Source organism: Ranitomeya imitator, chromosome 2, assembly GCF_032444005.1.
Source record: "Ranitomeya imitator isolate aRanImi1 chromosome 2, aRanImi1.pri, whole genome shotgun sequence".
In the NCBI taxonomy this organism is placed as follows: domain Eukaryota; kingdom Metazoa; phylum Chordata; class Amphibia; order Anura; family Dendrobatidae; genus Ranitomeya; species Ranitomeya imitator.
In genome coordinates, this window is record NC_091283.1 from 148,847,911 (window position 1) to 148,992,089 (window position 144,179).

General features: G+C 48.5%; 3 protein-coding genes across 7 annotated transcripts; 1 reads left to right on the top strand and 2 right to left on the bottom strand.

Annotated features, from left to right (window-relative positions):
• Window positions 1-5,360: 5,360 nt before the first annotated feature.
• B3GALT9 (beta-1,3-galactosyltransferase 9) lies at window positions 5,361-11,317 on the bottom strand. Its single transcript, XM_069754508.1, is given in 5 exon segments — window positions 5,361-7,546; window positions 7,549-7,750; window positions 7,752-8,495; window positions 8,920-9,069; window positions 11,264-11,317. Coding segments are annotated over 5 exon segments (1,266 nt in total). The 3' UTR covers window positions 5,361-7,430.
• Window positions 11,318-12,014: 697 nt separating this feature from the next.
• VAV2 (vav guanine nucleotide exchange factor 2) lies at window positions 12,015-109,327 on the bottom strand. 5 transcript variants are annotated; one of them, XM_069747441.1, is made up of 28 exons: window positions 107,299-107,640; window positions 91,052-91,168; window positions 75,948-76,006; window positions 74,057-74,125; window positions 70,044-70,140; window positions 68,602-68,700; window positions 67,968-68,036; window positions 67,712-67,812; window positions 62,183-62,282; window positions 61,984-62,079; window positions 61,298-61,366; window positions 60,514-60,600; window positions 57,577-57,662; window positions 57,318-57,450; window positions 56,475-56,584; window positions 56,240-56,341; window positions 55,589-55,677; window positions 25,899-25,915; window positions 25,582-25,603; window positions 24,857-24,984; window positions 24,717-24,782; window positions 24,483-24,520; window positions 24,293-24,409; window positions 23,915-24,002; window positions 23,704-23,818; window positions 23,166-23,252; window positions 21,964-22,118; window positions 12,123-12,309 (listed from the first exon to the last, which is right to left on the bottom strand). In XM_069747441.1, the coding sequence occupies exons 1-28, from the start codon at window positions 107,500-107,502 to the stop codon at window positions 12,262-12,264; spliced, it is 2,568 nt and encodes an 855-aa protein (XP_069603542.1). In that variant the 5' UTR covers window positions 107,503-107,640; the 3' UTR covers window positions 12,123-12,261. The 5 variants fall into 5 exon arrangements, with proteins under 5 accessions (XP_069603538.1, XP_069603540.1, XP_069603539.1 ...); XM_069747437.1 differs by lacking the exon at window positions 23,166-23,252 and having other exon boundaries at window positions 12,015-12,309; window positions 107,299-109,327; XM_069747439.1 differs by lacking the exon at window positions 23,166-23,252 and having other exon boundaries at window positions 12,015-12,309; window positions 68,602-68,697.
• A 590-nt stretch (window positions 109,328-109,917) lies between these two features.
• LOC138666282 (octapeptide-repeat protein T2-like) lies at window positions 109,918-110,463 on the top strand. Its single transcript, XM_069754509.1, has one exon. It carries the CDS (start codon window positions 109,918-109,920, stop codon window positions 110,461-110,463), a length of 546 nt encoding a protein of 181 aa, XP_069610610.1.
• The last annotated feature ends 33,716 nt before the right edge of the window (window positions 110,464-144,179 follow it).

Consider the following 144,179-nt stretch of genomic DNA (forward strand, 5'->3'; position numbering starts at 1 on the left):
GACCAATCCATCTAAGTCTGCATTCCAAATGGCGCTCCTTCCCTTCCGAGCTCTGCCACGCGCCCAAACGGTGGTTCCCCCCACATATGGGGTATCAGCATACTCAGGACAAATTGGACAACAACTTTTGGGGTCCAATTTCTCTTGTTACCCTTTGGAAAATACAAAACTGGGGGCTAAAAAATAATTTTTTGGGGAAAAAAAAAATATTTTCACGGTTCTGAGTTATAAACTGTAGTGAAACATATGGGGGATCAAAGCTCTCACAACACATCTAGATGAGTTCCTTAGGGGGGTCTACTTTCCAAAATTGTGTCACTTGTGGGAGGTTTTAATGTTTAGGCACATCAGTGGCTCTCCAAACGCAACATGGCGACCCATCTCAATTCCAGTTAAATTTGCATTGAAAAGTCAAATGGCGCTCCTTCGCTTCCGAGCTCTGCCATGCGCCCAAACAGTGGTTTACCCCCACATATGGGGTATCGGCGTACTCAGGACAAATTGTACAACAACTTTTGGGGTCCATTTTCTCCTGTTACCCTTGGTAAAACAAAACAAATTGGAGCTGAAGTAAATTTTTTGTGAAAAAAGTTAAATGTTCATTTTTATTTAAACATTCCAAAAATTCCTGTGAAACACCGTAAGGGTTAATAAACTTCTTGAATGTGGTTCTGAGCACCTTGAGGGGTGCAGTTTTTAGAATGGTGTCACACTTGGTTATTTTCTATCACATAGATCCCTAAAATGACTTCAAATGAGATGTGGTCCTTAAAAAAAAAAAATGGTGTTGTAAAAATGAAAAATTGCTGGTCAACTTTTAACTCTTATAACTCCCTAACAAAAAAAAAATTTGGTTCCAAAATTGTGCTGATGTAAAGTAGACATGTGGGAAATGTTACTTAAGTATTTTGTGTGACATATCTCTGTGATTTAAGGGCATAACGATTCAAAGTTGGAAAATTGCGAAATTTTCAACATTTTCACCAAATTTCCATTTTTTTAACAAATAAACACAGGTAATATCAAAGAAATTTTACCACGATCATGAAGTACAATATGTCACGAGAAAGCAGTGTCAGAATCACCGGGATCCGTTGAAGCGTTCCAGAGTTATAACCTCATAAAGGGACAGTGGTCAGAATTGTAAAAATTGGCCCGGTCATTAACATGCAAACCCACTCTTGGGGGTAAAGGGGTTAAAATGGGGATAAGTGTCCTGTCATGGATAAAACTTCCCCATTCTTCCGATCGGTCCATTTTTTAATGGTCGGACCTAAGCGCTTACCTATCCTGTGGAGCACATGGATCGGTGCTAACTTGTTTTAACCAAAGAACCCATTTAATGCAAACTACCGTAATTATACATCCCAGTTATGGGGGCGCACAGTAGATGTGCTTTACAGCTGAGGCTCCACTATAATGGGGATAACGACTGACAGATATCTGCATATAGCTGTAGGGTGGGCCCCTAGAGTCCATTCCCCTTGATGGGCCCCAGACACCCCAGTCCAACCCTGCTTGCAGTTATGGGGTCAGCAGAGCGTTGGTGACATTTCTGCCTTCTGCTCCTCAGCATTATGTCCCCCACCACACTCTGTAACTTTATAAGGGTTTCCATTTCGTGGTTGAGTTGCTGCAGCTCCTTCCACTTCTCAATAATATCACTTACAGGTTATGGTGTAAGATTCGGGACGAAGAAATGTTATACACTGTTGACATTGGTGCTAAAGGGTAAACACCTAGGGGATGGGGGGGGTAATGCAACTGGAGTTTATACACAGAGAGGGATTTGGTGAGGGAGCAGGATGTCATATGCTGCAGGGTGAGTTGATGAGCTGGATGTCATACACAGAGGGTAATGGGACAGAAAGAGAAACCAGGATTCAATAATTAAAATACGGGGTCCAATTCTTTTCTTTATAGAATATGGAACCGTACCACTGGCTCTTTTTTTTTTTATAGCTCAGCTCATTGTCTTGGGGTTGGTATGTGTGGAGACCCCATGGCGGTTCCTCTCTTGTCTATGCTGTGATCTGAATTCTTCCATTGCACTAGGGTTAATATCTCGGTGACACCTGACCCTGGCGGAGGGTAACACCTGACCTTATGCCTGGTACTGCACTCACCTACAAGACCTACTAATATGCTCTGAATTATAGATGATGGAGCTGTTGACTGTGACATTTTAATGCATCCTGAGTGTGAAGAAATCTTAATTAAATGCTCCTCAAATACCTTGGTGTGTTTCCCATAAATGATGTCTCTCTGTACAAATGTGTCATAATAAATCTTCGTATTTTACCCCCATAATATTTCACTGATACATTGTAACAGCTGCTCCTCCTCAATGTGAACCCCTGCATTTGTCTGATTCTAATACTGCCCCATTACTGTTGATGGGGCTCAGGGAGCCGCCATGTCTGTACATTACACTGACAAATGATATAAGTGGGATTGGTCACCCCCCCCCCCCCCCCCACGCCCATGCCGCCTCCTTGCTGGCATCACCTCCATCTATTTCTGGACTTATAATTCCTGTAGTGTAAAACCAGAACACAGTGTATCGATGCTTGGGGTGATCAGTTAAATGTGGGGCCACAACACAAAGTATTGGTGTTACAGAGCACTACTGTCAGGGAATGGGAGAGTTGTAATGTCACAAGAGTTGGAGCTGCAGGTGCAGAATCTGAGAGAAATAATGTAGAGAAACACAATTCATATGGACAGGAGTTCAACAGCGATCATCCCCATCATTACCATAGTCTTCCCAGTTACCAGCCTCATCATTCTCATTCCCATCCTCCTTATGATCCCCATTATGCTGCTCCCCTCTGACCTTGCTCTGGTTCCTGGGTCTTTTCTCTGGTGCTCCTGCTCTGTCTCCTTGTCCTCTGTCTCCTCGTCTTGCACTGGTTGCTAGGAGTCTTGTGTCTTCAGGAGCTGCGCTCTGCTTGAATTCCTGTACATTGTTCTTCAGCCTCTAAATGGACGTCTGCAGCAGGGCGGTGCAGCGCTCTGGATAGTGTTGGTGCTACATCCAGGTGCTAATATAGAAATCTAATGAGGGATGAGGGAGTCATATAGTATATCTGCCCCCACCCAGTGTGATATGTTTGTAACTGTGGAAGGGGGTATCCAAAGCCTTTGTCATGTCTTATCCTCCAGTCACCTCCAGAGCTGCAGTCACTATTCTGCTGTTACATCAGGTCTTACCCTCCAGTCACCTCCAGAGCTGCAGTCACTATTCTGCTGTTACATTGTGAAAGGAGAAGTATAATATGAGATATGACTGACTATTTATTATAGAGCACTGCGTGGTCAGACTCCGTGGTCTGATATGACAACCAATTGTACTAAAAGCGTGAATGGGGGGATGAGGCATTAGCCAGCGCCACACAGTATAGGTATACAGCTCTATAATTCATGTGTACAGGTGAGACTCCCCTGCCGGGTTATGATCTCATCCCGGGACATTCCACCATTAATTACTTATTCTGGGGAATTAAGCTGCCCCGGCCTCATAAATAATGACCGGCCCAATTATCACATTTACCTCGCACCACAACAGAGAGAGTGCCAACCGGTACCCAAAATATCCACCGCACCCAGAGACAGGCAGAAAATCTCTACAATGTGCAAGAAATAATGTCCCAACTATATTCTTGTACATAGGGGGCAGTATTATAGTAGTTATATTCTTCTATATGCAGTGGGGAAATGAGTATTTGATCCCTTGCTGATTTTGTAAGTTTGCCAAAAGACATGAACAGTCTATAATTTTAACGTTGAGAGATAGAATATCAAAAATAAAATCCAGAAAACCACATTGTATAAATTATATATATTTACATTCTGCAGTGAAAAATAAGTATTTGATCCCTCTGGCAAACAAGACTTAATAAATGGTGGCAAAACCCTTGTTGGCAAGCACAGCAGTCAGACATTTGTTGTAGTTGATGATGAGGGTTGCTCACATGTCAGGAGGAATTTTGGTTCACTCCTCTTTGCAGATCATCTCTAAATCATTAAGATTTTGAGGCTATCGCTTGGCAACTCAGAGCTTCAACCTCCTCCATAAGTTTTCTATGGGATTAAGGTCTGGAGACTGGCTAGGCCACTGCATGACCTTAAAGTCTTTTTGAGCCACTCCTTTGTTGCCTTGGCTGTATGTTTTGGGTCAGTGACTTGCTGGAAGACCCAGCCACAACCCATTTTTAATGTCCTGGCGGAGGGAAGGAGGTTGTCATTCAGGATTTTTACAGTACATGGCTCCATCCGTTCTCCCATTGATGCAGTGAAGTAGTCCTGTGCCCTTAGCAGAGAAACACTCCCAAAATATGTTTCCACCTCCATGCTTGACAGTGGGGACTGTATTCTTTAGGTCATAGGCAGCATTCCTCTTCCTCCAAACACGGCGAGTTGAGTTAATGCCAAAGAGCTCAATTTTTGTCTCATCTGACCACAGCACCTTCTCCCAATCACTCACAGAATCAGCCAGGTGTTCATTGGCAAACAGCAGACGGGACTGCACATGTGCCTTCTTGAGCAGGGGAACCTTGCAGGCACTGCAGGATTTTAATTAAACCTTTATTGCGTAATGTGTTACCAATGATTTTTTTGGTGACTGTGGTCCCAGCTGCCTTGAGATCATTAACCAGTTCCCTCCGTGTAGGTTTAGGCTGATCTCTCACCTTCCTCATGATCAAGGATACCGCACGAGGTGCCCCAGATCGATGACTATTTACAGTCATTTTGTATTTCTTCCATTTTCTTACTATTGCACCAACAGTTGTCTCCTTCTCACCCAGCGTCTTACTTATGGTTTGTAGCCCATTACAGCTTTGTGCAGGTCTATGATCTTGTCCCTGACATCCTGATAAAGCTTTTTTGGTCTTGCCCATGAATGTAGAGGTTAGAGTCTGACTGAGTCTGTGGACAGGAGTCTTTTATAAAGGCGACTAAGTAAGACAGCTGCCTTTAGTGCAGGTAATGAGTTGATTAGGAGCGTCTAACTGGTCTGTAGGAGCCAGAACTCTAAGGCTATGTGCACACACATTCTGGTCCACTGCGGATTTTTCAGCAGCGGATTTGATAAATCTGCAGTGCAAAACCGCTGCGAATTTACCACGGTTTTCCTGCGGATTTCACTGCGGTTTTACAACTGCGGATTTCTATTGGAAACCACAAAAACCTCTCTGACATATTTTCGTCAGAAGAAAGGGCTATAATTAGCCCATTTAATGATAAAGGTATACCCACTCAAGACAACATACTATAGAGGGAGAAATGAGAGTTATACTAGGTATATATAGAGTAAAAAAGATCCAAAATTTATTGAAAGTTCACATAATATATACTTTACATACATTTACACGCATAGAATAAAGTGGTACATGTGCAGAGACAACACACCAGGGTAAACAGGACCCAACAACAACCCTAGTCCCTTAGTGCCTTTCAGTCCATCAATAAAGTGCATGTGCATAACGCTATGGCACAGGTAAGTATGCCTGCCACCAAACAAAGCCCTATATAAGCAAAGCCCCACAGTGAGGCAATACAACTCTCATTTCTCCTTCTATGGGATTTTTATTGGAGCAGCTGTAAAACTGCTGCGGAGTCCGCAGAAAGTAGTGACATGCTTCGGAATGTAAACCGCTGCGTTTCCGAACGTTTTTTTCCGCAGCATGTGCACAGAGTTTTTTGTTTCCCATAGGTTTACATGGAACAGTAAACGCATGGGAAAATCCGCAGTGTGTGCACATACCCTTAGGATGTGTGCACACGATGCGGAATTAGTGCGGATCCGTGTTTTTTTTACGCACAGAAACACTGCAGGTCCGCAAAGTGATTTACAGTACAATGTAAATCAATAGAAAAACAAATGATGTGTTAATGGTGCGGAAAATTCCGCATGAAAAACGCTGCGGATCAAAAGAAGTAGCATGTCACTTCTTTTGTGCAGATCTGCAGCGTTTCTGATCCATTCTATTATAGAAATCCGCAGGGATAAAATAATATTCATAAAATGCAGTATTATAGTAGTTATATTCTTGTACATAGGGGGCAGTATTATAGTATTTTCTTTTACATAGGGGCAGTAATATAGTAATTATAATCTTGTATATAAGGGGGCAGTATTGTAGTAGTTATATTCTTGTGATATGAGCAGTATTCTGGCATTAAGGACAGAAATGCATATGCTATTTTACATTGGGTTTGTAAAGGATCTTCAATGAAGATGTTTTAACGATCTCTTTGCTGGATTTCTACATTTTTCCTACATGTGAACTGTCTGCACATCTGGGATCTTTATTCCATGAGATTTTTTTTATTTTATTGCTACAGTATTTTTGTAGCTATAGTTTTGTACACAGTGGTTGTATTATAGTAGTAATATTTTTGGAAGCATTACATTGGGTAAATGTAACTGTATTCATTTAGATTGCCACTTTTCCTAGATCCCTCCATTAGGTACACCTCCTGTGCATTCAGATGAGTTGTGAGATTAAATTTTCAGTTCTGCATTAATAGAAATCTACATGAGCAGTGTATAGCGGTCTACTATCGAAACTCCAGGAAAGAGACCGAGAACATCAAATGTCCATCTAATCTTTATTTTGCTGTATTGCAGCAATTATATTGTTTAATCCTCCAGAGCTGCAAGCACAAATCTGCCACTACATCATGTCTTATCCAGAGCTGCAGTCACTAATCTGCTGTTACATCGTGAAAGGAGCAGTATAATATGAGATATGATGATGGTATTTATTACAGATTACTATTCTCCGTGGTCTGATACTATGAAGCAAATTGTACTAAAGGTGCGAAATGTCAGGTGATGAGGCAGTTGCCAGCGCCGCACGGTATAGTGATACAGCTCTATAATTCATGTGTACAGGTGAGGCTCCGCTGCCGGGTCATGATCTCATCCCAGGAGACAACCACCATTAATTATTCTGGGGAATTAAGCTGCCACGGCCTCATAAATAATGAGCGGCCCAATTATCACATTTACCTCACACCAGAACAGAGAATGCCAAGTTGTACCCAAAATATCCACCGCTCTCAGGGACAGGTAGGACATCATTTTTTTGCTGTATTGCAGCAGTTACTTCATTCCTCATCTTCCAGTCAGAGCAGAATAGTGATTGTCGCTCTGGCTATGAGTGTAGTGTCAGATGATACGATTGCAGCTTTGGCTGTGACTGGAGTATAAAATGTGACAAGTTGCAACTCTAAATGTAACCAGAGGGGTGATGAGTGACAGCTCTGGATGTGATTGGCAAGGTGATGCGGGGCGCACTGAGCAGTAGTTGAGATCTTTTGGGAGCCGCACTGGGCGGTATTGAGCACACAATTTCCACCATTGTCCACAAGACGGCTTCACCACTTTATCAGACCCTATGTGGGATGCCGCAAGCTTTAGATCAAATGCTGCCATCCTCTGAGTTGCGATATTTTATCCTGTCCAGGTAGGACCAGACCTTGCAGACCACCAGGCTGTAGTACGTCTCCAGCTTGGAGCAGCTATGGCCCCCACTTCAGACATCTCGTTGTTTCCGATCCCGGACGATGAGAAAATGATCCTATAACAGCATCGGTTATAACGGATGGGCCGAGGCCCAGAAAACCGGGAGCTATGGAGAGGGAGGGCTCCGGCCTTCTGGGCACAGAGGCCAATGAAGACCTCAGACGGCACGGCCACTGTCACCTGGGCAGACACCAGGTACATCTTCCTAGTGACCCCCCCGGGAGATGACCATGGCCGAGCCGCTGCAGTAGTCAGGATAGAAGGTCTTGGAGTAGGATGTCAGGGGGACGAAGCTTAGACTGTGAGGGTCTCTGTCTGGCCGGGCCTGGTGTATAACTCTCCCAGTATATACATCACTGGTGCGGACCTCCAGGCTTAGCAGGTAATTGCTCAGGCTCTCCACATTGACAAACACATAGTCATCAGCTTTCAGGATGAACCTGGCATCGGAGCAGAAGGTCACAACCCACTCCATCATCATCACTGCCTTCAGCGTGTCATTGGAAGGATCCAGGAAAGTCCCTTGCACCAAGTCCTGGTGGAGATGAGATTCATTCAGAATGCTGTACTGAGTGGCCTGCATCTGGGGCCTCCCTAGCATGAAGATCCGTGTTACCCGGAGGCCCCGAAGTGATGTTGTCTTCCCCCAGGTCTGTCGGAGTCTCTCCCGTCTCATCCTGTTTTCAGGAGAACTGAAGATGACCACGAGCAGGAATACATTCCTATCCATGCAGCGCCTTGAGCTGCTGATGGCATAGGACCTGGAGATATTCTCACTCTGCAGACTCAGATTTAGTCTCTGTGCTTGGTCCTGGAGCACCATGAACTTTCCATCCTTGTAAGTGATCGGGGCTGAGCGCAGTAAGTATTCCTCCATCAAATCTGCACCAAACAGCAGAGCATGGAACAGGACGATGAGGATGAAGCAGCACTGATGGGTACGGAGCCGACAGAGGGACACCTGCGAAGATTAAGGTAGGGTGAAAATAAGCCGACTATGGATAACTGAGGTGAAGCGATGCCAGGAGTAAACCTGCAGACAGGAGGAGGGGATGGCACAAGGGACTCCTCAGAAATTGAGAGATAAGAGTGCAGTGGAGGAACACTTGGAGAGAACAAGGTCTTGGTGAGAAAAAGGCCCAGAGCAGCAGGGGATCACGTTCAGAGAATTGGTAAGGGGTGGACACCTGCAGATAGTGAGGAGGAGGCAGCAGATAAGGGTACCACTGCATAGAACGAGACCGGGGTGAGGAGCAGAGAGTGAGGCTGGGTGAGGAGGGGAGACGCTTGCAGAGAGCAAGGACATGTGAGGAGGGGCTGTAGGAACACTTGAAAAGAGTGAGGCCATGTGAGCAAGGCCAGTGAGTAGGAAGATGGGAGCTCACCTGCATGGTGCTGGTGAAACGACTGCTTCTTGCGCCGCTGCCTTGTTCACTTATTTCTTGTGGGTGAATTGTTCTTTTCCGCGGCTCAGATAGTAAAGTTACTGCAGAACCTGATCCATCTGCACCCGACCTAACAGTTGTAACCAGACACTGGGACAAGATCAGATGAATGTGAAATGGCTGGGGTGGTCTGAGGATGTGAAACGACTCCACAAGCGAGGACTCAGAGTGAGGCTGCCATCACACTAGCAGTATTTGGTCAGTATTTTACATCAGTATTTGTAGCCAAAACCAGGAGTGGGTGATAAATGCAGAAGTGGTGCATATGTTTCCATTATACTTTTCCTCTATTTGTTCCACTCCTGGTTTTGGCTACAAATACTGATGTAAAATACTCACCAAATACTGCTAGTGTGACGGCACCGCGTGTGGGTGTGTGTGTGTGTGTGTGTGTATAATACAGGGAACACTAAAATCCCACATCCTAGATATCACTGAATGAAATATTCCAGTTGCAATTCTTCATTCATTACATAGTGGAGTGCGTTGAGAACAATAAAAATGTGAATATCCCATAGAGGTCTGGATTTGGAATGATACTCGAAAGCAAAGTGGAAAATCAAATGACTGGCTGATACAACTTCAGTGGAAATGCCTCAAGACTACAGATGAGCAAATTTCTTTGGGTCCCTGCTTATTCGGTAAGTTATAGCAACTACCGAATAAGCTACAGAGAGAACCTGGCTTCCTGGAGCGTGCCGGCTGATCAGCTGTTCGTCCCCACAGCTGCATGTGTCGCAGCTGTGTCACAGTATATTGATGGAGAGCCTGGGTGTTGGGCTCTCCATGCATGTGTCCTTACAGGTGTTGTCTGAAGATGGTCTTTCAGGAGCGCTCTACTCTCGGCTCTTGGTTTCCTGTCTTGCAACGGGTTGTGGGCTCCTGAAGATTGACAGTGAATTATCACACCGCGAGCACAATCAGAGCACTCCGGCTACTAGAAAAGGCAGTTTGGCCAGTGCAGAATGGGAGAAGTGCAGGGAAACAGAATTTTAAGAGCAATGCGAGTCTCTGGGCCAGTCAGGCTGGACTACAGAGGTGGCCGGTAACTTTGTTCTTGAGAAAATAATTTTTAATAAGGGAGGCATTACAGAGTTACTCAGTTTTACAAATTGTTTCAATTTTATCCATTTAACAGGGTTGTCTCAAGTTCTTAAAGGGTTAATCCAGTGCCACTCGCTTCCTCATTGTCTGTGCCGACGATGGCACTAGCCCACACAGCTGCGGAGACATTTTACATAAAACGGAATCCGTGCCATTAATCTTTCCAGGTTACCATGGCAACCCCAGAACCAGCATAATATTTTCAGAGGTACAGGAGAGAGGAAAAACAAATAATTCTTAAAAGGTATGTACACACGTTAAGTAGTTGGTGCAGAAAAACAGCAGCAAAAGTGCGCTTTTTTGCTGCAGATTTTTCCCCATTCATTAGTTTAGGTGAAATCTGCAGCAAAAATGCTGAAAGAATGGATATGCTACAGATTTAAATCTGCTAGTCACAACTAAGCACCGTGTGCATGAGACTCTGGGATTCTCATTCTCTTTGCTGGCATCCGGAAATCCTTCAGGTTTTCTAACAAATCTGCACTACAAAAAACATGTGCACATGGGCTCCAGTAAAGTTTGTCCAAAGTTGTAAGACAGGAGCAGGATCACACTTCTAGCAGATTCTACTCCTGTGGGTGATTGTGCTGGAATTCTCTGCACTGCTGTCTGTGCCGTGTTGTGAAGCATGATCCCGCAGGGTGCACAGTAACTCCGGGGGTCCGATGACATCACACGACCTTGCGGGGGATGCATGTGGAATTTGCTCAGCTTTAGTAAATGTACATTTGGACCAGGCAGCAGAGTTCAGATGAAGGCAAGTTGGGACCCTGCAGTGTCTGCTGATCATGGGGACAGTCCTACTGCTCCCACTAGACACATCAGCCCCGTGCTTTGTGATGAGCGAATATACTCGGTACTCGAGATTTCCCGAGCACGCTCGGGTGTCCTCCGAGTATTTTTAAGTGCTCAGAGATTTTGTTTTCTTCGCCGCAGCTGAATAATTTACAGCCACTAGCCTGCTTGATTACATGTGGGGATTCCCTAGCAACCAGGCAACCCCCACATGTAATCAAGCTGGCTAACAGATGTAAATCATTCAGCTGCGGCGATGAAAACTAAATCTCCGAGCACTAAAAAATACTTGGAGGACACCCGAGCGTGCTCAGGAAATCTCGAGTAACGAGTATATTCGCTCATCACTATTTGTGCGATCTCTGGGTTCCAATCCTGCCATTACCATCATCTCTCCAATATTTAATGTCAGCAAACCAGATTTGTAGGTGGCAGCCATGTTTGACTCTTGCAGTGCTGAACTCATGTGGCCAGCCCCAGTCCGTAACAGCAATATCGACTGGCGTTTCCTCCCCCCTCATTTACTGCACAGCACAAGACTCCCTGCAGTTGTGGGTCAGCAGTCATGTGGCTGATAGCACGACCACTGCAGCCAATCATAGGCTTCAGCTGCATAAACCCATTTAACTCTTGTCTTCACTATTAAGATAGCAATTATCTGATAGTGTCCATAAAATGTCCCGTGCTCTAGTCAAAGCTAGAGTTGCACACAGGTCACCTGATGCATTGTGGGGTAGATTGCTGGACAGATCCTGAACCTTCCGATTAGGCATATTTATCAATAGGCAGGAACATGTGATGGATTACGGATATTGAGCTTCGTCCCCAAAATGTTTGAAGCACAAAATAAATGAGTGATTTGGGAAAAAGTTTATGCCCCAAAAAGCCCAAATCAGATTTCTGGCACTCTGACAGATCTCCCCATTGTGTCATTATTGATTCAGACTCTGACCTAGCTGAGATGATGGGAGTAGCAGTACCTCTGGATTCAATTGTATTCAGTTGGGTGCAGCAAACACTAGCACAACTGGGGAGCAGTGGCGAGGCGAGATCCTGAGAGCTAATAGGAAGGAATTCCTGTGACCTGTGCCACTGAGGACGGAGAACGGTGCCAATTCAGAAGTAGGAGACGGAGGTCAGAAATGGAATGCCTTTAATTCCCTTATCCAGCCGCAGCCCCTCACCCTCCTCACAGTTTCTCTTATTTCCATTGCTGCGCATCAGAATTATAAATCTTATATACAAGTAATACCAGCGAAGAAGACCCCTGCCCTGGGCGTGTGGGCCGGGGCTGTGGAGACGCCGGGAGGAATCGTTACAGGAACGAAGTCCTTGCTGTGCAAACATCTGAAGGAAGCAAAGTTTCATCTGGAGGCGCCAGGGTCACTGCACCCCTTCTTCTTCAACGTAGGTGGAGGGGAACCAGCCGATCTGCAGAGACACAGAGACATGGGTTACAGAGGAACAGCTGAGGGTTTGTTATACTGTATCAGCGTGAAGTGGGCACATATCTGCCCAGGTCTGCAGACTTATGCCTGCACCGACAAACATCAGCCCTGGTACATGTTCTTATTCACTGACTGCAAGCAGACATTGGATAAGAGAAACTACAACTAAACCAAAGTTGTTTTTCCCTGACATGGGACTGCACAGGACCTAATAACTTCAACTACAGGTAAAAACATTTTTACTCAATAAAAGGAGCTGGTAAGTGCCCCGAGTGACCCCCTTTCTATAGTGATTTTATCTGGCACAGTAGCAGCGGTGTTCAATAATACTTCCCCGCTGCCCTGGCGTCTAGTATCATCTGCAGGGCTGAGGCCCCCGCTGCCCTGGCCTCTTCACACATAGCGTCGGGTCCCTGCGGGTTCTCCCGCAGCGGATTTGATAAATCTGCAGGGCAAACCCGCTGCGGTTATCCCTGAAGATTTATCGCGGTTTGTGTTGCGGGTTCCGCTGCGGGATTTACTCCTACTATATAGTAATGCTAAAAATAATAAAATAATGATATACTCACCCTCTGACGTCCCGATCTCCTCGGCGCTGCAGGCGGCGGTCCGGTTCCAAAGATGCTGTGCGAGAAGGACCTTCGTGACGTCACGGTCATGTGACCGCGACGTCATCGCAGGTCCTGGTCGCATAGCAACCTGAGACCGGACGGCCGCGTGCAGCGCTGAGAGGTGAGTATAGCATTATTTTTTATTTTAATTCTTTTTTTTTTTTTTTACACAAATATGGTTCCCGGGGCCTGGAGGAGAGTCTCCTCTCCTCCACCCTGGGTACCACCCGCACATTATCCGCTTACTTCCCGCATGGTGTGCACAGCCCCATGCGGGAAGTAAGCGGATCAATGCATTCCTGTGGGTGCAGAACCGCGATTCTGCACAAAGAAGTGACATGCTGCGGGTTGTAAACCGCTGCGTTCCCGCGCGGTTTTTCCCGCAGCATGTGCACAGCGGTTTGCCGTTTCCATAGGGTTTACAGGTTACTGTAAACGCAATGGAAACTGCAGCGGACCGGCAGCTGCAAAATCGCCGCGGTTCCGCGGTAAAAACCGCAAAGTGTGAACATGGCCTTATCTGCTGTACCAAGGCCCCCGCTGCTCTGGCCTCTATTATTATCTGCAGGGTCGAGTTCCGCACTGCCCGGGCCTCTATTATCTGCAGTACTGAGTTCCCCGCTGCCCTGGCCTCTGTTATCATCTGCAGTACCGAGGCCCCCGCTGCCCTGGCCTCTATTATCATCTGCAGGGTCGAGTTCCCCACTGCCCTGGCCTCTGTTATCATCTGCAGGGTCGAGTTCCCCACTGCCCTGGCCTCGGTTATCATCTGCAGTACCGAGGCCCCCGCTGCCCTGGCCTCTGTTATCATCTGCAGGGTCGAGTTCCCCACTGCCCTGGCCTCTGTTATCATCTGCAGGGTCGAGTTCCCCACTGCCCTGGCCTCGGTTATCATCTGCAGTACCGAGGCCCCCGCTGCCCTGGCCTCTGTTATCATCTGCAGGGTCGAGTTCCCCACTGCCCTGGCCTCTGTTATCATCTGCAGTACCGAGGCCCCCGCTGCCCTGGCCTCTATTATCATCTGCAGGGTCGAGTTCCCCACTGCCCTGGCCTCTGTTATCATCTGCAGTACCGAGGCCCCCGCTGCCCTGGCCTCTATTATCATCTGCAGGGTCGAGTTCCCCACTGCCCTGGCCTCTGTTATCATCTGCAGTACCGAGGCCCCCGCTGCCCTGGCCTCTATTATCATCTGCAGGGTCGAGTTCCCCACTGCCCTGGCCTCTGTTATCATCTGCAGTACCGAGGCCCCCGCTGCCCTGGCCTCTGTTATCATCTGCAGGGTCGAGTTCCCCACTGCCCTGGCCTCTGTTATCATCTGCAGTACCGAGGCCCCCGCTGCCCTGGCCTCTATTATCATCTGCAGGGTCGAGTTCCCCACTGCCCTGGCCTCTGTTATCATCTGCAGTACCGAGGCCCCCGCTGCCCTGGCCTCTATTATCATCTGCAGGGTCGAGTTCCCCACTGCCCTGGCCTCTGTTATCATCTGCAGTACCGAGGCCCCCGCTGCCCGGGCCTCTGTTATCATCTGCAGGGTCGAGTTCCCCACTGCCCTGGCTTCTATTATCATCTGCAGGGTCGAGTTCCCCACTGCCCTGGCCTCTGTTATCATCTGCAGTACCGAGGCCCCCGCTGCCCGGGCCTCTATTATCATCTGCAGGGTCGAGTTCCCCGCTGCCCTGGCCTCTTATCATCTGCAGAGCTGAGGCCCCCCGCTGCCCTGGCCTCTATTATCATCTGCAGGGCTGAGGCTCCCCATTGCCCTGGCCTCTGTTATCATCTGCAGGGCTGCTGAGGAGCAAAGCCCACTACATAACCATGAGGTGCAATCTGTGCTACAGAACCTGCCTGAACTTCAGTGAGGGAGCTTGATGTAATTGGCGCAGTTTAACCATCTAAATGCAGCTGTCAACAATATCTGAACACAGTATTTAATTTACGCCGCTGTGCACATCGGCTTCCAGCGAGATGATTGGGGGCAGGCCATAGGTCGTCATCTTGGAACGTCTGAGGCTAATGTCATATAAGTTTAAATTTGCCCTTTTTCCCATATTGAAATACAGAAATTAAAATATTTTATAAAAGAAACATTTTAAACGCAAAAAAAAACCCAAATAATCAGAACACCAGGATCGCCATTTCTCGGTCACTGCTCAAATTGATCAAAATGTATAGATCACAAGAATTAATCCTAAAAGGACAGATAAATGAAAAAGGTTCTGTCAAAAGTTTGGTTTTGCCATGACGACCTGAAGAAGAAAGTTTTCAGGTCATTTTATAGCACAATTGAAACCATATAAACAAAACCCAAAAACAGCAGTGGAATTGATTTTTTTTTTTTTTTTTACATGTTTTCCAGTACATCTTATTCTGTCATCACCGTCCTCATGGGACCAGAGCCACAGAAAAATAAAAAATGAAAAAGTCCTGGTTCCTAAAGTTATTAAAGGGGTGTGCACAGTCGCTCTGCTCTTCTGCCTCCTGGAGGACAGTCCACTCCCATAGATTGACAGATCAGGGCCGCAGCATGGTCGCACGGAAGAAGCACAGGGGCAACGAGGCTGGCCAGATACAGCAAACACCGTGCAGGCAATGCTTCGCTAGGAAGCCAGCCACCACGGATAGACTGCAGAGACCGTATAGACTGGAGAAGCCACTGCTCCTGAGGATGGAGAGGATCTTTACGTTTGCTTGTTTTAAGCACCTTAACGATTACAATGGCAGAAGAAGTGTTGCGTAGCTGCGCCCTGGAGAGTTTGGTCTCGTGTCGGCCGGTGCGCACTGAATGGTCTTGGGCTCTGCGCAACATAGTGTTGTATGCTGCATGGAGTTGGGCTCTGTAGATCCCCACATTATCTGCTGCGCACTGGATGAAGTTGGGCTCTGCAGGGACCCGCATCAGCTGCTGCGTACTGGATGGAGTTGGGGTTTGCAGAGCCCTGCGTCAGCTGCCGCACACTGGATGGAGTTGGGCTCTGAGGGGACCCGCATCAGCTGCTGCGCACTGGATAGAGTTGTTGGTTTGCAGAGCCCTGCGTCAGCTGCAGCGCACTGGATGGAGGTGGGCTCTGTTGGGACCCGCATCAGCTGCTGCGCACTGGATAGAGTTGGGGTTTGCAGAGCCCTGCATCAGCTGCTGCGCACTGGATGGATTTGGGCTCTGCAGGGACCTGCATCAGCTGCTGCGCACTGGATGGAGTTGGGCTCTGCAGGGACCCGCATCAGCTGCTGCGCACTGGATGGAGTTGGGCTCTGCAGGGACCCGCATCAGCTGCTGCGCACTGAATGGAGTTGGGCTCTGCAGGGACCCGCTTCAGCTGCTTCGCACTGGATGGAGTTGGGGTTTGCAGAGCCCTGCATCAGCTGCTGCGCACTGGATGGAGTTGGGCTCTGAGGGGACCCGCATCAGCTACTGCGCACTGGATGGAGTTGGGCTCTGAGGGGACCCGCATTAGCTGCTGCGCGGATGGAGTTGGGCTCTGCAGGGACCCGCTTGAGCTGCTGCGCACTGGATGGAGTTGGGCTCTGCAGGGACCCGCATCAGCTGCTGCGCACTGGATGGAGTTGGGCTCTGCAGGGACCCGCATCAGCTGCTGCGCACTGGATGGAGTTAGGCTCTGCAGGGACCCGAATCAGCTGCTGCGCACTGGATGGAGTTGGGCTCTGCAGGGACCCGCATCAGCTGCTGCGCACTGGATGGAGTTGGGCTCTGCAGGGACCCGCATCAGCTGCTGCGCACTGGATGGAGTTGGGCTCTGCAGGGACCCGCATCAGCTGCTGCGCACTGGATGGAGTTGGGCTCTGCAGGGACCCGCATCAGCTGCTGCGCACTGGATGGAGTTGGGCTCTGCAGGGACCCGCATCAGCTGCTGCGCACTGGATGGAGTTGGGCTCTGCAGGGACCCGCTTCAGCTGCCGCGCACTGGATGGAGTTGGGCTCTGCAGGGACCTGCATCAGCTGCTTCGCACTGGATGGAGTTGGGGTTTGCAGAGCCCTGCATCAGCTGCTGCGCACTGGATGGAGTTGGGCTCTGAGGGGACCCGCATCAGCTACTGCGCACTGGATGGAGTTGGGCTCTGAGGGGACCCGCATTAGCTGCTGCGCACTGGATGGAGTTGGGCTCTGCAGGGACCCGCTTGAGCTGCTGCGCACTGGATGGAGTTGGGCTCTGCAGGGACCCGCATCAGCTGCTGCGCACTGGATGGAGTTGGGCTCTGCAGGGACCCGCATCAGCTGCTGCGCACTGGATGGAGTTAGGCTCTGCAGGGACCCGAATCAGCTGCTGCGCACTGGATGGAGTTGGGCTCTGCAGGGACCCGCATCAGCTGCTGCGTACTGGATGGAGTTGGGGTTTGCAGAGCCCTGCGTCAGCTGCCGCACACTGGATGGAGTTGGGCTCTGAGGGGACCCGCATCAGCTGCTGCGCACTGGATAGAGTTGTTGGTTTGCAGAGCCCTGCGTCAGCTGCAGCGCACTGGATGGAGGTGGGCTCTGTTGGGACCCGCATCAGCTGCTGCGCACTGGATAGAGTTGGGGTTTGCAGAGCCCTGCATCAGCTGCTGCGCACTGGATGGATTTGGGCTCTGCAGGGACCTGCATCAGCTGCTGCGCACTGGATGGAGTTGGGCTCTGCAGGGACCCGCATCAGCTGCTGCGCACTGGATGGAGTTGGGCTCTGCAGGGACCCGCATCAGCTGCTGCGCACTGAATGGAGTTGGGCTCTGCAGGGACCCGCTTCAGCTGCTTCGCACTGGATGGAGTTGGGGTTTGCAGAGCCCTGCATCAGCTGCTGCGCACTGGATGGAGTTGGGCTCTGAGGGGACCCGCATCAGCTACTGCGCACTGGATGGAGTTGGGCTCTGAGGGGACCCGCATTAGCTGCTGCGCACTGGATGGAGTTGGGCTCTGCAGGGACCCGCTTGAGCTGCTGCGCACTGGATGGAGTTGGGCTCTGCAGGGACCCGCATCAGCTGCTGCGCACTGGATGGAGTTGGGCTCTGCAGTGACCCGCATCAGCTGCTGCGCACTGGATGGAGTTAGGCTCTGCAGGGACCCGAATCAGCTGCTGCGCACTGGATGGAGTTGGGCTCTGCAGGGACCCGCATCAGCTGCTGCGCACTGGATGGAGTTGGGCTCTGCAGGGACCCGCATCAGCTGCTGCGCACTGGATGGAGTTGGGCTCTGCAGGGACCCGCATCAGCTGCTGCGCACTGGATGGAGTTGGGCTCTGCAGGGACCCGCATCAGCTGCTGCGCACTGGATGGAGTTGGGCTCTGCAGGGACCCGCATCAGCTGCTGCGCACTGGATGGAGTTGGGCTCTGCAGGGACCCGCTTCAGCTGCCGCGCACTGGATGGAGTTGGGCTCTGCAGGGACCTGCATCAGCTGCTTCGCACTGGATGGAGTTGGGGTTTGCAGAGCCCTGCATCAGCTGCTGCGCACTGGATGGAGTTGGGCTCTGAGGGGACCCGCATCAGCTACTGCGCACTGGATGGAGTTGGGCTCTGAGGGGACCCGCATTAGCTGCTGCGCACTGGATGGAGTTGGGCTCTGCAGGGACCCGCTTGAGCTGCTGCGCACTGGATGGAGTTGGGCTCTGCAGGGACCCGCATCAGCTGCTGCGCACTGGATGGAGTTGGGCTCTGCAGGGACCCGCATCAGCTGCTGCGCACTGGATGGAGTTAGGCTCTGCAGGGACCCGAATCAGCTGCTGCGCACTGGATGGAGTTGGGCTCTGCAGGGACCCGCATCAGCTGCTGCGCACTGGATGGAGTTGGGCTCTGCAGGGACCCGCATCAGCTGCTGCGCACTGGATGGAGTTGGGCTCTGCAGGGACCCGCATCAGCTGCTGCGCACTGGATGGAGTTGGGCTCTGCAGGGACCCGCATCAGCTGCTGCGCACTGGATGGAGTTGGGCTCTGCAGGGACCCGCATCAGCTGCTGCGCACTGGATGGAGTTGGGCTCTGCAGGGACCCGCTTCAGCTGCCGCGCACTGGATGGAGTTGGGCTCTGCAGGGACCTGCATCAGCTGCTTCGCACTGGATGGAGTTGGGGTTTGCAGAGCCCTGCATCAGCTGCTGCGCACTGGATGGAGTTGGGCTCTGAGGGGACCCGCATCAGCTACTGCGCACTGGATGGAGTTGGGCTCTGAGGGGACCCGCATTAGCTGCTGCGCACTGGATGGAGTTGGGCTCTGCAGGGACCCGCTTGAGCTGCTGCGCACTGGATGGAGTTGGGCTCTGCAGGGACCCGCATCAGCTGCTGCGCACTGGATGGAGTTGGGCTCTGCAGGGACCCGCATCAGCTGCTGCGCACTGGATGGAGTTAGGCTCTGCAGGGACCCGCATCAGCTGCTGCGCACTGGATGGAGTTGGGCTCTGCAGGGACCCGCATCAGCTGCTTCGCACTGGATGGAGTTGGGGTTTGCAGAGCCCTGCATCAGCTGCTGCGCACTGGATGGAGTTGGGCTCTGAGGGGACCCGCATCAGCTGCTGCGCACTGGATGGAGTTGGGCTCTGCAGGGACCCGCATCAGCTGCTGCGCACTGGATGGAGTTGGGCTCTGCAGGGACCCGCATCAGCTGCTGCGCACTGGATGGAGTTGGGCTCTGCAGGGACCCGCATCAGCTGCTGCGCACTGGATGGAGTTGGGCTCTGCAGGGACCCGCATCAGCTGCTGCGCACTGGATGGAGTTAGGCTCTGCACGGACCCGCATCAGCTGCTGCGCACTGGATGGAGTTGGGGTTTGCAGGCAGGGCCTGCATCAGCACCCAGCACAGGGGCCCTGGGGAGAGGGGGGGGGCACTCATGCTGTCATAGATACAGCTGGGAGAGCAGAGCAGGAGATAACATGCTCTCTCCCCCCACAAAGTCACTGCTGGCTGCGTTCTCTTAACCCCTATGTGCCAGCTCTGACACAAGCATCTTCTCACTCAGTCAGTGCAGCCAGGCAGGCACACATAGGGGTTAACAGAAGGCAGCCAGTGTGACATTGTGGGCGGAGAGAGCACCTTCTCTGCTCTCCCCCCTGGGTGGCTGCAGACAGTGCTGAAGTTTATCAGGCAGATTCCGGAGGAGCTCCTTCCTACTAGTGCCTGAGTGACTGCAAAGGTATCCAGCAGTGGTTGCAGTTGTGGCTCAGTCTGCTGCTGTCTCCGCTGCCTAAAAATGTGGGTGATGTCTGGAGGAGCAGCTGGTGGGGTGCAGCCTGTAGCCGCCCAGCTCACCCAGAATACATGCATGCTGCACCAAACCTGCACCAGTGGGGTAGGAAGAAGTTTAACCCCTTCCCATCTGTATGAAGGTTATTGCTGAACCTTAAAGATAACAATCCGACCCGCATAAATGGGGTTAACCAGATGCCAGGAGGAAGGGGAGCTGCTGCCATGGGTAATACTGAGCTGTGGGCTGTAGGTTGGGGCCCCGTGGCCCCAGGCTGGTGACTGGAGGGACTCTGCCCAGTGCTGGCATGTGGGTGATTTCTGCTCCGGAGTCTCAGCTTCTCTCCTCCAGGTCACACTGTGCAGTCACAGCAACATTGGTTGTGTCTGTCCAGGTCCCAGCAGCTGCCACTGCTCCCACCACGGACATGGCATCACTTAACCCTTCCCCTGCAGCCACCGGCAACAAATCCACATTATTCCTTGATTAAATCAGGTTCCAACCCAATAGAGGAGCAGACATTTCCTGCTGCCATTAGGGTCCGGGAGGGGGTGACATTGGCTGCCCTGCTACTCTGTAGTGGGGGGTGACAAATGTAACATGGGGTAACGATGACAGAGAAATGCACAGGATAATAGTGAGAGCGACAAAGGGCAGTGTATGGTATGGAGCAGTCAGGGGGTGGGCTGCAGGATCCCCCCATACTGTACATGACTGCTCGGGACAGGGAGGCGTTTAATGAGCTTCTAATGACGGGGCACTAATTGGGTCATTAGGGTTTGTGGAAAGGATTCAGCATCAGGTCCCTCATTAATGCCCGAGCCGCCTGTTACTTTGTAGCACAGATCTGTTGGGGCCGCAAAACCAAACAACGTTGTTTATGTAGAAAAGTCTTTGTTTCATAGAAAAACTCAAAACAGAAAAGCACCTCTCCTGTATATATACACTGCACAGCACCTTTCCTCCTGTATATATACACTGCAGAATTTACAATAGCTGTCACTCATGTAAGAAGTGAAATCTGGCATTGTACTATACATTTCTCTGCCGTATCTGTGCATCATAAATCGGGGTATGTGTTAAAGGGGGGGGGGGGGGGGCCCACTGAGACTCTTTCGCCCGGGGCCCTCGAAAACCTGGAGCTGGCCCTGTCTGCAGGGACCCGCTTCAGCTGCCGCGCACTGGATGGAGTTGGGCTCTGCAGGGACCCGCATCAGCTGCTGCGCACTGGATGGAGTTGGGCTCTGCAGGGACCCGCATCAGCTGCTGCGCACTGGATGGAGTTGGGCTCTGCAGGGACCCGCTTCAGCTGCTGCGCACTGGATGGAGTTGGGCTCTGCAGGGACCCGCTTCAGCTGCCGCGCACTGGATGGAGTTGGGCTCTGCAGGGACCCGCTTCAGCTGCTGCGCACTGGATGGAGTTGGGCTCTGCAGGGACCCGCTTCAGCTGCCGCGCACTGGATGGAGTTGGGCTCTGCAGGGACCCGCATCAGCTGCTTCGCACTGGATGGAGTTGGGGTTTGCAGAGCCCTGCATCAGCTGCTGCGCACTGGATGGAATTGGGGTTTGCAGAGCCCTGCGTCAGCTGCTGCGCACTGGATGGAGTTGGGCTCTGAGAAGACCCATGTCGTCCACTGTGCGGAGTTGGGCTCTGGAGCTCCGTTTACGTTGTAGCAGCTAGAGTCATTGGACCCCTGATCTGACAGTCGGGACCTATGCGATGGACAGGTCATCAGTGTGATATGATGGAAACCCCTTTTAAGTTCCTGGTGCAGATCCGTGATCCGGAAGTCGTGCAGCAGAATACAGAAATCTCATTCGTTCTGTGGCCTCACAACACACGACCCTGGAGGAGCAGAATACGCACTTTTCCGTTCGTCTCGCCTTTCCACCATCCCTGATCCCCTCCTATCCGGCTGTAGATTTTCACCACATCTCCTTCCCGCAGCGAGAGCTCCCTCATGTCTCTGGCTGCAAAGTTGTACCTGGCAATGGCGGTTCCTACAGGACGTGGCGTGAAAACTGTGCAGAAGAGAAAAAGGGGTGGAGTTACTACAGGGACGGTACACCCCAAAAACACCAGTGACCAAACCAAATTAGACTGAATTCTGCCACCAGCTAACAAGATGGCGGCAAGGTGCTTATGGAAGATGAATGAAAGGTGAGGAGGGAAAACCATGGAAAATGGCGGATTCCTGGCAAAACGCTCAGCAGATGATTCTGGGGTTGTCCCCTCCCCCCACTAAGTAAATTCGCCCACATCTGTTGTCCTGGGGGACTGTAACTTAGATGTGACTATGAAGATGTGCGCGGCGAGACGGACGGAGGTGAGGCGACCCAACATGCACCCCCAATCCATTACCCGCCATGCAATAGAACATGTGAGCCAGAGTTGTCCTGTATACATCTATGGAGGGCGCAATGATGATGATATGGAGGAGATACTCCAGCAATGGTGTTCATGGCTGAGCTGTGAAAACTGGCTGACACAGGGTGCACAGCAACAGAAACAGTCGACATGGCTGCACTACTCCACACCCAGCAGATGGCGCCGTTATTCCCTTCAGAGCCATGAACAATAGAGACTAAATAACCCTATAAAGAAAAATGATGGCACAGGGTGATGGCAGCAACGGCTTTGACAAAAGCCTGGGCACCAATCAACCCAGCAGAGGCCGCCATGATGTCTGTTCAGTCTGCAGCCACTGGGATATAAGGGCTCATGTAATAATCTTTATTGTGTAATGAAAAGGTGTGGAAGATGGAAGATCGCCTGCACTTATGCACAGTGACATCAGCTGTGTAAGCAGCACTTGGATTATTTTCTTGTAACCTTTGGTTATAAACTTTGTAGCCCATAAGATTATGTCTTATGTTCTGAGCAGGAACTCAGAGAGGGAGATCTGATTTGTTGCTACTGGCGAGCGCCCCACTTGTCACTACACAGTGATAAAGTGTTGTGTACAGAAGTCTGTGCTGGCCCTTTAAGTGGAATTTAGTGCGAGGCGTCACACACTATGTCATGCAGCAGGTGGCGCTGTGGCTGGGTGCAGTATATAGTGGCAGTACCTGACCAGAAGGGTGTGGACGGGTTCTGACAGGGAAAGTTGAGACCCTGAGGACTGAGAAAAGAAAAGTTGTAGGAAGCACAGGAGGCTGCAGAAAGGTCAGAGAAAACGTGAAGGTAGGAGAGCAAAAGAAAAAGAGAAGACATGTCAGAGCAGGAAGGGTTAACTGCAGGGAGGGCACATTACAAGAGCAAATAAAAAGGCACCCGACCGGGCTGCTGGGACTTGTTGTACATTACAGCCAGAACCTGACAGATGAGATCTGTGTGCCGAGTCAGGCAAGGGGTTAAAGTACGACTGACCACCAGCGACCCCATCTTGCAGCCGGACTTAGAATTATCCATAAGTCGTTACCCCCCAATGTCAGACGGGGCCTTAGAGATGGGATCTGTCCTCTCCATTCATGTCTATGAGAGAAAATCGCTGGCCAAGCAGGCTCCCATAGAAGTGAATGTTGTGGCCCACACATGGGTCTGTCCTGCTAGTAAATACTGTGGCTACGTCATAAGTACCTGAAGACCATGGAGCGCCGCTCTCACCTGGGGATCTGGGGGAGCTGCGAGTCTTCTGCAGTTTGTACGGATACTTTAAGGTGGTGTCCAGCTGCTTGAAGCTTTCCTTCAGTGAATGAGTCTGGTAATACTCCACCAGTTCCTACAAAACATCAGCGCACGTCAGTTACGGATCCCCTCCGATCACTGTGGCCATCACCCTCCTGCTGACTGTCCCGGGGGCAGGGGCGACACGTACCAGCAAACTCTCAAACTTCTTGGCTTCAGTGATGTGGATCCAGCTGTCCTTCTCCACCACCTTTATGTGTTTTACTTCATCATTGAATCTGAGAGGAGAAAAAGCAAGATGGAAGAAATGCCAGAGACTACTACCACCATCATCCTCAGTGGGGCTCCGAGGTCACAAAGGTTTACTCAATCCAACCGAATATTGGCAGATCTCCAACCTCAGTGGCTGCAGAGAGTGGTGCGCCCCTAGTGGCGGCTGCAGAATGACCTGTCTGTCAGGTAGATGAGGCACAGCACAGTAGAGACCCCTCCTGTCCACTGCCGCCTTGTTCTTGGACTACTGCCTTACTACAACAGACACCACCCAAAACTGCACTATGCTTCATACTTGATGCTGATGGCAAATCGCTCAGCTTCGGCCGGCCGCTCCCGGATGAGGTATGTTCCGCTCAGATGGGATTTTAGGAGGTTGTCAGCTTGTGGCCGCTCCACGTTCCCTGCAAACCTAGAAGACGCAACAACATATGAGCATCGAGGTGCCATCAAGACCCCAGCACCCGAGCAAGGTGGGCACCTACCACGGGTATCTGCTGTAATCGGTGCGGTTCACTGGCTGCTGCAACAGACACAAACGCTAGATTAGTAGATGATGGTGGTTTTATGCCTCTAGGTGTCAGAGCACTGCTGTCACTGGCAGCATAAGCCACTCATGTAAGGTCAGGACCCCCAATATAGATCCTACCCCTTTAATGGTGGCTGCATTACCACCGGTTTGGGGTTCAGGTCACATCAGTATTCTAGGTGCCACTCACCACAGGACAGGGCTTCACCGAGGAGCTGGGGAAATAGCCGGATTTCCTGTTGAGCAGTGACCGGCCCTGCGGACAGGAGAAGAGCGCAGTCAGTCACACTGCACACAGGCATCAGCTGCCCTAATACTGGGGTCACTCACCTCCCACCACTGGGAATCGGGGTCACCTCTCAGCAGTTCTATCACTTCTCCCGTCTGGAAGGTCAGGACTGGCTTCCCAGGGGGCGCGGGGTTCCCATGGTAGTTCTGGACAGCCAGCATCTTGGGCCCTGGAGGCAGTGACGGACACAAGGAATATTAATCATGGCCGCCTTGCGGTAAGTCTATATACCAGCTGCTTCTCAGCTACAAGGCGTCTCCTACTCCAGTCACAAATCAGAGGAAGACGGAGCTAAGCTGCCAGAATTCGCCCCTCGCCGCCTGAGTGCCAACAGGAAAGCAGAGCACAGCCCAATATGCAGAGAATGTTCCAGAAGTTCTGCAGACAGACTCCAACAACGCTTATTTCATTTCTGAGATCTCTGCTTGCTGTCAATGACAAAAAAAAAAAAAGTCTTCGTCTAGATGCTGAACTCACTGAGTCCTGCCACAGGCGGAGGGTTTATCACAATGTATCACGTAGGAGAGAAGGAAGATACAGTGTAGCAAACCCTCAGCTGTGGCAGGTTCTGTGTGTCCAGGGATTCAGCATCTGGATGTTGTCATACACTGACAGCTAGAAGAGATCTGGAAAACAGTGAGGACATAGATCCCACAAAGTGTCTGCACCGATTATTAACCATTTCCAACAGATTTCATAGAATACTAGAAATGTGCAAAATTTGCGATCCCATGAGAGCGGAGATCAGCAGCCGCCACGGTCTCACCTGACACTGTGATGTGCAGTTCCTGCAAGAGAAAAAACACTGGTTATCAGCAGCACGTCCCATCATGCTCTGCTCCAGGAGGGGTTGCTGGGAGATGTAAAACAGGGACAATCAATCATTTATTATGGCAGTTCTGTAACCATGACAACCTTATCACAAAGTAATCTACAATAGAGAGGAGCTACCCTGCTGTAATCAAACAAGCCCCGCCCACAGTGATATCTCAGGGCACTATGGATGATATTAGTGATGTTCTGCAGCAGCTCTGCCCATACTGCAGATTGGAGTAATATCAGGGAGAAAAAGGAGTATCTTACCACGTTTTCAGCAGGGCCTGGAAAAACAAAACACCATTAATACATCAGGACAGTGAATGCAGAAAGAAACAGAGGTACAGTAGTGTTCAAAATAATAGCAGTGTGGTCATAAACACGAGTTATCACAAAATCTTTACACTACTTTTTATTTCCATGCATTGGGCACATTGCACGCAGTTTACTAATTCAAAACATGAAGAGAAATGTTGATAATTTTTACTACTTTACAGACAATAACGAAAAATGAACATTGTGCTGTTCTAAAAAATAGCGGTGTCCGCATTTGTCTTTACAAACTCACAATACGTAGTTTTTTATGACGATTTAGCATTCCCGTGAATCACTAACCTAATATTTAGTTGTTATCCACAGTTTTTTATAACTGCTTCACATCTATGTTGCATGCAGTCAACCATCTTCTGCCCGCTGTCACCTGTTATCCCAGCCCAGGATGCTCGGACTACATCCCACAATGTTTTGGCATTTGTTGGCTTTTCCTCAGAAACGGCATATTTGATGTCACCCCACAAATGTTCTATCGGATTAAGGTCTGGAGATTGGGCTGGACACTCCATAACCTCAATTGTGTTGGACTGGAACCAAGATTTTGCTCATTTACTGGTGAGTTTAGGGTCGTTGTCTTGTTGAAATGTCCATTTTAAGGGCATATCCTCTTCAGTTTAAGGTAGCTTGACCTCTTCACGTGTTTTAATATAAGTAAACTGTCCCATAATCCCTGGTATGTGGTAAATAGGTCCGGCACCGTAGTTAGAGAAACACGCACATATCATGATGCTTGCTCCACCATGCTTCACTGTCTACAGAGTGTATTGTGGCTTAAATGCAGAGTTTAGGGGTCGTCTGATGAATTGTCTGCGGCCCTTGGACCCAAAAAGAACAATTTTACTTTCATCAGTCCACAAAATGTTTCTCCATTTCTCTTTAGGCCAGTTGATGTTCTCTTTGGCAAATTGTGTCCGCTTCAGTACAAGTCCTTTTTTTTTTTTTTTTTACATTGGACTTTGCAGAGACTTCTTGCTAAGAGATTAGCTTCACACCGGTGTCTTCCGTCACAGTCCTCACGGATAACTTGAGACTAAAATTAGGCCATAAAGAGGGGATCACCATGAGACATGGACAATGAGACGATAATTCCTACATCTACATCAATGACCCCACCGGAGTGTGGTAAGCTTCAAATCATCAATTTGTCATCATATTTGTTGTCGGACGCTGAAATTTCTGTACTAGAGAGAGGGCTGTCATTTTGCCCCACTGGCAGTCTTGATAAGTTTACTCTGATAAAAGGCCTCTACTTAATTTGCTGACTTTCACACTATTTTATCACCAACCATCATTGATTGATGATCTCCTGGTGAGGGAAAGACAGGTGTTCAGAGATTTGGTTGATCTATTGGAAGAAAATGAAGGAGAACCTACAAGGAGGAAATTTACTGGTAAGCTACCATCTCAAGCTACACCATCCCTGTCAATATTTCCAGCTGTACAGAACTTCTTTGACACCGTTTGTGGTGACGTACGGACCTTGAAGCTTAAAGGTACCGTTACACTAAACGACTTACCAACAATCACGACCAGCGATACGACCTGGCCGTGATCGTTGGTAAGTCGTTGTGTGGTCGCTGGAGAGCTGTCACACAGACAGCTCTCTCCAGCGACCAACGATCCGGGAAAAGACTTCGGCATCGTTGATACTGTCTTCAACGATGCCGAAGTCCCCGGGTAACCAGGGTAAACATCGGGTTACTAAGTGCAGGGCCGCGCTTAGTAAACCGATATTTGCCCTGGTTACCATTGTAAAAGTTAAAAAAAAACAAAAAAAAAAACAGTACATACTTACATTCCGATGTCTGTCACGTCCCCCGGCGTCAGCTTCCCGAACTGACTGTGTCAGTGCCGGCCGTAAAGCAGAGCACAGCGGTGACGTCACCGCTGTGCTCTGCTTTTGCTTTACGGCCGGCGCTTAGTCAGTGCAGGGAAGCTGACGCCGGGGGACGTGACAGACATCAGAATGTAAGTATGTAGTGTTTTTTTTTTTTTTTTACTTTTACAATGGTAACCAGGGTAAATATCGGGTTACTAAGCGCGGCCCTGCGCTTAGTAACCCGATAATTACCCTGGTTACAGGTGAATACATCGCTAGATCGGCGTCACACACGCCGATCTAGCGATGACAGCAGGGTGATCAGCGACCAAAAAAAGGTCCTGATCATTCCCCTCGACCAACGATCTCCCAGCAGGGGCCTGATCGTTGGTCGCTGTCACACAAAGATATCGTTAGCGGGATCGTTGCTACGTCACAAAAAGTGTGACGTTGAGATATCGTTAACAATATCGTTATGTGTGAAGGTACCTTAACCCAAGTGGGGACAAGAATTTAAGCAAGATAGAACAGGCTGCCATCAGGGATCTGGGATCCAACAGGGATATTGTGGTCAGTGAGGCAGATAAAGGGGGGAACATAATAATCTGGCCAGTGGAATTGTATCTAAAAGAAGCTAAACGACAGTTGACCAATGGTAACTGCTATCAGGTTCTTTCCTCAAATCCCACACAAGCTTTTAAAGCCAGATTAGATGGGCTACTAACTTCGGCATGAACTTGTGGCATTATTAATAAAAGTGAAAAAGATTTTATGATGAACCACCACCCCCAGGACACCTACTTTTTATATGTTGCCTAAGGTCCACAAATCCCTTCAAGATCCTCCAGGGAGACCTATTGTATCGGGGATAGGTGGCTTGTTAGAACGCCCCTGTATTTATTTAGGTTTTTTTCTCCAGCCTCTGGTCTTCTCCCCTAGGTCCTATGTGAGAGACTCCACCTTTTTAATCCAACAATTACAGGACCTTGCACTTCCAGTGAATACCTTGTTGGTCACTCGATGTGGAGTCCCTCTACACGAATATCCAACACGACCTAGGGGTTCAAACTGTGTCGTTCTTTCTGGATAAACAATCCTCGGAAGACAGGAAACATGATTCCTTCCTTTTTGGATCTCCTACATTTTGTTCTGGACAATAATTATTTTGTCTTTGATCGGACCTACTACAGGCAAGTGACTGGCACCGCAATGGGCGCACAGTGTGCGCCTTCGTATGCAAACTTATTTTTGGGGTGGTGGGAGATCAACAGGGTGTATTGCCTTGAGCAATTTTCCATCTATGTCACTAGGTGGTACAGATATATTGAGGACATCTTGTTTTTCTGGACAGGCACCCTAGAAGAATGCCAGACCTTCATTGAAACATTGAATATGAATCTGTGGAATATCCGCCTCACATCGCATTATTCGAGAACCATGGTAGAAGAGAATTCCTTGATCTCAAGCTTTCTTTGGATGGCACGCGAATCTCCACCACCCTATTTCGTAAACTCACCGCCACAAACAGCATGTTACACTGCTCAAGTTTCCACCCACAACATCTCAAGAAGGGCATCCCTAAGGGAAAATTTTATCGTCTTAAGAGAAATTGTAGCACACAAGAGGATTTTATGGAACAGGCCAAGGACCTTACTCTCCGCTTCAAAAATAGAGGATACCCCAAAAAGGTAATCTCACGAGTCTTCACTGAGGCTAGGGATGCGGACAGAGGTAACCTCTTACAACCTTGGGTGCCGAGATCCTCCAAACCACTCGGTATAGCGACTGCTTATAATAATCAATGGTCGGATATCCAGGGTCTGCTGTCCAAACACTGGAGCATTCTGCTCAGTGAGCCAAAGCTCAGATCTCATATCTCTACACAGCCTAATTTGATAGCAAGGAGGGCCAGGAGCCTGAGAGATGATCTCAGTCGCAGTCATTTTCAATGCCCCACTACGAAACTTGGTAGGGGCACACGCCTGCAAGGTACTTACTCTTGTGGGTGTTGCAATATATGCCCATTTATGTCTAACAGCAGTACTTTTGGCTACCTTCCTTTCCATTTCAGATCGATACGAAATCTTACTTCAACTGTAAATCCCGAAATCTGATTTACACTTTGATCTGTCCCTGCCCAAAGATCTATGTTGGGCAGACTACACAAGAGTTGAGGAAGAGAATACAGCAGCACTTCTCTACTATTACCACTGCTAAAAAGGACAAGGGTAAGACGCTTACATCTGTGGCTGCACATTTCCTATGTGTGGTCTGGCATATTCATGCCATGATTGATTCTTGATTCCTTACAGGGATTTTCTACAGGTAACCATCGCTGGTGGGCACCTTACTTGTTATTATTTATATCCAATCATGTATTATTAATACCTGCTTTCTCCGCTTTTGCATCTTTCTCTCCCTATATAGCATTCTGCCATTTGAGCCCTCCCATTTTCACTATTCATTAGGGACTTGGTGGTGTCCAGCCATATTTGGCTCTTAATAAGGAAGGGTTATTTATTGACCTAGGGTTAGGAGGAGGTGTCCACGATGCACTTGCATTTTCATTTTGGAATGGATTTTGTTATAAATCTATGATGGTATACGGTTTATATTTCTAAAATCCCTTTCAGCACACATAGATAATCTGTTGACAGTTTGGGTGCACTATTATGAGCTCATGTTTCACATTGTCATGTCGCATGTGTGACCGGTTTTAAGTGTTTTTAACCCCTTAACCCCTTTTTGACATGGGACGTACTATCCCGTCGAGGTGGGGTGGGCCCCCATGACCACGGACGGGATAGTACGTCCAGCGTGATCGGCGGCGCTCACGGGGGGAGCGCCGCCGATCGCGGCTGGGTGTCAGCTGTTTATCGCAGCTGACATCCGGCACTATGTGCCAGGAGCGGTCACGGACCGCCCCCGGCACATTAACCCCTGGCACACCGCGATCAAAGATGATCGCGATGTGCCGGCGGTATAGGGAAGCTTCCCGCAGGGAGGGGGCTCCCTGCGGGCTTCCCTGAGCCCCCTGCAGCAACGCGATGTGATCGCGTTGCTGCGAGGGTCTTACCTCCCTCCCTGCTTCCTCCAGCCCCGGATCCAAGATGGCCGCGGATCCGGGTCCTGCAGGGAGGGAGGTGGCTTCACAGAGCCTGCTCAGAGCAGGCACTGTGAAGGTTGCAGCGCTGCATGTCAGATCAGTGATCTGACAGAGTGCTGTGCACACTGTCAGATCACTGATCTGTGATGTCCCCCCCGGGACAATGTAAAAAAAAAAAAAAAAAAAAAATTTCAAAATGTGTAAAAAAAAAAAAAAAAAAAAAATATTCCTAAATAATGAAAAAAAAAAAAAAAAGAAATGTATTTAGGGGAATAATATTTTTATCTAAATAAAAAAAAAAAACAATAAAAGTACACATATTTAGTATCGCCGCGTCCGTAACGGCCCGACCTATAAAACTGGCCCACTAGTTAACCCCTTCAGTAAACACCGTAAGAGAAAAAAAAAAAAAACGAGGCAAAAAACAACGCTTTATTATCATACCGCCGAACAAAAAGTGGAATAACACGCGATCAAAAAGACGGATATAAATAACCATGATACCGCTGAAAGCGTCATCTTGTCCCGCAAAAAACGAGCCGCCATATAGCATCATCAGCAAAAAAAAAAAAAAGTTATAGTCCTGAGAATAAAGCGATGCAAAAATAATTATTTTTTCTATAAAATAGTTTTTATCGTATAAAAGCGCCAAAACATAAAAAAATGATATAAATGAGGTGTCGCTGTAATCGTACTGACTCGAAGAATAAAACTGCTTTATCAATTTTACCAAATGCGGAACGGTATAAACGCCTCCCCCAAAAGAAATTCATGAATAGCTGGTTTTTGGTCATTCTGCCTCGCAAAAATCGGAATAAAAAGCGATCAAAAAAATGTAACGTGCTCGAAAATGTTACCAATAAAAACGTCAACTCGTCCCGCAAAAAACAAGACCTCACATGACTCTGTGAACCAAAGTATGGAAAAATTATAGCTCTCAAAATGTGGTAACGCAAAAAATATTTTTTGCAATAAAAAGCGTCTTTCAGTGTGTGACGGCTGCCAATCATAAAAATCCGCTAAAAAACCCGCTATAAAAGTAAATCAAACCCCCCTTCATCACCCCCTTAGTTAGGGAAAAATTAAAAAAATGTATTTATTTCCATTTTTCCATTAGGGCTAGGGTTAGGGCTAGGGCTACGGTTAGGGCTAGGGTTAGGTTTAGGGTTAGGGCTATGGTTAGGGCTAGGGTTAAGGCTACAGTTAGGGTTGGGGCTAAAGTTAGGGTTAGGGCTATGGTTAGGGCTAGGGTTAGGGCTACAGTTAGGGTTGGGGCTAAAGTTACGGTTAGGGTTTAGATTACATTTACAGTTGGGAATAGGGTTGGGATTAGGGTTAGGTGTGTGTCAGGGTTAGAGGTGTGGTTAGGGTTACTGTTGGGATTAGGGTTAGGGGTGTGTTTGGATTAGGGTTTCAGTTATAATTGGGGGGTTTCCACTGTTTAGGCACATCAGGGGCTCTCCAAACGCGTCATGGCGTCCGATCTCAATTCCAGCCAATTCTGCGTTGAAAAAGTAAAACAGTGCTCCTTCCCTTCCGAGCTCTCCCGTGTGCCCAAACAGGGGTTTACCCCAACATATGGGGTATCAGCGTATTCAGGACAAATTGGACAACAACTTTTGGGGTCCAATTTCTCCTGTTACCCTTGGGAAAATACAAAACTGGGGGCTAAAAAATAATTTTTGTGGGAAAAAAAAGGATTTTTTATTTTCACGGCTCTGCGTTATAAACTGTAGTGAAACACTTGGGGGTTCAAAGTTCTCACAACACATCTAGATAAGTTCCATGGGGGTCTAGTTTCCAACATAGGGTCACTTGTGGGGGATTTCTACTGTTTAGGTACATTAGGGGTTCTGCAAACGCAATGTGACGCCTGCAGACCATTCCATCTAAGTCTGCATTCCAAATGGCACTCCTTCCCTTCCGAGCCCTCCCATGCGCCCAAACGGTGGTTCCCCCCAACATATGGGGTATCAGCGTACTCAGGACAAATTGGACAACAACTTTTGGGGTCAAATTTCTCCTCTTACCCTCGGGAAAATACAAAACTGGGGGCTAAAAAATAATTTTTGTGGGAAAAAATTTTTGTTTTATTTTTACGGCTCTCCATTATAAACTTCTGTGAAGCCCTTGGTGGCTCAAAGTGCTCACCACACATGTAGATAAGTTCCTTAGGGGGTCTACTTTCCAAAATGGTGTCACTTGTGGGGGGTTTCAATGTTTAGGCACATCAGTGGCTCTCCAAACGCAACATGGCGTCCCATCTCAATTCCTGTCAATTTTGCATTGAAAAGTCAAACGGCGCTCCTTCCCTTCCGAGCTCTCCCATCCGCCCAAACAGTGGTTTACCCCCACATATGGGGTATCAGCGTACTCAGGACAAATTGTACAACAATGTTTGGGGTCTATTTTCTCCTGTTACCCTTGGTAAAATTAAACAAATTGGAGCTGAATTACATTTTTTGTGAAAAAAAGTTAAATGTTCATTTTTATTTAAACATTCAAAAAATTCCTGTGAAGCACCAGAAGGGTTAATAAACTTCTTGAATATGGTTTTGAGCACCTTGAGGGGTGTAGTTTTTAGAATGGTGTCACACTTGGGTATTTTCTATCATATAGACCCCTCAAAATGACTTCAAATGAGATGTGGTCCCTAAAATAAAATGGTGTTGTAGAAATGAGAAATTGCTGGTCAACTTTTAACCCTTATAACTCCCTAACAAAAAAAAATTTTGGTTCCAAAATTGTGCTGATGTAAAGTAGATATGTGGGAAATGTTACTTATTAAGTATTTTGTGTGACATATCTCTGTGATTTAATTGCATAAAAATTCAAAGTTGGAAAATTGCGAAATTTTCAAAATTTTCGCCATATTTCCGTTTTTTTCACAAATAAACGCAGGTAATATCAAAGAAATTTTACCATTGTCATGAAGTACAATATGTCACGAGAAAACGATGTCAGAATCACTGGGATCCGTTGAAGCGTTCCAGAGTTATAACCTCACAACAGTGGTCAGAATTGTAAAAATTGGCCCGGTCATTAACGTGCAAACCACCCTTGGGGGTAAAGGGGTTAATGACCGCCAATACGTCTTTTAACGGACTTGAGATATAAGAGAATAGCCTCCCCATACAGATGACAATCCAGCAGCTGTCGGCTGTACACTATAGCTGAAAACTGGCTGTATAAGCCATTATCAGTGTTTGCACCCTCCAAATCTGTTTAACCCCTTAGATGCTGCTGTCAATAGTGACTACTTCATTATAAATGGTTAACAGAGTGTGGGGGCTTCCTCTTTATCTCAATTGGTGCCCTCAGATCATGATTGTGTGGTCCTGATGTTTGCCATGGCAATTCAAGGCCAAATAGCGGCCCTAAAGTCTGACGGCTGTAGTAATCTGTTCAGAAGTTAGCGGCATTTAGGTGGTAAAAATACACATTTTCACTTCTGTCATGCCACTTTGCGTTAATTCCTGAAAAGCACCTGAAGGGTTAATAAACTACCTGACTGCAGTTTTCAATATGTCAGGGGGTGCTGTTTCTAAAATGGTATAACTATTGGGGTTTTTCCAATATATGGGACCCCTAAAGTCACTTCAAACATGGATAAGTCCGTAAAAAATAAATTTTGTACATTTCCTTAAAAAAAATGAAAAATGACTGCTACATTTTTAAACCTCCTAAAATGCTAACAAAATAAAATAACATTTTATAAATGATGCTGATGTAAAGCCGACATGTGGGAAATGTTATTTATTAATGTTTTCCTATGGTATGACCATCTGGATTAAAGGGATAATCATTCAAAGTTTGAAAATTGCTAATTTTTTTACATTTTCTCAAATTACTGATATTTTTTATGAATAAACACAAAACATATCAACCTAAATTTACCATTATCATAAAGTATAATATGTCATTTAAAAACAATCTCAAAATCACTGGGATTTGTTGAAGCGTTCCAGAGTTATTACCACATAAATTGACACTGATCTGATTTCAAAAATTTGGCTCCGTCACTAAGGGGTTAATGTGTTGGTTTGTGCTTTTTGTACCAAATAAAAGATTTATACATTGTCCATGTCTCACGGTGATCCCCTCTTTATGGCCCATTTCTTTTTGAGTAATTGACTTCGTGCACAATTTAGGCCAGGGTTGGATCCCATATTATATGGTTCTATGGTGCCCCGTTAACAAAGGAGATAACTTGAGACTGTCTTCGATCATCCTCGAGCTGATCATTGGCTGAGCCTTTGCCATTCTTCCATCCATTAGAATGGTAGTTTTCCGTTTTCTTCCACGTATCTCTGGTTTGGCTTTCCATTTTAACCCATTAGTGACAGCCAATTTTGTACTTAACGACCAAGTTAATTTTTACAATTCTGACCACTATCACTTTATGAAGTTCTAACTCTGGAACGCTTCAGCATGTCCCACTAATTCTGGGTGTTTTTTCATGACATATTGTACTCCATGTTAGTTGTAAAATTTCTTCAATATAACTTGTGTTTATTTATTAAAAAAAAAACAACCCACAATTATTTTGAATTTGACAAGATCTATCTACAGGAGGCTGGCACAGCAATGGGAAGTAAAATGGCCCTACAGTATGCTAATCTTTTCATGGCCAAGCTTGAAAGCGACTTTTTGTCCTCATGTTCCATAAGGCCTCTGGCCTACTACCACTACATTGATGACATTTTAATCATCTGGACGGAGTCTGAGCCACAGCTAAAGACGTTCCATGAACAGTTTAATCAATTTCATCCTACCATCAACTTGACACTCAACTACTCCTGCACTGAAATTAACTTTTTGGACACCATCATTAAGCTGCAGAACAATAAAATAGAAACATCCCTGTATCAGAAGCCAATCGACCGCCCAACATACCTTAAATGGGACAGTTTCCATCCAAAACACAAACTCTATTGTCTACAGCCAAGCCATCAGATACAATTGTTTATCTTCCAACCCCATGGATAGAGATGAACACCTTGGTTGCCTCAGAAAGGCCTTTTTGAACCAGGGCTACCATCTAAGAACAATTCAAAACCAGATTACAAGAGCAACAGAATATCAAGGAATCACCTTCTACATTACAAAGCTAAAGAACAAAACCACCGGGTACCTCTAGTAGTCACCTACAATCCTAATCTGGAGGTGCAAATGGGAGCTGCACGGAAATTACAACCTTTACTAAAAAAGATGCCCGCTTACAATCCATTTTTCCAGACCCCCCACTACTGTGTTTTAGGCAGCCCCCAAATTTAAGAAGTATCATTGTCAGAAGCTCCCTGTCCTCTCCAACAGCTGCAGGTACCTTTCCTTGCAATCAGAAAAATGTAAAACCTGTCCATTTATAATGACCACGGACAAGATAAAGATCCCCAATTCACATCAGGACTACAAGATCCCAGGTACTTCAGATGCGTCACATCTAATGTGGTGTACCTAATTATTTGTACTAAATATCCAACTGGGGGTCTGTATGTAGGGGAGACAAGGCAAAAAACTGAGGACAAGGATGAACTCTCATTGCCATATAATTAGAGAAAAAAGAATAGATTTACCTGTGGCAATACATTTTAGTCTCCCCGATCATAGCATTATGGACATGAAATTACTTGTATTAAAAGGTAATTTCAAATCTCAAAGAGACAGAAGAGTTTGGGAACATAAGCTGATGATGATTTTTGACAGTCTTAGTGCAGGAATGAATGTGTCGCATGGATTTATGTCTTTTTACATCAACTAAGGAATTTGCCCCTCAGACCATGTGGGGTCATCACAACAGAACCAGACCCCAATCAGAGGACAATAAAACAATCCTTATCTAAGAACTGGTCCAATATTTATGGACATAACGGTTTATCACTCATGGTAATTCTGCTTCATGTCACCTGTCTTATCTATGACATTTTTCTGTGCTATGTTGTGCATAAATATGTGATTGTTCAGATTTTGTATTAGTCTATGCCTGATGAAGAGAACTGAGTAGTCTCGAAAGCTTGCAATTTATTACCATCTTTTCAGTTAGCCATTAAAAGGTATCAACAAGTGATGAGCGAATATACTCGTTACTCGAGATTTCCGGAGCACGCTCAGGTGTCCTCCGAGTATTTTTTAGTGCTCGGAGATTTAGTTTTCATCTCCTCAGCTAAATGATTTACAGCTTTTAGCCAGCATAAGTACATGTGGGGGTTGCCTGGTTGCTAGGGAATCCACACATGTAATCAAGCTGGCTAGTAGCTGTAAATCATCCAGCTGCAGCGAAAAAAACTAAATCTCCGAGCACTAAAAAATACTCGGAGGTCACCCAAGCGTGCTGGGGAAATCTCATTCGCTCACCACTAGTATTAACCACTGTGGACTCTCAATTCTAAATATTTTTGAAAAAAAACCTGAAATTTGGCAAAAATTTTGACAATTTTGCAATTTTCAAACTTTTAAATTTTTGTACCCTTAGCATCAGCACAATTTTGGAAACAATTTTTTTTGTTAGGACGTTATAAGAGTTAAAAGTTGACCAGCGATTTCTCATTTTTTCCAACAAAATTTGAAAAAAAAATTATTTTTTTTTTTATTTTTTTTTAGGGACCACCTCACATTTGGAGGTTAGTGGCTCAATATAACAGAAAATACCCAAAAGTGACACCATTCTAAAACTGCACCCTTTAAGGTGCACAAATCCACATTCAAGTAGTTTATTAACCATTCGAATAGGTGCTTCACGAGAACTAAAGAATGTGGAAGGAAAAAAATGAACATTTTACTTTTTTCACAAAAAAATATCGTAGTTACATACCGATAATGGTATTTCTCTGATCCCATGACGGCACCACGGAGAGAGGGATCGGCCCTCGGGGACAGGAAACCTACAGGTGAAAAAGGAGGTACCTCTCTCCCACATCAGTTGGTTTACAGAGCCTTAACAGAACTTCAGCTGTAACAAATAGTTACAAAACAAAAATATTTTAATTTTTTAGGCTAATCAGAGGCACTGCGTGACTAATAACTAATCCTAGTGTGCACACCCACACATGAAGGAAGGGAATGTACGGGTGCAGTCATGGGATCAGAGAAATATCGTTATCGGTAAGTAACTACGATATTCTCTTTCCCCCATGACGGCACCACGGAGAGAATTTCATAGAATGTACATTAGGGAGGACCACTGCCTCCAGGACCCTTCTGCCAAAGGTGAGGTCTGAAGAAGTAGTCAGATGTAGCTGGTAATGATTAAATAATGTAGAGGGAGAAGACCACGTAGCTGCTTTACATATCTGTTCAATTGATGCTCCCGCTCTCTCTGCCCATGAGGTCGCTACCGATCTGGTCGAATGAGCTCTGACCCCTTCTGGAATGGCTTCATTACACAAAGAATATGAAAGGATTATAGCGTCCCTTATCCTTCTTGCCAGTGTGGCCTTCGATGCTTCATGTCCTTTCTTTGGACCCTGAAAGCACACAGAGACCTATCCCTCCTACAGTCCCTCGTGGCTGCTAGATATTGGATTAAGCATCTTTTAACATGTAGTGTGTGTAGGAGTTCTTCCTTTCTATTTCTGGGGTTTGGCCAGAAAGAGGGCAGAGAGATTTCCTGAGATCTATGGAAACGTGACACCACTTTAGGAAGATAGGATGGGTCAGTCTTAAGGACTACTCTATCATCTAGTATCTGGGTTAGAGGCAGGTATGCTGATAAAGCCTGCATATCGCTAATTCTGCAAGCAGACGTTAGTGCTACAAGAAGAGAGGTTTTGAGGGATACTATTTTTAAAGAGGCCTGTGACAAAGGCTTAAAAGGTGCTTTAGTCAATGCAGAGACTACTAAGTTTAGATCCCAGTGAGGTGTAGTGTGGTGGACAACTGGTCTAGATCTACTTGAGGCCTTAACCCCTTAATCCCATATGACGTACTATCCCGTCCAGGTGACCTGGGACTTAATTCCCATGGACGGGATAGTACGTCATATGCGATCGGCCGCGCTCACGGGGGGAGCGCGGCCGATTGCGGCCGGGTGTCAGCTGCCTATCGCAGCTGACATCCGGCACTATGTGCCAGGAGCGGTCACGGACCGCTCCCGGCACATTAACCCCCGGCACACCGCGATCAAAGATGATCGCGGTGTGCCGGCGGTGCAGGGAAGCATCGCGCAGGGAGGGGGCTCCCTGCGGGCTTCCCTGAGACGATCGGTACACGGTGATGTGCTCACCGTGTACCGAGCGTCTTCTCCCTGCAGTCCCCGGATCCAAAATGGCCGCCGGGCTGCATCCGGGTCCTGCAGGGAGCACTTCCGGGTCAGGATCAGGCTGCAGCTGCAGCTCTAATCCTGCCCGGCTGTATGTCAGATCACCGATCTGATAGAGTGCTGTGCACACTGTCAGATCGGTGATCTGTGATGTCCCCCCCTGGGACAAAGTGAAAAAGTAAAAAAAAAAATTTCCACACTTGTAAAAAAAAAAATAAAAAAAAAATTCCTAAATAAAGCAGAAAAAAAAAAATATTATTCCCATAAATACATTTCTTTACATAAAAAAAAACCAAAAAAAACAATAAAAGTACACATATTTAGTATCGCCGCGTCCGTAACGACCCGACCTATAAAACTGGCCCACTAGTTAACCCCTTCAGTGAACACCGTAAGAAAAAAAAAAAAAAAACGAGCCAAAAAACAACGCTTTATTATCATAACGCTGAACAAAGAGTGGAATAACACGCGATCAAAAAGACGGATATAAATAACCATGTTACCTCTGAAAACGTCATCTTGTCCCGCAAAAAACGGGCCGCCATATAGCATCATAACCAAAAAAATAAAAAAGTTATAGTCCTCTGAATAAAGCGATGCCAAAATAATTATTTTTTCTATAAAATAGCTTTTATCGTATAAAAGCGCCAAAACATAAAAAAAATGATATAAATGAGGTGTCGCTGTAATCGTACTGACCCGAAGAATAAAACTGCTTCATCAATTTTACCAAACGCGGAACGGTATAAACGCCTCCCCCAAAAGAAATTCATGAATAGCTGGTTTTTGGTCATTCTGCCTCACAAAAAAATCGGAATAAAAAGCGATCAAAAACTGTCACGTGTCCGAAAATGTAACCGATAAAAACGTCAACTCGTCCCGCAAAAAACAAGACCTCACATGACTCTGTGGACCAAAATATGGACAAATTATAGGTCTCAAAATGTGGAGACGCAAAAACTTTTTTGCTATAAAAAGCGTCTTTTAGTGTTTGACGGCTGCCAATCATAAAAATCCGCTAAAAAACTCGCTATAAAAGTAAATCAAACCCCCCTTCATCACCCCCTTAGTTAGGCTAGGTTCACATTGCGTTAATGGGTTAACGCTAACGGACAGCGTTGCACGGCGAAAATGTCACAATTAACGCCGTGCAACGGGTCCGTTAGCACAACCATTGACAGCAATGTGATTTTCAGGTGTAGCGCATCGCTAGAGCGTGCCATTTTCGGCTCGCGCTAGCAAGGTGCCATTCTTTTGTGGCGCGCCTCAGACGCTGCTTGCAGCGTCCGCGGCGCGCCCGAGGTCCGATCCCCGATCTTCCAGAGCGGGGACGTTAACGCGACCACTAAACACGACACCTAAAAAGACATTGTGTTAGCGCAATCCGCTAGTGCTAAACGGATTTCCCTAACGCAATGTGAACCTAGCCTTAGGGAAAAATAATAAAATTAAAAAAAATGTATTTATTTCCATTTTCCGGTTAGGGTTAGGGCTAGGGTTGGGGCTAGGGTTAGGGTTTGGATTACATTTACGGTTGGAATTAGGGTTGGGATTAGAATTAGGGGTGTGTCTGGGTTAGGTGTGTGGTTAGGGTTACAGTTGGGATTAGGGTTAGTGGTGCGTTTGGATTAGGGTTTCATTTATAATTGGGGGGTTTCCACTGTTTAGACACATCAGGGGCTCTCCAAACGCGACATGGCGTCCGATCTCAATTCCAGCCAATTCTGCATTGAAAAAGTAAAACAGTGCTCCTTCACTTCCGAGCTCTCCCGTGCGCCCAAACAGGGGTTTACCCCAACATATGGGGTATCAGCGTACTCGAGACAAATTGGACAACAACTTTTTGGGTCCAAGTTCTCTTGTTATCCTTGGGAAAATAAAAATTTGGGGGGCTAAAAATCATTTTTGTGGGAAAAAAAAGGATTTTTATTTTCACGGCTCTGCGTTGTAAACTGTAGTGAAACACTTGGGGGTTCAAAGTTTTCACAACACATCTAGATAAGTTCCATGGGAGGTCTAGTTTCCAATATGGGGTCACTTGTGGGTGGTTTCTACTGTTTGGGTACATCAGGGGCTCTGCAAATGCAACGTGACTCCTGCAGACCAATCCATCTAAGTCTGCATTCCAAATGGCGCTCCTTCCCTTCCGAGCTCTGCCATGCGCCCAAACAGTGGTTCCCCCCCACATATGGGGTATCAGCGTACTCAGGACAAATTGGACAACAACTTTTGGGGTCCAATTTATTATGTTACCCTTGTGAAAATACAAAACTGGGGGCTAAAAAATTTTTGCGAAAAAAAAATAAATTTATTTTAACGGCTCTGCGTTATAAACTGTAGTGAAACACTTGGGGGTTCAAAGCTCTCAAAACACATCTAGATAAGTTCCTTAGAGGGTCTAGTTTCCAAAATGGTGTCACTTGTGGGGGTTTTTAATGTTTAGGCACATCAGGGGCTCTCCAAACCAACATGGCGTCCCATCTTAATTCCAGTCAATTTTGCATTGAAAAGTCAAATGGCGCTCCTTCCCTTCCGAGCTCTGCTATGCACCCAAAAAGTGGTTTACCCCCACATATGGGGTATCGTCGCACTCAGGACAAATTGCACAACAACTTTTGTGGTCTAATTTCTTCTCTTACCCTTGGGAAAATAAAAAATTGGTGGCGAAAAGATTATTTTTGTGAAAAAATATGATTTTTTATTTTTACGGCTCTGCATTATAAACTTCTGTGAAGCACTTGTTGGGTCAAAGTGCTCACCACACCTCTAGATAAGTTCCTTAAGGGGTCTACTTTCCAAAATGGTGTCACTTGTGGGGATTTCAATGTTTAGGCACATCAGGGGCTCTCCAAACGCAACATGGCATCCCATCTCAATTCCAGTCAATTTTGCATTGAAAAGTAAAATGGCGCTCCTTCCCTTCCGAGCTCTGCCATACGCCCAAACAATGGTTTACACCCATATACGGGGTATCAGCGTACTCAGGACAAATTGGCCAACAATTTTTGAGGTTCAATTTCTTCTCTTACTCTTGGGAAAATAAAAAATTGGGGGCGAAAAGATCATTTTTGTGAAAAAATATGATTTTTTATTTTTACGGCTCTGCATTATAAACTTCTGTGAAGCAATTGGTGGGTCAAAGTGGTCACCACACATCTAGATAAGTTCCTTAGGGTGTCTACTTTCCAAAATGGTGTCACTTGTGGGGGGTTTCAATGTTTAGGCACATCAGTGGCTCTCCAAACGCAACATGGTGTCCCATCTCAATTCCTGTCAATTTTGCATTTAAAAGTCAAATGGCGCTCCTTCCTTTCCGAGCTCTGCCATGCGCCCAAACAGTGGTTTACCCCCACATATGGGGTATCAGCGTACTCAGTACAGATTGTACAACAATGTTTGGCATCCATTTTATCCTGTTACCCTTGGTAAAATAAAACAAATTGGAGCTGAAATAAATTTTGTGTGAAAAAAAGTTAAATATTCATTTTTATTTAAACATTCCAAAAATTCCTGTGAAACCCCTGAAGGGTTAATAAACTTCTTGAATGTGGTTTTGAGCACCTTGAGGGGTGCAGTTTTTAGAATGGTGTCACACTTGGGTATTTTCTATCATATAGACCCCTCAAAATGACATCAAATGAGATGTGGTCCCTAAAAAAAAATGGTGTTGTAAAAATGAGAAATTGCTGGTCAACTTTGAACCCTTATAACTCCCTAACAAAAAAAAATTTTGGTTCCAAAATTGTGCTGATATAAAGGAGACATGTGGGAAATGTTACTTATTAAATATTTTGCGTGACATATCTCTGTGATTTAAGGGCATAAAAATTTAAAGTTGGAAAATTGCGAAATTTTCAAAATTTTCGCCAAATTTCCGTTTTTTTCACAAATAAACGCAAGTTATATCGAATAAATGTTACTACTAAAATGAAGTACAATATGTCACGAGAAAACAATGTCAGAATCGCCAAGATCCGTTGAAGCGTTCCAGAGTTATAACCTCATAAAGGGACAGTGGTCAGAATTGTAAAAATTGGCCCGGTCATTAACGTGCAAACCACCCTCGGGGCTTAAGGGGTTAATAAATCTCTTTACCCAGCGATTTCCCGCTAAATCGCAGTTGTAAAGGGCCCCAAGCGCTGCCACTTGAACTTTAAGTGTGCTTGTTGCTAAGCCCTTTTCCAACCCCTTCTGAAGGAACTCTAGCACTTTTTGAATTGGGATTTCCTCAGATAAACTGGCAAAAATCTCCTCCAAACCTTCCCATATGCCCTAGTAGTCACCGGTTTCCTACTAGACAGGAGAGTAGAAACTAGGTTTGAAGAGAATCCTCTCTTAGTTAGAAGCTCCCTTTCAAATTCCAGGCCGTCATATGCAAGTTCTTTACTTGCGGATGATTTACCGGCCCCTGACACAGAAGGTTCGGGATATCTGGAAGAACCCAAGGGTCTGTTATAGACAGTATCCGTAGCCACGGGAACCATGCTATTTTCGGCCAAAAGGGAGCTATCATGATCAACCTTGCTTTGTGCTCCCGAATCTTCCTCAACACATGATCAACCTTGCTTTGTCCTCCCGAATCTTCCTCAACACTAAGGGAATTAACGCTATTGGGGGAAAGGTGTAGGCTAGATGAAAATTCCAGGGAATTGAAAAGGCATCTAGGGTCACCAGGCTCCCCCATGGGTCGACTGAACAGAAGGCACGAGTCTTCCGGTTTTGGCTGTTTGCAAATAAATCTATCCCCGGGAGACCCCAAAGCTCTACTATGTGGTTGAACACCGCCTGGTTCAATTCCCACTCCCCTTGCTTCAGTTGTGTTCGGCTTAAAAAATCTGCAGCCCGATTTTCCGTCCCTTTGATATGAAGGGCTGACAGTGAAGACAGATTGGCCTCTGCTAACAGCAGGATAGATTTTGTTACCTCCATCAGTGCTCGAGATCTCGTGCCCCCCTGGTGATTCAAGTATGCTACCACCCTGTTGTCTGAGAGCACCCTCATGTGGTGGGAATGGAGGGAGTCTAGGAAGGGGTTGAGCACACATTTCACTGCCATGTTTGAGGAAATGAGTTTTTCCTCCTCAGACCACAGCCCCTGAGCAATTTAATTGTCTAAATGAGCCCCCCAACTCCAGAATTCGCATCTGTGGTTAGTGTTATAGATATCGGCCATACCCACGCAACACCCCTGGTTAGGTTGTCTGGATCCACCCACAAAGCTAGGGAACGTATTGTTTGTGAGATTTTTAAGCGCTTTTCTAAATCCCCCATTAAGCAAGACTCTGCTTCTAGTATCTCCCACTGGAGATCTCTGGTATGACTCTGGGCCCATTGGACCGCTGGAATACAGGCTGTCATTGACCCTAGTATGGACATTGCTTTGCGCAAAGCGACGACTGGGGACCCCTTCAACTGTGCTACCAGATGAATCATGTTCGAAATTTTTCCCCCTGGGAGACGGCATTCTTGCCTGTTCGAGTCTATCATTATCCCTAAGTACTGTTGTACTTGGGTTGGAATAATTCTGGACTTTGCTAGGTTCAACATCCAACCTAGATTTGTCAGGGATGTCATCACTTTGTCCAACTGTTGACTGCAATGGAGAGAGGATTCGCCAATTACCAGGAGGTCGTCCAGATATGGGACTATTAATATATTTTGCTCTCTTATGTCAGCCATGACCTCTGCCATTAGTTTCGTAAACATCCTCGGGGCTATGGCTAGGCCGAAGGGAAGGGCCCTGAATTGGTAATGTTTTAACTCCCCTTGCATTAATATCGCCACTCTGAGGAATTTTTGGTGGTCTGAGTGGATGGGCACATAGTAATATGCGTCTTTTAAATCGATGACAGTCATAAAACAAGACAGATAAAGCGTTCTCACACAGGTTTTTATTGTCTCCATTTTGAAACTTTGAGTCACTAGGTACTTGTTTATTTTTTTCAAATTCATGATTGTCATGCAAGTTCCATCCGGTTTTGTTCGAAGAAACACAGGGGAGTACAATCCCGTGCCTTTCTCCTGGTCTGGGACATCTTGCAAGACATTCTTTGTTAACAGACTGTATCTCTTTTTGAAGGCCCAGTTGTTCGGCCTTTACTTTCCTTTGTGGAGTCATGATTAAGTGATGAGATGGCATCGTATGGAACTTCAGCTTCAGCCCTGTTTTTATTATAGTGCTTTGTAAAAAGCACTATATTGTTATTCCACCGTAGTAAACTTCTTATTCTTCTTCTTCTTCTTATTCTTATTATTATTAGGCTTTTTTCCGCAATTAATGCGGCCCGAACCGCTGCACGCACAGACTCCAGTGAGGTGTCATTTCGAAGCCAGCGTCCATGAGAGGTGTGCTAAGTATTTTTCGTGTCGATCGGATTTGTAGTTTTGGCGCAATGTGCGTTTAAAAATTGATTGCCCCTCATTGGAAAGCATTGCCGCTATGCATTTCAATAGAGAAATTTTGACACAAGGTATAATGGCTGATTTCTGAGGCAATTTTAAAATAACTGCCAACTGCCACCTGGCTGATTAGCTCATTGATATGCGAAGTCAGATCCAGTTACTATGCCAACGCGTACGAACTCTACATGACCCCACCAGGACACAGTTTTGCCAGATAATATCAGCTCTTAAAGTGACCCGCGCACCAAATTGGCACCTGAGGTGCGCAGCCCACCAAATCGGACCCGAGTGGCCCCGCCCACCAAATGTGACCCCGAGTTGCCCCGCCCACCAAATGTGACCCCGAGTTGCCCCGCCCACCAAATGTGACCCCGAGTTGCCCCGCCCACCAAATGTGACCCCGAGTGACCCCGCCCACCAAATGTGACCCAGAGTGACCCCGCCCACCAAATGTGACCCAGAGTGACCCCGCCCACCAAATGTGACCCAGAGTGACCCCGCCCACCAAATGTGACCCAGAGTGACCCCGCCCACCAAATGTGACCCAGAGTGACCCCGCCCACCAAATGTGACCCAGAGTGACCCCGCCCACCAAATGTGACCCAGAGTGACCCCGCCCACCAAATGTGACCCAGAGTGACCCCGCCCACCAAATGTGACCCAGAGTGACCCCGCCCACCAAATGTGACCCAGAGTGACCCCGCCCACCAAATGTGTCCCAGAGTGACCCCGCCCACCAAATGTGTCCCAGAGTGACCCCGCCCGCCAAATGTGACCCAGAGTGACCCCGCCCGCCAAATGTGACCCAGAGTGACCCCGCCCGCCAAATGTGACCCAGAGTGACCCCGCCCGCCAAATGTGACCCAGAGTGACCCCGCCCGCCAAATGTGACCCAGAGTGACCCCGCCCACCAAATGTGACCCCGCCCACCAAATGTGACCCCGCCCACCAAATGTGACCCCGCCCACCAAATGTGACCCCGCCCACCAAATGTGACCCAGAGTGACCCCGCCCACCAAATGTGACCCCGCCCACCAAATGTGACCCAGAGTGACCCCGCCCACCAAATGTGACCCCGCCCACCAAATGTGACCCAGAGTGACCCCGCCCACCAAATGTGACCCCGCCCACCAAATGTGACCCAGAGTGACCCCGCCCACCAAATGTGACCCAGAGTGACCCCGCCCACCAAATGTGACCCAGAGTGACCCCGCCCACCAAATGTGACCCAGAGTGACCCCGCCCACCAAATGGGACCCAGAGTGACCCCGCCCACCAAATGGGACCCAGAGTGACCCCGCCCACCAAATGGGACCCAGAGTGACCCCGCCCACCAAATGGGACCCAGAGTGACCCCGCCCACCAAATCGGACCCAGAGTGACCCCGCCCACCAAATCGGACCCAGAGTGACCCCGCCCACCAAATCGGACCCAGAGTGACCCCGCCCACCAAATCGGACCCAGAGTGACCCCGCCCACCAAATCGGACCCAGAGTGACCCCGCCCACCAAATCGGACCCAGAGTGACCCCGCCCACCAAATCGGACCCAGAGTGACCCCGCCCACCAAATCGGACCCAGAGTGACCCCGCCCACCAAATCGGACCCAGAGTGACCCCGCCCACCAAATCGGACCCAGAGTGACCCCGCCCACCAAATCGGACCCAGAGGGGCCCCGTCCACCAAATCGGACCCTGAGGGGCCCCGTCCACCAAATCGGACCCTGAGGGGCCCCGTCCACCAAATCGGACCCTGAGGGGCCCCGTCCACCAAATCGGACCCTGAGGGGCCCCGCCCACCAAATCGGACCCTGAGGGGCCCCGCTCACCAAATCGGACCCTGAGGGGCCCCGCCCACCAAATCGGACCCTGAGGGGCCCCGCCCACCAAATCAGCACCTGAAGGGCACCCAAGTGTGAAAGTCTTGCAGGGGTAGCCCGGGCACCATTCCAAAGCACTATCTGTAGTTCCTTCAGGAAATACACATCTAGTTATATTTAATATCCATACACTCCCAGATATTTTTTCCCAGGCTGGAAGAAAGTGTGTCAACCTCCCTCCCACCTGGGGCACACCTTCATTGGGGTTGTTTTTTGTTATCAGGTTTGTTGAACATGAAGCCTTTTCCCATTTATCCTCCCATCCTTCTTTTTGATTTTTAGGGGGCCTGCTACGCATAAATCTCCTGCTCCGAAAGGACCGTCTGTAGGATTGGTTGGGAAAGGCTTTTTTCTTATCCCCTGCTTTTTCAAGATTGTCATCTAGGGTAGGCCCAAATAAAAATTCTCCTTCACAGGGAATGGAGCATAGTTTGGCCTTTGTTTGTAGGTCTCCCGGCCAACATTTGAGCCATAAAGCCCATCTTGCAGCGTTTGAAAAGGAAGCAGACCTTGCCACCAGTCTCACCGAGTCTATAGAGGCGTCTGATAGGAACGCAGCTGCTCCTTTCATTATTGAGACTGAGTCCACTATTTGCTGTAGGTTCCCCGTCAGGGACAGGAAACTGAACTGATGTGGGAGAGAGGTACCGCCTTTTTCACCTGTAGGTTTCCTGTCCCTGAGGGCGGATCCCTCTCTCTCCGTGGTGCAGTCATGGGGGAAAGAGAAATTATTTTGGAACCAAACTTTTTGTTATTTTCACAAGGGTATCAGGAGAAAAATGGACCACAAAATGTGTAGTGGGGTGGGGGGGCGTGGCTATGTAAGCCAAGAGAGAAGACGCACCTTTTGGAGGCTCCCATTATCCTGATCTGAATCCGGCCATTTATCCCCCTGAACTGCAGCTGCACCGGCTGAGGCGGTGCTCTGAAAGCTCGGGAGACCGGCGACCCCCCCGGGTGGCGGCGGTGGAACGCTGGAGAGCCGATATCTGTGGCGGCCTGGAGGAGCGGCGAGGTCCCTGGGCTGCGGCGGCCATCTTTGAGCGCGGCTCCGACGGGCGGGACGCAGTGCCGGCGGCGGCTGAAGCCGGGTGGATCCCCCGGGGAGCACGGCAGGCACTTACATACAGCGGGGACGCTGTGGAACATCGAGGAGCAGGAGACAGGTGCCGGGTCTGGAGCGGCGGGCGGGCCCTGGGAGACGGCGGCCATTACCACAGCGCAATCTCCAGCAGCAAGGAGAGAGGCGCTATATAGCAAGACTGCGGTGCATTCAGGAGGTGAGCTACCGGCCTGAAACACTAAAAGGGGCAGAGCGGTGTGCGCCCTGGAAAATTGGGCCCTGCACTCCCCTTATCAAAACCCCTGCTTGCACCATTACTTTGGAGGGATCGTTCCCCCCCTCCCTGCTGTTCTTCCTGGGGAACTGTGGCTGCTCTGGGACACAGTGCCTGGGCAAACTCCTAAGTTGATACATTTGCAGATATCTGAGACTCTTTGCTTGGTTTGCTGCCTCTCGGGGGTGCATCCCGGTGTTTGGCCCTGTCCGGTCTGCTAGTGGAGAATAGACTGCCATAATAATAAATTTGGTCATTTGGTGGGGATCTTCTGCCAATCACCATGCATCATCCTAAAGGAGCGGGGGCTGCTGACAAGTTGAGGAAATATGCCAGAGAAGATGCCCCAGATAATACACGCTCTCTCAGAAATAATCCCACGCAGAGTCAACGCAAAAATCGTCTTTCTGACAGCAATGAGGAGGGAGAACAAGACGAACTGACTCTTAAACAAGCATCTGAGCAGTTGATGCAGGCTATATCTCTCACCAGGTCCTCTCTCACTGAGAAAATAGAAGACGTGCATACTGAAGTGGGCCGTCTGCGACAAGATATACAAACTATGAGAGGGCGTATTTCAGAGGTTGAAACAAGGGTGTCTCAGATAGAGGACACCATTGCCCCAATGGAGGCTAAGTTATCAAAGGCCACTGGCTCTGTGAATGCCTGGAAGCAAAAGGCAGATGACCTGGAAAACAGGCTGCGCCGTAATAATATCCGAATTATTGGCCTACCAGAACGCTCGGAGGGTCAGCAACCTGAGCAATTTCTAGAGGACTGGCTTAAAACCTCCCTGGGAGACGGATTCTCCTCAACATTTTCTGTGGAAAGGGCCCATAGGGTCCCAACGAGACCTCTTCCTCCTGGAACTCCGCCCCGACCCTTTCTGGCACGTCTCCTTAACTGCAGAGACAGGGATGCAATTCTTCGCTTGGCAAGGCAGAAGGCCCCTATTAAATTCAATAACGCCACTATATCAATCTTCCCGGACTTCTCTATGGAACTTCAAAAGCAGCGAGTTCGATTTATGGAAGTCAAAAAGCAGCTCAGGGATAAAAACATCATTTACTCCATGCTCTATCCAGCTCGACTCCGTATTGTTCATGAAGGCTCCTCCCTGTTCTTCACTGACCCGGCGGAGGCGGTCGAATGGTTACGGTCATACAAGGGGCCTAGTACCCCGGACTCTTGAGTAGCTCTTTCTATCTGATGGCAACACAATCTAGAGCTCTCTATGTGGGTGCTGAGTTTGTCAACTATACCGGACGCTGATTCCAGTGAGGGTATCCCCTATTCTACTCAACTATAGGAGTGTAGGATTACACTCCTCCACTGTTCAAATGTTGTTTGGTTTGGTATTTTACACCAGTTTCAATTGTTTGTTATGTTTATTAGTCGCCAGTGATAACCTTATGTTCTGTATGATGTTCCTGATTCCCGCCCAGGCTGTGGTGTATATTATGCCTTTTCCCGAACGTAGATATGGGATCTGAGATTGTATGTATGACGTGGAACATACGGGGTATTAAGACTCCTCGAAAGAAAATTAAGGTATTTTCACAAATTAAAAGGTATCATCCACATATTGTAGCACTTGTGGAGACGCATTTGACCAGAGACACAGCTAAGTGTACGCAAAAGCCGTGGGTGCAGTGGTCCCTTCACGCATTTCACACCAGTTACTCCAGAGGGGTCTCCCTGTTGGTACATAGGAATGTCAGGTGGGAGGCTAGAGAGTCACGACGCGATCCCGAAGGTCGCTTTGTTTTTGTTCATGCCTTTATTAATATGAAGGAATATGTGATATTATGTGTTTATAACCCACCCCCGGCCGGCATATCGGTTCTCCGCATGGCACTGGGTTTCTCCCTAAATTATCCTAATGCTAGTGTTATCTGTATGGGAGACTTTAATTTAGTCATGGATAATCTTAAAGACAAACTGAGACTAGACGGCGAGATGTCAAGGGGGCCCCTTTCTCAATCTCCCTCTCAATTGGCATCATTTATGAACGGTAGCGGATGGTTAGACCTATGGAGAACACGTCACCCTGAGATAAAGGAATATACTTGTCATTCTTCAACTAGACAGTCTCTATCCCGTATAGATTACATATTTGGATCTAGCGACCTAGCGCTGTGGGTGAATAGTGTCGAACATGGTAACAGGGGGATATCAGATCACAGCCCAATTGTTCTCAAACTTAAATACGGTCAGTCAAATAATAATATACCTTGGAAATTGAATCCCTTCTGGCTGAAACTAATAGATGCTAGTGATAGAACGGTTGATCAGTTAAACTGCTTTGTCTCTACTCACCCAGACCCCTCGAATCTCAATCTGTTCTGGGACACTCTAAAGGCATATTTGAGGGGATGTCTGTCCTCTACAATCTCCTATATAAAGAGGGTGACGGCGGGGGAAGATGACGAGATTGAGCGACGGCTGAAGGACTCGGAAACCGCCTATGTGGCCAATCAAACTAACGGCAACAGGGTGGAGTGGCTCACTTCCCAAAGATTATACACCCAAAATATAGACACTAAATCAAAACGTAAATTATTTTTTACCCGTCAGTCTTATTTTGAATTGGGGAATCAGGCCAGTACACTCCTAGCTTTTTTGGTACGTCAGCATAACACCTCCAACACGGTACTACAGATTCGGACACTCGATGGTTCGTTGGTATCCTCCACCGAGGAAATTCTTCAAAGTTTTTGTAATTACTATAAGTCACTGTACAAATCGGGTAGTGGTCTTGGGGTCCCTGAATGTATAGACTATCTATCAGACATGGCATTCCCCTTACTGAGCCCAACCCAGCAAGCTTTTATGGAAGCCGAGTTTACTCTGGAGGAGGTGGAACAGGCTATAATGGATATGGCCACCGGGAAGGCCCCTGGACCTGACGGGTTTCCCGTTGAGTTCTATAAAAAATATCGGGACCACCTGGCACCACTCTTATTGAAGGTGCTTCAGAATATATGGGAGGGAGAAATTATGCCTGAAACATTTTATGATGCAAATATCATTGTACTTAAGAAGGAGGGAAAGGACCCCTTGGAATGTGGATCATATCGCCCCATATCATTGGTGAACGTAGATTATAAAATCTTCACTAAAATATTGGCCACTAGACTAAATACAATCATATTAGATCTTATACACCCAGATCAAACAGGCTTTATGCCTGGGAAAAGTACCTCTATTAATATTCGGCGGGTCCAATCAGTGATTCAATATAGCTCCCTAGAATTGGATAATAACTGGGCTCTGGCATCCCTAGACACAGCTAAAGCGTTTGACTCCCTTGAATGGCCTTTTCTTTCTGCATGTCTGCAGAAATACGGTTTTGGAGATAAATTTATTAGAGGGATAGATACACTATATAGGAATCCTAGGGCACGGGTAATTGTGAATAATTCTATCTCTGATTCCTTTACTTTACATAGGGGAACCCGTCAGGGATGTCCTCTGTCCCCGGCCCTCTTTGCCCTCGCGATAGAAGCATTGGCAATACGCATAAGGTCTTCCACGGATATCAAGGGAATAAGTATTGCGGATCGTGTAGATACCATCGGTCTATATGCTGATGATATGATCATATTTATGGATAAAACAGAAGAAACACTACCGCGAGTAATAACGACTATAGATAATTTTAGCAAATTCTCTGGTCTCTATATTAATTGGGATAAGTCTGCTCTGATGCCTCTGTCTCATGCGCCGATGCCCCGTCTCGAAAATCTCTCGTCACTACCTGTAGTCTCCAATTTCAAATATCTAGGAATACATATGTCTCAATATAGTCAGCTGGACCTACGACTTAATATTTATCCACTATTGGACCTGGCCAAATCTAAATTCATAGCTTGGAGCAAACTCCCTCTCTCCGTTGCAGGTCGCATTAATTTAGTTAAGATGATATTGCTCCCCAAATTTAATTATTGTCTCCAACATAGTGCTGTGCCAATACCCAAATCTTTCTTTGCAAACTTAAACTCCCTGACCACGTCCTTTATATGGGGGAAGACTAGACCCAAACTCAAGCTATCTACTCTACAGAGACCGACAAGGGGGGGAGGGGCAGCCTTACCAGACTTTTATCTATATTATCTTGCTGGGCAGGCTAGGGCGATAAGCAAATGGATGCCTAGCAACTCCCTACCTAATTCAGAAAGCCATATAATCCATTCTGCCCGTATTGACTGTCCACTGGGTTTTTTGGAAATGGAGAAAGTCAGTGCTCCCCGTTTGCTGCCATTGCTTCGACAAGCGAGATTAATATGGAGACAAATTAAAAAAGTTATTAAATATACAGATATAATAGCCGAAATGCCACTGTGGTATAATAGTTATTTTCCAGAATTACTAAATCACCCGTCTACTGAGTTCTGGATCTCATGTGGTGTTCTCTCGGTAGGTAATTTGTATAACCAGGATGTTTTTGTGTCCTTTGAACAATTGCGGGATACCTGCAATATCCCAAGATCTCAATTCTTCCGTTATTTACAGCTGAGGTCAGCTTTCCAGTCACATATGCGAAATGCAGGTGCAAGTCGAGCAATTTCATCTTTACCCCTTATAGGCATTCTCAAATCACAGGGTCCTCAGGGGCTCATTTCCTCTTTATACACATACCTATTATCCGTGGGAGATGGGCTCACTATTAACACCTTAAAAAAGAAATGGGAGGGACTCCTTCCCGATACACTGGGAGAGGAGTGGGAAGATATTTTGGAATCTCCAACTAAAGTTTCTCCCTCAGTTAACAATAGGATGACCCAGCTATATATTACATATCAGACTTATCTGACTCCGACACGACTTTTTAAAATGGGCCGCCTTCAGACGTCAGACTGCTTACGGTGTCACGCACATGATGCGGATTTTACCCACATGATATGGCGGTGCCCGGTAATCCTTCATTATTTGAAAGAAGTCACGACATTGTTAACGTCTTTATTGTTAATCCCTGTCCCACTTGAACCATTGACTTGCCTATTTGGGGTGTGGGATACAGAGACCTGGGATCACCATACTGGGATCTTCCTTCGAGAAACGCTCTTCTTAGCACGAAAGGTACTGGCATTAAGGTGGATGGGTAGCTCCTCCCCGTCTCTCAGAGCTTGGATTGACCTGGTGAACTCGGTTATCCCATATGAAAGAACACTGTACCATAATAGAGGATGCCCAGGTAAATTCGAAAAAATTTGGGGTAGATGGAACTCATCTCATCATACTCTGTAGTCTGCGTGGATTAGATATATGCACGGGGAGGAGGGCATGGGGTTTGGGGACATCGTTGCAGAGCAAACTTGAATCTGTTTTCTTTTGGCGACTTATTACTAAAGGTTAAAGTTGTTTAAGTTGTATAGTAGGTATTTTGTAGGTACTAGTGATTCAACATGCACAGTCTATTGCCTCTGAACTTTGGATGCGATGATGTTTGTAATCATTTGTATCTGATAGTATGTTTAATAATGATAAATGTAATATGTGCAATGTTTGTCTATTCTGAAATTAATAAACGAATTTAAAAAAAAAAAAAAATGTGTAGTGGGGTATCGACTGCGTCCGCCGATACCCCGTATGTGAGGGAAGACACTGTATGTGCACATGGCAGGCCTTAAGGGAGCTCAATTTGAGTTTTTGAACCCAAAAAAGGCTGAAATCAATGGTGGGCGCCATGTTGCGTTTGGAGACCCCCATGATGTACCTAAACAGTGGAACTACCCCCCAATTCTAAGCCCAACCCTAATGGAAATAAAATACATTTTTTTTTATTTTATTATTTTTACCTAACTTAGGGGGGTGATACTGGGGGGTTTGATTTACTATTTTTTTTATTTTGATCACTGTGATAGACCCTATCACAGTTATCAAAATAAACCAATAGGAAAAATTTTCAATTGTTGCCGGGTGGCGGCCAGCAGATCTCGGAGGGCGAACTGCACATGCACCCGCCATTTTCTTCCTGGAAGAAGACGCTGACAGCTGGGGGACAGGACCGGGGGATGCAGGAGGGTCCAGCGACACCGGAGGTACTGGGGGGAGGGGGGTGTCTCAGGGGATCACATTTCTCTCTTCTCTGATGTGCTAAATCATATCATAGGAGAGAGAAAAATGGGAAATCTGACTTTTTTTTTTGCGGTTGCCGTTATTCCGTGATCGCAACACTGGGGTTGGTAAAAACTGACCCCAATCATGTTCTCTGGGTTTTCCGCTACCCCCGGCAGCCAAGACCCTGGAGAATTTCCAAAACTGGGGGGCGCTTTAACCTTCTCTCTCAGCACAGTTAAAAAGCAGCACTGAGGAATAAGTAACCTTAAACTGCCGCTGTTAAGAGGCGTATCGGCGGTCGTTAAAGCATTGGAGGCCATTTTAGCTGAACAGCCTATCAGTTCTTTAGCAGTTTTACCCTCTCTAATCAACTTTTTAATCAAAGTACGCTGTTCTTCCGAACAATGTCTCAAATGACCCATATTTCTCAGGCTTTCAAGGAGAAATGCACGTACAATATGTCCTGGCTTCACCCTTAAATCTTGGCCACCTGATTCTTCACAGAATGATTGACCACACTAATTGAACTCCACACTGCTATTATTGTGAACACCGCCTTTCAATTAATTATTCTAATACACAGACTCCAAAATCCTGCAGATCATGAATGCGCAGTCTGGTGGTTTTCTTAAAATCTACTGCACCAACTGGTAAGCTGTGTGACATGTGTAATAGAATTCATGCCAAAAACAGTGATTAATCTTGTTAGTCTTATTGGACTGCTATTATATTGAACACTACTGTATATAAGAGGGGGACGCACCGATTCTGCATGGGGAAATCTTTTCCAGGCACTCCTTGTGGACCCCAACCGAACACTTGGTGCAGTAGTATCCCTGATAAAAGATTCCCCTGGAAGAGAAAGTAGAGTGTCAGCAGAGAAGTGAATACGGGGCCACACAATCCACCAGAGCCACACCCTCTCTATAGCCACCAGAGACCCTCCAATCATTTATCTTGGGATCACTGGAGCCATGCCCAATTAGTCACTGCTCGTCTTGGCCGCTGTGCCTCCCTCCGCCCTGCTCACCTCAAATGTCTTCCGGCCTACCCTGGTCACCTCCCCGCCCACCTTGAATGTCTCCCGGCCTGCCCTGGTCACCTCCCCGCCCACCTCGAATGTCTCCCGGCCTGCCCTGGTCACCTCCCCGCCCACCTCGAATGTCTCCCGGCCTGCCCTGGGCACCTCCCCACCCACCTCGAATGTCTCCCAGCCTGCCCTGGTCACCTCCCCACCCACCTCGAATGTCTCCCGGCCTGCCCTGGTCACCTCCCCGCCCACCTCGAATGTCTCCCGGCCTGCCCTGGTCACCTCCCCTCCCACCTCAAATGTCTCCCGGCCTGCCCTGGTCACCTCCCCGCCCACCTCAAATGTCTCCCAGCCTGCTGTGATCATCTCCCCGCCTGCTCTCACCTGAGGAACATCTTGCAGGCTTTACAGCTGGTGGTTCTGTCAAATGTGAACATCTGGAAGTTGTGGTGATTAGCTGTCGCTTTGTCTGGTTTGATGTTGGAACTGAGAATACAAAGATGAGATCAACGGCGCCAGACACATCATAAGTCGCCATCACGTGGGCCATAACCTGGAACTCAAAGAATAGATCGAAGAGCTGATGCCACAGAATGGCCGTCATGCTGCCACTACCTACATCGCCATCTCAAACTGCTCCATCCACTTCCGCTTCATCTCCTCTGTCTTACAGAAAAACTGGAATCCCTGTTTCCCCTGGAGGTGGATGAGGTAGAATCCATACGACCACTGTAGGGAGAGCAGGAGGTAAGTGGCAGCTAGCATAGCGGCCCAATGTTATGGGGATGGGGGTAGGCATCTACAGCCGGATTATGGCGTCTTACCATTTTGCCATGTGACTGTCGCCAGCATAAAGGAACCAGAAAAATTGATTGTGAAACACGAGGAAACAGAGTAACGACACATCACACCGGCAACAAAGGGGTTCTAGGCAGGACCAGAGACAGTCAGTCACTGCCATGGAAATGTGGCTTCCAAGGATGCCATGGCGTACAGCGCACAACCACGGGACCAGGGGAGATGTGTTCAAACCCACAGAACCGGTCCACACCAAAAGTGCCATTTACAGAGCAGCAAGTGGGGGTCCTAATACATAATGTGCACCCCATCTACACATCTGGTGCAGTATCTCCCCCAATCCACACACCGTGTTGCGTCCTTCCCCGGTCCAAACACACACACACACACACACTGAATCTGTACCTCCCTCTCCCCCCACCCCCCCCCCCCCCCCCGAGTCCACATATGCAGAGCATCTCTCCCTACCTCGGTCCACACACACCAAGTCCCGCTCTCCACCAGTCCACACACACCAATTCTCGCCTTTCCCCCCCCCTCCTGTCCCCACACACTGCATCTCGCCCTCCCTTCCCCCACTGCCCACACACATCGTATCCCCTTCTCTCCCCCGGTTCACACAAATCTCACCCTCTCTCCCCTGGTCTACACACTGTCCTCTCACCTTCTTGACGTCCTTGTTGTAGGTGGGGTCGTCAGACATCTTGTGGTATAGCAATTCTATCATTTCCTTCAGTTCGTAGCTATAACCTTTACGTTTACATACGATGATGACTTTATCAAACAGGAAGAGATACCTGCGGGGTGGCAGTGACGTCATTAGTGGATGCGGGGGAGGGGCATAGAGCACCAGGCCATGCCCCCTACAGGAATGTCTGGGAGGTTCTGACCTGCGTTCGCAGTGAATGGTTGCCCTCACTCACCTGTCCTGCTTCGCCTGGTTCACTATCGATCGCACCTTCAGCTCACCATCGATCTTCGGCCGCCCAAACTCCTCCAGATTCACCTGCTGTAATACAGGGAGAGGAGGCATGGATCAGCCCCAAACTACAGGAGACCCCTCCAACCTACAAGAGATTCCCCTCGATTGCAAGAGAGATTCCCCTCGATTGCAAGAGGCCCCTAATCTAGAGAAATGAACAACCTCACCCCGGACTGCATGAGACCCCAGACCCAAGGAAACCACACCCCTGCCAGTGACCCCTGACCAAGTGCCAAAGAAACACCCCCCCCCCCATTCTATGGAGGATAAGACACTATGTAATAGCAGAATAGCGACTGCAGCTCTGGAGGTGACTGAAGGATAAGACACTATGTAATAGCTGAATAGTGACTGCAGCTCTGGAGGTGACTGAAGGATAAGACACTATGTAATAGCTGAATAGTGACTGCAGCTCTAGAGGTGACTGAAGGATAAGACACTACGTAATAGCAGAATAGTGACTGCAGCTCTAGAGGTGACTGAAGGATAAGACACTACGTAATAGCAGAATAGTGACTGCAGCTCTAGAGGTGACTGAAGGATAAGACACTACGTAATAGCAGAATAGTGACTGCAGCTCTAGAGGTAACTGAAGGATAAGACACTACGTAATAGCAGAATAGTGACTGCAGCTCTAGAGGTGACTGAAGGATAAGAGACACTACGTAATAGCAGAATAGCGACTGCAGCTCCAGAGGTGACTGAAGGATAAGACACTATGTAATAGCAGAATAGTGACTGCAGCTCTAGAGGTGCCCGAAGGATAAGACACTATGTAATAGCAGAATAGTGACTGCAGCTCTAGAGGTGACTGAAGGATAAGACACTATGTAATAGCAGAATAGTGACTGCAGCTCTGGAGGTGACTGAAGGATAAGACACTATGTAATAGCAGAATAGTGACTGCAGCTCTAGAGGTGACTGAAGGATAAGACACTATGTAATAGCAGAATAGTGACTGCAGCTCTAGAGGTGACTGAAGGATAAGACACTACGTAATAGCAGAATAGCGACTGCAGCTCCAGAGGTGACTGAAGGATAAGACACTATGTAATAGCAGAATAGTGACTGCAGCTCTAGAGGTGACTGAAGGATAAGACACTATGTAATAGCAGAATAGTGACTGCAGCTCTAGAGGTGACTGAAGGATAAGACACTATGTAATAGCAGAATAGTGACTGCAGCTCTAGAGGTGACTGAAGGATAAGACACTATGTAATAGCAGAATAGTGACTGCAGCTCTAGAGGTGACTGAAGGATAAGACACTATGTAATAGCAGAATAGTGACTGCAGCTCTAGAGGTGACTGGGGGATAAGACACTATGTAATAGCAGAATAGTGACTGCAGCTCTAGAGGTGACTGGGGGATAAGACAACATAACAGCAAAGAAAACACTGAAAGCAGGTGGAGAGTGAGTCCACTTGCTAAGAAGAGATTCCCAACATCATAGAAATAATATATTTTTTGATATACAAAATGAAAACCATTTAAAAAGACAGAGTATAAAACCTCCAGTGAATGGAAGGAAAACTGCTGCAAGCCAAGGATTTATAATATTGGGGAGGTAAGCACCAAAAGAAGGCAAATTGAATGAGGGCGGATGGAATTGGTAGAATGAGGCTGTAAGTTTATAGCAAGTAAGCTGAGGTAACAGAATGCCTCAGTTTCGCTAATGCTTCTTCCGGGGGCGAGTCTGGGGAATTCTCAGCTTACTTGCTATAAACTTACAGCCTCATTCTACCAATTCCATCCGCCCTCATTCAATTTGCCTTCTTTTGGTGCTTACCTCCCCAATATTATAAATACTTGGCTTGCAGCAGTTTTCCCTCCCTTCACTGGAGGTTTTATACTCTGTCTTTTTAAATGGTTTTCATTTTGTATATCAAAAAATATATTATTTCTATGATGTTGGGAATCTCTTTTTAGCAAGTGGACTGACTCTCCCCCTGCGTTCAGTGTTTTCTATGAATTGTTGAAGTGCCTAAGGCTGGGTTCATACTGCGTTCTGGCAGTCCGTTAGACGGACTGCGTTACACCGCAGTATAACATGGTGTAACGCAGTCCGTTAACGCTGCCATTAACCCCTATTTCGGGCGCATCGACAACGCATGCCATAATGGGCGTGCGCTAGCGATGTGCAGTCATTGAGTGACGGACCCTCGGACGCGGGCTGCAGCGTTTCCGGGTCCGTCGCCGCTAGCGCAGATAGAGCATCTGCTAGCTCTTTCTGCGCTAGTGCAATCGCATTTTGGCACTTGCGTTAAGGCTACGTTCACATTGGCGTTCCGCCAATGTGCGTCGCTGTTGCGCCGGCGACGCAGCGGCGACGCGCCCCTATGTTTAACATAGGGGACGCGTGCGTCGTTTTGGTGGCGTTTTTCGCCACGTGCGTCGTTTCCGACGCTAGCGTCGGACGCAAGAAAACGTTACATGTAGCATTTTCTGTGCGTCCGATTTTCGTCGGAAAACGACGCACGCGTCGCAAAACGCGCGCGTTTTTGCGCGCGTTTGCACGCGTTTTAGCGTGCGTCGCGCGTTGCGTCGCCGACGCACGGCGGCGCAACGCTAATGTGAACGTAGCCTAACGCAGTCCGTTTAACGCATACGTTGAATGGGCTGCTTTAACGCAATGTGAACCTAGCTTAACGCTTACTTTCTGTATTTGGACTTTATGATTTCTGACAATATAACAGCAAAATAGTGATTGCAGCTCTGGAGGTGACTGGAGGATAAGACACTATGTAACAGCAGAATAGTGACTGCAGCTCTGGAAGTGACTGGAGTGGAGACAGCCCAGCGCCTGCAGTGTCCTAGTTGTGTGTATTTGCTGCGGATGTCATTACTGCGCGGTTCGGCCCAGTTTTGCGCTGACTCACCAGGTTCTCGATGGAGTTCTGGAACTCGCTGATCTTCTTCAGAGTTTCTTTGTCCCTTTTCACTTCATTAATGTACATGGCTAAATCCTGAAAGAGAAGTCTGGGGGGTCAGAGGTCAGCACAGAGGGATGATGGGAGATTTTGGCTGTGCTGGCCTGATGGATCTAGCTGTGGAGGAATGTGCTGAGCGTGGCCGCCTCCACAGAAGGGAGGGGAGCGGCCTCATTGTCTGGGCTGTTGATATTGGGGGTGATTGTAGAACAACTCACCTCATCAGATGAGATTAGATCACAGGATACTCAGGCTCATTATAAAAGGATTATTAAATACACAACACTTTCAGCACCTCGGCTTGCTGTCAGTAAATGGAAATCCTCATTCTTCACACCAATGTTCAGAGAAGACTTCACTGCAGCCCCTGGATGTAAACAAGGCCCTCATTCACTGACAGCAAGCAGAGATCTTAAAAATTAAGAAAAAGAAAAATAATCAAAACCTGCAGAACTTTTCATTAACATTTATGGGAGCCATAAGCTTGATGAAATGAGAACTCTCGATCATGTTTTATTAGAAGTCAGTTGTTTTGCTCCTGCATTACTCCTCCTGGAATTATAAATCCAATGACAGCTGGGCATCCGTAGGGATTATCCCAGTGAAGTCTGATGGTATCTGGAGATGTGAGCACTGAGCCCTGCACCAAGAGGAGTGAGAGAGGACCAGCACAATGGAGCATCTGAGCTCTGCAAAGTGGAGGGGTGTTCACTGCCACACATAGCTCACCCACCTGCATGGCTTCCAGCGCTTCCTTCAAGGTGAGACGCTCTGGGCACTCCGCCGTGTGGCTCAGTAATTCCTGCACACACAGAACATACATGACAATAAAACCGGACCCACCCTCCGTCCCATGCTGCAGGTAACAGCACCCCATCTCCACCCTGTGCTGCAGGCAACCATAGTCCTGGACCCTTTTTGCTGCAGGTATACGCACCCCACCATGCTGCAGTTATCCACACCCCACCACCGCCCATGCTGCAGATATCTGCACCCCACCACCGCCCGTGCTGCAGATATCTGCACCCCACCACCGCCCGTGCTGCAGATATCTGCACCCCACCACCGCCCGTGCTGCAGATATCTGCACCCCACCACCGCCCGTGCTGCAGATATCTGCACCCCACCACCGCCCGTGCTGCAGATATCTGCACCCCACCACCGCCCGTGCTGCAGATATCTGCACCCCACCACCGCCCGTGCTGCAGATATCTGCACCCCACCACCGCCCGTGCTGCAGATATCTGCACCCCACCACCGCCCGTGCTGCAGATATCTGCACCCCACCACCGCCCGTGCTGCAGATATCTGCACCCCACCATCGCCCATGCTGCAGGTATTCATACCCCCTAGGCAGCAGATGAATATAACCCCGTATATAAGGGAAGCAATTTTCCAGATGGTGGACCCCGGCTGTACCTTTAGCAGCAGGTGATACTTCAGGACTCTCTGCATGGGGATCACCATTAGATCCTGCAGCTTGAACTTCCCATCCTGAACCTTCATAGAACATTCCTGTAAGTCAAATCAAGGTCAGAAAGCTAGAACTCGGGGGGGAATCCCTGCACTGTAGTACTATACACTGTAGTACTAAAACTCACAGAAGAGAGACACCCACCTCAATCTTTGTCCGGACGTCATCCCGGGTGTCGATCAGCTGGTCCAGTGTCTTTTGAGAATATTCAATGTGACTGCAGTACTCCCCATAAAGCAACAGCCTGCAGGAGATATGGGGTTAGTCATACAGAAGTGGCACTATGCAGCATCCATATAAACAGGAGGAGCGGTACTGTACAGGGTCACATATACAGGAGGAGCGGTACTGTGCAGAGTCATTTATACAGGAGGAATGGTACTGCAGTGTCCATACATACAGAAGTGGTACGGTACAGCATCTGTATATGCAGGAGTACTGTGCAAGGTCCGCATACACAGGAAGAGCGGTACTGTGCAAGGTCCGCATACACAGGAGGAGCGGTACTGTGCAAGGTCCGCATACACAGGAGGAGCGGTACTGTGCAAGGTCCGCATACACAGGAAGAGCGGTACTGTGCAAGGTCCGCATACACAGGAGGAGCGGTACTGTGCAAGGTTCGCATACACAGGAGGAGCGGTACTGTGCAAGGTCCGCATACACAGGAGGAACGGTACTGTGCAAGGTTCGCATACACAGGAGGAGCGGTACTGTGCAAGGTTCGCATACACAGGAGGAGCGGTACTGTGCAAGGTTCGCATACACAGGAGGAGCGGTACTGTGCAAGGTCCGCATACACAGGAGGAGCGGTACTGTGCAAGGTCCGCATACACAGGAGGAGCGGTACTGTGCAAGGTCCGCATACACAGGAGGAGCGGTACTGTGCAAGGTCCGCATACACAGGAGGAGCGGTACTGTGCAAGGTCCGCATACACAGGAGGAGCGGTACTGTGCAAGGTCCGCATACACAGGAGGAGCGGTACTGTGCAAGGTTCGCATACACAGGAGGAGCGGTACTGTGCAAGGTTCGCATACACAGGAGGAGCGGTACTGTGCAAGGTCCGCATACACAGGAGGAGCGGTACTGTGCAAGGTTCGCATACACAGGAGGAGCGGTACTGTGCAAGGTCCGCATACACAGGAGGAGCGGTACTGTGCAAGGTCCGCATACACAGGAGGAGCGGTACTGTGCAAGGTTCGCATACACAGGAGGAGCGGTACTGTGCAAGGTCCGCATACACAGGAGGAGCGGTACTGTGCAAGGTCCGCATACACAGGAGTGGTACAGTGGAGGGTTGGCATATACAGGTGGAGCGGTACTGTGCAGGGTCTGTACATACAGGAGGAACGGTACTGTGCAGGGTCCGTATACAGTGGGGAAATAAGTATTTGATCCCTTTCGATTTTGTAAGTTTGCCGACTGACAAAGACATGAACAGTCTATAATTTTAAGGGTAGGTTAATTTTAACATTGAGATATAGAATATCAAAAATATAATCCAGAAAATCACATTGTATAAATTATATAAATTTATTTGCATTTTGCAGTGAGAAATAAGTATTTGATCCCCAACCAACCAATAAGAGTTCTGGCTCCCACAGACCAGTTAGACGCTCCTACTCAACTTGTTACCTGCATTAAATACAGCTGTCTTACAAAGTCACCTTTAGAAAAGACTCCTGTCCACAAACTCAATCAGTCAGACTCTAACCTCTACAACAAGGATGTCAGGGTCAAGATCATAGACCTGCACAAAGCTTGAATGGGCTACAAAATCCTAAGGCTATGTGCACACGTTGCGGAATTACTGCGGATCCGCAGAGTTTTTTCCATGCAGAACCGCTTGTGATTTACAGTACAATGTAAATCAATGGGAAAATAAAAATGCTGTGCTAATGGAAAATTCCGCACAGAATCCGCAGCGGATTAAAAAAAGGATCATGTCAATTCTTTGTGCATTTCTACAGCGTTTCTGCACCCACTCCATAATAGGAAAACGGAGGGTTAAAAACGCATGAAATCTGCAGCAAACCGGCAGGGAAAAAACGCACAAAATCTGCATAAAAACTCGCAGATTTTGGCCGTTTTCTGCCAAGAGATGCAGAATTCGCACGGAAAATTCCACAGGCAAATCCGCAACGTGTGCACATACCTTAAGGCTGTGTGCACACATTGTGGATTTGGTGCGTTTCCGCAGAGTTTTTGGAGGCACGGAATTGCATCAAATCCACAGTGTAGTACAGTAACAATGATAGTCAATGGGAATTTGAGAATTGCTGTGCATATGCTGCGGAAAAATCTGCACGGATTCGCTGCGGTGTTTTTTCCGTAGCATGTCAATTCTTTGTGCGGAAACGCAGCGATTCTGCACCCATTGACTATACATTGAGTAAGGCAAATCTGCACATTGAGAAATGCATGACAATCCGCAAGAAATCCGCATCAATTCCGCATTAAATCCGCAAGCATTTTGGCCTGCGAATTATGTCAAGAGATGCAGATTGTGTGCGGAAAATTCCACAGGCCAATCTGCAACGTGTGCACATACCCTAAGTAAGACGCTGGGTGAGAAGGAGACATCTGTTGGTGCAATAGTAAGACAATGGAAGAAATACAAAATGACTGTTAATTGACATCGATGTGGGGCACCATGCGAAATGTCACCTCGTGGGGTATCCTTAATCATGAGGAAGGTGAGAGATCAGCCTAAACCTACACGGGGGGAACTGGTTAATGACCTCAAGGCAGCTGGGACCACAGTCACCAAGAAAACCACTGGTAACACATTACACCATAAAGGTTTAAAATCCTGCAGTCCTCACAAGGTCCCCTGCTGAAGAAGGCACATGTGCAGTCCCGTCTGAATTTTACCAATGAACACCTGGCTGATTCTGTGAGTGATTGGGAGAAGGTGCTGTGGTCAAATGAGACAAAAATTGAGCTCTTTGGCATTAACTGAAGTCGCCGTTTTTGAAGGACGAGAAATGCTGCCTATGACCCAAAGAACACCATCCCCACTGTCAAGCATGGAGGTGGAAACATTATATTTTGGGGGTGTTTCTCTTCTAAGGGCACAGGACTACTTCACCGCATCAATGGGAGAATGCATGGAGACATGTACTGTAAAATCCTGAGTGACAACCTCCTTCCCTCCACCAGGACATTAAAAATGGGTCGTGGCTGGGTCTTCCAGCAAAAACACTGACAGAAGACATACAGCAAAGGCAACAAAGGAGTGGCTCAAAAAGAAGCACATTAAGCTCATGGAGTGGCCTAGCCAGTCTCCAGACCTTAATCCCGTAGAAAACTTATGGGGGAGTTGAAACCCTGAGTTGCCAAGCGACAGCCTCAAAATCATAATGATTTAGAGATGATCTGCAAAGAGGAGTGGACCAAAATTGCTCCTGACATGTGTGCAACCCTCATCATCAACTACAAAAAACGTCTGACTGCTGTGCTTGCCAACAAGGGTTTTGCCACCAAGTATTAAGTCTTGTTTTCCAGACGGAACAATTACTTATTTCTAACTGCAAAATGCAAATAAATTTATATAATTTATACAATGTGATTTTCTGGATTTTATTTTTTGATATTCTATCTCTCAATGTTAAAATGACCTACCATTAAAATTATAGACTGTTCATGTCTTTGTCAGTGGCCAAACTTTCAAAATCAGCAAAGGATCAAATACTTATTTCCCCTACTATATACAGGAGGAGTGTTAATATGCAGGGTCGGCATATACAAGACGAGCGTTACTGTGCAGGATCTGTATATACAGGAGGATCGTTACTGTGCAGGATCTGTATATACAGGAGGAGTGGTAGTGTGCAGGGTCCGTATATATACAGTATTAGCTGTACTGTCTGTATCTACGCTGTGCAGGTACCAGTCAATCATAGACACTGCAGGCAGGAGGGCAGAAGAGGAAAAATACTCTTGCTGGATGGAACTACTGACATTCTACTTTCCACTAGATGGCGATAATGATGTAGAGAACAGTGCTCAGGACAGACCAGGAGAAATAAGCGCACAGCGCCCCCAGCCTGCAGGCATCTACGCCGCACAGCGCCCCCAGCCTGCAGGCATCTACTCCGCACAGCGCCCCCAGCCTGCAGGCATCTACGCCGCACACAGCGCCCCCAGCCTGCAGGCATCTACGCCGCACACAGCGCCCCCAGCCTGCAGGCATCTACGCCGCACACAGCGCCCCCAGCCTGCAGGCATCTACGCCGCACACAGCGCCCCCAGCCTGCAGGCATCTACGCCGCACACAGCGCCCCCAGCCTGCAGGCATCTACGCCGCACACAGCGCCCCCAGCCTGCAGGCATCTACGCCGCACACAGCGCCCCCAGCCTGCAGGCATCTACGCCGCACACAGCGCCCCCAGCCTGCAGGCATCTACGCCGCACACAGCGCCCCCAGCCTGCAGGCATCTACGCCGCACAGCGCCCCCAGCCTGCAGGCATCTACGCCACACAGCGCCCCCAGCCTGCAGGCATCTACGCCGCACAGCGCCCCCAGCCTGCAGGCATCTACGCCGCACAGCGCCCCCAGCCTGCAGGCATCTACGCCGCACAGCGCCCCCAGCCTGCAGGCATCTACGCCGCACAGCGCCCCCAGCCTGCAGGCATCTACGCCGCACAGCGCCCCCAGCCTGCAGGCATCTACGCCGCACAGCGCCCCCAGCCTGCAGGCATCTACGCCGCACAGCGCCCCCAGCCTGCATGCATCTACGCCGCACAGCGCCCCCAGCCTGCAGGCATCTACGCCGCACAGCGCCCCCAGCCTGCAGGCATCTACGCCGCACAGTGCCCCCAGCCTGCATGCATCTACGCCGCACAGCGCCCCCAGCCTGCAGGCATCTACGCCACACAGCGCCCCCAGCCTGCAGGCATCTACGCCACACAGCGCCCCCAGCCTGCAGGCATCTATGCCGCACAGCACCCCCAGCCTGCAGGCATCTACTCCGCACAGCGCCCCCAGCCTGCAGGCATCTATGCCGCACAGCGCCCCCAGCCTGCAGGCATCTACGCCGCACAGCACCCCCAGCCTGCAGGCATCTACGCCACACAGCGCCCCCAGCCTGCAGGCATCTATGCCGCACAGCACCCCCAGCCTGCAGGCATCTACTCCGCACAGCGCCCCCAGCCTGCAGGCATCTATGCCGCACAGCGCCCCCAGCCTGCAGGCATCTACGCCGCACAGCACCCCCAGCCTGCATGCATCAACGCCACACAGCGCCCCCAGCCTGCAGGCATCTACTCCGCACAGCGCCCCCAGCCTGCAGGCATCTATGCCGCACAGCACCCCCAGCCTGCATGCATCAACGCCACACAGCGCCCCCAGCCTGCAGGCATCTACTCCGCACAGCGCCCCCAGCCTGCAGGCATCTACTCCGCACAGCGCCCCCAGCCTGCAGGCATCTACGCCGCACAGCCTACAGGCATCTACGCCGCACAGCCTACAGGCATCTATGCCGCACAGCACCCCCAGCCTGCAGGCATCTACGCCGCACAGCGCCCCCAGCCTGCAGGCATCTACGCCGCACAGCACCCCCAGCCTGCAGGCATCTACGCCGCACAGCACCCCCAGCCTGCAGGCATCTACGCCGCACAGTGCCTCCATCTGTACCTCCGTCGTACACATTGTCCTGGTGATTATAACTCACTTCTCCTTGTAGTCCAGGAAGACCTGGCCGATGCTGCAGCCCCCAGACATGATGGAGATGTTGATGGTTTTCAGGAAGTTGGAATGAACTTTAAGGAGTTCCTGGGGAGCAGAGAATATAACACCTGACTGTGAGCGACGGACAGGACAGATAACACATCTGGACAGCAGAACTCGCAATCTATGCCTGTAATAAATCTGCGGCCATTACTCACAATCCAGAGCAGCGCCGGCAGCCATACTGTATCCTGACTCACCTCCAGATTGATGAAGATGACTGTGAACTCTGCTGGGGTCAGGATGTGCTTCAGGGGCACCATGTAATTCTGGGGGTTAGATACAAGATTAGCACAAGTCACACACTTATTGCACTGCAGCGCATATACATGTGGTCACATGACAGCGGGACAAGAACCCCACACTGTGATGTGGTCTGATCTCCAGGACCCTTCCTCTCCTGGACATCTATGTATTGGGGGTCTCTGATCTCCGGGGGACGCTCCTCTCCTTAACCTCTATGTATTGGGGGAAGAGGGAGGGTCTCTGATCTCCAGGGGCCAATTCTCTTCTGGATCTCTAAGTACTGGGGGTCTCTGATATCTGGGAGCCCATTCTCTATGTAATGGGGATCTCTAATATCTGGGGGCCTTTATTCTCCTGGGCTTATATGCATGGAGTGTTTCTGATCTCCGAGGGCCACTCCTCTACTGGACCCCTATATATTGGGGTTCTCTGATCTCTGGACCTTAATGTATTGGCGGTTGTGGATCTCAGGGGGCCGCTCGTCACCCTAACCTCTATGTATTGGGGGGTCTCTGGGCAGCAGGCACCGCTGTTCTATTCTTAGCGGCCTTCAGGGCTCATATACGATTAATTGCTGGCAGCACTCACGAGGCGGATCTCCTCCAGTGTCCGGCAGTAGCGCTCCTCGGTGTCGCGGATCTCTAGCAGGCAGCAGTTTCTTTTGTCGTCTTCAGTCATACCCATCTTCTGAGAGAGAAATGTGATAAACCCTCAGATACAAGAGCGCAATCATCAACAGTCCTACAGGATCTCTGCTTGCACTCAATGAATAGAAACACGCAGACGCTCTCCTCTGTTACAATGTATCAGTGCAGGTCCATCTATGAGTGTGGGCTCCAGGATGGGTACCTCTAGACTGGATACACTGTAACAAACTTTCAGCTTTGAGCAGATCTAGGTGAGGACGAGTTTCTGCCATGAGATGTCATTTAATGTTTCCATTCACGGGCAAAAAGCAGAGTTCCTGAAAATGGTGATAAAGCAAAACTCAAAGTCTGGAATCTGCCCAGAAATTCCACAGTGAAATGACGAGTGACGGTTGGACGTTCTGTATATGGAGAGGATGGATGATAATTGGCGCGGATGGTTGGATCATTAATAATCCTCATCACCACCTCCCAGAATGGATGACCTCTCCTGACCGCATGAAAACAGGGAATACGCTACCATTCTACCCACACATAGAGCCGCCCTTACCTGCATGTAACGAATCTGCCGCATGTGAGGGGGAAGGGAGAGGAGAAAACCGTGAGAACAATATAATAGACACGCTGGGGGTTGTAGTTCTCCAGTGCTATGTAATTACACAGCTAAGACCATTCTACATTCACCACCTCTACTCCTCTCAGCGCCAAACGGGGCCAGAATAGCGCAAGATGGGGGACAGAGCGGGGTGGAGCAAGACAGATGCCAAAAGAGTACAAGACAGAGGCGAGAGGTGGAGGGGGCAAGACGGATGCCAAGGGATCACAAGTAGACGAGGGGGGCACAAGACAAGGAAAAGGGGGGGGGGGGGAGCACAACAAGGAAAGGGGAAGCGCAAAACAAGGAAAAGGGGGGGCGCAAGACAAGGAAAAGGGGGGGCTCATAAGACAAGAACGATCGGGTGGGGGGCTCGCAAGACAAGGACGACTGGGTTGGGGGCTTGCAAGACAAGGACGACCGGGGGAAGGGGGGTTTGGGGGGCTCGCAAGACAAGGACGACTGGAGTGGGGTGGCTTGTGGGCGCAAGACAAGGACGGCCGGGAAGGGGGGAGAGCGCAAGACAAGGATAAGAGAGGGGCAGAACAGCGGGTGACCAGTGGGGCGCGAGGTGGGGGGGGTCAGTGGGGAGTGAGGCGGGGGGCCAAGGAGCATTGTGCCACAATGGTCAGCGCCAACTTTCTGCTCTGTGGACATGAATAGCCGTGGAAGCACGAAGGGCACAAACGCCATTCACTTCTACAGGTGAGTAATGGCCTCAAGCAAAGATGAGGTAGCAAAGGGAGGTGGCAGCACAGCACAGCGATGCTGGTGTCGCGGTTTCTCACCATCGGCTGCTGATTTTCCACTTTGATGATGTCTTCGTAAATGTCGTCCTCCTCGCAAGGAACATCGTATGTGTCGTTCTCCCCCAAGTCATGTTCACTGCAGTGGAAAAAAAAAGCATCAGCACAACTGGACACATGGGAACTTCACCTGCAACAACCCCCATTATCAACTCCTCCGCCAGTCACCTACAGATAATTCCTCATCACATGGCAACTGTCTCACAATGTATAATCCCCATCAGCCCCGTCCCACGGGAGCTTTCCAACCCCCACATTTTCCAAATGTTTCACACTAAAAATTTAATCGTTCTGACAGTTATATAAGAAAGGGTTCTTTCCAGTTAGAGCAGTCAGACAGTGGGATGATGGCCACAAGAGGCAGTTAGATCTGCATTGTGGGTGATAACCAGTGACAGAGACTGTTGATATGGTAAGGGCCGGGGCTGTAGACAGGAGGCTTTATTCATCCTACATAACTATAATTCACGGAAATCTCTGTTGCCCAGTCCCCATCCTGTACAATCTGCCAGGGGCGCAGACCTCTTTTGGTTAGGGCCCACAGCAGTAGGTTACAGATGTGTTACAGAAAACGTCACGCCAGGACAATCCTTACATTTATTCTAAACCCTAACAACCGCCGGTAACCTCGCACATGGGAAGGTCAATCCGGATCCGCCACTCCCTACGGAGAAACCTGTGTTAATGTTTTCCCCAACACCGGGAGTATGAATGCAACCTGAAATACACGTGACACGGCCTCACTGTTGTCAAGATGTCTGCTTGCTGCTAATTCTTGCTGACATCGAGACACTGAACACCATCCTGACTGCTCACAGCGGAGGGTTTGTTACAGTATCCAGCCTCCACTGACAAAGTAACAAATTACATGTTAAGTTGGATGCACTGATACACTGTAACAAACACTCTGCTGTGAGCAGGATGAGGTCTAGAGACTGGCAGATGGTAGGAATGATCCAGGGCCGCATCCGTCATAGATGCCAATATGGCGGCTCCATCGTCTGCGGCTGTCTGATATATCAGGTGACCACTCTTCACCGTTGTCTGCTCCATCTGTTGACTCCGCTTCTCCACCGGTCGCCATCTGTGTGACTAATGACGCAATATCCCACGAGACGCCGCGGCTGCAGTCACATGACAAGCGCCGGGAACACTGGTGATGGACCAGTAAAAGGGGCAGAAGTGATGCAGCGAGGGGCTGACATCCCCCAGAGAGGTCCTTGTAAACAGCGGACTATGGCGCAGGGGGCGGTCAGCATGGTGCACACCTGCTTTACCATACTGCGCCCCTGTAGCCTCCCCAGGAATAATCTACAGTGTCCACATTGCTCCTGGCCTCATTCTCTGCTCTGGACAGCACGGGTTTCTGAATTTTGCACCTTTATTTATGGAGAGCTTCCGAGAACAAAATCAGGAAAATTTTGTCTCACACATTTAACCCAATGATGACATTCACATTTATTTTGAGATGGTTTTGTTCACTCATCACCTCCGGAATATCCAGATAATACAAATTGTCTTTGTCACTCCCCATAATCAAAGTGATCCGTCACTGTGGCCGTTGTACGGAGAGGATCTGCAGTGCTGCGGGCGTGACAAGGTTAATTGATGGCGATTTCTCCCTCTAGGCGGCCGGTGGAGCGTGCGCTTCTGTCTCGGCGCAGGTTGTCAGCACAGCTCAGCCGGCTGCTCCATTTTGCCTCAGGTGGCAATCAGGAACCACGAACCTCGCTGTCCGGAGGGGAAAACATGTTCGGAAACCACATGCAGAATAAATCTGTGCAAGCTGGAAGAAGTGGCGCAGGAGGGGAAACCAGAGCAAAATCTGCAGAACAGCAACTGCAGCTCTGGAGGTGACTGCAGTGTAAGACACAACGTAACAGCTGAATAGTGACTGCAGCTCTGGAGGTGACTGGAGAATCAGACACAATATAACAGCAGAATAGTGACTGCAGCTCTGGAGGTGACTGCAGTGTAAGACACAACGTACCAGCTGAATAGTGACTGCAGCTCTGGAGGTGACTGCAGTGTAGGACACAACGTAACAGCAGAATAGTGACTGCAGCTCTGGAGGTGACTGGGGGATAAGACAATATAAAAGCTGAATAGTGACTGCAGCTCTGGAGGTGACTGGAGAATCAGACACAATATAACAGCAGAATAGTGACTGCAGCTCTGGAGGTGACAGGGGATAAGACAATATAAAAGCTGAATAGTGACTGCAGCTCTGGAGGTGACTGCAGTGTAAGACACAACGCAACAGCTGAATAGTGACTGCAGCTCTGGAGATGACTGGGGGATAAGACAATATAAAAGCTGAATAGTGACTGCAGCTCTAGAGGTGACATGGAATAAGACAATATAAAAGCTGAATAGTGACTGCAGCTCTGGAGGTGACTGGAGGATAAGACAATATAACAGCAGAATAGGGATTGCAGCTCTGGAGGTGACTGCAGGATAAGACAATATAACAGCAGAATAGTGACTGCAGCTCTGGAGGTGACTGGAGGATAAGACAATATAACAGCAGAATAGTGACAGCAGCTCTGGAGGTGACTGGAGCATAAGACAATATAACAGCAGAATAGTGACTGCAGCTCTGGAGGTGACTGGAGCATAAGACACAATATAACAGCAGAATAGTGACTGCAGCTCTGGAGGTGACTGGAGGATAAGACCCAATATGACAGCAGAATAGTGACAGCAGCTCTGGAGGTGACTGGGGGATAAGACAATATAACAGCAGAATAGGGACTGCAGCTCTGGAGGTGACTGGGGGATAAGACAATATAACAGCAGAATAGGGACTGCAGCTCTGGAGTTGACTGGAGGATAAGACAATATAACAGCAGAATAGGGACTGCAGCTCTGGAGTTGACTGGAGGATAAGACAATATAACAGCAGAATAGTGACTGCAGCTCTGGAGGTGACTGGGGGATAAGATCCAATATAACAGCAGAATAGTGACAGCAGCTCTGGAGGTGACTGGGGGATAAGATCCAATATAACAGCAGAATAGTGACAGCAGCTCTGGAGGTGACTGGGGGATAAGATCCAATATAACAGCAGAATAGGGACTGCAGCTCTGGAGGTGACTGGGGGATAAGACAATATAACAGCAGAATAGGGACTGCAGCTCTGGAGGTGACTGGGGGATAAGACAATATAACAGCAGAATAGTGACTGCAGCTCTGAAGGTGACTGGAGGATAAGACCCAATATAACAGCAGAATAGGGACTGCAGCTCTGGAGGTGACTGGGGGATAAGACAATATAACAGCAGAATAGGGACTGCAGCTCCGGAGGTGACTGGGGGATAAGACAATAGAACAGCAGAATAGTGACTGCAGCTCTGGAGGTGACTGGAGGGTAAGACCTGATGTAACAAAATATAGACTAAAGCTTTGGAGGTCACAGGAATGAAGAAAGCACCCAGCAGCACTGTATCAACAGACACAAAGTGGAAAGCGTCAAGGAACTCACTTGAAGATAATCCATTATGTAGTGAGTCCAAGTCCCGGAAGAAAAAGTCAAACAATTAATTCTGCCATATAAAAGGTAATGTTTTGACAACAAGGTCTATATGAAGTGCTTGACAAAGATCTTCTCGATAAGAGGAAACATTGTTTATGGCAGAATAAAGGTTTCCTTTTTCACTGGAGCGTGGACGCCGTCTCTCCTCACGTAAAGATCTGGAGGTGACGGTGTACTTGGAAGTAACACCGTGATATAATTAGTGGTGGGTCTGTTCAGGCTCCGCTCATAATGATGGGAAGCTGATCACATGACATAGGAGGACAAAGCGGCCACAGCCCGGATCGCACCATCCTCTGGCGGACCGTGCTGAGTAGATGGATAAGGGAAAGGGGTGCAACACAATGGTTTATTCTACATCGGGGCCCTGGGTAATAACCCCGGGGGGGGGGGGGGGGGGGGGTGTTCTCAGCAGGTTGACGCTGCTCCCCGTTGTTGCTTTTGTCGTTATAATACTCACTCGGCAAGCTCCTCCAGACTGCGGTACACGTCGTCATCGTTCTCAGTCGTGTCTTCAGAGGGGAACGATCTGAAAGGAGTAGAAATGACAAATTATCTATGATGCAGGTCTGTTCAGACAGGAGGGGGTTAAAACTGCTCAGCAATCGCCAGCTACTGTTCCCAGTTATCAGCCTGGTGACAGATGATCACGACTCCCTGGGACGGTGTGGGATGGTCAGAATTAAGCGACACTGCGGCCGCTCGTCTCCGTCGGGTGATGTCACTGCGCTCTGCGGATGGCTCTGGGGGGGGATCAATCACCTCGGGGTGGGACCGCAGTCAGTGCAGAGCCTTTATTTGTTAAAATGCTCAGTAATCTGAGCCCAGCAACCATCAGCGGCTGTGTAAAGTATGGGGGAAAAGCAGCAGCCTAACACAATGCAGCCAATCGGAGCGCACAAACAGATTCTCAGCGCTCGCTCACACGTCAGGTATTCACAGCACTGGTACCTATGATAATCTATGGTAGTTGGCACGTCTGATTTTTTTCCTTGGGCTGAATGGTGGCACATAAGAGACTTGACAATATTAATCAGCGTGTCAGACATAAGTCTAGGGGTCAGTGAGAAGTGGACAGCGCTCAGATGCCCTCCGTGTGCTACAGGTTTATACGTAAGCTGGAGAAAACAGTTTCCTAGCAGAGAAAATCGGACTAAGCGCTGATGAAAAAGACTGATGAGATACCACTGCCGTGTGAATGAGCCCTTTAGGTGCAGACAAGGGCATACAGTCCATTCTGTGACTGCAAGCAGAGATCTTGTAAACAGGTGAATTGATCTATTAGGTAGAATCGCTAGTAGTGGTGTGTGGGGGGAGGGGCATGCTATCTGGAGACCCCCACATATTGCAAATGGAGCGGCCCGCTTGCTCATCACATATGGAGAGGTCACTTATGACTGCAAACAACTGCTGCATCAGAACAGATTAAGCAAGCAGAGGCCACAGACACCGCGGGACAAAGGGGCGGAGCAATAACGGTGCCAGTGACAGCGGGTAGAACGCACAGACCCCATGCTGAGAGCAGGTGACCGTGTATAAGGGGCGCAGTGACATGATGCAGCGGGTGCTCCCGGGGTTCACACCTTTTCTCGCTGTGTTACTCAGCCGCCATCATCTCCTTCGAGGTGTGGCTGCTCCAGAAGTCGTCGGACACCAACAACGTCACCAAACAACCTAACAACGGCCCGCACCGATCATCCTGGTTCACAGGCAGTTTCTGTCATATCCCTGCATCTGGATGGTGAATACAATGCCAAAACAAGCAGTGAACACTGACAGGAAGAACAGCGAGAAGGACGGGGGGGATGTAACTTTATATAATGCAGCTTCAGATGCCATTCAGAGTCTGTGGAAAGTTGGGTGACGTTGTGGATCTCCCCTGCGTTGACTGGATCCTGCTATTTGCATTATGATGAATCCTAGGCCATGTGAGTTTTTAAATGGATGACTGGCTGGGCTGAGGCATGTACAATATGGGGGTGTCCGTCTGCTGCCGCCCCGGTATGAAGGTCACTTAATCGCAGGTGTTACCAGGAGCACGATGCAGGGTGACAGGCGGAGTAAAAGAAAATGAGACGATCCTGTGTAAAACCACGGCGGCTGAGTGCGAGCAGAGCGTGAAAATAAGAGCAATACACGAGAAAATCAGATATCACCAGATCCGCGGCTGCGCAGGACACCGTCGTCATGGTGATCCCAATAGTTCTAAGAGAGCCCCGCCCCTCTCTGACGATGGCTTTCACATAGGACACAAGATGTCAGTGACATCACAAGGACCACCAGCCTCCACTATTGGGGGACCCGTGAGGCTTTGCTGATTGGCTGCGGAGACATTATATAGTTATAATTACCGTATCCCTTTGTTCTGGGCAATGACGTGATATGAGATCTTGGACAGCGCAGAGATGACCTGCAAAAAAAAACCCAGACATGATGAGTGCGTCTGCAAATCCCTCCCCCATGTATCCATCTGTGCTGCTGAAGCCTCTGACCCCAGGGCCACCAGTCACCCACTCAGGGCGGCTGCAGTCCTATGCAAGTAAAGCCTCAGCAGTTCTGCAAGTTCAGTGTGCGGTCAGTGAGTGGAAACATTCCTCCAGCTTTCCCACATTTGTATGATATGAATTGTAGGGAAACATGGCAGACGTGTCTCAGGGGAGAAGCCATGCAGGTTGTCACCCAGATTCCAGAGGCTGAGCCTGCACGGACCCCTCACTGCTTCCATCAGTCATAAATTTAACTTTTATTTCTATTTCCATAGCGTAAACATATTCCGCAGCACTCTACATTTTAGAGGGGACTTATACCAATAATAGAGACATTACAGAAAAACACATAAATCAGATACCAGGAGGAATGAGGGTTCTGCTGCTCACAAGCTTACAATCTATGAGACTGATGTGTGGCAGGCAGGAGACAGCCCCCTTCATCTGTGCCAACACTATGGGAAGGACAAGCTGACCGAGAAACGCTCTGCAGCCCGACGGAGGGAGAGGCGGCGCAGCCCGACGGAGGGAGAGGCGGCGCAGCCCGACGGAGGGAGAGGCGGCGCAGCCCGACGGAGGGAGAGGCGGCGCAGCCCTGCAGCCCGACGGAGGGAGAGGCGGCGCAGCCCTGCAGCCCGACGGAGGGTGAGGCGGCGCAGCCCTGCATCCCGAATGAGGGAGAGGCGGCGCAGCCCTGCAGCCCGACGGAGGGAGAGGCGGCGCAGCCCTGCAGCCCGACGGAGGGAGAGGCGGCGCAGCCCTGCAGCCCGACGGAGGGAGAGGCGGCGCAGCCCTGCAGCCCGACGGAGGGAGAGGCGGCGCAGCCCTGCAGCCCGACGGAGGGAGAGGCGGCGCAGCCCGACGGAGGGAGAGGCGGCGCAGCCCTGCAGCCCGACGGAGGGAGAGGTGGCGCAGCCATGCAGCACGACAGAAGAGGCGATGCTCTGCAGCATTAACGATGTAGGAGGCGACGCTTTGCAGCACGATGGAGAGGGAGGCGCTGCTCTGCATCACGGCAGAGGGGGAGACGATGCTCTGCAGCACGACATGACATGGCAGCCATGTTTGGTCTAAATACAGTAGGAATCGTTTCTGCTGGTCTTGGGGCCTCATAAGCCGAACCCTTCCCGCTGGTGTAGGCTCCTTCCACTGAGATAAAAATGTCACATTCATTTTCAGTTCCAATACCCTCAGAGCTGAAATCCGCTGTCTTCTTACAACTTGCTTTGGTGAACTGTAGCGCAACTGCCCCCAATATTACAGAGCTCATTATGTGGGTGACTGTCCACATGCCTACAGACAGTTTCCAACCAGCAGAAGAGTGAATACAGATCTGGAGGTTCATTCTTCTGACCAGTAGCTGAAGGGTCTGTGTGATTAGGCTCATTTTGGTAACTGGCCCCTCATCTTCCAACAAGGCAGCAGTAATAATAAGCTCCTATATATCATGGTGGATCGTCACGGAGACATTGTTTACGGCGTTAGCACTATACACACAATCGTCCTCATGTGTCAGGACGTCCGCTGCCATCATGATCCCCTCCCCTATAAAGATCTCAGCACAATAAGGAGACAACATAAAAGGCAGCAACGCAGCGGGAAGTCACAGAGGAGGGACGTGGCAGCTGACCACAATGCAGGAGCAGACATGCATTATACATGAGGACACAGGAGGGAAGAACACACGATCCAACCCCTTATCTTTTCTCATATGCTTTTTTTGGAATGGGACGCTGTGTGTGTGTGTGTTGGGGGGGAGTTTTAATAGTCGGATAATGACGTACGACGTCTGATGTCATCGGTCATCAAAGGAGCCGGTCATGGAAACCGTCAGCAAGCTTGGAGGCAGACACCCGCCCTGAGACGAGCTCCTGTAGTGAATATCAGAGTGTAGTCAGGATCTGAAATTCAATAAATGAAAAAAAACCAAAGACAGTGATAGAGTGAAGTGTGAGGCGGCTGCACGGGTTGGGCAGAGAGGAGACGGATTTGGCAGCTGCCAGCGAGGAATGATATGAATATTGATTCCTGGTGGAGGGGGGGGTCAATAACACAATAACTCCATGGATTGAGATGGGAAGAGGGGAAGAACCCCCATAGTGAGAGGTGGCGTGGGCTGGAGCCCAGAGCTTTTCGGGGAGGGCCGTGGGGGGAAGCACAGTGTTGTTGGCAGGGGCCATGGGGAAGCACAGAGTCTTCGGCAAGAGCTGAGGCGGATGCACAGAACCATTAGCGGTGTCAGGGGGTAAGCGCAGAGCAGGCAGCGGGTGGCCAAGGGGAAAAGAAGAAATCCATCAGCGGGGTTCAGAAAAAGCACAGAGCAGTCGCTGGGTGCCAGGGGGAGGTAAGAGCCATTGGCTGTAGGGAGCAGAACCGTGAGCGGGGGCTGGCACACCAGTCATTCTAGGGACCACACATCCAGGATGGTGGATCTAGTGACTGTAAACGCCACCACAGACTTGGAACAGATGGAAGCAGCGCTCAGCCACAAGGCTCCCAGCAATGCCATGTATTACAGTTATAAAGTTACTGAGCAGACAGCTCGCCCTGCACATGGGGCGCTACACATGTACATACAGAGTTCCGCAAGTTTCGTGCAGGAATCTTCTGCGCGGTCGTTATAAATAAACTATGAGAATTTTCCCTAAAAGTTAAGCAGTGTCTTGTATCATCAGCGTCGTCTCCTCCTTCGTGCGGCCCATGCTTCCGGATATCCATGAAATATTCATTCCTACATCCATACTGGCTCCATGTGCGGCCGCTGAGATCAGCAACGCCCACCGCCGATCATTAAGAATTTGCTTACCTAAGAGAAATCAGCAGTCGAGTGAGAAGAATCACCAGATCTTCACTTACAGCACAAGTCCGATGGAATCGACAATTACCGTCTGAAACCAAGATGGCGGCGCCGTCATCCAGGACATTTGAGAAGAGCAAGTAACAAGAACCTGGCATCTGAATATATTGCTGTGCAACTGATGCTCCAAACAAGACACAACCACTGTGTGAGTAATGGCGGCTATACTGACCAGCATCCGGCTTTCCTGGAATTGGCGAGAGCGACAGACACATACTGGACCCCAGTCTACTGCACAGAAGACAGAGGTCAGGACCCAAGAAGCTGCACCACTGTAACACACAACAGCCAAATGGGAAATTCCGTAACACAAAAATATCCATGTTGTCCATACTTAATGTATCAAACTGTAAATATTATCCTCAAACATCTCTCCTTCCCCCTCTGGCAGCTGATGATAAAACCCTATTTTCCACAGAGGCTCTGTTCCTACCCTGAAAAGCAGTGATAAGAACCACAGACCTGGTTGTGGGGAGATTAAGTGTGCACTCGGCTCATTAGAAGGAGGTGACTGAGTATGTCCTCCAGCACTCGGCTCATTAGAAGGAGGTGACCGAGTATGTCCTCCAGCACTTGGCTCATTAGGGGGTGACCGAGTATGTCCTCCAGCACTCGTCTCATTAGAAGGAGGTGACCGAGTATGTCCTCCAGCACTCGGCTCATTAGAAGGAGGTGACCGAGTATGTCCTCCAGCACTCGGCTCATTAGAAGGAGGTGACCGAGCATGTCCTCCAGCACTCGGCTCATTAGAAGGAGGTGACCGAGCATGTCCTCCAGCACTCGGCTCATTAGAAGGAGGTGACCGAGCATGTCCTCCAGCACTCGGCTCATTAGAAGGAGGTGACCGAGTATGTCCTCCAGCACTCGTCTCATTAGAAGGAGGTGACCGAGCATGTCCTCCAGCACTCGGCTCATTAGAAGGAGGTGACCGAGCATGTCCTCCAGCACTCGGCTCATTAGAAGGAGGTGACCGAGCAGGTCATCCAGCACTCGGCTCATTAGAAGGAGGTGACCGAGTATGTCCTCCAGCACTCGGCTCATTAGAAGGAGGTGACCGAGCATGTCCTCCAGCACTCGTCTCATTAGAAGGAGGTGACCGAGCATGTCCTCCAGCACTCGGCTCATTAGAAGAAGGTGACCGAGTATGTCCTCCAGCACTCGTCTCATTAGAAGGAGGTGACCGAGTATGTCCTCCAGCACTCGGCTCATTAGAAGGAGGTGACCGAGCATGTCCTCCAGCACTCGGCTCATTACATAGTAACATAGTAACATAGTTAGTAAGGCCGAAAAAAGACATTTGTCCATCCAGTTCAGCCTATATTCCATTATAATAAATACCCAGATCTACGTCCTTCTACAGAACCTAATAATTGTATGATACAATATTGTTCTGCTCCAGGAAGACATCCAGGCCTCTCTTGAACCCCTCGACTGAGTTCGCCATCACCACCTCCTCAGGCAAGCAATTCCAGATTCTCACTGCCCTAACAGTAAAGAATCCTCTTCTATGTTGGTGGAAAAACCTTCTCTCCTCCAGACGCAAAGAATGCCCTCTTGTGCCCGTCACCTTCCTTGGTATAAACAGATCCTCAGCGAGATATTTGTATTGTCCCCTTATATACTTATACATGGTTATTAGATCGCCCCTCAGTCGTCTTTTTTCTAGACTAAATAATCCTAATTTCGCTAATCTATCTGGGTATTGTAGTTCTCCCATCCCCTTTATTAATTTTGTTGCCCTCCTTTGTACTCTCTCTAGTTCCATTATATCCTTCCTGAGCACCGGTGCCCAAAACTGGACACAGTACTCCATGTGCGGTCTAACTAGGGATTTGTACAGAGGCAGTATAATGCTCTCATCATGTGTATCCAGACCTCTTTTAATGCACCCCATGATCCTGTTTGCCTTGGCAGCTGCTGCCTGGCACTGGCTGCTCCAGGTAAGTTTATCATTAACTAGGATCCCCAAGTCCTTCTCCCTGTCAGATTTACCCAGTGGTTTCCCGTTCAGTGTGTAATGGTGATATTGATTCCCTCTTCCCATGTGTATAACCTTACATTTATCATTGTTAAACCTCATCTGCCACCTTTCAGCCCAAGTTTCCAACTTATCCAGATCCATCTGTAGCAGAATACTATCTTCTCTTGTATTAACTGCTTTACATAGTTTTGTATCATCTGCAAATATCGATATTTTACTGTGTAAACCTTCTACCAGATCATTAATGAATATGTTGAAGAGAACAGGTCCCAATACTGACCCCTGCGGTACCCCACTGGTCACAGCGACCCAGTTAGAGACTATACCATTTATAACCACCCTCTGCTTTCTATCACTAAGCCAGTTACTAACCCATTTACACACATTTTCCCCCAGACCAAGCATTCTCATTTTGTGTACCAACCTCTTGTGCGGCACGGTATCAAACGCTTTGGAAAAATCGAGATATACCACGTCCAATGACTCACCATGGTCCAGCCTATAGCTTACCTCTTCATAAAAAGAAGGAGGTGACCGAGCATGTCCTCCAGCACTCGGCTCATTAGAAGGAGGTGACCGAGCATGTCCTCCAGCACTCGGCTCATTAGAAGGAGGTGACCGAGCATGTCCTTCAGCACTCGGCTCATTAGAATGAGGTGACCGAGCATGTCCTTCAGCACTCGGCTCATTAGAATGAGGTGACCGAGCCTGTCCACTCGGCTCATTAGAAGGAGGTGACCGAGTATGTCCTCCAGCACTCGGCTCATTAGAAGGAGGTGACCGAGTATGTCCTCCAGCACTCGGCTCATTAGAAGGAGGTGACCGAGTATGTCCTCCAGCACTCGGCTCATTAGAAGGAGGTGACCGAGTATGTCCTCCAGCACTCGGCTCATTAGAAGGAGGTGACCGAGTATGTCCTCCAGCACTCGGCTCATTAGAAGGAGGTGACCGAGTATGTCCTCCAGCACTCGGCTCATTAGAAGGAGGTGACCGAGCATGTCCTCCAGCACTCGGCTCATTAGAAGGAGGTGACCGAGTATGTCCTCCAGCACTCGGCTCATTAGAAGGAGGTGACCGAGTATGTCCTCCAGCACTCGGCTCATTAGAAGGAGGTGACCGAGCATGTCCTTCAGCACTCGGCTCATTAGAAGGAGGTGACCGAGCCTGTGTGTCCAGAACGCTGCATCAGATGCAGAATAATGACAAGTTTGCAATCAGTATAAGATGAAAGGTTCTGGTCTGATCAGGCTACACATGGGAGCTCATGTGGACAAGTCACAGCTGGAAACCTCCAAAAGGCGAGAGAGGTGGATCCATTCTTTTCTCTCATTAGATTACATCCAAATCTGGTGACGTTTTTACATCAGTGATGGCCCTCCTCCGTGCTTTATACTGTGGCTCTGCTCCATTCCGACTGCAGCAAAGCTGGATTGTGTATGTCTGAAAAGCCCCCGACCACTGTACTTTACACTGCCACTTTGTTCATATTGCCTACTTTCTTCATACACTCCCATCAGTTATGTCACCAGACCCATTCATAGCGGCATCATATCACATTACAGAAAACATGAAGAAACACTGGGACTTGTAGTTCAACCACAGTCACATACTGTTGGAAGGGCAAAGCTCTAATACAGTACCATGGGGCACGCCACGATCACTACGGTTCACTTCTCTACAGACTTCGCATCATTACTGAAGGGGCGGTAACGAAGTGAACGATCAGCGGCGATCATTTCCTCTATTCTCTTTAAGGCGATGGGAAAATTACGGAAATTTTCAGGAAATTAAAACTGTTCTATTCACCTCAGCAGTGTAATTACAGGGGAGATGACGATGCGGGGGATGGAGTGAACACCATGCAGAATAACCAAGAGCAGCGCATTAGAAAATGACAGAGCAATGCGTATCCCCTCGTCTGATTGTGACTGGTGACAGCTACAAGAACAGTTAAAAACAATGGCGGCTGCAGAACGGGACCCCAAGACCTCAGTCTCTGCCCTCACCTGTGTGAGGAGTCATGGGAGGTTATATCTAAACGCTCAGAGCAGGTAGGTGAGGATGGCAGCAGTGCAGGATGGTGAAGAATACATTGTATTAATCTGAGCAGAGATACAAAACACCAGTACAGAGCTCGGAGGAGGATGTGGGGGAATAAGGACCCCAGAAAGTGATGACATCACACAAAAGAGGCAGCTGTGCCCTAACATCTCACTCGCTGGCACCTTACTCATGCACCAGGAGGCGCCGGCTAAACACCCCCTGATATACAATGGAAACACTGAGCGTTTCCATCCGGATCTGCTGGCGTTCGTCGCTCATCTGTCCGTTGTGATGAAGCACATGAAGTGCTCAGGACAGTAACAAAGGGGATATAGAGGATGCACAGGAGAGAGGATGCCGGCTGCCAAGAATAACGCTGATCCCCGAGCGAGGACAGGAAGGGGAAATCCAGAAATAACTCTCGTCTACGGGCTAACACCCCGGGGTGAGACACGGCACAGCACCCCACACACGTACAGAGAACAGCGAGGAGATACAGCACCTGAGGGGTTAAACCACCCGCAGAAAAGGAACAAGAACCAGGACGTAAGGTGCAGCCTCTGAAAGGGTTAACAGCCACCATTACTGGGTAAACCGGTGGTGTAAAAAAGTAAGTACCCCCTGTCACATGACCCAAGAAAAGGTCACCCCAGTAAGCGGGATCAGTGCTTACGAGTCAGCTGTGGGCTATCATGTGGACAGATCAATTCTCTCCTGTGACCTATACGGCGCTCTGAGCGAGGATGGTGACATTTAGCCACCACAGTACGTGGCCCCTGCAGGAGTACAGCGCTCCGCTCGCCTTCATCAGGTTCTGTATCATTCACTTGCTACGCTTGGGAGCTCAGTCAGGAGCTAATGATTGCGTCTAATGATATGTGAAAGTGACAAAACTGATCTCCCACCGACCAGATGATGTCTCAGGATGAGCCGACGGAGGAAGACGTGGGGAGCACTCAGATGTAGTTACTGAACGGCACATTCATCATTTCAGAGACATCACCACCATTAATACAATGACTTTAGAATTTTGGGCTTTTTCGCTTCACGGTGCTCGACGACACAAAGAAATAAAGGTTGTCAGGTGGGTGCGGACAGTGTTAAAGTCACCTGACGCCGCAACTCCGGGGATATCTCTCTGCAGAGACAGGAAAATGAGCTGCACTGCCAGACAGCAATCTGGATAATGACACTGCGTCAGCGTCCTCCGGGACTGTGAGCTCATAGCCGGGAGCGTCCATCATCTACAGGACTCCAGATGCCGGCTCCGCATATCAGACAACATGGATGCTGCATATGACATCATGATGTTCAGCGCGGCAACATGTCGAGGTGCAGACAAAAGGCAGCCCACCAAGAAGCAGGAGGGCGCGCACCAGGAAGCAGGAGGGCGCGCACCAGGAAGCAGGAGGGCGCGCACCAGAAAGCAGGAGGGCGCGCACCAGAAAGCAGGAGGGCGCGCACCAGAAAGCAGGAGGGCGCGCACCAGAAAGCAGGAGGGCGCGCACCAGAAAGGAGGAGGGCGCGCACCAGGAAGGAGGAGGGCGCGCACCAGGAAGGAGGAGGGCGCGCACCAGGAAGGAGGAGGGCGCGCACCAGGAAGGAGGAGGGCGCGCACCAGGAAGGAGGAGGGCGCGCACCAGGAAGGAGGAGGGCGCGCACCAGGAAGGAGGAGGGCGCGCACCAGGAAGGAGGAGGGCGCGCACCAGGAAGGAGGAGGGCGCGCACCAGGAAGGAGGAGGGCGCGCACCAGGAAGGAGGAGGGCGCGCACCAGGAAGGAGGAGGGCGCGCACCAGGAAGGAGGACACGCACCAGGTGGTGCACCAACAGGGGTCGCGAAGGAAGCAGCACATCAGGACAAGTTGCCATCTATCCGTACAGATTATGCAGATTTATGTGATGAGGGCTGGAAATTGGCACCTGCAGGAAGGCAGCAGAATATTGCCTTACTTTGCACTGACCGCCCGCCCCTCCATGCCACCCTGCTTGCCCTCAGCCATGTTAAAGCAAGCACTGGAGGGAGCAGCACCCACTCAGATTTGTCACACCCAAACACTTAGAGACAGAATTCAAGATGTTTCCTTGGAAACAAGCTGCACTGATCCTTGCCATGGGTCCTATCATCACCTGGGCTACAGAGAAGTTGCAAATTGGGATGTTAACCCCTTCATGCCTCTGAGAATTAATAGATAAGTGTGTGGGAGCCTGAAACCCCCTGTCCCCACTGTGAGCGACCAATGTAGCCTGTGATCCCAGTCTACTGTGCAGAGGTCACGGGGCAGCGGGTCCCAGTCTATCGCGCCGAGGTCACAGGGCCCGGGATCCCAGTCTATCGCGCCGAGGTCACAGGACCCGGGATCCCAGTCTATCGCGCCGAGGTCACAGGGCCCAGGATCCCAGTCTATTGCGCCGAGGTCACAGGGCCCGGGATCCCAGTCTATCGCGCCGAGGTCACAGGGCCCGGGATCCCAGTCTATCGCGCCGAGGTCACAGGGCCCGGGATCCCAGTCTATCGCGCCGAGGTCACAGGGCCCGGGATCCCAGTCTATCGTGCCGAGGTCACAGGGCCTGGGATCCCAGTCTATTGCACCGAGGTCACAGGGCCCGTGATCCCAGTCTATCGCGCCGAAGTCACAGGGCCAGGGATCCCAGACTACTGTGCCAAGGTCACAGGGCCCATGGACCCCTTCTCGCCTGGGAGATATCGCAGATAGGTGTGTGGGGGCTGACGCAGCATATCTCCAAGGTGAGGTGACATTCGGTCACTTGCTCTTTGTGTGCACTACTAGGGAGCACAAATGAAATGAAAATGTGTCCTGTTTGATAATCTCAGGGAGCCATAGTTGATGGGGGCTGTCATTCAGGAGATATGGTGGAGTTTATACTCATCATCTTGTGGAAGGGGAGGTGGACTTTAACCAGGCAGTGATGGAGTTAATAACCTGCATCCACCATACATGAGGGGGAGGTCAATGCCCCCTATAAAACAGAATGCGGCAGATCTGGGACATATGCTGTGTCATCAGCAGCTCGCTCATGTCAATGCCTCCACAGACCATTGCCCTTGAGGCTCATTGTGTGAAGCGCCCCCCACCCAATTTCCCCCTCCCTCGGACATACAGTAGCAGCAGCTGAGCCCCTTTATTCCCATTTGAGGCGACAAGTGTGGGAGTATGGAGACCACCAGCGACACGGCCCCTAGCCACCGCCATCTGAGAGAACAGGTCGAGCTATATTAAGTGTGGGTTCACACACAGATAAGGGTGGCTCGTTAGAGTGTGTCTTCAAGATGAAAAGCGAATTACCAATCTTGACAATCACTGACCATAAAGCAAAGTGAGAGCTACAGACAGAGGCCTCACTGCATTGTATCGGGGGTCCCACGTGTGGTCACGGCTTCTCCATACACTGTATCACATGTTAGAACGGATTCCCATCATTTATCAGTGATTACGCCAGTGGTGTGGACATGGAGGACGCCCCGAGGCAGAGGCTAGAATTGGAGGAAGCTTTGTGGTGGCTGTCTTGAATTTGAGGACTGCCCGCGGCAGAGGTCTAGACACGGAGGACACCACGCGGAGGCTAGGCTTGGAAGACATCCCGTAGTGGATGAGGATGCCCAGTGGCAGTGGTCCAGAGTTGGAAGATGCCACACAGGGCTTGTTTGGTCTTGGAGAACACCCCCAGCTGCAGTCCAGAGTTGGAAGATGCCACACAGGGCTTGTTTGGTCTTGGAGAACACCCCCAGCTGCAGTCCAGAGTTGGAAGATGCCACACAGGGCTTGTTTGGTCTTAGAGAACACCCCCAGCTGCAGTCCAGAGTTGGAGGATGCCCAGAAGCGATGTTTGGTTTTCCCCATCAATATATCAAATATTTTGCCATCTGAGGACACAGTCCGGTTGCTGCTTCCACGTGGTATTCTGGCTATCACCGGAGTGCCACCTATTTCTGTCTGTCTCATCAGCTGTGGAGACAATCGTCACATCTGTCTCTTTCGATTATGATCTGGGAGTCTTGCAGCCGGGAGGGAGATATCAACTGTGGAGTGAGAGAACTGCGCGAACGTCTGGGACTGCAGGGGACGCACTCACCACATTACCAGAGACTTTCAATCAGCATCGGACAGCTGGCATGCTCGCTGCAGCCATGAAGACCCAGAGCTGAAGCACCGTGAGAAAACGTATCCCGAGGACCCTTGAACATCCCTGGCACCCGCCACCCCCATGGCCATGTCTTCAGCCTCTCACACCTAATGGGGGTGCAGATAATATGGAAGTTATGGGCACATTTGCGATTAACCCTTTGTCAACATCTATCAGTCACCTCTCTTTGTACAGTGACCCTTTTTCCAGGGCATTATGGGAGAAGCCTGGGGCAAGGCCTCTATTGAGCAGATACTTCCATTCCCTCAGTGATAATGAAAGAGCGCAGTGTTCGGGGCAAATGACCGGGATGGGAAGACTCATCCCCGGGTCCACAAAAGAACAAGGAGGGGGTGGTGAAGGGGGCATTCAACTTCTCTTCAGATCTCCATTCACATCCTATAATGCTACTGGTTTATAATAAAGGATCGGTGGACATATGCTCGACATGTGCATATCAGGACACGAGCGACACGTTTCGATCCTACACGGATCTTTATGTTTTTATATTGGCTTAATAAAGTTGGAATTTGGATTTTACTATTTGGAGCTGGAACGATTTTTTCTTTTCTTCATGAGATGACCGCGTGGATCAGCGTTGGGTTCCGTGCTCCTGCGGTGGCTACTTGGTGAGCTGGCTTTTTTTTTTTCTTCTTTGCTATAATAAAGGATCACAGAGATCTCTGTATAAAGAGCTGTGAAATCTGCAGTGAGATCCACTTTAGTACAGGTCAAGAGCAAGTATCATTAGTGGAGACAGTGAGGCAACGGGGTCTGTGTCGCTGCGGTGCGGATGGGATTACTGACTTCACTCCATGTAGCCAACAAAGACTTTACTCATTAAACTGTTTGCAAATGGCTAAGATGAGAATTGGTTATTGAGACAACGCAGTGCTGCCACCCCCACCACATGGAACAATCTGCAATTTACCACACTCCTCCTGGAGCCATACAGTGGAACGGTCTGATCATTATACAGCAGACAGTGATATCCCACCATCTTATTGACAACATTGACCAATCTAGCGCTCCCTGTTATCAGCCATTAGTGTAGGCATGCTGCACTATACGGACAGAGCAGGCACACTGGTAAGCGGCAGATGCAGGCGGATCCTCCATTGTCAGCAGTCACTATGAACAGGACGAGAACCCCACCACTCAGGTGTTATGTGACCGTGCTCATTTCCTGTCATCTCGGCACAACGAGACATGTAATATTACAGAGCTGTTATTATCAGTGAGATAATGGGGCAGCGCCTGATAAATGCTGGCTGCATTGAGAAGATAATGAGCAGCCATGGTGACAGGATCAGAAGATAAAAACTGAATACCCCCTAAATAACACTGCGCCCAACCGTCACACCACGACTGGGCCCCCCGAATAACCGTGAATGACTGCCATCCCATGACTGAGCTCCCTGAATAACACAGAACTCAACAGTCACCCCATGACTGCCTCCCCACCCCCCAAATAACAGTGTCCAACACTCACCCCATTACTGGGCCCACCGAATACAGACCCGCACGGCGGCGCAATTAATAAACAAAAAAGCAGTATGCGACATGAGACCCCCGACCTCACAATGTGCAAGCAAGCCCATCTTCAACATGCACCTGATGCAACATTGAGGCTTCGCACATTGTCATGGAATATCCCAGAGACCCCGCTAGTCACAACTACACGTGATCCAGGCGAAGACAGAACAGCGCTGCACCCCCCTATAATGTAATACTTATCTGGATGACTTCCCCCATCATACAACCACAAAGGCAGCAGCACCTGGGGGCAGGATGAGCCTCATGGAGTGAAAGAATTAACATTAAAGGTCATGAAGATCCTGCTGGAATCTTCCTAAGGCCTGACGAGGATCAGCGAAAGCAGGAGAGGTCATCATAGACACCCCTTCCGCCACACAGAGGTCCACAGGCGAGACAATATGGCGACAAACATGTCACATCCCATTGCAGTCTAGATCAAAAACCTAAGAAAGTACATCTTTTTTTTTCTACTTAAAATTCACTGTCAATTTTAGATGGCAAAAGATCAAAACCTCCGGCTACATCGACTGCGGGAAATCCTGACATCATTAGAACCTCTTGCCGCAGGAAATACTGACGTTACCAGACTCAGCGCCTGAAGCATCTGCGGGAAATCCTCACATCACCAGAACCTCCACCTGCAGCAACCACGAGAAATCCTGATGTCACCAAAATCATCGCCTGCAGCAACTTTGTGACATTCTGATGTCACAACAACCTCCACCTGAAAAGTCCATGGGAAATCCTGCCGTCACCAGGACCTCCACCTGTAGCTACCAATGGAAATCATGACGTCACCAGAACGTTTGCCTGAAGCAACCAAGGGAAATCATGACGTCACCAGAACCTTTGCCTGAAGCAACCATGGGAAATCCTGCCGTCACCAGAACCTCCGTCTGAAGCAACCAAGGGAAATCATAACATCCCCAGAACCTCCGTCTGAAGCAACCAAGGGAAATCCTGCCGTCACCAGAACCTCCACCTGAAGCAACCAAGGGAAATCCTGCCGTCACCAGAGCCTCCGCCTGAAGCAACCAAGGGAAATCATGACATCCCCAGAACTCTGACTGAAGCAACCAAGGGAAATCCTGCCGTCACCAGAACCTCCACCTGAAGCAACCAAGGGAAATCCTGCCGTCACCAGAGCCTCCGCCTGAAGCAACCAAGGGAAATCATGACATCACCAGAACCTCTGACTGAAAAGTCAGCATGAAATCCTGTGGTCTCTAAAAGTAGTGGTTCTGGTGATGTCAGGATTTCTTGCTATAATGCGACATTGCAACTGATAAAACGCAAGCAGAAGGAGGGCTATATAAAAGATGATTCAGGAGGGTAGGGCTTGATATTTTCAGGACTTATCTATAAGTTTAACACCTAACCTTCCTCAACCTCCAGCGCATATTCCTGATAATTGCCGCTCCAAACCATCATACTCTTCAATCTCACAGTTCTTAGCTCACGTTTTCCTTTGCACTATTGGGGCCAAGACCACTGCACGAGACCACCCACAACAACCAGATCACCAGAGGATGAAAGACCAGATAAAAAGGAAAGATTCCCACACTATGAGGTGAATTATATGCCGCACAAGCCTGCACACAGCCCCCCATATACCACACCATGCCGTACACGACCCCCCTATATATCGCATGAAGCCATACACAGGCCTCCTATATACCGCACATGGTCCTCCTTATAGACCACACACGGCCCCCTTATATACCGCACAAGCCCCCACACGGCCTCCCCTATATACCCCATGATCCCCCATACAGACCCCTATATACAGCGCGAGCCCCCTCATGCTCGCCTCGCTCCCGTTCCCCCGACTCTGCCTCTGCTCCCGTCTCGGGTGCACTGACTCTCACATACTGATTGGTGGAAGAAAGGGCAGGTGGCCTCTCCTCCACCAATGTATTCACTGCGGTCTGCATCCAGAGGATGTGGACAGCGGTGGCGGATGGTCGGCGCCCGGGGAAGGGCTCTGTGCGGCCCGTGGTCCAGTGCTTCAGCCCTACGGCTGTCTCAGTCCGCGGGTCGCACTTTGCCCAGGTTCTGTATTGCAGCTGAGAGGTCTGGAAAGAGTTTTAGCCTCTAGATATAAACGATTAATGCTTCCAGTCACTGAAAGCAGGCTGAGATGGGAAAAAATTGTGTCTGAAAGTCGCAGAACTTGCTATTGCGATGATAAAGCTTCGATAAAAGAACACAAAAAAAAACAAATTAGACATGAAAGGGTTAACATCGGTGTATGTGTATGTGTGTGTGTGTGTACCTGGATGTCAGTGAGGGGGTGTATATACATGGCATAGGTCCCCATAGTAGGCTCAAGCACCGCAGACATTCTCCAATTAACCCCCTAATCATCAGAGCACAGGATCGGACAGGCGGCAGCAGTCACTCACCTTCCCAAAGTCCCGGACATCGAAGAGATCAAAGGGGTCAAAGAGGTCGCAGTTCCGTAATCCAAACTTATCGTGACAAACCTTCAGAAATGTGCGGATGTTCTTCAGACAAAGGAACTGTGGGAGAAGAAGACAGAGGTTAGGGGACTACAACACCCAACAGAGACAATAGCCCCCTCCCCCACATCAGGAAACATAACTAATACTCTATCTACAGCATTGAGTCTGAAGGCCAGCAGAGGGCCGGCTCACAGGCCGCGACGGCCAGCAGAGGGCCGGCACACAGGCCGCGACGGCCAGCAGAGGGCCGGCACACAGGCCGCGAAGGCCAGCAGAGGGCCGGCACACAGGCCAGCAGAGGGCCGGCACACAGGCCGCGAAGGCCAGCAGAGGGCCGGCACGCAGGCCGCGACGGCCAGCAGAGGGCCGGCACGCAGGCCGCGACGGCCAGCAGAGGGCCAGCACACCGGCCGCAAAGGCCAGCAGAGGGCCGGCACACAGGCCGCGACGGCCAGCAGAGGGCCGGCACGCAGGCCGCGACGGCCAGCAGAGGGCCAGCACACCGGCCGCAAAGGCCAGCAGAGGGTCGGCACACAGGCCGCGAAGGCCAGCAGAGGGCCGGCACACAGGCCGCGAAGGCCAGCAGAGGGCCGGCACACAGGCCGCGACGGCCAGCAGAGGGCCGGCACACCGGCCGCAAAGGCCAGCAGAGGGTCGGCACACAGGCCGCGAAGGCCAGCAGAGGGTCGGCACACAGGCCGCGATGGCCAGCAGAGGGCCGGCACACAGGCAGCAAAGGCCAGCAGAGGGTCGGCACACAGGCCGCGATGGCCAGCAGAGGGCCGGCACACAGGCAGCGAAGGCCAGCAGAGGGCCGGCACACAGGCAGCAAAGGCCAGCAGAGGGTCGGCACACAGGCCGCGACGGCCAGCAGAGGGCCGGCACACAGGCAGCGAAGGCCAGCAGAGGGTCGGCACACAGGCAGCGATGGCCAGCAGAGGGCCGGCACACAGGCAGCGAAGGCCAGCAGAGGGTCGGCACACAGGCTGCGATGGCCAGCACACAGGCAACTGATGACCAACACTCATTGTGTACAGCACAGAATACAACAGCCAGCAGAGCCCGGCACGGAGACACCAACATCCAGCATGGGCTTTCATCGGTTACCATTGCCACCATCATTCCTGTGTCACTGGAACAGAAATCCCACAACGTAACAGTGCGCCTGATCCAGCCTGACACCTGTCGGGGCAGTGATTATCACGGGGTGCAGCTCATGAGTAATGTGTGGGGGTCCAGAGGTGGAGGAGCATGCTGCAGGACATTAGGTGGCTGAGTGCCTGTGGGAGAGGCTATAAACCTGCCATATTGCTGTTAAATCTGGCACCTCCTAGCTATAGCTTTACCATCCACCATAAGACCTGAAGTCAGTGCTGCACTGCTGGGAGTAGCTGTCTCCCCAGAGTTGTAACCAGCTGAGTGTCCATCTATTGGTGAGCATTTACGAGCAGCTTGGACTGCACGGGGTTAAATTTACAGGAATTGAAGATTTCCTCAAGGTCTAAAGATGAAAATGCAAATGATGGTGGAGATTTGGGGGGAAGGGGGGGTGCACATATAAGCAATGTGCGTGGCCAGCTGACCAGCGAGGGAGGGGCACGTTCCCACAGAACATGTGTTAGCCTCAGAACTGCCTTCCATGAATAATTCAGTGGATGACCAGCAGGTAACCTCAAATTATCTAATTGGAGTGGAGACGCAGGGAGCGGAACCAGTGTCGAGGGCAACAAATGCCAGGGTTCAAACACTCGGCACCAAACTGATCCCATCAGGACCGAGGACAATGGAATCTTCACATTGCAGGCGGTGGCTCGCTACAATGTGTCAGTACAGTCTGGAGAGCTGGAGAAGAGGGCAACAAAGCCTCCGCTCTGAGAGGCATCATGTTAGCACAGGTTATCAGCAAGCAGAGAATATTTAAAGCCAGGCTACATGGTGACACATGGGCACAGTAAGCATGCTGCACTCCCATCAGAGCAATGGCCTTCGCCCCTCGTCAATATCCCTGGAAGCACTCTGCCTCATTCATTATTCACCGATACAAAGTGTGGTACAGGACAAAGCGCTGCCCCTCCGTGTAACAGCTGAGGATCTGCTGCAGTAGTACCTAGTCTGGACTCCTGCACTGATACACTGCAGCAAGCCCTCAGCGGTCACAAGTGGACATACTCAGATGTAACTAATGTTTGCATTCACCTACAGGAAGCAGAGATCCTGAAAAAGATGCATTACAGAGAAACAAGCGAAAGGTTCAAAGGTCACTGAGCAGGAGTGATGTCAGAGGCACCGTGGAGGTCACATCTCACAATATCAGGCTGATTTACATACACGGAAAAGGAAAATTCCCAGAAATATGAAGCACACGATAGGAGGCGGGTCACAGGTCACCAAGGTCAGGCAGGACCTCAAAAGGAACCAGAATGAAAAACTGACTCCCAAATGTCCCATAGTGCCGAGCCAATCTCCTGTCGCTGGAATGAAAGTGCAGGTCGCCGTCCTTATTACAGCCCAAGAACTACAACTCCCAGCAAAGCACAGATAAGAGTCTGGCAGGCGCTGTGACCGATGAATTATTCATTCCCACCCGCACAGACTTATTATAAGTGGATTACAGATCTGACAGTTTACAGCTGTTCTGCCCTGAGAGGTGCTGCAGAATAAAATCTGGAGAGACAGCGGGCTGACAGCAAACACGTGCACCAGCCACCCAGAGACTCCCTACACATAGGCCTCAGTGGAAGGAGCCGCAGAATAATGACCACAGTTCTATCCACAGAGTGCTCTGCTAGCTCAGGGTGTATATGGCTCCATTTCGGGTGCTCGTCCTCTGATAAATCCAATCAAGATAAATTAAGACAAATATAAAAATCGATGTCGCTGTTGAGAGGGGAGAACGACTGAGGAACACAGGGAAAGCAACATGTGGGGCGCAGATACACCTAAATAAAAAGAACGCAGCTCTGGAAATCTAACTTCTGTACTCTCCGGATTTCTCATTCTTCATAGACTCGTCCTGATCACTGGAGGAGCCTAATCCTCCTCCTGCAGGCACAACTCCTATCATCCCTTACAGTCCACTATCCCACATTTTAGGCTGTGTTCACACATTGCGGTTTCTTCGCGGTTTTTCCCAATAAAAACGCTATAAAACCGCATACCCTCTCCTAGTGTATCCTCACCCACCCCCTGCAGACTGTGAGCCCTCGCGGGCAGGGTCCTCCCTCCTTATGTACTCGTGTGCCTTGTTATCTGCTCATGTTTAATGTATTTGTCTATATTTGCCCCGTATTCACATGTAAAGCGCCATGGAATAAATGGCGCTATAAAAATGTATAATAATAAATAATACAATAAGCATCCCATCATTTAGAATGAATTCCGCATGTTTTGTGCACATGATGCGTTTTTTTTCCGTGCAAAAAACGCATCGCGGCAAAAAACGCAGCATGTTCATTAATTTTCCGGTTTTTTTTTTGCGGATTTCCCACTCCAAAATGCATTGGGAAGTGTCCGGAAAAAACCGCGGCAAAAACGCGTCAAAATCGTGGCAAAAACGCATGCGGTTTTCTTGCGGATTTCTTGCAGAAAATGTCCGGAATTCTCAGGAATTTTCTGCAAGAAATCCTGAACGTGTGCACATAGCCTTATAGTTACATAGGTTGAAAAAAGACCTGCAATGTTATTTGTATCGAGGAAATCATCCGTATTTTCTTTAACCCCTTCATGACCTTTGGGATTTTCTGTGTTTTTTTTTTTCGCTCCCCTCATTCCCAGAGCCATAACTTTTTTATTTTTTCCTTCAATATGGTCATGTGAGGGCTTATTCTTTGCGGGACAAGTTGTACTTTTGAATGACATCATTGGTTTTACCATGACGTGTACTAGAAAATGGGAAAAAAAGTTCCAAGTGCGGTGAAATTGCAAAAAAAAAGTGCAATCCCATGGGGGGTTTTTGTTTGGCTTTTTTGCTAGGTTCACTAAATGCTAAAGCTGACCTGCCATTGTGATTCTCCAGGTCATTACGAGTTCATAGACACCAAACATGTCTAGGTTGTTTTTTATCTAAGTGGTGAAAAAAAAATTTCCAAACTTTGCTAAAAAAAAAAAAAAAAAAAGCGCCATTTTCCGATACCCGTAGCATCTCCATTTTTCGTTATCTGGGGTTGGGTGAGGGCTTATTCTTTGCGTGCCAAACTGAAGTTTTTAGTGATACCATTTTGGTGCAGATACGTTCTTTTGATCGCCCGTTATTGCATTTTAATGCAATGTCGCAGCGACCCAAAAAAAAAATGTAATTTTGGCTTTTTGAATTATTTTCTCACTACGCCATTTAGTGATCAGGTTAGTCTTTGTTTTATTGATAGATCGGGCGATTCTGAATGCGGCGATACCAAATATGTGTAGGTTTGATTTTTTTTATTGTTTTATTTTGAATGGGGCGAAAGGGGGGTGAATTTTCTTTTTTATTTATTTCATATTTTTTTAATCTTTTTTTTTTTTTACTTTTGCCATGCTTCAATAGCCTCCATTGGAGGCTAGAAGCTGGCACAACTCGATCGCCTCTGCTACATAGCAGCGATCATCAGATCGCTGCTATGCAGCTGAATTGCAGGCTTGCTGTGAGTGTCGACCACAGGGTGGCGCTCACAGCAAACAAGCATCAGTTAACACAGAGGTCTCAAGGACCTCTATGGTTACTATCCTGACTCATCGCTGACCCCCGATCATGTGACGGGGTCGGCAATGAGCGCATTTCCGGCCGCGTGGCCGGAAGCGGTAGTTAAATGCCGCTGTCAGCGTATAACTAGTTAATAGCGGCCGGTGGATCACGATTCCACTCACTGCCATTGTGCGCACATGTCAGCTGTACAAAACAGCTGACATGACGCGGCTTTGATGTGGGCTCAGCGCCGGAGTCCACATCAAAGCAGGGGATCTGACCTCGGACGTACTATCCCGTCCGAGGTCAGAAAGGGGTTAAAAGCTGTTTGTCAGCCATTACTACCTCTTGTGGTCTGCATTCCAGTCTGACTGCTCTAACCGTAAAGAACCCTTTCTTATATAGCTGCTAATATCTATCCCGCAGTTGTGAGAGCAGGACAGGATTTACGGTTTACATTCACTGAAAGCAAGCAGAGATGTAGAAAGCCATGCTAGAAAGTTACAAAAGTAATATTTTGGGGAAGTTAATAACATTTTCCATCTGCAAGTGGCAATAGCAGCCGTACAGACACCCCGGCCTCCTGCTGCAGAACCAATGAAAGACATTTTTAATCTTTTTGTCCTTGAATTAATTCACAACAAAATCTGGGGGAAAAAAATTAGCGAGCGCGGAAACTAGGAGGACTCTAATCCGCTAATCTCCAGCGCGGCGCAGGGGGTGCATTAACTGCCGAGTACGAGATTAGCCCCACTGTATCCACAAGGTCTGGCTAATGAGTGGGGAGCAATGCATTATGGGAAGGACAGGATCATTATAAACCTGTTATTCTCACAGTGCGGGGGGCTGAATATAACAAGATAAACAACAAGCCCCACTTACTGAGCTGGACAATATCTATATATGCAGACTGCAGCACAGAGGATTTCAGAAGCGCAGGGTGCAGACCAAACTTAAGAAAATAACAGATATATGTTGTAAATGGGCAGATTTCCCAGCAGCAGCAGCAGAGGATTTTAGGAGAGGAGTGTGCTGATTATGCCAGGCGATATAGATATTTAGTGGAACAAGAGGAGTGTCCAAAAGCACAGAGTAATTCAGGGGAGAATTGCGCTGAATTTCCGGCGGCTCTCGGTGACCTTCGCGACGCGCTTCTCACTCATCAGATCAGGAAATATGAGGAAAATCGCAGCAGAGACAAACTGTGAACTTTGCCCAGGAGATGACTGACACCAGAGGAATCTTCCCTGTAACCAGTCGAGCAGGAAAAGCTTTTAAAAAAAAAAAAAGAAAAGAAAAACACGAGCATGAGGCAGCGGCCTCCATGACAGGAGACCTTTACCCTGCGCCACAAAAGGTGATCTCTGTCCCTTGCCGATAGGACGCAGTGAAGTCAGGACAAGGGACGTCGCACGCATACACGGCCGATATTACCATACTCCAGAACGTCTTGAAAGAAATGTGAGATTAACCCTGCGGGGGAACCATGGGGACATATAGACCCCAGCGCTTAAGAAATTGAAATATTTCTAAAACTGGTCAATCTTCGACACTGACCTTCTACGTATTTTCAAGTAACATATTTCTGCTTATGTCGATGATATTTTGAATTTGTTTTTCAATTTTGTTTTTGTTTGTTTGGTGCTATGTTTGTCCTCGATCGAAGGACAAAAAGACGAGATTTGTTTGCAATGACTGCAAGAAATTCATTTGCGAAGAACACGGCGTTATGACGTGCAGTGAATGCAAGGGCTAAATCTATTGCCAGATCATTCGTTGTCATTATGTTTTTACTAAAATCCACACAGTATTGACTTTGAATACTTTCAGTTATTCGTAAAGCATTTTGGTATAAATTTAAGTTTGTGTTTGATGACGACAAATAAATCACTTCAAAGATACGTTTGATTTCATAACTGTGTTCTGAAATGTTGACAGAATAAAACTTGATTACTCTGAACAGCCATCATGTTGATTTTAATGAAATATGACAATTTTGAGCCTGGGGTCATGGTTCCACAGCAGGGTTAAGCCCCCAGCCATATGCAAAAAAAAAAAAAAAAAAGCGATAAATCCTGAACCATTTCTACAGATGATAATCTGCCATCTTGGCACAATTACCCATGTGTGAGGAGATAAGTGGCACACTGCAAGCGCTTGTCAACAGGACAGCGGTGCACGCTCCCAATAAGAAATCCCGGGAATTCCAGGCAGCTGAGAGGATATTTGGGACAACTCCGCCCGTTGATTCTCCGCTTCCTGGATGGCGGGGTTTTCGGGAAGGCCTACACAGCAGACTTGGCCGGGATCCACGTTTCCTGGCTGACTGCCCAAAGCTGCAGTCCTCAGAAGACTGTCACCCGGCTTCCGACACCATCAGTAACGCCACGGAGCAGTGCCGGTTGCTTGGAAACAATGGCAGAGCTGCGGAAGTGGAACAGAAACATTCCTGACCCAACCGATGGGATAAAAGGCATGACTAACTGCACACGGATAGGAGCCAAGATGGCCTCTGACAACTGCTGCAGGGGCAGTAATAGTAATGATTATGGTTGTCAGCCAGCTGTCCTGCACATAGATAAGAGGACTACTGACATACTGACAATTGGTGTTAAACTGGAGAAAAACTTGTGGATGATCTCTGTGCCGCTGTTAAAAGCTCAGTCATACAACTCTGAAATAGAGATGATGGTTTATGTTACTCAACGCGTTTCAAAGTCGCAAGGACTTCTTCAGGAGTAGCTATCCACTTCTTCAGGAGTAGCTATCCACTAAAAAAATACATATACATACACACATACATACACTCTCAGAAAAATAAAGAGATCACAAACAACAGAATATAGCTCCAAGTACATCAAACTTCCGTGGAATCAAACTGTCCACTTAGAAAGCAACACTGTTTGACAATCAATTTCGAATGCAAATGGAATAGACAACAGATGGAAATTATTGGCAATTATCAAGATACACTCAATAAGGTTACGTTCAGACTAGCGTTGTGCTAGTGTGCGTCGGGTGACGCAGCGGCGACGCACGCGTCATGCGCCCCTATGTTTAACATGGGGGACGCATGCGTTTTTGTTTGTTGCGTTTTGCGACAAATGCGTCTTTTTTGCCGCAAGCGTCGGACCAAGAAAACGCAACAAGTTGCATTTTTCTTGCGTCCGATTTTCGGCAAAAAACGACGCACGCGTCGCAAAACGCAGCGTTTTTACGTGCGTTTTGCCGCGTTTTTGCGTGCGTTGTGTCGCCGACGCAGCGGCGCACAACGCTAGTCTGAACGTAGCCTAAAGGAGTGGTTCTGCAGGTGGGGACCACAGACCACATCTCAGTACCAATGCTTTCTGGCTGATGTCACTTTTGAATGTTGGTTGTGCTTTCACACTCGTGGTAGCATGAGACGGACTCTACAACCCACCTGGTGCTACCAGAAGACAGGCCAGCACACCAGGAGACATGGAGGGGGTTGTAGGAGGACAACAACCCAGCAGCAGGACCACTACCTCAGCCTTTGTGCAAGGAGGAACAGGAGGAGCACTGCCAGAGCCCTGCAAAATGACCTCCAGCAGGCCACAAATGTGCATGTGTCTGCACAAACGGTTAGAAACCGACTCCATGAGGATGGTCTGAGTGCCCAACGTCCACAGATGGGGGTTGTGCTCACAGCCCAACACCATGCAGGATGCTTGGCATTTGCCACAGAACACCAGGATTGGCAAATTCGGCACTGGCTCCCTGTGCTCTTCACAGATTAAAGCAGGTTCACACTGAGCACATGTAACATACGTAACAGAGTCTGGAGACGCTGTGGAGAGCAATCTGCTGCCTGCAACATCCTTCAGTATGACCGGTTTGGCAGTGGGTCAGTAATGGTGTGGGGTGGCATGTCTTTGGAGGACTGCACAGCCCTCCATGTGCTCGCCAGAGGTTGCCTGACTGCCATTCGGTACCGACATGAGATCCTCAGACCCCTTGTGAGACCATATGCTGGTGCGGTTGGCCCTGGGTTCCTCCTAATGCAGGAAAATGCCAGATCTTATGTGGCTGAAGTGTGTCAGCAGTTCCTGCAAGATGAAGGCATTGAAGCTATGGACTGGCCTGCCCGTTCCCCAGACCTGAATCCGATTGAACACATCTGGGACATCATGTCTCGCACCATTTAACAACGTCATATTGCACCACAGACTGTCCAGGAGTTGGCGGATGCTTTAGTCCAGGTCTGGGAGGAGATAATAATAATAATAATAATAATTTTTTTATTTATATAGCGCCAACATATTCCGCAGCACTTTACAATTAAGTGGGGACATGTACAGACAATAAATTCAGTACACGTTAAGACAATTTAAACAGTGACATTAGGGGTGAGGTCCCTGCTCGCAAGCTTACAATCTACAAGGAAGTGGGGGGACACAATGGGTGAAAAGTGCTTTTTATTTCAGGTCTGGCAATCTATAATAAATAGGGATTTTCATATAAAGCTGCATGATCCGGTCATCAGCCCGTGTGTTTAAGTGCAATAGTCAAGTATCAAGTGCAGTTATGTGCATGGAGGGTGTGGAGACAGATGAATAGTAGGGTGCAGATTCACATGCAGATAATATTTGGATGGAGGGAACAGGGCAAAGTTAGTTTACTGAGTAGTTGATGTGGTAGGCTTGTTTGAAGAGATGGGTTTTTAAAGCGCGCTTGAATAGGTCAGGGCTAGGTATCAGTCTGATCGTCTGGGGAAGTGCATGCCAGAGAGCTGGCGCAGCACGAGAGAAGTCTTGGAGACGGAGGTGCGAGGTTCGGATTACTGGGGATGTTATTCTTAGGTCATTTGTAGAACGGAGGGCACGTGTAGATCCCTCAGGAGACCATCCGCCGCCTCATCAAAAGCATGCCCAGGCATTGTAGGGAGGTCATACAGGCACGTGGAGGCCACACACACTACTGAGCATCATTTCCTTGTCTTGAGGCATTTCCACTGAAGTTGGATCAGCCTGTAACTTCATTTTCCACTTTGATTTTGAGCATTATTCCAACTCCAGACCTCCGTGGGATATTAGTTGTGATTTACATTGATTATTTTTAGGTGTTATTGTTCTCAACACATTCCACTATGTAATAAACACCAAGATGACCACTCCCATCATCCAGCCATCCAGGAACACAAAGCTGCATGGAGAGGAAATGGTCAATCTGACTTGGGGGCTGAGCACGGCTCACTCGGTGGTTACGTCCGCCAAAGATCAGATGCTTACTGCACGTGACAATGAGGCAAGGAGAACTCAGCCGGCACATCACCGATATCCACGATTCAACCGCCCACAGCGCTAACAGTATCCTTTCAAGTGGGAAACTGCCAGTGACATGGAGCAAATGTTGCCAATCCTAAAGCTTTTAAACAGCAGCACAGATGACGTAAGGAAAATGGTCTACCAGAGGCAAAACCATTACAACATTACAATTCACAATATTTACAAATGGCACATTTCTAAACTGATGGTGATGGTGGTCATGGTGTCAAGGAAAGCAGCAGATACCGTCCCTGGTGAATATTGATAATCGTTCATGCCGCAGACGCCATGTTGTTGGATTTGCGTCACTCAACTTCCCCGTTGGTAACTTTGGATCATGAGCTTCAACAGCAGCGTAAAGTGGTGACTAATATCAACCAATCACTGCAGAGCTTTCGCTTTACCTCGGCAGTTCCATGGTGATTGGTTGCCATGAGTAACCGGGCAGTTCTTGATAACTGATTTTTGTTTTACATGCTGGGAGTTGTAGATTTTGCCATCATATTCTCCAACCTTGAGCACCTCATACTGGTGAGCATAGAGCACATGGCTCTCCCTCAGGGTGATCGTTCACAGATGTGATATTTCCCCCTGCAGCACTAATCTCTGGTTCAGCAGTAGGACAACTCCATTTTGTAAATGTTGATGCTATATCGGTGTACAACCTCTGGAGAGGTTCAGGGAAGCTGGGGGACAATATCACGTCCACCACATTGATATCACCAGCTTTTCCAGACTGAAGGCCACAGATCTTTGTCCTCAGAAGCGTCATTCAGTGGTCAGAGAAAGCTGGAGAGGATCCTGATTGCATTAACGAGGCGGCCATTGTATGAAAACACCACCAAACACAGCTGTCAGCCCACAAGGAATTAAACACCTTTGCACTATGCAAATGTGTAACAGGAGACAAGGATAGCGCCGCTCATCACATCATGGCACAGGTACTGAGGGGGTGACGGTATGATGGCCAAGTACTATGGGGACATATGAGGGGTAGGTATGAGGGGGGTGAGATACAATGGGGCAACTGTACGAGGAAGCAACTGCATGAAGGTTTGGTACTGGGGGAGGAAAACAATGGGGCGATTGTACAAGGATCGGGTACTAGGGAAGACATACAATGGAGCGACTGTAGGAGGGTCAGGTACTGAGAGGGCGACTGTAATAGGACCGGGTACTAGGGAAGACATACAATGGAGCGACTGTAGGAGGCTCAGGTACTGAGAGGGCGACTGTAATAGGACCGGGTACTAGGGAAGACATACAATGGAGCGACTGTAGGAGGCTCAGGTACTGAGAGGGCGACTGTACGGGGACTGGGTACTGGGAAAGACATACAATGGAGCGACAGTATGAAGGTCAGGTACTGAGAGGGCGACTGTACGAGGAGCGGGTATGGGGAAGACATGCAATGGAGCGACTGTAGGAGGGTCAGGTACTGAGAGAGCGACTGTACGAGGACCGGTATGGGGAAGACATACAATGGAGCGACTGCAGGAGGATCAGGTACTGAGAGGGTGACTGTACGGGGACTGGGTACTGGTAAAGAAACAATGGAGCGACTGTATGAGGGTCAGGTACTGAGAGGGCTACTGTACGAGGACCGGGTATGGGGAAGACATATAATGGAGCGACTGGAGGAAAGTCAGGTACTGAGAGAGCGACTGTACGAGGACCGGGTACTGGGGAAGACATACAATGGAGTGACTGAAGGAGGGTCAGGTACTGAGAGGGTGACTGTACGGGGACTGGGCACTGACGGAGGAGAAAGGGGGAGGTCATGCACTTTTGTAGTCTTTGGACAGACCGCCACATTGTCAGAGCTGTAGACATGGTGAGGAACATGGCCGGATGGTAGACGTACACAGCTGTTGAGCACAGGACAATGGAGCCACAATACACAGCTGGACGGACCATAACTGTACCCGGTACCCCCACACTGAGCCCACCAGAGGGCACATAGCCAGGCTAGAGGATGCCAGCTGCCCGCAGTCCACAATAAAAAGGAAAATCATCTGTGCCCAATAAACCCATTGCTTGTTAAGGCCATGGATCATTACTGTGAGAGAGGAAAATATGAGTGAGCAGCCACCTGCTGACAGAGTCCAGAATTGTCCAGTCAGGCAACAGAGAACCTCATAATCGGCAGCATCCATTCCTCGCCCCACCACAATGACACCATATGCAGCCTTTTCTCCGGATTTCTTCACGTGTTGTCGCTGCCGTGTCTGAGAGATTTTACATGCAAGATATAAAGATGGCAAACGATTGGCGCCATCACACCTACAAGCCTTTCTATAACTATCTCTGGAATTTATTATTTCTTGTTTCAGCAATTAAAAGTGACAATCAACGGCGGGCGTGAATCTGATGACGAGCAACACCACACACCATCATTATACGCAGACACTAATTAACATACAGTGGCTAACTCCCTGGGGACAGGGGGCAACAGAAAACATAGAAGCTTAAGGCTATGTGCACACGATGCGGATTTTGCTGCGGATCCGCAGCGGTTTCCCCTGCGTTTACAGTTCAATGTAAACGTATGGGGAAAAAAAAAAAATGCTGTGCACATGCTGCAGAAAAAACCACGCGTAAACGCAGCGGTTTACAATCCGCAGCATGTCACTTCTTTTCTGCGGATTTACAACTGCCCTTATGGAAAAGCACAGTTGTAAATCCGCAGTGGAAACCACAGGAAAACCACGGTAAATCTGCGATAAATCCGCAGCGGTTTTCCACTGCGGATTTATCTATTCTGCTGGAATCCGCTGTGGAAAAATCCGCAGTGGACCCAGGCTACGTGTGCACATAGCCTTAAGGTACCGTTACACTAAACGACTTACTTACCAACGATCACGACCAGCGATACGACCTGGCCGTGATCGTTGGTAAGTCGTTGTGTGGTCGCTGGGGAGCTGTCACACAGACAGCTCTCTCCAGCGATCAGGGGAACGACTTCGGGGCCGCGCTTAGTAACCCGATATTTACCCTGGTTACCATTGTAAAAGTAAAAAAAAAAAAAAAAAAAACACTACATACTCACATTCTGATGTCTGTCACGTCCCCCGCCGTCAGCTTCCCGCACTGACTGTGTCAGCGCCGGCCGTAAAGTAGAGCACAGTGGTGACGTCACCGCTGTGCTCTGCTTTACGGCCGGCGCTGACAGTCAGTGCAGGGAAGCTGACGGCGGGGGATGTGACAGACATCAGAATGTGAGTATGTACTGTTTTTTTTTAACTTTTACAATGGTAACCAGGGTAAATATCGGGTCACTAAGCGCGGCCCTGCGATTAGTAACCCGATATTTACCCTGGTTACAAGTGAACACATCGCTGGATCGGCGTCACACACGCCGATCCAGCGATGACAGCGGGTGATCAGTGACCAAAAAAAGGTCCTGATCATTCCCCAACGACCTCCCAGCAGGGGCCTGATCGTTGGTCGCTGTCACACATAACGAGATCGTTAGCGGGATCGTTGCTACGTCACAAAAAGCGTGACGTTGCAACGATATCGTTAACGAAATCGTTATGTGTGAAGGTACCTTTATTCTTCACTACGGATCAACGCCAAATCAGACTGTACCTGAAGGGTGAAGAGCAAGGGGACCAGTGTGTCTATCCATAGCAGTTCTAGCATGTTTTCATGAACCAGGATGCCCTGGCTGACCACATCTAATCACTTATGTCACCATTCTCTTACTGTGAAAGCAGAAAACCAAAGTGATGTGGACAAGTGCAAAAGGGTAAAATACAAAGCCGCACCCCATCTCCCGCCCGTAGGACAACTAGCCGCAGTTTATCGGATTTGGGCCTAATTCCACATGACATGAGCAGTTAATGACTTTCCCCATATCGATGTCCAGTGTAAGCTGCTTTCCAGCCCCAGATGTTGCTGTGAGCAGTAATTACCCATCCGATCGCCCGTCCTGACCAGAAAGCAGCAGATTCTGTCCAGATGTTGCATCACTTTCCCTTATTTCTGGAAAGACACACATATAAATGGCAAATAAATGGCTGCCAGCCTGTGTGACACTGTCCTGAGGGCATGAAGCAGCCCGGGTGTTGCGGTAAGGAAATCACAGCCCGGCACCCACATCCAATAATACAACACTGACAATGCCAACCCGAGCCTGGCAGCTGCACCAACTAATACACATGGCAGCACTCATGCTGGCGCCGTTCCCAGACAGTGTCCATGGCGACAGCACCGGGCTGTACCTTAAGACGCCACAAACATGTGCCAGACCTGAACCCACAGCGGCCGACAAATATTGCAACCCTGAAACTGCAAAAAGTGAGGGGAAGCCCGCACCCAAGTGAAGCGGCAGCGCTCTCCACACCACCATTGTTAGAGTAATGGCTGATACCAGAGAACAGCAGCTCACGCTCCATTTAACACAAAGGAACCCATTTCCGCTGACAAGCTTGTATCTGCCTCGCGCCTCGGTGAGCTTACAGAGATCGCAGGTTGATGATCGCTCAGCGGCGAGGTGACAGGTACATGACATTTACATTTGTTGCTTCGTTGAGTTTTTCGCATCAAAGCAGAAAAAAAATAAAAAGAAGAACGGTGGAACGTCTGCAACAAATCACAGAGAATGTGAGGAGGCTGCGACCATCTGCTGGAGACCGCGGGAGAAAGGAGCAGCGGCGACGAGCGAGGCTTTGATAGCGGACAATCTCTTTTATTGATCATCTCGAAGTGATGAGATCTCCTGAGGGAAACAAGCAAAAATCAGCAGCGTCCATCAGTACACCAACATCCGCTGGAGAATCAGAGACCTCCATGATGAAATGAGCAGTGGGGGGAGATATAACCTCTATATAACAGAATGGGGACCCCGATATAACACTGTTAAAGTCATCACCATTCTCCAGGTCTCCACTTGTCATCAATGAACGGAAAAGAGGCAAAGAGCCTTCCTTAGTCACCTCATAGCTGAGGGTTTGTTCCAGTGCATCTGTGTAAGCCACAAATCAGCTCTAAATTCTCCTGTTCTGCTGGTTTGTTACAATGTATCACTCAGGAGTCCAAGATACGGTGTAAGCTGGATACATTGTAACAAACCTTCCAATGTAAGGTAAGGAATCATTTGTATATTGTTCCCATGAGGCATTGCCTTAAGCAGCGTCTCCTCAATGAGAACCACAACCCCCAGAGACAAAGATCCGCCATATTGCGTGGGTGGGTATAAGTGGAGGCGCTTGGGCAGTCACATAACTGACGATCAGCCAACAGTGATTGTGTCTGGCGGTATACTGATTTTGGGTTAAAGCCCCACTACAGATAAAGCTCCACCCCATCACCTGTTACTATACAGCTCCTCCTCTAACGCCACTGTGCAGGAGACCCCCTGTGCGGAGGAGCAGGAATGTCGCTGGGACGGTGAACTAACACCACCAAATCAAGAATGTCACGTTCAGCCAAAAGTCACAACACGAGGGAGAGCAAATCCAATATGGCAGCCAGAGGGACCACCGGCGGTATCCCCCACATGGATCAATGAGGCCAGAGAGGTAACGTCTCCATGGACGCGATGACGATGACACTGTTCACTCAGCGCCATCGCCAGGGTCAGAAATCCAGAAGTGAGAACGATTTCCATCAAGTAACAGGTGTGCAAGGAAAGTGGACGAACTGTGAACACTCCGCCACTACTGTGACTCCAGGGGCAGTCACCCAGCTGTCCGAGGGTCCAGCCATCACTATTAACCCATTTATCCCCAGATGATAAACGCTGCAGTCCTATCAATCACCATTTAGCCATTTATCCCAGGATGATAAGTGTCGTGGTTTCGTCCATTACTATTAACCCATTTATCCCCAGATGATGAGAGTCACGGTCTTGTCCATCACTATTAACTCTGGATAATAAGTGTCACAGTCTCATCCATCCACATTAACCCATTTGTCCCCAGATGATAAGTGTCTCTGTCCTGTCCATTACTATTACCCCATTTATCTCCGGATGGTAAGTGTCACGGTAGCGTCAATCACCATTTACCCATTTATCCCCAGATAAGCATCGCTGTCCCGTCCATTGCCCTTAACCTATTTATCCCTGGATGAAGAGCGTCTCTGTGCCGTCCATTGCCATTTACCCCTGGATAATAAGCGTCTGTCCCGTACATCACTATTATACAGGGGAACAGTTATCTCAAACAGACAAGACACAGGATTCTGCAGCAACCATGAGGCCTAAGACACAAAGAGCCCCCATCCACCTCCCGTACCTGAGACATCTGAGGCCTGAAGTTGATATCCTTGAGGTCAATGGATCCCGGTGACAGGTTATGTAGTAGCTGGCAGAGCAGGACGCCATCCCGGAGAGCTTGAGCCAAGTCAAAGACCACCGCAGAGGGCCACACCACCCGGTGGTCTGGAGGCAACACCTTACTGTCTATCAGCCAGCGGCCGCACTGCCTCCACTCCTCCATTCTGCCAGCACAATAGCTCCAGGAGCAGATCACACAGACAGGCACCGCATGGTCGGCTGCAGTCTATGTATGGGGGCACTATGTAGTGGGGGTGTATTATGAGCACGGAGTATATCAGTGGAAATTGTATATTTGGTGTCAGGGGGCACGCTACCCCGGGCGCGGGGTGTCAGGGGGCAAGCTAACCCGGGAGCAGGCTACGCTATCCGGGTGCAGGGTGTCAGGGGGCACGCTATCGGGGCGCAGGGTGTCAGGGGGCACGCTATCGGGGCGCAGGGTGTCAGGGGGCACGCTATCGGGGCGCAGGGTGTCAGGGGGCACGCTATCGGGGCGCAGGGTGTCAGGGGGCACGCTATTCCAGGAGCAGGGTGTCAGGGGGCACGCTATTCCAGGAGCAGGGTGTCAGGGGGCACGCTATCCCGGGCGCAGGGTGTCAGGGGCACGCTATTCCAGGAGCAGGGTGTCAGGGGGCACGCTATTCCGGGAGCAGGGTGTCAGGGGGCACGCTATTCCAGGAGCAGGGTGTCAGGGGGCACGCTATTCCAGGAGCAGGGTGTCAGGGGGCACGCTATTCCAGGAGCAGGGTGTCAGGGGGCACGCTATTCCGGGAGCAGGGTGTCAGGGGGCACGCTATTCCGGGAGCAGGGTGTCAGGGGGCACGCTATTCCAGGAGCAGGGTGTCAGGGGCACGCTATTCCGGGAGCAGGGTGTCAGGGGCACGCTATTCCGGGAGCAGGGTGTCAGGGGGCACGCTATTCCAGGAGCAGGGTGTCAGGGGGCACGCTATTCCGGGAGCAGGGTGTCAGGGGGCACGCTATTCCGGGAGCAGGGTGTCAGGGGGCACGCTATTCCAGGAGCAGGGTGTCAGGGGGCACGCTATTCCAGGAGCAGGGTGTCAGGGGGCACGCTATTCCAGGAGCAGGGTGTCAGGGGCACGCTATTCCGGGAGCAGGGTGTCAGGGGGCACGCTATTCCGGGAGCAGGGTGTCAGGGGGCACGCTATTCCAGGAGCAGGGTGTCAGGGGGCACGCTATTCCAGGAGCAGGGTGTCAGGGGGCACGCTATTCCAGGAGCAGGGTGTCAGGGGGCACGCTATTCCGGGAGCAGGGTGTCAGGGGGCACGCTATTCCGGGAGCAGGGTGTCAGGGGGCACGCTATTCCGGGAGCAGGGTGTCAGGGGGCACGCTATTCCGGGAGCAGGGTGTCAGGGGGCACGCTATTCCGGGAGCAGGGTGTCAGGGGGCACGCTATTCCAGGAGCAGGGTGTCAGGGGGCACGCTATTCCGGGAGCAGGGTGTCAGGGGGCACGCTATTCCGGGAGCAGGGTGTCAGGGGGCACGCTATCGGGGCGCGGGGTGTCAGGGGGCACGCTATTCCGGGAGCAGGGTGTCAGGGGACACGCTATTCCGGGCGCAGGGTGTCAGGGGTCACGCTATCCCGGGCGCAGGGTGTCAGGGGGCACGCTATCCCGGGCGCAGGGTGTCAGGGAGCACGCTATTCCGGGCGCAGGGTGTCAGGGGGCACGCTATTCCGGGCGCAGGGTGTCAGGGGGCACGCTATCCCGGGCGCAGGGTGTCAGGGGGCACGCTATCCCGGGCGCAGGGTGTCAGGGGGCACGCTATTCCGGGCGCAGGGTGTCAGGGGGCACGCTATCCCGGGCGCCCAGTGTATCCTGGGTGTCAGGCTGTATTGGTGTTCCGGCTCCCTTGGTTTCGGCTCTCGATCTTCTATTGTCGACAGGACTCTGCTCCCGGTTCCCGCATTATCGGCACGGTACGGCAATCGGTCCCGGCTGTTCTCTCCCAGACCCAGAGCCCTCAGCTCTGATTTAGTGCGCGCTCCCGTGGACACACAGCCCAGGAGCGCGCACAATGGGAGAAAAGGGCGGAGCAGCGAAGAGGGCTGGGAGAAATAGATGGGCGGGGCCAGAACTGAACGGTCAGTGCAGGAGGGGAAGCCCGGCGGAGACTGGAGAAGAGACCGAACCGCCAACCGTCCTGAAATTCCAGGACACTCTGTAAAGAATGGGGCACTTTTTGCCCTGTAAAAAAAAAAAATTGCGGCGTCTGTGATTTTTTTTTCTGAGATTGAAGAAAGTTATAGAGATAATTTTGACTGTAACTATCATCATTTTATAGTTCACAGCAACTGAGGTTGAGGTGTCACATAAGGAGAGAGGCCGAAGATCGGGAATAGAAGAGGCCGGAGATGGGAAAGAGAAGAGGACAGCGATGGGGAAGAGGAGAGGCCGGAGATGGGGAAGAGGAGAGGACAGAGATGGGAAAGACAAGAGGCCAGAGATGGGAAAGAGAAGAGGACAGAGATGGGGAATAGAAGAGGCCGGAGATCGGGAAGAGGAGAGGACAGAGATGGGGAATAGAAGAGGCCGGAGATGGGAAAGAGGAGAGGACAGAGATGGGAAAGAGGAGAGGACAGAGATGGGGAATAGAAGAGGCCGGAGATGGGAAAGAGGAGAGGACAGAGATGGGAAAGAGGAGAGGCCAGAGATGGGGAATAGAAGAGGCCGGAGATGGGGAAGAGAAGAGGCCAGAGATGGGGAATAGAAGAGGCCGGAGATGGGAAAGAGGAGAGGACAGAGATGGGGGAAGAGGAGAGGCCGGAGAAAGGGGAATAGAAGAGGCCGGAGATGGGGAAGAGGAGAGGACAGAGATGGGAAAGAGAAGAGGCCAGAGATGGGGAATAGAAGAGGCCGGAGATCGGGAAGAGGAGAGGACAGAGATGGGGAATAGAAGAGGCCGGAGATGGGAAAGAGGAGAGGACAGAGATGGGAAAGAGGAGAGGCCGGAGACGGGGAAGAGAAGAGGCCGGAGATGGGGAAGAGGAGAGGACGGAGATGGGGAAGAGAAGAAGGCAGAGATGGGGAAGAGGAGTGTCATGATCCCAATGGCAGGGGATCACAAAAGGACAAGCACACAAAAAACAGAACAAGCTCTAGGGTGATGGAAACTGAGCTGACCGCGATCCTGAACCTAATTCACAACACTAGCAGTAGCCGGGGAACGTGCCTACGATGATTCTAGACGTCTCGCGCCAGCCGAAGGACTAGCTTCCCCTATTAGAAGAAACAAAGACCTCTCTTGCCTCCAGAGAAACACCCCACAGAAATAGCAGCCCCCCACATGTAATGACGGTGAAATGAGAGGAAAGCACATACGTAGTAATGAAAACAGATTCAGCAAAATGAGGCCCGCTAAAACTAGATAGCAGAGGATACAAAAGTGAACTGCGCGGTCAGCGAAAAACCCTACAAAAAAACATCCTGAAATTACCTGAACTCATGTGCCAACTCATGGAACATGAGGAGTAATATCAGCCCACTAGAGCAACCAGCAACAAGGAATCACATAACTGCAAGCTGGACTAAAACAAAAATTAAGCAAAACGTGGAACAGGAAAATCAAAAACTTAGCTTGTCCTGAAGATTACTGAAGCGGAAAGCAGAGGTAATAAGACACACTGATTACATTGATCGCCGGCGAGGAAATGACAAGAAAGCCAGGTTAAATAGGAAACTCCCATATCCTGATAGAACAGGTGGACACCAGAGACCGCAGAGAACACAAGTCACCCAGTACCATCTGTAACCACCAGAGGGAGCCCAAAAACAGAATCCACAACAGTACCCCCCCCTTGAGGAGGGGTCACCGAACCCTCACGAGAACCACCAGGGCGACCAGGATGAGCCCTATGAAATGCACGGACCAAATCAGCAGCATGAACATCAGAGGCAACCACCCAAGAATTATCCTCCTGACCATAACCCTTCCACTTGACCAAATACTGAAGTTTCCGTCTGGAAACACGAGAATCCAAGATCTTCTCCACAACATACTCCAATTCTCCCTCCACCAGCACCGAAGCAGGAGGTTCAAGCGAAGGAACAACAGGTACCTCATACTTCCGCAACAACGACCGATGGAACACATTATGAATAGCAAACGATGCCGGGAGATCCAAATTTCCAAGATCCTATAGGGACCGATGAACCGAGGCTTGAACTTGGGAGAAGAGACCTTCATAGGAACAAAACGAGAAGACAACCACACCAAGTCCCCAACACGAAGTCGAGGACCCACGCGGCGACGGCGATTAGCAAACTGCTGAGCCCTCTCCTGGGACAACTTCAAATTGTCCACCACATGACTCCAAATCTGATGCAACCTATCCACCACCATGTCCACTCCAGGACAATCAGAAGGCTCCACCTGACCAGAGGAAAAACGAGGATGAAACCCCGAATTACAAAAGAAAGGAGAAACCAAGGTAGCAGAACTAGCCCGATTATTAAGGGCAAATTCGGCAAGCGGCAAAAAGGTAACCCAGTCATCTTGATCAGCAGAAACAAAACACCTTAAATAAGTTTCCAAGGTCTGATTAGTTCGTTCCGTCTGGCCATTCGTCTGAGGATGGAATGCAGACGAAAAGGACAAATCAATGCCCATCTTAGCACAGAACGTCCGCCAAAATCTAGACACAAACTGGGATCCCCTGTCAGAAACAATGTTCTCCGGAATCCCATGCAAACGAACCACGTTCTGAAAAAACAGAGGGACCAACTCAGAGGAGGAAGGTAACTTAGGCAAGGGTACCAGATGAACCATCTTAGAAAAGCGGTCACACACAACCCAGATGACGGACATTTTTTGAGAGACAGGGAGATCCGAAATAAAGTCCATGGAAATGTGCGTCCAAGGCCTCTTCGGGATAGGCAAAGGTGACAACAATCCACTGGCCCGAGAACAGCAAGGCTTAGCCCGAGCGCAAACTTCACAAGACTGCACAAAAGAACGCACATCCCTCGACAAGGAAGGCCACCAAAAAGACCTGGCCACCAAGTCTCTAGTACCAAATATTCCAGGATGACCTGCCAACGCAGAAGAATGGACCTCGGAGATGACTCTACTGGTCCAATTATCCGGAACAAACAGTCTTTCAGGCGGACAACGATCAGGTTTATCCACCTGAAACTCCTGCAAAGCACGTCGCAAGTCTGGGAAGACAGCCGACAAAATCACCCCATCCCTAAGGATACCAGTGGGCTCAGAATTTCCAGGGGAATCAGGCACAAAACTCCTAGAAAGAGCATCCGCCTTCACATTCTTTGAACCTGGCAGGTATGAAACCACAAAATCGAAACGGGAGAAAAACAGTGACCAACGAGCCTGTCTAGGATTCAGACGCTTGGCAGACTCAAGGTAAATCAGATTTTTGTGATCAGTCAAGACCACCACACGATGTCTAGCACCCTCAAGCCAATGACGCCACTCCTCAAATGCCCACTTCATGGCCAAAAGCTCCCGATTACCAACATCATAATTCCGCTCAGTGGGCGAAAACTTTCTAGAAAAGAACGCACATGGCTTCATCACCGAGCAATCGGAGCTTCTCTGTGACAAAACCGCCCCCGCTCCAATCTCAGAAGCATCAACCTCAACCTGAAAAGGAAGCGAAACATCTGGCTGACGCAACACAGGAGCAGAAGAAAACCGGCGCTTAAGTTCCTGAAAGGCCTCCACAGCCGCAGGAGACCAATCAGCAACATCAGCACCCTTTTTAGTCAGATCCGTCAAAGGCTTAACAACACTAGAAAAATTAGTTATGAAACGCTAAAAATTAGCAAAGCCCAAGAACTTCTGTAGACTCTTAAGAGATGTAGGCTGCGTCCAGTCACAAATAGCTTGAACCTTGACGGGATCCATCTCAATAGTAGAAGGGGAAAAAATATACCCCAAAAAAGAAATCTTCTGGACTCCAAAGAGACACTTTGAACCTTTTACAAACAAAGAATTGGCCCGCAGGACCTGAAACACCTTCCTGACCTGCTGAACATGGGACTCCCAGTCATCAGAAAAAACCAAAACATCATCCAAATACACAATCATAAATTTATCCAGATATTCACGGAAAATATCGTGCATAAAGGACTGGAAGACAGAAGGAGCATTAGAAAGTCCAAAAGGCATCACCAAATACTCAAAATGGCCCTCAGGCGTATTAAATGCGGTTTTCCACTCATCACCCTGCTTAATCCGCACAAGATTATACGCACCCCGAAGATCAATCTTAGTGAACCATTTAGCCCCCTTAATGCGAGCGAACAAATCAGTCAACAATGGCAAAGGATACTGATATTTGACCGTAATCTTATTCAAAAGACGGTAATCTATACAAGGCCTCAAGGAACCATCTTTTTTAGCCACGAAAAAAAAACCTGCTCCCAAAGGAGACGAAGATGGACGGATATGTCCCTTTTCCAAGGACTCCTTAACATAATCCCGCATAGCAGTATGCTCTGGCACTGACAGATTGAACAAACGACCTTTAGGAAATTTACTGCCAGGAATCAAATCTATAGCACAATCGCAATCCCTGTGAGGAGGAAGCGAACTGAGCTTAGGCTCCTCAAAAACATCCTGATAATCAGACAAAAATACAGGAACCTCAGAAGGAGTAGATGAAGCGATAGAAATCGGAGGTGCATCATCATGAACTCCCTGACATCCCCAGCTTAACACAGACATCGTTTTCCAGTCCAAGACTGGGTTATGAGTTTGTAACCATGGCAGACCAAGCACTAAGACATCATGTAAATTATACAGTACCAGGAAGCGAATCACCTCCTGATGAACGGGAGTCATACGCATGGTCACGTGTGTCCAGTACTGAGGTTTATTCATAGCCAAAGGTGTAGAGTCAATTCCTTTCAAAGGAATAGGGACTTCCAGAGGCTCCAGACTAAACCCACAGCGGTTGGCAAATGACCAATCCATAAGACTCAGGGCAGCGCCTGAATCCACATAGGCATCGACGGAAATGGCTGATAATGAACAAATCAGAGTCACAGACAGAATGAACTTAGACTGTAAAGTACTAATGGCAACAGACTTGTCAACCTTTTTTGTGCGTTTAGAGCATGCTGATATAACATGAGCTGAATCACCACAATAAAAACACAACCCATTTTTCCGCCTATAGTTTTGCCGTTCACTTCTGGACTGAATTCTATCACATTGCATTGTCTCAGGTGCCTGTTCAGAAGACACCGCCAAATGGTGCACAGGTTTGCGCTCCCGTAAACGCCGATCAATCTGAATAGCCATAGTCATAGACTCATTCAGACCTGTAGGCGCAGGGAACCCCACCATAACATCTTTAATGGCCTCAGAAAGGCCATCTCTGAATCTTGCAGCCAGGGCGCACTCATTCCACTGAGTAAGCACCGACCATTTCCGAAATCTCTGACAATATAATTCTGCTTCATCTTGCCCCTGAGAGAGAGCCAATAAAGCTTTTTCAGCCTGAATCTCTAGGTTAGGTTCCTCATAGAGCAAACCCAATGCCAGAAAAAACGCATCCACATTGAGCAACGCAGGATCCCCTGGTGCCAATGCAAATGCCCAATTCTGAGGGTCACTCCGCAGGAAAGATATTACAATCTTGACTTGCTGAGCAGGGTCTCCAGAGGGGCGAGATTTCAAAGAAAGAAACAACTTGCAATTGTTCCTAAAATTCAGAAAACTAGATCTATCTCCAGAAAAAAAACTCTGGGATAGGAATTCTAGGTTCAGACATAGGAGCATGTACAAGAAAATCTTGTATATTTTGAACCTTAGCAGCAAGATTATTCAGGCTGGAAGCCAAACTCTGGACGTCCATGATAAACAGCTGAGGTCAGAGCCATTCAAGGATTAAGAGGAGGTAAGACGCAGCAAACTCTGAGGGAAGGGAAAAAAAAAAAAAAAAAGAAAAACTTCCTCAGACTACTTTTCCTCCTACTTCAGCCAATATGATTACCACTTTTCGGGCCGGCGATACTGTCATGATCCCAATGGCAGGGGATCACAAAAGGTCAAGCACACAAAAAACAGAACAAGCTCTAGGGTGATGGAAACTGAGCTGACCGCGATCCTGAACCTAATTCACAACACTAGCAGTAGCCGGGGAACGTGCCTACGATGATTCTAGACGTCTCGCGCCAGCCGAAGGACTAGCTTCCCCTATTAGAAGAAACAAAGACCTCTCTTGCCTCCAGAGAAACACCCCACAGAAATAGCAGCCCCCCACATGTAATGACAGTGAAATGAGAGGAAAGCACATACGTAGTAATGAAAACAGATTCAGCAAAATGAGGCCCGCTAAAACTAGATAGCAGAGGATACAAAAGTGAACTGCGCGGTCAGCGAAAAACCCTACAAAAAACCATCCTGAAATTACCTGAACTCATGTGCCAACTCATGGAACATGAGGAGTAATATCAGCCCACTAGAGCAACCAGCAACAAGGAATCACATAACTGCAAGCTGGACTAAAACAAAAATTAAGCAAAACGTGGAACAGGAAAATCAAAAACTTAGCTTGTCCTGAAGATTACTGAAGCGGAAAGCAGAGGTAACAAGACACACTGATTACATTGATCGCCGGCGAGGAAATGACAAGAAAGCCAGGTTAAATAGGAAACTCCCATATCCTGATAGAACAGGTGGACACCAGAGACTGCAGAGAACACAAGTCACCCAGTACCATCTGTAACCACCAGAGGGAGCCCAAAAACAGAATCCACAACAGAGGAGAGGCCGAAGATCGGGAATAGAAGAGGCCAGAGATGGGAAAGAGAAGAGGACAGAGATGGGGAAGAGGAGAGGACGGAGATGGGGAAGAGAAGAGGCCGAAGATCGGGAATAGAAGAGGCCAGAGATGGGGAAGAGGAGAGGACAGAGATGGGGAAGAGGAGAGGACGGAGATGGGGAAGAGAAGAGGACAGAGATGAGGAAGAGGAGAGGCCGGATATGGGGAAGAAAAGAGGCCGAACATGGGAAAGTGGAGAGGTTGGAGATAGGGAATAGAAGAGGCCGGAGATGGGGAAGAGGAGAGTCTGGAAATCGGGGACTGAGGAGAGGCTGAAGATCGGGAATAGAAAAGGATGGAGATGGTTAAGAGGAGAGGTCGGAGATGGGGAAGAGGAGAGGCTGGAGAAGGGGAAGAGGAGAGGTTGAAGTGTCCAGTGTGGCTGTTAAATTTACCTTCCAGCATTTTTTTTTGCCATTATCAAGGTAAACAGACAAAGCCAGCAGTGCTACATGCACGAGTATAGCATTCAAAATACACTGCTCAAAAACATAAAGGGAACAACAGAATATAACTCCAAGTAAATCAAACTTCTGTGAAATCAAACTGTCCACTTAGGAAGCAACACTGATTTGCAATCAATTTCACATGCTGTTGTCCAAATGGAATAGACAACAGATGGAAATTATTGCCAATTATCAAGACACCATCAATAAAGGAGTGGTTCTGTAACATAGTAACATAGTTATTGAGGTTGAAGGAAGATTTTAAAGGGACACTGTCACCTGAATTTGAAGGGAACAATCTTCAGCCATGGAGGCGGGGTTTTGGGGTTTTTGATTCACCCTTTCCTTACCCGCTGGCTGCATGCTGGCTGCAATATTGGATTGAAGTTCATTCTCTGTCCTCCGTAGTACATGCCTGCACAAGGTGCAATCTTGCCTTGCCCAGGCGTGTACTATGAAGGACAGAGAATGAACTTCAATCCAATATTGCAGCCAGCATGCAGCCAGTGGGTAAGGAAAGGGTGAATCAAAAACTCAAAAACCCCGCCTCCATGGCTGAAGATTGTTCCCTCCAAATTCAGGTGACAGTGTTCCTTTAAGTCCATCTAGTTCAACCCATAGCCTAACCTAACATGCCCTAACATGTTGATCCAGAGGAAGGCAAAAAAAAACTATGTGGCAAAGAGTAAGCTCCACCTTGGAGAAAAAAAATTCCTTCCCGACTCCACATACGGCAATCAGACTAGTTCCCTGGATCAACGCCCTATAAAGGAATCTAGTGTATATACCCTGTAACATTATACTTTTCCAGAAAGGTATCCAGTCCCCTTTAAATTTAAGTAATGAATCACTCATTACAACATCATACGGCAGAGAGTTCCATAGTCTAACTGCTCTTACAGTAAAGAATCCGCGTCTGTTATTATGCATAAACCTTCTTTCCTCCAGACGTAGAGGATGCCCCTTTTCCCTGTCTCAGGTCTATGATTAAAAAGATCATCAACAAGGTCTTTCTACTGTCCCCTCATATATTTATACAATAAAATAAGATCACCCCTTAGCCTTCGTTTTTCCAAACTTAATAGCCCCAAGTGTAGTAACCTATCTTGGAATTGCAGACCCCCCAGTCCTCTAATAACCTTGATCGCTCTTCTCTGCACCCACTCTAGTTCAGCTATGTCTTTCTTAGGCTACGTTCACACTAGCGTTGTGCGCCGCTGCGTCGGCGACGCGACGCACAACGCACCGAAAAACGCGTGCAAACGTACGCAAAAACCCTGCGTTTTTCGACGCGTGCGTCGTTTTTTGACGAAAATCGGACGCAAGAAAAATGCAACTTGTTGCGTTTTCTTGGTCCGACGCTAGCGTCAAAAAAGACGCACGTGTCGGAAAACGCAACAAGCAAAAACGCATGCGTCCCCCATGTTAAACATAGGGGCGCATGACGCGTGCGTCGCCGCTGCGTCGCCCGACGCTAGCGCGACGCACACTAGCCGAACGCTAGTGTGAACGTAGCCTTATACACCGGAGACCAGAACTGTGCACAGTATTCTAAGTGTGGTCGAACTAGTGACTTGTATAGAGGTAAAATTATGTTCTCCTCATGAGCATCTATGCCTCTTTTAATGCATCCCATTATTTTATTTGCCTTTGTAGCAGCTGCCTGACACTGGCCACTAAATATGAGTTTGTCATCCACCCATACTCCCAGGTCTTTTTCATTGACGGTTTTGCCCAGAGTTTTAGAATTAAGCACATAGTTATACATCTTATTACTTCTACCCAAGTGCATGACCTTACATTTATCCCCATTAAAGCTCATTTGCCATTTATCAGCCCAAGTTTCTAGTTTACATAAATCATCCTGTAATATAAAATTGTCCTCCTCTGTATTGATTACCCTGCAGAGTTTAGTGTCATCTGCAAATATTGAAATTCTACTCTGAATGCCCCCTACAAGGTCATTAATAAATATGTTAAAAAGAAGCAGGCCCAATACTGACCCCTGTGGTACCCCACTGCTAACCACGACCCAGTCCGAGTGTGCCCCATTAATAACCACCCTTTGTTTCCTATCCCTGAGCCAGCTCTCAACCCACTTACACATATTTTCCCCTATCCCCATTATTCTCATTTTATGTATCAACCTTTTGTCATGGCGACCAAAAAAAATGTAATTCTGCGTTTTGATTTTTTTCTAACTACGCCGTTTAGCGATCAGGTGAATCCTTTTTTTAAATCATAGACCGGGCGATTCTGAACGCGGCGATACCAAATATGTCTATATTTGATATTATTTTTATTGTTTTATTTTGAATGGGGCGAAAGGGGGGGGTGATTTAAACTTTTATATTTTTTTCTTATTTTTAATCACACTTTTTTTTACTTTTGGCATGCTTCAATAGCCTCCACTGGAGGCTAGAAGCTGCCATAAGTTGATCGGCTCTGCTACATAGAAGCGATATTCAGATCGCCCCTATGTAGCAGAATTACTGCATTGCTATGAGCACCGACCACAGGGTGGCGTTCATAGAAATCCAGCATTAAAAACCATAGAGGTCTCAAGGAGACCGGTGGTTGTCATGCCGACGCACCACTGACCCCGATCACATGACGGGGTCAGCAGTGCGCTTATTTTTGGCCCAATGGCTGGAAGCGTGCGTTAAATGCCGCTGTCAGAGTTTGGCAGCAGCATTTAACTAGTTAACAGGCACGGGCGGATCGCGATTCCGCCCGCACCTATTGCAGGCACATATCAGCTGTTGAAAACAGCTGACATGTCGTGGCTTTGAGGTGGGCTCACCGCTGGAGCCCACCTCAAAGTGGGGCTTCTGATGTTGGACGTACTATCCCGTCTGATGTCAGAAAGGGGTTAAGGACCACTGCACCCAGGGACGGCTCCAGGTTTTTGAGGGCCCCGGGCGAAAAAGTCTCAGTGGGTCCCCCCTTTAACACATACCCCGATTCATGATCGCATATAAACACAGCCATGTAGTATATAATACTGCCCACGTAGTATATAGCAGCCCATGTAGTATATAGCAGCCCACGTAGCATATAGCAGCCCATGTAGTATATAGCACAGCCCACGTAGTATATAGCAACGCAGCCCACGTAGTATATAGCAGCCCACGTAGTATATAGCAGCGCAGCCCACGTAGTATATAGCAGCGCAGCCCACGTAGTATATAGCAGGGCAGCCCACGTAGTATATAGCAGCGCAGCCTACGTAGTATATAGCAGCGCCACTCACTCAGGCACTGGTAGGACTAGGAGCTCCTCCTGAATCTGCCTCATAACTTCAGCAGCACGGCAGCCAGCCAGGGGCGGAGATCAGAGCAGAGAACGTGCTCTCTCCGCCCACAAACAATGTCACACTGGCTGCCTTCTCTTAACCCCTATGTGTGCCTGCCTGGCTGCACTGACTGCGTGAGAAGATGATTGTGTCAGAGCTGGCACATAGGGGTTAAGAGAACGCAGCCAGCAGTGACTTTGTGGGCGGAGAGAGCATGTTATCTCCTGCTCTGCTCTCCCAGCTGTATCTATGACAGCGTGAGTGGGCCCCCCTCTGTCTCTAGGGCCCCGGCATTTGCCCAGGTGCGCCGGGTGCTGACGCCGGCCCTGACTGCACCCTTCTGAACAGTTTCAAAATGGCTACTAGATGGTTAGCGCTGAATGCGCAGTCATCAGCATCACTATTCCTGACATCTATATGCTGGAGCAGACTTCGAATAGCCTGTGGGAGGAGATGGTGGTCCCAGAAGAAGAGGAGGAAGCAGAGGAAGATGCGGAAGGGATAACATTGTCTCTAAGTTGAAGGCTGTCGTCACGCAGGTGGGTGCCAAGGGAGGGTGGATTACTGTGATTGAGGGAGGTTGCTGATAACAGACAAACTGTGCAAGATCCGAAGATCAAATGGATGAGGAAGAGGTGATGGGCGAGCAACTGTCAGATGAAGAGGATAATCCTCCCCTCTCTGTTGTTCCGGCATGTTCATTCGTCAACGCCAAAACATTAGCAGCAGCGGTGTAAGAAGCAATTTCTGTGAGTTCTTTGACACTTTTTTTTAGACCAGCTCGTGCACCAGCACAACAGTGTCCAAGTCTTACACGTGGTGAACGAATGGCGAGGATGGTGCAGGAGTATCTAGAACTGAATATCAATACCATCAGGGAGGGTTTGGACCCTTTCACATTTTGGTCTTCCAAAATACATGAGTGGCCTGAACTCGCCTCACACGCCTTGGAGGTTTTATCGTGCCCGGCAGCCAGCGTTCTCTCAGAACGTGTCTTCAATGCTGGTGGTGGTGTCCTGACAGATAAGCGCATACGGCTGTCCCTTGAAAGTGCAGACCGCCTAACTTTCATCAAGACGAACAAGTTATGGATCTCCAAGGACTTTTGCAAGCCAATCGCAGACTGTAGAGACTAGGTAATATTGCATTTTCAGTGTGATGCATTAATGTCACGTAACTGCACCCTGCAATATCTTTAGTGCGACTTCTGTAGCTGCTGATGTTAACACAAATTTGTGGAAATGTGAACAGTCATGGTTGGTCTACATCTGCTGGATTGGCTGTAGTGGAAGACGTGTCAGTCCCAATTATACAATTTCTATTCTCGTGACAGTTATTCTACTACTGTGGAGCAAGGTCTTCATTTTTTAAAATGTGAAAACTCCAGATTGGGTGTGCCAGATATTTTTGGAAAGGTGAACACTCCTGGTTGGGTGTCCATCTGCTGGATTGGGTGTAGTGGAAGACCTGTCTGTCCCTATTATACTATTTCTACTGTGGTAAAATTGATGCCACTTCTGTGGTGTCTGTCAGGAATTTTTGGAAATGTGTAGATTCCTGGTTGGGTCTCGTTCATGCTTGTTGCCTGTAGCAGTAGGCCTCATAGACCGTCAGGCCTCCACTTCCTTGGACTCAACTACCCGTGTTACTATCCTTAAATTTTTCCGACAATGGTAGTCTACAAAACTAATGTTTGTGCCGCCTGAGTGTGGCTCAGCATGAAAGCAGGTAGAGGTGTTGCATGTGGCATCAGGGATCCCAGAAAAAGAAGCCTACACCGATCCCTCACTCACCTCATCTTATGTTGACGTTCAATTGAAAGCTGTAAATGGTGGCCCAGATCCCGATACCTCATGCCTGGCTGATTGCCGCAGTGCCATGCTAAAAGTTTTACTGTGGGTGAATTGAGGCCACTTTCCTGGTGTCTGTCCCTCATTTGTTGTGTTTTGGCAGCATTTGGGGCCGTTATAAGGTGTTGTGCATGCGTTTGTTTTTGCATCCCATTGACATGAATGGCGTTTGGCGAATATTCGACTAATTAATCGACAGTCATTTAGGCTATGTGCACACAGTGCATTTTTTATGCATTTTCCCGCACGGAAATGGGCCAAAAATGCAATGGAATCCTTATGCAAGCTAATTCAATGACAATCCTGAAGTGTTGTGCACATGATCAGTAAATTCCCTTTGAGTATTTGCAGTGCATTTATTTTCTGCTGCATGTGAATTCTTTGAGTGGATTTTTAGCGTTTTCCACACACTGCGTCAGTCAAATCCCCAGCAAAAAACGCAGGCATAAAAATGTTTGCGAATTTGCTGAGTTTGTGTTTTTACGGGCTTCCCATGGTGTTTCCCACGCTGTCATCTGTCATCTGTTTGACAGTGTGGGAAACACGAGCGCTGTGGTTATATCAGAGGTAACATTACCGCCTGTAAGACAGTCAGTCAAAGCGCTGCAGGGTCATGCTGTCAGATTCCAGCGTGACCCCACAGAGGTACTGTGACCCGCGGTAAAATGCTTACCACAGGTCAGTGGCGTGGGCTGATTAGAGACTACTCCTCCCATCAGGCTATGTCTGCTGTCACTGATAACAGTGATGGCAGGAGCCATTGATGGGAGACTTTTTTAGTCTGTCATCAGCCAGTGCCTGTGCTCAAACTTTATAAAAAAAACATGCAAATTAATTACATACATATTCAAATAATAAAAAAAAATTATACTCACCTAACGCCCAATCCCCGATGCCCATGTCTCCTAGAAAAAAAATCAAAAATAATAAATCACTATATACTCACCTGAACGCCGTAGTCTAGGTAATCCTGAGTGTTCTACGGTGTTCTTACTTGTAGAACAGTCACATCGGGAGATGTGACTGCTCTACCCGGCCGCCTGCAATACACTGACAGGAGTTAATTGCTCTCTCAGTCTATCACTGAGCAACCGTGAGAGAGGTGATCTCATGGCACCACCGCTGTGTGAAAACTTTCTCACACAGTAATTGTGCCATAAGGGAGATCACCGGAGCTGATCAGCTGATGAACTCTGGTGAACTTTCTCACGGCAGCTGAGTGATACACTGCGGGAGCGATTACCTCTTGTGTATCGCCGGATGTCTTTGAGAGCAACCACATCAGTGACTGCTCTCAAACTCATCAGGATCGTCGTGGGACATTCTGGATTATCTTCTCTGCGGACAGGTGAGGAATATTGTAGTTTATTATTTTATTTTTGTTGCAGGAGACATTGGCTTCAGGGGATTAGGAGATTAGACTATGGTTTAATTTAAATTCAATAAAGTCATCTGTATCATTATTTCAAATAAAGGACTTTATTCTGTGTGTGTGTGTTTTTATAATATCATTATGGGGTTAGTAATGGGGACATCTTATAGATGCCTCTTCATTACTAACCTCGGGGCTTGATGTCACCTGACAATACAAAGGTGACATCAAACCCCCAACCATCACCCCACTTACCACCAATGCAGGGTTAGTGGGAAAAGCGAGAGTAAGCGCCAGATTTGGAGCATCCTATAGATGTGCCTTTTCTGGGGCAGCTGAGAGCTGATGTTTTTAGTCTGGGACGGGCCAATATCCATAGCCCCTTCCAAGGTAATTAATAATAGCCTGCAGCTGTCTTTGCTGTCTTTGCTGGTTAGATTTTATGGGGAGACCCCAAGTCAATTGTTTTTTGGGTACCAATGTAAACTAGCCAGTAACAGCTAAACAAACAGCTGTGAGCTGATATTAATAGCCTAGGAACTTTTAAGGTTTTTGGCTCCTTCCCAGAATATTAACGTCAGCCGGCAGCTTTCCCTTTGCCCATGCAATTTTTTTTTTTTTTTTTTTTTTTTCATTTTTTTTTTTAGTTAACAGTTGCTGTTTGGTTGCAGCCTTTGTACGTTCATTCTTTTAACATTGCTACATAGGCTGGTTACAACGTGTCTGTGTTTGTGTTTACTTACCGACTTACATAGTTACATAGTTATTAAGATTGAAGGAAGACTATATGTCCATCTAGTTCAACCCATAGCCTAACCTAACATGCCCTAACATGTTGATCCAGAGGAAGGCAAAAAAAAAACCCATGTGGCAAAGAGTAAGCTCCACATTTGGGGGAAAAAATTCCTTCCCGACTCCACATACGGCAATCAGACTAGTTCCCTGGATCAACGCCCTATCAAGGAATCTAGTGTATATACCCTGTAACATTATACTTTTCCAGAAAGGTATCCAATCCCATCTTAAATTTAAGTAATGAATCACTCATTACAACATCATACGGCAGAGAGTTCCATAGTCTAACTGCTCTTACAGTAAAGAATCCGCGTCTGTTATTATGCTTAAACCTTTTTTCCTCCAAACGCAGAGGATGCCCCCTTGTCCCTGTTTCAGGTCTATGATTAAAAAGATCATCAGAAAGGTCTTTGTACTGTCCCCTCATATATTTATACATTAAAATAAGATCACCCCTTAGTCTTCGTTTTTCCAAACTAAATAGCCCCAAGTGTAATAACCTATCTTGGTATTGCAGACCCCCCAGTCCTCTAATAACCTTGGTCGCTCTTCTCTGCACCCGCTCCAGTTCAGCTATGTCTTTCTTAAACACCGGAGACCAGAACTGTGCACAGTATTCTAAGTGTGGTCAAACTAGTGACTTGTATAGAGGTAAAATTATATTCTCCTCATGAGCATCTATGCCTCTTTTAATGCATGCCATTATTTTATTTGCCTTTGTAGCAGCTGCCTGACACTGGCCCCTGAATATGAGTTTGTCATCCACCCATACACCCAGGTCTTTTTCATTGACGGTTTTGCCCAGAGTTTTAGAATTAAGCACATAATTATACATCTTATTACTTCTACCCAAGTGTATGACCTTACATTTATCCCCATTAAAGCTCATTTGCCATTTATCAGCCCAAGCTTCTAGTTTACATAAATCATCCTGTAATATAAAATTGTCCTCCTCTGTATTGATTACCCTGCAGAGTTTAGTGTCATCTGCAAATATTGAAATTCTACTCTAAATGCCCCCTACAAGGTCATTAATAAATATGTTAAAAAGAAGAGGGCCCAATACTGACCCCTGTGGTACCCCACTGCTAACCGCTACCCAGTCCGAATGTGCTCCATTAATAACCACCCTTTGTTTCCTATCCCTGAGCCAGCTCTCAACCCACTTGCACATATTTTCCCCTATCCCCATTATTCTCATTTTATGTATCAACCTTTTGTGTGGCACCGTATCAAAAGCTTTTGAAAAGTCCATATACACTACATCCACTGGGTTCCCTTGGTCCAATCCGGAACTTACCTCTTCATAGAAACTGATCAAATTAGTCTGACATGAACGGTCCCTAGTAAACCCGTGCTGATACTGGGTCATGAGGTTATTCCTCTTCAGATACTCCAGTATAGCGTCCCTTAGAATGCCCTCCAGGATTTTACCCACAGTAGAGGTTACGCTTACTGGCCTATAATTTCCGAGTTCAGTTTTTGTTCCCTTTTTGAATATTGGCACCACATTTGCTATACGCCAGTCCTGTGGCACAGACCCTGTTATTATGGAGTCTTTAACCCCTTCCCGACCCATGACGCCACGTAGGCGTCATGAAAGTCGGTGCCATTCCGACCCATGACGCCTATGTGGCGTCATGGAAAGATCGCGTCCCTGCAGGCCGGGTGAAAGGGTTAACTCCAATTTCACCCGATCTGCAGGGACAGGGGGAGTGGTAGTTTAGCCCAGGGGGGGTGGCTTCACCCCCTCGTGGCTACGATCGCTCTGATTGGCTGTTGAAAGTGAAACTGCCAATCAGAGCGATTTGTAATATTTCACCTATTATAACGGGTGAAATATTACAATCCAGCCATGGCCGATGCTGAAATATCATCGGCCATGGCTGGAAATACTAATGTGCCCCCACCCCACCGATCGCCCCCCCAGCCCCCCGATCTGGCCGGTACACTGCTCCGGCTCCCCTCCGTCCAGTGCTCCGCTCCCCCCCGTGCTCTTGTCCGCTCCCCCCGTGCTCCAATCACCCCCCCGTGCTCCGATCACCCCCCCTGCACTCTGATCCACCCCCCCCGGTGCTCCGTTCCACCCCCCCGTGCTCTGTTCCAGCCCCCCCGTGCTCCGTTTCACGCCCCCCGTTCTCCGTTCCACCCCTCCCGCGCTCCGATTCCCCCCCCGGTGCTCCGATCCCCCCCCCCGTGGTCCCCCCCACCCCATCATACTTACCGATCCAGCCGGGGTCCCGTCCGTCTTCTCCCTGGGCGCCGCCATCTTCCAAAATGGCGGGCGCATGCGCAGTGCGCCCGCCGAATCTGCCGGCCGGCAGATTCGTTCCAAAGTGCATTTTGATCACTGAGATAGATTATATCTCAGTGATCAAAATAAAAAAAATAATAAATGACCCCCCCCCTTTGTCACCCCCATAGGTAGGGACAATAAAAAAATAAAGACATTTTTTTTTTCCACTAATGTTAGAATAGGGTTAGGGGTAGGGTTAGGGTTAGGGGTAGGGTTAGGGCTAGGGTTAGGGTTAGGGCTAGGGGTAGGGTTAGGGGTAGGGTTAGGGGTAGGGGTAGGGTTAGGGCTAGGGTTAGGGTGTTGTGAATTCTGTGGCTGAGTTCACTTCTGTGGTCACAAGTGGTATTGCAGTCTCTGGGCTTCCTCCCTCAGGTGTTTTGGTGAGCTCGTTGGCTGCCTTGCTATTTAGCTCCACCTGAGTCTGTCTTCCTTGCTCCTTGTCAATGTTCCAGTGTTGGATCTGAGCTACTGCATCTTTCCTTGGGCCTGCTGCTCTGCTAGATAAGTGCTTCTAGTTTGTTTTCTGTTTTTTCTGTCCAGCTTGCTATTAACTTTTGCTGGAAGCTCTGAGAAGCAAAGGGGTGCACCGCCGTGCTGTTAGTTCGGCACGGTGGGTCTTTTTGCCCCTTTGCGTGGTTTTCGTTTTAGGGTTTTTTGTAGACTGCATAGTTCTCTTTGCTATCCTCGCTCTGTCTAGAATATCGGGCCTCACTTTGCTGAATCTATTTCATCCCTACGTTTGTCTTTTCATCTTGCTAACAGTCATTATATGTGGGGGGCTGCCTATTCCTTTGGGGTATTTCTCTGAGGTAAGTCAGGCTTGTATTTCTATCTTCAGGCTAGTCAGCTCCTCAGGCAGTGCCGAGTTGCATAGGTAGTGATAGGCGCAATCCACTGCTGCTTATAGTTGTGTGAGGATAGATCAGGTACTGCAGTCTACAGAGATTCCACGTCTCAGAGCTCGTCCTATTGTTTTTGGTTATTGCCAGATCTCTGTATGTGCGCTGATTACTGCATGCTGTGTTGCCTGATTGCCGGCCATAACAGTACAAGGAGCCACACCAATGATTCCCAATAGAGGGAAAAAAGAAATCCTGACATCATTTTTTTTTCTTAGCTCTGTCTTCAGTCTTTTTTTTCCCCTAGACATTAGAGTGCTTCAGGACACAGCTGTGGACATGGATATTCAGGCTCTGTGCTCCTCAATGGATAATCTCGTTGTAAATGTACAAAAGATTCAAGATACTATTGATCAGAAATCGATGCTAGAACCAAGAATTCCGATTCCTGATTTGTTTTTTGGTGACAGAACTAAGTTCCTGAGCTTCAGAAATAATTGTAAGCTATTTTTGGCCTTGAAACCTCATTCTTCTGGTAATCCTATTCAACAGGTTTTGATTATTATTTCTTTTTTGCGCGGCGACCCACAGGACTGGGCGTTTTCTCTTGCACCAGGAGATTCTGCATTGAGTAATGTTGATGCATTTTTCCAGGCGCTGGGATTGCTTTACGATGAGCCTAATTCAGTGGATCAGGCTGAGAAAAATCTGCTGGCTTTATGCCAGGGTCAGGATGATGTAGAAGTATATTGTCAGAAATTTAGGAAGTGGTCAGTACTCACTCTGTGGAATGAATCTGCACTAGCGGCTTTGTTCAGAAAGGGTCTCTCTGAAGCTCTTAAGGATGTAATGGTGGGATTTCCTATGCCTGCTGGTTTGAATGAGTCTATGTCCTTGGCCATTCAGATCGGTCGTCGCTTGCGCGAGCGTAAATCTGTGCACCATCTGGCGGTATTGTCTGAGAGTAAACCTGAGCCTATGCAGTGCGACAGGACTATGACTAAAGTAGAACGGCAAGAACACAGACGTCTGAACAGACTGTGTTTCTATTGTGGTGATTCTACTCATGCTATTTCTAATTGTCCTAAACGCACTAGGCGGTTCGATAGCTCTGCCGTTATTGGTACTGTACAGTCCAATTTCCTTTTTGTCCATTACCTTAATGTGCTCTTTGTCATCGTATTCTGTCATGGCGTTTGTGGATTCAGGCGCTGCCCTGAATCTGATGGATTTGGATTATGCTAAACGTTGTGGATTTTTCTTGGAGCCTTTGCGGTGTCCTATTCCGTTGAGAGGAATTGATGCTACACCTTTGGCCAAGAATAAGCCTCAGTACTGGGCCCAGCTGACCATGTGCATGGCTCCTGCACATCAGGAAGTTATTCGCTTTCTGGTACTGCATAATTTGCATGATGTGGTCGTGTTGGGGTTGCCATGGCTACAAACCCATAATCCAGTATTGGATTGGAACTCTATGTCGGTGACCAGCTGGGGTTGTCAGGGAGTACATGGTGATGTTCCATTTTTGTCTATTTCGTCATCCATTCCTTCTGACATCCCAGAGTTCTTGTCGGACTTTCAGGATGTATTTGAGGAGTCCAAGTCTGATGCCCTACCTCCGCATAGGAATTGTGATTGTGCTATCGATTTGATTCCTGGTAGTAAATTCCCTAAGGGTCGTTTATTTAATTTGTCCGTACCTGAACACACCGCTATGCGCAGTTATGTGAAGGAGTCCCTGGAGAAGGGACATATTCGCCCATCGTCGTCACCATTGGGAGCAGGGTTCTTTTTTGTAGCCAAGAAGGATGGTTCGCTAAGACCGTGTATTGATTACCGCCTTCTTAATAAGATCACTGTTAAGTTTCAGTATCCCTTGCCATTGATTTCTGACTTGTTTGCTCGGATTAAGGGGGCTAGTTGGTTTACTAAGATTGATCTTCGTGGTGCGTATAATCTGGTGAGAATCAGGCAGGGAGATGAATGGAAAACGGCATTTAATACGCCCGAGGGTCATTTTGAGTATCTGGTGATGCCGTTCGGACTTGCCAATGCTCCATCTGTTTTTCAGTCTTTTATGCATGACATTTTCCGTGAGTATCTGGATAAATTCTTGATTGTTTACTTGGATGACATTTTGATCTTCTCAGATGATTGGGAGTCTCATGTGAAGCAAGTCAGAATGGTTTTCCAGGTACTGCGTGCTAATTCCTTGTTCATGAAGGGATCAAAGTGTCTCTTCGGTGTGCAGAAAGTTTCATTTTTGGGGTTCATCTTTTCCCCTTCTACTATCGAGATGGATCCGGTTAAGGTTCAGGCCATCCAGGATTGGACTCAGCCGACATCTCTAAAAAGTCTGCAGAAATTCCTGGGCTTTGCTAATTTTTATCGTCGCTTCATCTGTAATTTTTCTAGCATTGCCAGACCATTGACCGATTTGACCAAGAAGGGTGCTGATTTGGTTAATTGGTCTTCTGCTGCCGTGGAAGCTTTTCAGGAGTTGAAGCGTCGTTTTTGCTGTGCCCCTGTGTTGTGTCAACCTGATGTTTCTCTTCCGTTCCAGGTCGAGGTTGATGCTTCTGAGATTGGTGCAGGGGCGGTTTTGTCACAGAGAGGTTCTGGTTGCTCAGTGTTCAAACCATGTGCTTTCTTTTCCAGGAAATTTTCTGCTGCTGAGCGTAATTATGATGTGGGCAACCGAGAGTTGCTGGCCATGAAGTGGGCATTCGAGGAGTGGCGTCATTGGCTTGAGGGTGCTAAGCATCGCGTGGTGGTATTGACTGATCATAAGAACCTTACTTATCTTGAGTCTGCCAAGCGCTTGAATCCTAGACAGGCCCGTTGGTCGTTATTTTTTGCTCGTTTTGATTTTGTGATTTCATACCTTCCGGGCTCTAAAAATGTGAAGGCGGATGCTCTGTCTAGGAGTTTTGTGCCCGACTCTCCGGGGTTATCTGAGCCGGCGAGTATCCTCAAGGAAGGAGTCATTGTGTCTGCCATCTCCCCTGATTTGCGGAGAGTGTTGCAGAAATTTCAGGCTAATAAACCTGATCGTTGTCCGGCCGAGAAACTGTTCGTCCCTGATAGGTGGACTAGTAAAGTTATCTCTGAACTTCATTGTTCGGTGCTGGCCGGTCATCCAGGAATCTTTGGTACCAGGGAGTTGGTTGCTAGATCCTTCTGGTGGCCATCTCTGTCACGGGATGTGCGTGCTTTTGTGCAGTCCTGTGGAATTTGTGCTAGGGCTAAGCCCTGCTGTTCACGTGCCAGTGGGTTGCTTTTGCCCTTGCCGGTCCCGAAGAGGCCTTGGACACATATTTCGATGGATTTCATTTCTGACCTTCCCGTTTCTCAAAAAATGTCGGTCATTTGGGTGGTCTGTGATCGCTTTTCTAAAATGGTCCATCTGGTGCCCTTGGTTAAATTGCCTTCCTCCTCTGATTTGGTGCCTTTGTTCTTCCAGCATGTGGTTCGTTTACATGGCATTCCTGAGAATATTGTTTCTGACAGAGGTTCCCAGTTTGTCTCGAGGTTCTGGCGAGCCTTTTGTGGTAGGATGGGCATTGACCTATCTTTCTCCTCGGCCTTCCATCCTCAGACTAATGGCCAGACTGAACGAACCAATCAGACCTTGGAAACATATCTGAGATGTTTTGTTTCCGCTGACCAGGATGATTGGGTGTCATTTTTGCCGTTGGCTGAGTTCGCCCTTAATAATCGGGCCAGCTCGGCTACCTTGGTCTCTCCATTTTTCTGCAATTCTGGGTTCCATCCTCGTTTCTCTTCAGGACAGGTTGAGTCTTCGGACTGTCCTGGTGTGGATTCTGTGGTGGACAGGTTGCAGCAGATCTGGACTCAGGTAGTGGACAATTTGACCTTGTCCCAGGAGAAGGCTCAGCTTTTCGCTAATCGCAGACGCCGTGTGGGACCCCGACTTCGTGTTGGGGATCTGGTTTGGTTATCTTCTCGTCATATTCCTATGAAGGTTTCCTCTCCTAAATTTAAACCTCGTTTTATTGGTCCGTATAGGATTTCTGAGATTCTCAATCCGGTGTCTTTTCGTCTGACCCTCCCAGACTCCTTTTCCATACATAATGTATTCCATAGGTCGTTGTTGAGGAGATACGTGGCACCTATGGTTCCATCTGTGGAGCCTCCTGCCCCTGTTTTGGTGGAGGGGGAATTGGAGTATATTGTGGAGAAGATTTTGGATTCTCGTGTCTCTAGACGGAAACTCCAGTATCTGGTCAAATGGAAGGGTTATGCTCAGGAAGATAATTCCTGGGTTTTTGCCTCTGATGTCCATGCCCCAGATCTTGTTCGTGCCTTTCATGTGGCTCATCCTGGTCGGCCTGGGGGTTCTGGTGAGGGTTCGGTGACCCCTCCTCAAGGGGGGGGGTACTGTTGTGAATTCTGTGGCTGAGTTCACTTCTGTGGTCACAAGTGGTATTGCAGTCTCTGGGCTTCCTCCCTCAGGTGTTTTGGTGAGCTCGTTGGCTGCCTTGCTATTTAGCTCCACCTGAGTCTGTCTTCCTTGCTCCTTGTCAATGTTCCAGTGTTGGATCTGAGCTACTGCATCTTTCCTTGGGCCTGCTGCTCTGCTAGATAAGTGCTTCTAGTTTGTTTTCTGTTTTTTCTGTCCAGCTTGCTATTAACTTTTGCTGGAAGCTCTGAGAAGCAAAGGGGTGCACCGCCGTGCTGTTAGTTCGGCACGGTGGGTCTTTTTGCCCCTTTGCGTGGTTTTCGTTTTAGGGTTTTTTGTAGACTGCATAGTTCTCTTTGCTATCCTCGCTCTGTCTAGAATATCGGGCCTCACTTTGCTGAATCTATTTCATTCCTACGTTTGTCTTTTCATCTTGCTAACAGTCATTATATGTGGGGGGCTGCCTATTCCTTTGGGGTATTTCTCTGAGGTAAGTCAGGCTTGTATTTCTATCTTCAGGCTAGTCAGCTCCTCAGGCAGTGCCGAGTTGCATAGGTAGTGATAGGCGCAATCCACTGCTGCTTATAGTTGTGTGAGGATAGATCAGGTACTGCAGTCTACAGAGATTCCACGTCTCAGAGCTCGTCCTATTGTTTTTGGTTATTGCCAGATCTCTGTATGTGCGCTGATTACTGCACGCTGTGTTGCCTGATTGCCGGCCATAACATTAGGGTTTCGGTATGTGCACACGTATTCTGTTCCTCTGCGGATTTTTCCGCTGCGGATTTGATAAATCCGCAGTGCTAAACCGCTGCGGATTTATGGCGGATTTACCGCGTTTTTTTCTGCGCATTTCACTGCGGTTTTACAACTGCAATTTTCTATTGGAGCAGTTGTAAAACCGCTGCGGAATCCGCACAAAGAAGTGACATGCTGCGGAATGTAAACCGCTGCGTTTCCGTGCAGTTTTTCCGCAGCATGTGTACAGCGATTTTTGTTTCCCGTAGGTTTACATTGAACTGTAAACTCATGGGAAACTGCTGCGGATCCGCAGCGTTTTCCGCAGCGTGTGCACATACCTTTAGAATTAGGCTATGTGCACACTGTGCGGATTTGGCTGCGGATTGGCCGCTGCGGATTCGCAGCAGTGTTCCATCAGGTTTACAGTACCATGTAAACATATGAAAAACCAAATCCGCTGTGCCCATGGTGCGGAAAATACCGCGCGGAAACGCTGCGTTGTATTTTCCGCAGCATGTCAATTCTTTGTGCGGATTCCGCAGCGTTTTACACCTGTTCCTCAATAGGAATCCGCAGGTGAAATCCGCACAAAAAAACACTGGAAATCCGCGGAAAATCCGCAGGTAAAACGCAGTGCCTTTTACCCGTGGATTTTTCAAAAATGGTGCGGAAATATCTCACACAAATCCGCAACGTGGGCACATAGCCTTAGGGTTAGGGTTGGAATTAGGGTTGTGGTTAGGGGTGTGTTGTGGTTAGGGTTAGGGGTGTGTTGGGGTTAGGGTTGTGGTTAGGGGTGTGTTGCGGTTAGGGTTGTGATTAGGGTTATGGCTACAGTTGGGATTAGAGTTAGGGGTGTGTTGGGGTTAGTGTTGGAGGTAGAATTGAGGGGTTACCACTGTTTAGGCACATCAGGGGTCTCCAAACGCAACATGGCGCCACCATTGATTCCAGCCAATCTCGTATTCAAAAAGTCAAATGGTGCTCCCTCACCTCCGAGCCCTGACGTGTGCCCAAACAGTGGTTTACCCCCACATATGGGGTACCAGCATACTCAGGACAAACTGCGCAACAATTACTGGGGTCCAATTTCTCCTGTTACCCTTGTGAATCTAAAAAAATGCTTGCTAAAACATAATTTTTGAGGAAAGAAAAATGATTTTTTATTTTCACGGCTCTGCGTTGTAAACGTCTGTGAAGCACTTGGGGGTTCAAAGTGCTCACCACATATCTAGATAAGTTCCTTGGGGGGTCTAGTTTCTAAAATGGGGTCACTTGTGGGGGTTTCTACTGTTCAGGCACACCAGGGGCTCTGCAAACGCAACGTGACACCCGCAGACCATTCCATCAAAGTCTGCATTTCAAAAGTCACTACTTCCCTTCTGAGCCCCGACGTGTGCCCAAACAGTGGTTTACCCCCACTCATGGGGTATCAGCGTACTCAGGAGAAACTGGACAACAACTTTTGGGGTCCAATTTCTCCTGTAACCCTTAGGAAAATAAAAAATTCTGGGCTAAATAATTATTTTTGAGGAAAGAAAACGTATTTATTATTTTCACGGCTCTGCATTATAAACTTCTATGAAGCACTTGGGGGTTCAAAGTGCTCACCACACATCTAGATAAGTTCCTTTCGGGGTCTAGTTTCCAAAATGGGGTCACTTGTGGGGGGTTTCTACTGTTTAGGCACATCAGGGGCTCTGCAAACGCAACGTGACGCCCAAAGAATTCCATCAAAGTCTGCATTTCAAAACGTCACTACTTCAATTCCAAGCCCCGGCATGTGCCCAAACAGTAGTTTACCCCCACATATGGGGTATCACCGTACTCAGGAGAAACTGGACAACAAATATTGGGGTCAAATTTCTCCTGTTACCCTTGGGAAAATAAAAAATTCTGGGCTAAATAATTATTTTTGAGGAAAGAAAACGTATTTATTATTTTCACGGCTCTGCATTATAAACTTCTATGAAGCGCTTGGGGGTTCAAAGTGCTCACCACACATCTAGATAAGTTCCTTTCGGGGTCTAGTTTCCAAAATGGGGTCACTTGTGGGGAGTTTCTACTGTTAAGCCACATCAGGGGCTCTGCAAACGCAACGTGATGCCCACAGAGCATTCCATCAAAGTCTGCATTTCAAAACGTCACTACTTCACTTCCGAGCCTCGGCATGTGCCCAAACAGTGGTTTACCCCCACATATGGGGTATCAGCGTACTCAGGAGAAACTGGACAACAACTTTTGGGGTCCAATTTCTTCTGTAACCCTTGGGAAAATAAAAAATTCTGGGCTAAATAATTATTTTTGAGGAAAGAAAACGTATTTATTATTTTCACGGCTCTGCATTATAAACTTCTATGAAGCACTTGGGGGTTCAAAGTGCTCACCACACATCTAGATAAGTTCCTTTGGGGGTCTAGTTTCCAAAATGGGGTCACTTGTGGGGGGTTTCTACTGTTAAGCCACATCAGGGGCTCTGCAAACGCAACGTGACGCCCACAGAGCATTCCATCAAAGTCTGCATTTCAAAACGTCACTACTTCACTTCCGAGCCCCGGCATGTGCCCAAACAGTGATTTACCCCCACATATGGGGTATTAGCGTACTCAGGAGAAACTGGACAACAACTTTTGGGGTCAAATTTCTCCTGTTACCCTTGGGAAAATAAAAAATTGCAGGCTAAAAGATCATTTTTGAGAAAATATTTTTTATTTTTTATTTTCATGGCTCTGCGTTATAAACTTCTGTGAAGCACTTGGGGGTTCAAAGTCCTCACCACACATCTAGATTAGTTCCTTTGGGGGTCTAGTTTCCAAAATGGTGTCATTTCTGGGGGATCTCCAATGTTTAAGCACACAGGGGCTCTCCAAACGTGACATGGTGTCCGCTAATGATCGGAGCTAATTTTCCATTTAAAAAGCCAAATGGCGTGCCATCCCTTCCGAGCCCTGCCGTGCGCCCAAACAGTGGTTTACCCCCACATATGGGGTATCAGCGTACTCAGGATAAACTGGACAACAATATTTGGGGTCCAATTTCTCCCATTATCCTTGGCAAAATAGGAAATTCCAGGCTAAAAAATCATTTTTGAGGAAAGAAAAATTATTTTTTATTTTCATGGCTCTGCGTTATAAACTTCTGTGAAGCACCTGGGGGTTTAAAGTGCTCAATATGCATCTAGATAAGTTCCTTGGGGGGTCTAGTTTCCAAAATGGGGTCACTTGTGGGGGAGCTCCAATGTTTAGGCACACAGGGGCTCTCCAAACGCGACATGGTGTCCGCTAACAATTGGAGCTAATTTTCCATTCAAAAAGTCAAATGGCGCGCCTTCCCTTCCGAGCCCTGCCGTGTGCCCAAACAGTGGTTTACCCCCACATATGAGGTATCGGCGTACTCGGGAGAAATTGCCCAACAAATTTTATGATCCATTTTATCCTACTGCCCATGTGAAAATGAAAAAATTGAGGCGAAAAGAATTTTTTTGGGAAAAAAAAGTACTTTTTCATTTTTACAGATCAATTTGTGAAGCACCTGAGGGTTTAAAGTGCTCACTAGGCATCTAAATAAGTTCCTTGGGGGGTCTAGTTTCCAAAATGGGGTCACTTGTGGGGGAGCGCCAATGTTTAGGCACACAGGAGCTATCCAAACGCGACATGGTGTCCGCTAACGATGGAAATAATTTTTCATTCAAAAAGTCAAATGGCGCTCCTTCCCTTCCGAGCCTTACCATGTGCCCAAACAGTGGTTTACCCCCACATGTGAGGTATTGGTGTACTCAGGAGAAATTGCCCAACACATTTTAGGATCCATTTTATCCTGTTGCCCATGTGAAAATGAAAAAATTGAGGCTAAAAGAATTTTTTTGTGAAAAAAAAGTACTTTTTCATTTTTACGGATCAATTTGTGAAGCACCTGGGGGTTCAAAGTGCTCACTATGCATCTAGATAAGTTCCATGGGGCGTCTAGTTTCCAAAATGGGGTCACTTGTGGGGGAGCTCCAATTTTTAGGCACACGGGGGCTCTCCAAACGTGACATGGTGTCCGCTAAAGAGTGGAGCCAATTTTTGATTCAAAAAGTCAAATGGCGCTCCTTCCCTTCCAAGCCCTGCCGTGCGCCCAAACAGTGGTTTACCCCCACATATGAGGTATCAGCGTACTCAGGACAAATTGGACAACAACTTTAGTGGTTCAGTTTCTCCTTTTACCATTGGGAAAATAAAAAAATTGTTGCTAAAAGATAATTTTTGTGACTAAAAAGTCAAATTTTCATTTTTTCCTTCCATGTTGCTTCTGCTGCTGTGAAGCACCTGAAGGGTTAATAAACTTCTTGAATGTGGTTTTGAGTACCTTGAGGGGTGCAGTTTTTAGAATGGTGTCACTTTTGGGTATTTTCAGCCATATAGACCCCTCAAACTGACTTCAAATGTGAGGTGGTCCCTAAAAAAAATGGTTTTGTAAATTTCGTTGTAAAAATGACAAATTGCTGGTAAAATTTTAACCCTTATAACTTCCTAATAAAAAAAAATTTTGTTTCCAAAATTGTGCTGATGTAAAGTAAACATGTGGGAAATGTTATTTATTAACTATTTTGTGTCACATATCTCTCTGGTTTAACAGAATAAAAATTCAAAATGTGAAAATTGCGAAATTTTCAAAATTTTCGCCAAATTTCCGTTTTTATCACAAATAAACGCAGAATTTATTGACCTAAATTTACCACTAACATGAAGCCCAATATGTCACGAAAAAACAATCTCAGAACCGCTAGGATCCGTTGAAGCGTTCCTGAGTTATTACCTCATAAAGGGACACTGGTCAGAATTGCAAAAAACGGCAAGGTCTTTAAGGTCAAAATAGGCTGGGTCATGAAGGGGTTAAAGATTAAAAATAATGGTCTATCAATGACTGTACTTAATTCCTGCAGTACTCAAGGGTGTATCCCATCCAGGCCCAGAGATTTGTCAATTTTAGTGATTACTTCCTGCTGGGTTAAGCAGGTGACATTTAATTGGGAATTTTTATCACTAGTCATTTTATCTGCCATCGGATTTTCTTGTGTAAATACTGATGAAAAAAAGTCATTTAGCATATTGGCTTTTTCCTCATCCTCATCCACCATCTCACCCAGACTATTTTTAAGGGGGCCAACACTATCATTTTTTAGTTTCTTACTATTTATGTAGTTAAAGAATATTTTAGGATTATTTTTACTCTCTCTGGCAATAAGTCTCTCTGTCTCAATCTTTGCTGCCTTGATTTGCTTTTTACAGAATTTATTTAATTTTCTGTATTTATTTAATGCCTCCTCACTACCTACCGTATATACTCGAGTATAAGCCGAGATTTTCAGCCCAAAATTTTGGGCTGAAAGTGCCCCTCTCGGCTTATACTTGAGTCAAGGTGGGTGGCAGGGTCTGCGGGTGAGAGGGTGAGGGCGCTGAGGCATACTTACCTAGTCCCAGCGATCCTCGCGCTGTCCCTGCCGTCCCACGGGCTTCTGTGCTGCAGTGTCTTCCCCTCTTCAGCAGTCACGTGGGACCGCTCATTACAGAAATGAATAAGCGGCTCCACCTCCCATAGGGGTGGAGCCGCCTATTCATTCCTCTAATCAGCGGTGCCGGTGACCGCTGATAGAGAAAGAAGCTGCGGCACCGAAGACCAGGCAGAGGGACAGCGCGAGGATCGCCAGGACTAGGTAAGTATAGCATATTCACCTGTCCTCGTTCCAGCCGCCGGGCGTCGCTCCATCTTCCCGGCCGGCGCCTCCATCTTTCCGGCGTCTGCGCTCTGACTGTTCAGGCAGAGGGCGCGATGACGCATATAGTGTGCGCGGCGCCCTCTGCCTGATCAGTCAGAGCAGAGACGCCGGGAAGATGGAGGCGCCGGAACGAGACGCCGGGAGCTGCAATCAAGGGAGGTGAGTATGTGTGTTTTTTTTTTTTATTGCAGCAGCGGCGGCGGCAGAGATTTATGTGGAGCATCTATGGGGCACAGTGAACGGTGCAGAGCACTGTATATGGCACATCTATGGGGCACAGTGAACGGTGCAGAGCACCGTATATGGCACATCTATGGGGCACAGTGAACGGTGCAGGGCACCGTATATGGCACATCTATGGGGCACAGTGAACGGTGCAGAGCACCGTATATGGCACATCTATGGGGCACAGTGAACGGTGCAGAGCACCGTATATGGCACATCTATGGGGCACAGTGAACGGTGCAGAGCACCGTATATGGCACATCTATGGGGCACAGTGAACGGTGCAGAGCACCGTATATGGCACAGCTATGGGGAAATATGAACGGTGCAGAGCACTGTATGGCACAGCTATGGGGAAATAATGATCTATTTTTATTTTTGAAATTCACCGGTAAATGCTGCATTTCCACCCTAGGCTTATACTCGAGTCAATAAGTTTTCCCAGTTTTTTGTGGCAAAATTAGGGGGGTCGGCTTATACTCGGGTCGGCTTATACTCGAGTATATACGGTACTTCCTTTAATTCTCTAAATGCTTTCTTTTTGTCACTTATTGCGCCCCTTACAGCTCTATTTAGCCATATTGGTTTCCTCCTATTTCTAGTATGTTTATTCCCATACGGTATATACTGTGCACAGGTCCTATCCAGGATGCTAATAAACGTCTCCCATTTTCTTTGTGTATTTTTGTGTCTCAGGATATTGTCCCAGTTAATTGCACCAAGATCATCTCTCATCCGTTGGAAATTTGCCCTCCTGAAGTTTAGTGTCCTTGTAACCCCTCTACTACACATCTTTTTAAAGGATACATGAAAACTTATTATTTTGTGATCGCTTTTCCCAAGTGACCCCCAACCCTTACATTTGATATGCGGTCTGGCCTGTTGGTTAATATTAGGTCTAGCAGTGCCCCCTTTCTTGTTGGGTCCTGAACCAGTTGTGAAAGGTAATTGTCTCTCATAGTTGTCAAAAACCGATTACCTTTGCTGGAACTGCAGGTTTCAGTTCCCCAATCTATTTCAGGGTAGTTGAAGTCCCCCATAATAATGACTTCTCCTTGAGTCGCAGCTTCATCTATTTGCTTTACGAGGATATTCTCCATTGCTTCCATTATTTTTGGAGATTTATAACAAACCCCTATCAGTAATTTATTATTTTTTCCCCCTCCCCTTATCTCCACCCACAGGGATTCTACATTTTCGTTAAATTAACCTATATTATCGCGCAGGATGGGTTTTAAGGACGATTTTACATATAGACACACCCCTCCCCCTCGCTTATCTGTACGGTCATTTCTGAACAGGCTATAGCCCTGCAAGTTAACAGCCCAGTCATGGCTCTCATCCAGCCACGTTTCAGATATCCCCACCATGTCATAATTATGCTCCAACAACATTAGTTCTAATTCGTCCATTTTGTTGGCGAGGCTTCTGGCATTAGTATACATGCACTTTATGTTCCTCTCTGTACTTCTATTTCTTAAATTATTAACTGTTCTGACCCCACCCCCCATGACACCGCCACCCCCAACTTCCTTATTTGTGCCCAGGTCTCTGTCTGCACTATCTTCCCCTCCTATAAAATGAATACCCTCCCCCCCAATTCTTAGTTTAAACAATCCTCCAACCTTCTAGCCATTTTCTCCCCCAACACAGCTGCACCTTCCCCATTGAGGTGCAGCCCGTCCCTAGCGTAGAGCCTGTAGCCAACTGAGAAGTCGGCCCAGTTCTGCAGGAACCCAAACCCCTCTTTCCTACACCAATTCTTGAGCCACTTATTAACCTCCCTAATCTCCCGTTGCCTCTCTGGCGTGGCACGTGGTACCGGCAGTATTTCGGAAAATACCACGTTGGAGGTCCTTGCTTTCAGCTTGCAGCCTAATTCCCTGAAATCATCTTTAAGGACCTTCCACCTACCTCTAACTTTGTCATTAGTGCCAATGTGCACCATGACCGCTGGGTCCTCACCAGCCCCTCCCAATAATCTGTCCACCCGATCAGCGATGTGTCGGACTCGAGCGCCAGGTAGGCAGCACACCGTTCGACGATCCCTGTCTTTGTGACAGATTGCCCTATCTGTTCCCCTAATAATTGAGTCGCCCATTTCAGAAATCTTATAAGGCCCAATAAAGCGAGGCTTGAACTTAGGGGAAGAAACCTTCATAGGAACATGACGAGAAGACAACCAGACCAAATCCCCAACACGAAGCCGGGGACCAACACACCGACGACGGTTAGCAAAACGCTGAGCCTTCTCCTGAGACAACGTCAAATTGTCCACCACATGAGTCCAAATTTGCTGCAACCTGTCCACCATGGAATCCACACCAGGACAGTCAGAAGGCTCAAGCTGCCCTGAAGAAAAACGAGGATGAAAACCAAAGTTACAAAAAAAAGGCGAAGCCAAGGTAGCCGAACTAGCCCGATTATTAAGGGCAAACTCGACCAACGGCAAAAAGGTCACCCAATCATCCTGATCAGCAGACACGAAGCATCTCAAATAGGTTTCCAAGGTCTGATTGGTTCGCTCCGTTTGGCCATTTGTCTGAGGATGGAATGCAGAAGAAAAAGACAAATCAATGCCCATTCTAGCACAAAAGGACCGCCAAAACCTAGAAACGAACTGGGAACCTCTGTCAGACACAATATTCTCCGGAATACCATGCAAACGATCCACATGCTGAAAAAATAATGGAACCAAATCAGAAGAGGAAGGCAACTTAGGCAACGGCACCATCTTAGAAAACCGGTCACAAACCACCCAGATGACAGACATCTTCTGAGAAACAGGAAGATCAGAAATAAAATCCATGGAAATATGCGTCCAGGGCCTCTCAGGAATAGGCAAAGGCAAAAGCAACCCGCTGGCACGGGAACAGCAAGGCTTAGCCCGAGCACAGGTCCCACAGGACTGCACAAACGAACGCACATCCCGCGACAAGGAAGGCCACCAAAAGGACCTAGCCACCAAATCTCTGGTACCGAAAATCCCAAGGGTGACCAGCCAACACCGAACAATGAACCTCAGAAATTACCCTACTAGTACATCTATCAGGAACAAACAATTTCCCCACAGGACAGCGGTCAGGTTTATCAGCCTGAAACTCCTTAAGTACCCGCCGTAAATCAGGGGAGATGGCAGAAAGAATCACCTCCTCCTTGAGGATCCCAGCCGGCTCAAGAACTCCCGGAGAATCAGGCAAAAAACTCCTAGAAAGGGCATCAGCCTTCACATTCTTAGATCCAGGAATATACGAGACCACAAAATCAAAACGTGAGAAAAACAAAGACCACCGAGCCTGTCTAGGATTCAACTGCTTAGCAGATTCGAGGTAAATCAGATTCTTGTGATCAGTCAAGACCACCACGCGATGCTTGGCTCCCTGTTGTGAATTCTGTTGTCAAGCTCCCTCCTGTGGTCATGAATGGTACTTCGGCTGGTTCTGTCCATGGGGCTGCGGCTTCTGAGTTTCCTTCCACAGGTGACGAGGTTAATTCGTTAGCTGGCTGCTCTATTTAACTCCACTTAGATCATTGCTCCATGCCACCTGTCAATGTTCCAGTATTGGTCTAGTTCACTCCTGGATCGTTCTTGTGACCTGTCTTCCCAGCAGAAGCTAAGTTCCTGCTTGTTTTTCTTTAGTTTGCTATTTTTCTGTCCAGCTTGCTATTTTGATTTTTGTCTTGCTTGCTGGAAGCTCTGGGACACAGAGGGAGCGCCTCCGCACCGTGAGTCGGTGCGGAGGGTCTTTTGCGCCCTCTGCGTGGTCTTTTTGTAGTTTTTTGTGCTGACCGCAAAGTTACCTTTCCTATCCTCAATCTGTTTAGTAAGTCGGGCCTCACTTTGCTAAATCTATTTCATCTCTGTGTTTGTATTTTCATCTTTACTCACAGTCATTATATGTGGGGGGCTGCCTTTTCCTTTGGGGAATTTCTCTGAGGCAAGGTAGGCTTATTTTTCTATCTTCAGGGCTAGCTAGTTCCTTAGGCTGTGTCGAGTTGCATAGGGAGCGTTAGGAGCAATCCACGGCTATTTCTAGTGTGTGTGATAGGATTAGGGATTGCGGTCAGCAGAGTTCCCACGTCTCAGAGCTCGTCCTATATTATTTGTAACTATCAGGTCATTCCGTGTGCTCTTAACCACCAGGTCCATTATTGTCCTTACCACCAGGTCATAACAGTACAGGTGGCCCAAAGTATTAATGCATCTCACTAGAGGGATAAGAGAAGTTCTGAGACCATTTTTTTTTCTTTGCAGTGTGTTTTGTCTCTCTTTTCCCCTTTACCTCTGGGTGGTTCAGGATACAGGTGTAGATATGGACATTCAAGGTCTGTCCTCTTGTATGAATAATCTCACTGCAAGGGTACAAAACATTCAAGATTTTGTGGTTCAGAATCCGATGTTAGAGCCTAGGATTCAAATTCCTGATTTGTTTTTTGGGGATAGATCTAAGTTTCTGAATTTCAAAAATAATTGTAAATTGTTTCTTGCTTTGAAACCTCGCTCCTCAGGTGACCCTGTTCAACAAGTGAAAATCATTATTTCTTTGTTACGTGGCGACCCTCAAGACTGGGCATTTTCCCTTGTGCCAGGAGATCCGGCATTGCGTGATGTTGATGCGTTTTTTCTGGCGCTCGGATTGCTTTATGATGAACCAAATTCAGTGGATCAGGCAGAGAAAATCTTGCTGGCTCTGTGTCAGGGTCAGGATGAGGTAGAGATATATTTTCAGAAGTTTAGGAAGTGGTCTGTGCTCACTCAGTGGAATGAATGTGCCCTGGCAGCAATTTTCAGAAAGGGTCTCTCTGAAGCCCTTAAGGATGTCATGGTGGGATTTCCCATGCCTGCTGGTCTGAATGAGTCTATGTCTTTGGCCATTCAGATCGATCGACGCTTGCGTGAGCGTAAAGCTGTGCACCATTTGGCAGTATTATCTGAGCATAGACCTGAGCCTATGCAATGTGATAGGACTTTGACCAGAGCTGAACGGCAAGAACACAGACGTCGGAATGGGCTGTGCTTTTACTGCGGTGATTCCACTCATGCTATCTCCGATTGTCCTAAGCGCACTAAGTGTTTTGCTAGGTCTGCCACCATTGGTACGGTACAGTCGAAATTTCTTTTGTCCGTTACTCTGATTTGCTCTTTGTCATCCTATTCTGTTATGGCATTTGTGGATTCAGGCGCTGCCCTGAATTTGATGGACTTGGAGTTTGCTAGGCGCTGTGGTTTTTTCTTGGAGCCCTTGCAGTATCCTATTCCATTGAGAGGAATTGATGCTACGCCTTTGGCCAAGAATAAGCCTCAGTACTGGACCCAATTGACCATGTGCATGGCTCCTGCACATCAGGAGGATATTCGCTTTTTGGTGTTGCATAATCTGCATGATGTGGTCGTTTTGGGGTTGCCATGGCTACAGGTCCATAATCCAGTATTGGATTGGAAATCTATGGCTGTGTCCAGCTGGGGTTGTCAGGGGGTACATGGTGATGTTCCATTTTTGTCTATTTCGTCATCCACCCCTTCTGAAGTCCCGGAGTTTTTGTCGGATTACCGGGATGTATTTGATGAGCCCAAATCCAGTGCCCTGCCTCCTCATAGGGATTGCGATTGTGCTATCAATTTGATTCCTGGTAGTAAGTTTCCTAAGGGCCGACTGTTCAATTTATCTGTGCCAGAGCACGCCGCTATGCGGAGTTATGTAAAGGAATCCTTGGAGAAGGGTCATATTCGCCCGTCGTCGTCACCATTGGGAGCAGGGTTCTTTTTTGTGGCCAAGAAGGATGGTTCTTTGAGACCTTGTATTGATTACCGCCTTCTTAATAAGATCACAGTCAAATTTCAGTATCCTTTGCCGCTGCTGTCTGATTTGTTTGCTCAGATTAAGGGGGCTAGTTGGTTCACCAAGATAGATCTTCGTGGTGCGTATAATCTTGTGCGTATTAACCCCTTTACCCCCAAGGGTGGTTTGCATGTTAATGACCGGGCCAATT

Bases quoted from the DNA above. Each gene is read 5' to 3' on its own strand.
- VAV2 (XM_069747441.1), bottom strand. From the start codon at position 107,502: ATGGAGGAGTGGAGGCAGTGCGGCCGCTGGCTGATAGACAGTAAGGTG. The intron at 76,007-91,051 runs GTGAGTGACTGC...TTTTTTTTGCAG, and splicing joins ATGTCCGGGACTTTGGGAAG to GTCATCTCTGCGCTGTCCAA. The intron at 24,783-24,856 runs GTGAGTGACCCC...TCCTGTCCGCAG, and splicing joins CCGATTCCCAGTGGTGGGAG to GGCCGGTCACTGCTCAACAG.
- LOC138666282 (XM_069754509.1), top strand. From the start codon at position 109,918: ATGGGAAAGAGGAGAGGACAGAGATGGGGAATAGAAGAGGCCGGAGAT.